At 39.9% G+C, this 122,001-nt stretch overlaps 4 protein-coding genes and 1 non-coding gene across 12 annotated transcripts; 2 read left to right on the plus strand and 3 right to left on the minus strand.

Moving 5' to 3' along the window:
- Positions 1 to 2,922: 2,922 nt before the first annotated feature.
- On the minus strand, positions 2,923 to 9,318 carry si:dkey-94e7.2 (uncharacterized protein LOC100141353 homolog). Its single transcript, XM_047811699.1, is given in 11 exon segments — positions 2,923 to 2,986; positions 2,988 to 3,011; positions 3,146 to 3,248; positions 3,251 to 3,328; positions 4,349 to 4,451; positions 4,999 to 5,084; positions 8,462 to 8,512; positions 8,515 to 8,565; positions 8,728 to 8,791; positions 8,793 to 8,868; positions 9,034 to 9,318. Coding segments are annotated over 11 exon segments (873 nt in total). The 5' UTR covers positions 9,207 to 9,318.
- A 3,854-nt stretch (positions 9,319 to 13,172) lies between these two features.
- Positions 13,173 to 16,615, plus strand: LOC113657459 (probable G-protein coupled receptor 141). Of its 2 annotated transcripts, none has more exons than XM_027169280.2 (2): positions 13,173 to 13,311; positions 14,800 to 16,615. In XM_027169280.2, exons 1-2 carry the CDS (start codon positions 13,304 to 13,306, stop codon positions 15,668 to 15,670), a joined length of 879 nt encoding a protein of 292 aa, XP_027025081.2. In that variant the 5' UTR covers positions 13,173 to 13,303; the 3' UTR covers positions 15,671 to 16,615. The 2 variants fall into 2 exon arrangements, with proteins under 2 accessions (XP_027025081.2, XP_047673735.1); XM_047817779.1 differs by having other exon boundaries at positions 13,193 to 13,311; positions 14,803 to 16,615.
- Positions 16,616 to 17,684: 1,069 nt separating this feature from the next.
- ctnnd2b (catenin (cadherin-associated protein), delta 2b) lies at positions 17,685 to 102,877 on the plus strand. 7 transcript variants are annotated; one of them, XM_047817753.1, is made up of 23 exons: positions 17,685 to 18,683; positions 38,300 to 38,433; positions 52,078 to 52,190; positions 60,922 to 60,956; positions 62,114 to 62,230; positions 66,273 to 66,442; positions 69,267 to 69,789; positions 70,433 to 70,576; positions 72,034 to 72,268; positions 74,470 to 74,526; positions 81,305 to 81,437; positions 81,959 to 82,172; positions 83,283 to 83,466; positions 88,351 to 88,468; positions 89,289 to 89,474; positions 89,986 to 90,159; positions 91,390 to 91,540; positions 92,364 to 92,580; positions 93,420 to 93,504; positions 94,160 to 94,286; positions 99,143 to 99,274; positions 99,617 to 99,693; positions 100,289 to 102,877. In XM_047817753.1, exons 2-23 carry the CDS (start codon positions 38,305 to 38,307, stop codon positions 100,532 to 100,534), a joined length of 3,567 nt encoding a protein of 1,188 aa, XP_047673709.1. In that variant the 5' UTR covers positions 17,685 to 18,683; positions 38,300 to 38,304; the 3' UTR covers positions 100,535 to 102,877. The 7 variants fall into 7 exon arrangements, with proteins under 7 accessions (XP_047673709.1, XP_047673723.1, XP_027025080.1 ...); XM_027169279.2 differs by having other exon boundaries at positions 17,686 to 18,683; positions 89,986 to 90,180; XM_047817763.1 differs by having other exon boundaries at positions 17,686 to 18,683; positions 69,447 to 69,789; positions 89,986 to 90,180.
- A 952-nt stretch (positions 102,878 to 103,829) lies between these two features.
- Positions 103,830 to 112,391, minus strand: ankrd33bb (ankyrin repeat domain 33Bb). Its single transcript, XM_027169491.2, has 4 exons — positions 111,907 to 112,391; positions 105,780 to 105,909; positions 105,438 to 105,578; positions 103,830 to 105,130 (listed from the first exon to the last, which is right to left on the minus strand). Exons 1-4 carry the CDS (start codon positions 112,312 to 112,314, stop codon positions 104,322 to 104,324), a joined length of 1,488 nt encoding a protein of 495 aa, XP_027025292.2. The 5' UTR covers positions 112,315 to 112,391; the 3' UTR covers positions 103,830 to 104,321.
- A 4,453-nt stretch (positions 112,392 to 116,844) lies between these two features.
- On the minus strand, positions 116,845 to 117,008 carry LOC113657641. Its single transcript, XR_003444203.2, has one exon. It is a non-coding gene; the product is annotated as a U1 spliceosomal RNA (small nuclear RNA).
- Positions 117,009 to 122,001: the final 4,993 nt, after the last annotated feature.

The following is a 122,001-nucleotide window of genomic DNA, read 5'->3' on the forward strand; positions in this document are numbered from 1 at the left end:
AACGACCGAAGGCTTTGTTTCAGTGCCTGACCACAATTTGTTTTAGTTTTGGAAACAGCGAGAAAACGACCCCGCTGTAGTACTCATCTTCACGTCGTTTTTTTTACCACCAGATGTCGCTAACGTGCGGTGTGTTTAAAAGCTTAGAATTATGGGCTTATTTTTATTCACCTAAATCTTTATTTTTTCAGGAAGCTTCATTTTCTTATTTCATCACAGTTTTACTTTTAAATTAGATCAGAATTAAAAACGTTCCCCATTCCACTCCCACTCCACATCAACAGGGTAGCAGATGCCATCTGTATATTATGTTCATAACACATATATTAATCTGTATATTATGTTCATGGTACATATATATATTCATCTGTATATTATATTCACAGTACATACACATCTGTAAATTACTGTTTATAGTAATAGCCATATATTTTGTTACAGCACATATCCTTCTGTAAATCTGTATATTATGTTCATAGTACACACACATCTGTAAATTAATTTTATATTACCATTTTATTTAACTTATTTAATGTAAACACTGTATATCCTGCACTTGCTACTATTGCACTCTGGTAAGAGCTAAACTGCATTTCGTTGCCTTGTACTTGTACATGTGTAATGACAATAAAGTTTAATCTGATCTAATCTAATCTAATCTAATCTAATCTAATCTAATGATGCCTAGTGGTTAAGGTGTTGGGCTACCAAGCGGAAGGTTGCGGGTACGATCCCAGATCCACCAAACTGCCACTGTTGGGCCCCCGAGCAAGGCCCTTAACCCTTAATTGCTCAGTTGTATAAAAAAAGAAAATGTAAGTTGCTCTGGATAAGTGTGTCACCCAATTGTTAGTTTGCAACCCACCAGAAACACTCAAAGAACAAATACAACACGGTACATGTTACAAAACAGAAGAAATTGGGTTCTTTTAACACTGGAACCTTTTTGTTAAAGTTTAACAAAACTTATTGTCACCTATTGGCAAAAATAATAAAGTCCAGTTAATAATCTACTGTTAGTGCATGCTTCAGAGGGATTTGGTACAGATTGTTTATTTATAATGAACGTTGTGGACATTACTAATCTTATTCAGTCTCATTGAACCTAGTTTCAAGGAACTAAAAATCGACTGGGGGAGTTTTTTGTAGAAATTGAAGTGAATATTATACTTTCTTGGGTACAATCCAAGTATCTATTTTATAGAGGTACACGCTAAAGGAATGTCACATTTACTATAATTCGTTAGAAATAATATTTATATCATATGATGTCTTCCTTTATTCAAGGTGACTTAACATACATTTGTGTGTGTATGTGTACATTTTATATACACAGCAAATGTTGATTTAATGGGTTAGATACTTTATAGTGTGTCTGTCTTTTCTAGAAAATAATCAAACCCATATTTCTGATATAATTTTCAACTCTGGCAAACAAAGAACACTGCGAATAAAATGCTCATTTCAGTTAGTTAAATGAAGCCTCGAACAGAAAGAAATTATACATATAGAAGAAGTTCACTAAAGTAAAAAACTTCATGTTAAGGGCTCAGTACTTTGCAAAACAGTTGAATTTACATGAACAATCTTTCTATGAGCTGAACTAGGCATTATAGAATATATGTTAAAACTAGATCTCTTTTTTCCCCGAGCTGAGTGAATGAAAAGATTTGAATCACATTTGCAAGGTTTTCTTCCATATTTCCTTAAGCGCTCTATCCTGGTTTGGGTCAAAAGTTGATCTGGAGCCTATTCCAAGAAGCTTGGGTGGAAGGCGGAAATGACTGTGGGGTAATTTTGTATCACCAGGCCTCCCACTAACATGATTCTGGAAGGTGAGAGGAAACAAGAGAGCCCCGAGGAAACCCACGTGTACAAGTTTCCCACACAGATACTGTAGCTCAGGACTGAAGCAGATACTGGAGTTGTGCAGCAGCAGCAGGAATATCAGCTACACTACTGTGCTCCCCATACATTTTGTTACAACTTATCTTAAACCTTTTAGTACAGTTATAACCAACCCACGTTACACATGTTCTAACCTTCTATGAATTTTGCTATTATTAATTATTTCCAAACACATGGCTAAATGTTTCTGTTTTATCTCATATCAGCATTACATTGTTAGTTACCGCAAGAATTTCCATCACTAAACAATGCTGTCTTTTTGCCATAACCATGAACTGTCAAGAACTGTCATGAGGCTAATAATTTGCCCGTATGAGGCTATTAATTTGAAAATTGTGAGCATTCCATTGGTCTCTTTAGTTTAGTTACTGATATGAGACAGTTGTCAAACAATTGTGAATCAAAGCAGAAATCTTTGTTTAAAACATGTACTGTAAATGTGGCCTTAGAATAAAAAAAATGTTAGTTTGCTGAGCTTCAAATACTTATTTAAAAATATACTATATTCATAGTGCAATTGTGTCATTTAGGCTAGATTTTTAAAAAAAAAACAATCTGCTGATCTTTTGGGATTTTTTGCAAATAAGAGCCTACAGAAACGTAAAGTGAGCCACAGTTCTGTCGATGGAAAGGCTTTGTTGATAAGAGAGTTTACGGGACAATGGTCAGACTGGGCTGTGCTGACAGGAAGGATGTGATGAGTTAAATAATCACTCTTTACAAATGTGGTGAGCCGAAAAGCATCTTACAATGCACAACACGCTGAACTTTAGAGGTGGATGAGCTACAACAGCAGAATTCTGCATCAAGTTCTACACCTATCAGACAATAACAAGGTTTCTGAGGATATAGTAGGCACAGTATCACATAAACTAGAACATTAAAGATGATAAAATGTTGCCGAGTCTGCCACACCATGATTGGCTGATCGTATAACTGCATACGTGAGCAAATGTAAAGGTGTTCCTAATAAGATGCTGAGTGTGTGCATCTCTGTGTGCAATAATTTTACATTCATTCCCAGTTCATGCCAAGCATCTGGCAACTGAGGTCCCCAGCTCCCACAACTTCATCATATTGTGCAACGTGAAGGTCTACAATTGCTGTAAAGAGGCCAGAAGGAAAATGATTACAGCACGATCAATGATTACAATTCATGCAAGCGAAACGCAATTATACCTCTGAGATTTGGTAAAACACCTGAAGACAATTAACTGCCATGTGCGAATGTAATCACCTGTAATAGCCACCACTGCGTGAGTCGAGCGCTGGCTCCACAGAACAGTAGATTGAAGTCTGCACTCCCTGCACTGATGTCTTTGTGAAAGACCTGACTATTAAAGGAGCCCAAGGTTCATGTGTCTCTTTAGTTCAGTGTAAACAATGCCTGGGTGGATTGAATATACTGTCACGCCTGTGTCTGTTCAATATACACATATAATCGTTTTATTATATAGTGCTATTAAAAGCTCACTTCTGAGTGGTCAGAACAAGATCACAGTAGTTCCAGCTGCAAGCTTTATATTAATATACTTTCTAATATTTCATCCTTTCTATAGTATACTAAATGAACACAGAAATGTTTCTGGTATGCAGATGCTATATTTAAAATAGGTTTGTCAAATCTGTAAATCATTTGTTATATATGTGAAGATTATTAAGTGTTCGGGGTCAGTGCTTTGAGGTAAAGCTCTAATTCTAAGTTTTCTGACTCAAAATAAACAGTAAACAGTAACATGACAAGCTGCAATATTTGCCTTATTAACCCTGAGACTTCAGAAGAGACGCTGTTGAGACAGAACTGTTATGCTAAAAATGAAAACAAGAAATTAACTTCTTTCACAAATTTGGTTGGCAAATTGCTGTGAAATGAGAAGAATAAATATCCACCAGCTCCATGTCACATCACCAATTGTATTTGATTCAATTCATATTTGATTTGTATTTGAGTAAAATGAATACATATCAATACCAGCCATCCATTTCATAGCACTTATCCTACACAGTTCCAGAGGGAACCCGGAGTCTATTCCAGAGGATTTGGGGCACAAGACAGGGTAAACAACCAGGACAGAGTGCCAGTGCACAGGCACCCTTTCACACACTACAGACAATTTAGAGATGCCAGTCAGCATAAAACAGATGTCTTTGCACTGGGGAAGGAAACCAGAGTACACAGAGGATGCCCCCGATGCAGGAAAACAAAGGGCAGAGGTAGGAATCAAACCCCTAACCCTGGATTTTCAAGGCAAATGTGCTAACCTCTGAGCCACTGTGTCTTCAGTACACACCACTATATTGTTTAGAATGAACTGACTCTTGCTGACTCTAGAGGCCAATTATTATATCAAATGGACATTTGTAACTTATTTGTTTATAGCCAAAGCCTTAAATTTCCACCATAAATGAGATAAGCATGGATGGAGCATGTCAGTCTCACCTTTAAGACTTTTGGTCAGGGTTCGAGAACAGAGGATATTTGCTAGCTTGCTCTGTCCATCCTGTTTTTGGTAACTCTTCTCACTGTTGACGTCATCCAAATGCTAGCACAAAGTAAATTCAGTTACAATTACATAATCTGGCATAATCATTACATTTATAATCTGGCATTCTGATTTTCCAGAAAGATACAGAAACATAGAATAGGTCAGTGATGAATGTGGTTGCTTAAAGACAATATCTTTTTCTTCCTTCATCTTTCATCAGCTGAGTGTGTCAGTCCACTCCTGAATGGCCTAAATGACCACAGGATTTCACACCAACACCTGGATGGACATTCAGTTGACAAGGATAAAACTCCACAGCCACAACAACTACTGTTCACAGACACAGCTCAGGCTGAGCCCTGCCCACAGAATTCACTACAGCTGGATGGTGAATCAACACCCAAGGACGTTTCTGTGGATAACAACCAGAAAAAACAAGATAGCACACCCGAGCCTCCAGGAACACCAGAATCACAGCTGATGTCGTCACACTCTCTCTCCCTCTCTTCAACATCACCACTTCTGTGCTTTTCAGAGACAATGGAGAAACTGGTATCTGCTGGAACTAAGCTTTCCCACTCTATTGCTGCGAGTCCCCAAATACCAACCAAGAAACGGCGGGCTCCACAACCACCAAAGCCTCCGGGCCCAGCCCGCCCTCCCCCTCCATCTGAGAGGGCACTTCGACCTCTGCCTCAACGTCAGGGATAACACCAGCCCTCATCTGCAAACAGCACTGGTAACTGATATGTGTTGGGTCCCCGCTATGACAGTAGTAACAATCAGAAATGTTTTCAGAACAAGCGGGAGCCCAATGTCCCTTTAGCTTTCCCTATCTCTGTCCTGATATGTGATAGAAAGACGAAGGCCCTCTCCAGCTGCACGACAACTCTATCTAATCTACTGCCTTTAAGACGTCATTCTGAGATGGAGACAGGGCCAAAACCAGTTACTGTTAAATTAGCACTTCTGAACATCCGTTCATTAAAGAACAAATCATTTTTAGTTAATGATCTTATCACCACTAACAACCTGGACTTTGTGTTTCTAAATGATACCTGGTTAGATGACAGCTGCAGCGCTACAGTCCTCAATGAATCAGCCCCACCCAACTTTACTTTTACAAGTGTCTGTAGAGCTGTTAGAAGAGGTGGAGGAATAGCTGCTTTATTTCCTTTCAATGCAAGCAAGTGTTATTTGGTGATCACCAGTCTTTTGAATATTTGTGTGTTGCTCTAAAAGGTACACCACGCATTCTGTTTACAATTATTTATAGGCCTCCCAAACACACCCCAACTTTTGTTGATGAATTCACAGAACTTTTATCAACAATCTCCTCTGAATTTGATTATTTTGTTATTGCTGGAGATTTCAACATTCATATAGACAATGCACAAAACAATACTGCAATAGAACTGTTAAATATTTTAAACACTTTTGATCTGACCCAGCACGTGCAAGGTCCTACACACAATAGGGGACACACTCTTGATCTGCTCATTAGCAAGGGTCTAAACATTCCATCCACTGTTATCAAGGATGAAGCGCTATCTGACCATTTCTGTGTTTACTTTGATTTATTGATCTGTCCTGCCACTGATGCTAGATCTGTCTATGTCAAAAAAAGGTTCATAAATGAAGACACGAGTGAGGTATTTATGAAGGCTATATCAATGTTGCCAAACACATCAGCAGACTCTGTTGATGTTCTCCTTGAAAATTTTAACTTAAAAGTTAAAGATGTTATTGATGGTATAGCTCCAGTAAAGGTCAGGATGATCACTGGCAGACGAAAAGCACCTTGGAGAAACACAACAGCGGTACAGAGCATGAAAAGAACATGCAGAAAAGCTGAACGTATGTGGCGGAAAACAAAACTTGAAGTACATTATAGCATCTATAAGGACAGTCTTCGTGCTTTCAATGTAGAACTAGGCACAGCTACACAGATCTTCTTCTCTAACATTATAAACAACAACATAAATAACACTCACACTCTTTTTGCTACTGTAGAGAGACTAACAAACCCCCCAAATCAAGTTCCTAGTGAAATGCTCTCTGACAACAAATGCATTGAGTTTGCAACCTTTTTCTCTGAGAAAATCAGTAATATCAGAATGGCAATCGATACGACCTCATATTGTAATGTGGTCAGTCAGACCTCACTACAACAACCTCAAAAATTTGTAATTTTCTCAGAATTTGACATAATTGATACAAAAGCCCTGGAAGAAACAGTACAACATCTTAAAGCATCAACTTGCAGCCTTGACACCCTCCCCACATCCTTTCTCAAAAGGGTACTTAACTGCTTAGAAACTGACCTCTTAAAAATAGTAAATACCTCTCTGCTCACAGGCACTTTTCCAGAGTACCTAAAAACAGCAGTTGTTAAGCCTCTCCTAAAAAAGGCAAGATATAGGCAAGATCATTGAAAAGGTTGTTTTCAATCAGCTGAACAAATTCTTAAACTCAAATGGCTATTTGGACAATTTTCAATCTGGTTTCCGCCAGCATCATAGCACAGAGACAGTGCTCATAAAGATAATAAATGATATTCGCTGAAACTCTGATTCGGGTAAAATATCAGTGCTGGTGCTACTAGATCTTAGTGCTGCCTTTGACACGGTAGATCCCACCATACTCTTACGTAGACTGGAAAACCGGGTAGGGCTTTCTGGGATGGTCCTCAAATGGTTTAAATCATACCTAAAAGGGAGAGGTTACTATGTGAACATAGGTAACCATAAATCCGAGTGGACATCCATGACATGTGGAGTCCCACAGGGCTCAATACTTGCACCGCTTCTCTTTAATTTGTATATGCTCCCAATTGGTCAAATAATGAAAAAGAACCAAATTGCTTACCACAGCTATGCAGATGACACCCAGATATACTTAGCCCTGTCCCCTAATGACTACAGCCCCAATGACTCTCTATGTAAGTGCATTGATGAAATTAACAGTTGGATGCGTCAAAACTTCCTCCAGTTAAACAAAGACAAAACCGAAGTCATTGTATTCGGAAATAAAGATGAAACTCTCAAGGTTAACACACACCTTGACTCTAGGGGTCTAAAGACACAAAATAAAGTCAGAAATCTTGGTGTAATTTTAGAGTCTGACCTTAATTTCAGTTGTCATGTGAAAGCGATAAGCAAATCAGCTTACTACCATCTCAGAAATATAGCCAGAATTAGATGTTTTGTCTCAAGACAGGATTTAGAGAAACTTGTTCATGCTTTCATCACCAGCAGGGTGGATTATTGCAATAGACTCCTTACTGGGATCCCCAAAAAGACCATTAGACATCTGCAGCTCATACAGAACGCTGCTGCCAGAATTCTGACCAGAACCAAAACATTTGAGCAAATCACTCCAGTCCTCAGGTCCTTACACTGGCTTCCAGTTACATTTGGAATAGATTTTAAAGTATTGTTACTGGTTTATAAATCACTTCATGGCTTAGGACCGAAATACATTACAGATATGCTAACTGAATATAAACCAAGCAGACTACTCAGATCATTAGGATCAGGTCAGTTAGAGATACCAAGGGTTCACTCAAAACAAGGTGCGTCAGCATTTATTTATTACACCACCTATAGCTGGAATCAGCTTCCAGAAGAGATCAGATGTGCTTCAACAGTAGACACTTTTAAATCAAGATTAAAAACACATCTGTTTAACTCTGCATTTACTGAATGAGCGCTGTGCTGCTTCACACTGACTGCACTTTTTATCCAAATCACTTTTACTCCTGTTTTATTCTTTTTAACAGATTTTAAACTGTTTTTATTAAAATCACATCTATTTTCTTTAATTGTTATTTGTTTTTGTTATGATTTTATCCTGTTTCTTATTTTTCATATATATATATATTTTTTCTCTTTTATAAACTGTTTCCTAATTTCTATGCAAAGCACTTTGAATGACCTCTGTGTATGAAATGTGCTATACAAATAAACTTGCCTTGCCTTGCCTTGCCTTTCCTTGCCTATCATGAAGCACTATAGATTTGAGGTTCAGCACTTTTTTGAATGAAAAGAAAGTACAAAATATTTTACCAAAATGATTGACTCCAAATTGCATCTTAAAGCCATCCGCAGTCTTAGAATGGGGCACATCATGATTCCAGCATTGTTTATGAGAAAATTTAATTGCTTTTCCTCTGAACGGGTACAAAAAAACAATAATGTCAGTATCCAGTTTTTTGTCTCGTAAAAGCTTTCTCATCATAAAAAGTATTATGTATAAATATATGTTACAATATATGCTGTAGGTGTCATTTCACAAACCACAGCATATGAGCTTGTAGTCCGTCTTCACTCACCTTTGTTTATTACTTCTTCAAATTCCCGGATTGATTTTGTGTCGAGTTTTCTGATGAGGACATTTTTGGTTGCCTGAATCAGCAACAATCTCTCTCTGTGCTGTTTCGGCTTTGGCAATATCTCTGCAAGCTATGATGATCCTGACCCCTGTGAGACAACACTATGAAACCTGACTAACCATCATGTAACGACTGTAATTATACATTTGTGACTTTTCACTTGCGTATTTCTTGTTTAGATGTACCATCTTACAGACTCATACTGTATCTTTGCATGTGCAGTAAATTAATCAATGAGATGTTTACCTCTTTTTAGCTAAATCTCTTGTGGTTTCTTTGCCAATTCCGGTGTTGACTTCTGTAATGATAACTGATTTGCCATTAAATCTTACCTTGGAAGACCACTGGCCAAAGAAAAAATCCCTAACACAAGATGATGATGGAAAATGAGCAGTCACATGCAGGAGAAGACAATACATTATGCTGTATAAAATTATTCCTAAAGGGGTTCCAACTTAAATATATCTATCATATAGGTTTTTGTAGGGGGAACGATGGCTTAGTGGTTAGCACATTTGCCTCACACCTCCAGGGTTGGGGGTTCGATTCCTGCCTCTGCCTTGTGTGTGTGGAGTTTGCATGTTCTCCCCATGTCTCAGGGGTTTCCTCTGGGTACTCCGGTTTCCTCCCCCGGTCCAAAGACATGCATGGTAGGTTGATTGACATCTCTGGAAAATTGTCCGTAGTGTGTGAGTGTTTGAGTGAATGAGAGTGTGTTTGTGCCCTGTGATGGGTTGGCACTCCGTCCAGGGTGTATCCTGCCTTGATGCCCGATGACGCCTGAGATAGGCACAGTGTGACCCGAGGTAGTTCGGATAAGCGGTAGAAAATGAGTGAATGAATGAATGAATGAACGAATATAGGCTTTTGTGTTTATCCCTGGAAAAGTGATCTTGTTACATTGCCAGTTTAAGCAATTATCATCTCTGCCACTCTACTGACTTAACACAGAATATGTTGCGACTCAGAATGAAGCAGAATACAGAAAAAATATTGGCCATCTTGCTCTCACAACAAAAATAATACCCATCTATGGACAGAAAATGCTTACACACACTTCCATCCAGTGTGTGATGGGTCATGTGTTGATTTGGATTAGCGTTCAGCAAATCCACAGCTAATCCCCTATGGAGGGTTCAATACCACTGGTCTACTGTTCATTAAGCTGGTGTGCTTTCCTGAAACTTCCCGTATCCCCCATGCCATACTCCCAGTGAGATCAGATAAACAGGGCACTGAACGGCACTTGCTAACAAATATACTGCAATATCTGCCTAGATGAGATGTCCGTGAAATACTGATGTTTAATATAATAGAATATCAGAAAACGTTGGAATGAAAATTTTAACCGGAATAAAATAATCAAATGAAGAATGGGGTTATTTATTACAGGGCATTCAATTTGATATAATGCAGCCAAGTGTGCAGAACAAAATCAAGAAACAAAAGACTGTTCTGAAAGTAAGAAGGATTATGTTAGGCTTATGTTAATGCGCTTCGAACAAAAAAGAACACTTAAATATGGAGATTAATAATCCACGGGACTTTTTATGTTGCTGTGACATCCAAATCCACTGATAGTTCAGTAGTCACCAGGAATCCATAATCTTATCCATTTTGTACTCACCTGAATATTTAACCTGTTTCATCTTGACTTCCTCAATTACTTTCCAATTCCTTTTTATTTAATGTAGTTCATGCAGCATGGAAATGTAGTTAGTGTCAGTTTTGTCGAGTCGCATCTTCAAGGTTTCTGGGTCAATCCTGAGCTCTGATTCTTGCCTGTGTGGCCTTCATGTGAATGTCCAGGTGGGATTGTTGCAGCGAAACAGTCAGAATGTATTGTTGTTTTATTTTCTGTGTTTCTAGGATAGGCTCCACATCCACCATGACCCTGACCAGGACAAAATACTTACTAAATATGATTGTTTGCCAGATGATTACCAGTTCATTCATATCCTGTCATTGTGATGCTTTGCTATAGATTTTTGATAAGCTTCTGTAATCTTGTTGATTACCCTGCATTGCAGTTATCATGATTTTCATCCCCTGACTGTTACTGACCACAGGGTGGACTGCTGAATTGCATTGTTAGGCTATCAGGCTCCACCTACTGTATATTTGCCTTTTATATATGCGCTCTATTACCTGTAATACTGAACTGCCTTGCTCAAACAGTTGAATCAAAATTGAAAGCGTACAACTGAACAACATGTCTTTGTGTGGTGTGGTCACAATTTCACTTCAGTGGAATTAACACTGCTTTCATGTGCTATTAGAATGATCCTACTTCCCAAAATGGTGAAGTAGGTTGTGTTCACATGCTTTCTGTGTTGTAAAAACATGAAACATGGATGCCACGTTCAGTTATACATTTTGTTTTAGGTTTATTTTGACACCATAACACACATTACTCATATACATTGAGAAATCATTTACAAATACGTCGTGGAAACGTACAACATGCATACAGTAGAATGGTTGCTGATCTACATAAATTATTCTACACAAAATTGCAATCACTAACGATTGAAATATGAACAAAACATTCAACAAAATGGATCTCTGAAACTCAATTATCAGAAAGAGCTCAGAGTTTGTTGCTATTCATGTGCAATTTCCCTAAAGCTTGTAAAACCTTATCATGTACTGTATTTTATCATATATCAGTTTGCTTCATGATATAGAGAAATGTTTCCAGGAATGAATGATGACATGATTGACTCTCCTGGCCTGCTCTTTCACACCACTGGTGTGGAAACAGCAGATAAAGATGCTACTTAGGTGAAAATATGGTTATTGGATCAAAAGAACCATTTTAAAAATCTTAGAGTGAAATGAGTGAAAATAAGGTCAAATTCTCTGTGTGTATATATTGGAAAGGATTTGATGTTAAAAATGGTTTGTTATCAAAAATATACATATAATATACTGTATATGTAATTTGTGGTCTCCTGAATTGAAATATTTAGAAATATGTTTTTGACGAAAATGCGAATGTCGCAAAAATTAATTTTTCTATTCAGTTCATGATGATACCTAAGTATGAGAATGAAATTTAATTACTTAATTCCATTTCAGCTGTGTGCTACATGTACAGCTTGTAGAACTATGTGTATTAAAATGTATTTGTGAATGTATTATTGTTAATATAAACCTCATGCATATATTAACTGCCTAGCAAAAGTTGGCAGCTTGATGAATTGGATGAAACAACTAACGTTATTGCTCTTGTTTTTCACTGCTAAAAAGGGTTTTTGATCATGTTGCAATGGCTTTTGATCAAGTTCCTCAATCCTTGGCTCATGAAATCAGTCACCAATTAAAATCATCAAACATTGGTATTATACATATATTTACTTGTACTGTATGCATACTGTACATTCTGTGATCTATATCTCTATATTATTATACAGTCATTGTCATATATAGTTATCGTTGCTTGCCGTAACTTTAGCTCTCTGTATTTTTATATACACTGTATATTATCTTAGGTACAGTTGTACATACAATGCACATAATGCACATATACTGTATTGTGCAGGTATATGTATATTATACATTTTTTATATATTTATATTTATACATTTACACATCTTGTGCCTTACATACAACTTCATATGCTCTTATTTCTTGTTTTTCCATAGCCTTATTTATTTGTTGTACATATATTTACATATTTATCTGCATGAGCTCATTTGCACTTCTACTTAAACAGTGTTTCCTCAACAAAGGAAGATAGAGAGGAGGTTGGGATCACATCAGCACGGCTCCATTCTTCTCCGTTCTTCTCTTATCTTCAGTCCTGTGGATTCACTTAATTGTGTTAGAACACAATATCCATAACCCTGTATCCCTATTATATTATTTCATATTTTCATATAACAATAAAGCTGAAAAATACATTATACTGTTAGTAACATAACTTTAAGATCTTGTTAAGATTGCAGCATACACTGCTGTATGTTTTCTTACTACTGTATATCATCTGCCTAATGACTACTGACCTTGCATCAGAGGAAACTGTCTCAAGCATTTTCCCTTCCTCATACTTCCCGTTGTATGTCTGTATTTTGTTAAAGTGTAACTGACTGTTCTTAAAGTCGAGTCTTTCATTTAGATAGGGTTTAAAGTTTATTAAAGTGGAAACTCATTCCTACTGTACCCTATCACTAACAACAGTCTATGGACACTACAGTATATACAGTACTTATATAATGTCACCTCTGGATTTGTATTGTCTCTGATAAACAGACTCATCTCTTTCTTTATGGTTTCTATGTGATCTGTACACTTTCTTTACTCAGTTGCTAAAAATATACATACACATATATTACCTAGTTAAATGACATTGTTAATTTTTAATCTCGCGTTCAGCACTTCCTCATGTGTGTGAGGTGGGTTGTTCGAGGGCTGGTTTTTGTCAGGAAGGCACAGAGAAGCCACATCCTGACTGTTGTTTTATATACAGCAGCGCAGATACCTTGCATTGAAAATATAAGCTATTGTTTCAAGTATGAATGGGTGAGTAGTATTTAACCTAAATACATATGGAAAATATATATGGAAGGTTTAACAACGTAGGTGTGTTATCACTGTGCCTTGATTATATTAAACTTGTGAATACTGTGTAATATAATTGTTTAATATTGTAATATAATTTTATATCACATTCGGGGAAATACTAGTTTTATTTTTTAAGGAGTTAAACATGAAAGTTGTGTAGTTATGAGAGAAAGGAATATGTGTATGGATTGAACACAAGCAAGCATTATTGAATGAGCTCAAAAACAAGGAGATTTAATCTGACAAATCTAATTAAACATGATCATAATCTATGATTATTGTGTGTATTTATTTATTTGATTGCTTGCTTGTTTTTTTCTGTTATAACTATTATAATCAGCAGTATATTTGACTTGAATAGTACATTCATATATTGATGTATTAAATATTACAAACTCAATCTTAAATAAGCTTTTTATTATAACCTACAAATGCTTCATATGCAATGTCATTAATGTTGATAGTTCTTTGACCCTGCAATGGACCTCCGATGTGTATTCCTGAATGAATAAAATGTATGATACATTTTCAATAGATTTTAAAGCATGACTGTGGTGATTTGTGTTCGTTTAGTTAAAAGAGTACAACAGTATTAGTGAGATCAGTAATAATGTAGGGAGATAACGTTTTATCAGTGTTTCAGTGAAGGACACAGGTTCTTCCAGATCAACCTTCACAAACCATGCCTTTATAGAGCTGGCTTTGTGCACAGATGCATTGTCGTGCTGGAAACAGATTTGGGTTTCTTAGTTTCAGTGAAAGAAAACCACATATGGGTTTTGGTCAGATTGTGGTCAGGTGTGATATGTTTGCACATATAGTGTAAGTTTACATAAGTATTGTTAAGGTTGCCTTTTAATTAAAAAACATGAATTTACCTAAAATAGTGAAGGAATAAATTATGAGCACCCACTGTAATAATCCAATCTATAGACTGTATAAATATATTTTTAATTAACAGTTTGTTCCTCATGTTAGGATTCCTACTGATGTGAAATGAATGCATGACTCAACAAACTTGGTTAAATATATTGCAAACTATTGTTTAGAGCTAACCCTGGGTGTAAGGGAAGTCTTTCACAACTTCTGCTTTAGCTCATATTTTCATATAAAATTTCACCAGAGAAAATGTCTAAGTTAATATTACAGTTATTGCAAGAGGTCAATAAAAAAAAACATTCCAAACCTTGTTTTTTTTTTATTACCATACTGTAGTAGCATGAACTTCATCTATTCTTGGACAGACTCCAGCTGAAACTAAGCTGAAACATTGCTATACACATGTTTCCATTACAGATTTTTTTATTTACAGTATATGAATCTGTTCACATGCATTGCAAGTAATATATTTTCCACAAATTTACTATAAATGTGTTAAATTGTTAGAAGAAGTGACAAATGCTAAATGATTGTTGTCTTTTTTTTGTCTTTTTTTGTTTTTTTTAGCAGCGAATCTGGCTTACCGATCGAATACAGGATCAGCCTGGCGGTTCTCTACCTGCTTGTCTTTATTGGTGGGATCGTCGGAGTGATCATAATGAGCACCACCATTATGTCCAACCTGTTGTCTGTCACCAGAGTGTCAGTGATCAATCTGCTGGTGCTGCACTTGATCTTTCTCCTCACTGTGCCCTTCCGTGTCTACTACTATGTTGCCAATCAATGGGAATTAGGCCCATACTTTTGTAAGCTGGTCAGCAGCATGCTTCACGGGCACATGTACCTCAGCTTCATCTTCTATGCCATCATCCTCTGCAACCGATACCTGACTTACTTTGAATGGAGACATCGACAGGAATTCTACCGAGAGCTGCATGCTGTAATAGCCAGTGTGACTATCTGGGCCATCATTTTGGCTATTGTTATCCCTTCTACCATCAATTATGGATCAATAACGGATACAAATAATGCTACTAAAAATGATACTCAGTGCTTTGCATTTGGAACTGCTCTTAATAATGCAAATGTAAAAGTGATGAACTATATCATCTGCTCTGTGGTGCTGCTGATCTGGGTGCTCTTAGCGTCATGTCAGTTTTACATAATGTGGCGCATGCGCCAAAAACATGGAAAATTCCGATGGGTTCATCAGGAGTTCTGGGCTCAGATCAAGAGCCTGTGCTTTGTGTTGATCATGCTGATTTGCTTTGTGCCATATCAGGCCTTCAGGATATACTATGCATACACATATTGGACTGGACTTGAAAAAGTCAATGAGGTTTTCCTGGCAGTCACGGCTTTCAGCTGCTTTGACATGCTTTTGTTTGCTGGCAGGGAAGTGTGGCAATCGGCTTACAAAATGTGTTGTATTACATGATGTGTTATTGACCATTGACCGAAAGAACAATGCCTTTCCTCCCTTTAGCTTGAGTTTTGGCATTATCAGTTGAACAAGTGCATTTTTTCATCACAACCTTAAATCGTTTATGATTTAAATAATGTTTACAAAATTAAATGTATTTTTCATGACAAAGATTCACGATTTTCATACTTAGGGTGTTTTTTGCAAATATACTATAGACTACAAAAGTATGTGGACACCTGACCGTGACACTCATATGCTTATTAAACATTTCAGTCCAGTTTTAGGACTCTTCGCTGTTATAATAACCTCAATTGTTTATTTATTTCCTGTCAATTTTGGAGAATTTGTGGATATTTGTGCTTATTCTGTCATTGTGTCATGTCCTGTGTGGTCAGGTCATGAGGTCTTGGGTGCAGTCAGTGTTCCAGTTCATAATAAATGTGTTCAGTGGGGTTGAGTGTCCACTTACTTTTGTAAAATAATCACCTTTCATTTAAAGTAATCAGCTTGTGTTGTGCCTTTAATCTATTTAATTTAGTTAAATTACAGTTGCTACAAAGTGTGAGCTTTATATAGATTAGCCAGGATACCTGTCACAGTCTATCACAGGACACAATCATACACAAATTAATGTAGTAGAAATTGACAGTTTCTTACCTTGTTTCTTTTAATGCTGATTTCCTGTCATGCCACATTATGCCAATATTAGTATCATGTGTGGTTTTTATTTTGTTCTTCAGGAAATGACCATTAGGACTAAGGGTCTGCTGGTGATTAAAGCTGTTTTCATTGGCTCAATATTCTCAGACAGACCAAGATGTAATTTGTATCCCTAAGATCAAATATCTTGTATTATGTTGTATTTTGCTTAAATATTTATAAAGTATGCTCATGTATATAGATGTATCATCATTTGTATAGCACATACAGTTTCTATAAATTTGCTCATTAATGATACTTATGTCTTGTGTTTTTTATCTGAAGTTTTTCATTATGAGCCACAGCATAAATAGTATCAGGCTATAAACAACAAACCCACAGTATTGTGAGATGAGTGCACAATATATGAAATGATACACAGAACTTGGATGGGAACAAACTTTCTTATCTTGGCTGCACATTGTGAACGTAAAGAAAGCACTCGTCCATTTAGACTCATGTACTCATTATTGCATTTGATGATTCACCACTGCAGATAGTGAAGGTTATCTCAGACCAAATTAATTGCTGTGTTATTCCTTATAAAGGTTTATTTTTGGCATTTGTGTTGTTAAGGAAGAATACAACTGTCATTTTTAAAGTCTACATTTCTTCGTTAGAAACCTTTACTTGTATTAAAGAACGTTTAGTACATTTATGTATGTTGGTTGTAACACCGTTAGCACCCCAGGCCTCCTCACCCTACATCAGTGCCTGACATCATAAATCGATACTTGGGTGTAAAATCCATTTTATTACAAACACAAAACATAACAGAAATCCCATTTTGCTGTTGATTATCCCCATGTTTGTGTTGCACTCTTTTTCTATAGCACTACGTTTAATTGTACGGCAACCGTTCCCCATTGTAGTGAAGTTAGGATGTGTTTGGGGGGCTGGGAACTGTGGTCTCAATCCATTCTTTTCATCTAATCTTCTGCTCAAGGTCAGTGAGTGAAGGGCTTTCCGTGCATCCGGTCCACAGAGAGTGAGCATTGATCTTTAGCTGAAGTGCAGTCACAGCGTTTGCCTCTCGGTGGGCAAGACCAGGCTCTGCTGGGTATTGAAGCTGTTTTGTTAGGGCACTCATTGCCTGTCACACATGACATCATTCGGCATTTTGCATTGAGCTGAATGGCTTTAAACGATAGTCTCTTACATTTCCTTTGTCCCTGATTACTGAAGTAACTAAATATACTGGACATAAAGCAAACTAAATACATATTGAACAAACTATTTAACACCCTGAACCTGTCCTATGCTCATATTGTGGGTATGTTAGTGATATAAATATGCTAATCTAACTAGCTTATCATTTTTTATGTACACAAATGCTGTGTGGTCTAATAAAAGTGAACTGTTAATGATGTTTATTTTAAAATTAGCTTTAGCAAGTCCACTATATCGAAAATACTTCCAAGTTTTATGTTATAATATCATAATATGTCTTATTCTAGCCACATTACCTAGCCTACTAAGCACTATGTGCAAAAGTGTATGATGCTAATGTCAGGTGAAAGCCATGGTATCATATTGTTTTGACCTAGCCAACGACTGCGTACTTATTGTTGTCATGGCAACCCGAGAAAGGCTGAAAACGCGACAAGCCTACTATTTTAGATACTATTTTGTAGGGTAGTATGCGGGTTTGTACGTTGCCATGGTCACATGCATCGCACGCCTAGATACTGGAAGAGATTAGGGTGGGGAAGACGAGTCAGGGTTGCCAGCACGTTTAAAACAGCTTCTAATTTCCTGCAGAATAATACCTGCTATAATATAAAAGATACAGTAAGAGTGTAATGGGAAACAAAATTGCAAACAACACGATTAAATAAATCAGGAAATCTTGACCCTATTCATATTTAACGGTCAAACAATGCTTTTTTTATTTACAGCGTCCTCGCAATCAATCTGGCAACCTTGTGGAAAAGTTGTAGATGTGGCCAGCAGATGTCGCTGTTGTATCTCATCTTGATTTGCTGCAGTGAGGTGGAAAAGAGGAGAGAAGAGGGATGCTCCAGCAGCTCTGAGGGAGGAGAGCTGTCTCCGTTTCTCATCTCTCTCTCTCTCTCTCTCTCTCTCTCTCTCTCTCTCTCTCTCTCTCTCTCTCTCTCTGTCTCTCCGCAGTTTTTTCCCAGCTTGTTCCCTTTCCCGGATGTGTGTATCGGATGCTTTAAACGGCTCTCGGCTCGCCGGTATCTCCTAAAACGGTGTGGGGTTTTTCACTGAGATCTTTAGAGATGCTGAACGGATTCGACCCCTGTGTGAAGAGCGGGCTTTAATCAGAGGAGCGCGTTTTATTTTTCACTCTGGATAGCAGTCGGTAAGCGCAATGTCATTCCAGCTGACACACACACACACACACACACACACACACACACACACACACACACACACACACACACACACACACACACACACACACACACGCTCCATCAACTACACTGCAATATCCACTGTGCTTAGAAGAGCATGCCTGTTCCTGTATGTTTAAAATATGATGCATGCCCCCCCCCCTGCATTCCCCATGGTTCCTCGATTTGATAGTGCAGACTGATAAAGGACTCCATTAGAGGCCGATTCTCCATCCGAGGAGATGGTTGATGGATGATGGAGATGGAGATGGAGAAGGAAATGGAGGAGGGGGTGGGGTGGGGGGTGTTTGGTTGGTAGAGATGAAAATTGGAATTACTTCCCTATTGACCTCAATTGCAATGCTGGATTTTTTTCAGACGCTCTAATTCCTGGGAATAAAGACGGTGCGGTCATCATGGCCGCGGGTCCTAACATGCTGTGGCCTTAAAAAAAAAATAGGCAGTCAGAAAAACTAACATTAAGGAATGGGTCAGTGATTTAGATTACAATAGAAACAAAAGAATACTGCCTTATTGATTGATTGATTGATTTCTTTGTTTGTTTTTTTCTTTCTCTCTTTCTTATATTCTTTCTTTCTTTTATTTAAAAATCAAGGAGTAATTCATTGTGTATGTTTATATACACACGCATTGTGAAACACACATGCTTCCTTTAGCATGTGTGTTTCGCAACGTGTGTGTGTGTAAATACACACACATCTAAAGGAAGCATAAATTTGACACAGTAGCCTGGGATTCTCACAAATGAGGCCATGTCATGTAATTGGGCAGCTGTGGCATGAGGCGATGAAATAACACCATATAATCATCTATAATCATTTACCGCTGTCATAATAATATTTTATACAATGTAATAGCTATCCACAGAGAATGGCTCATATATTTACACTCCATCTTACATATAAGGCATGTAAAATTGCACTCGCACATCTGTTCATATTTGAAACAGCAGCTGCTTTTGCTTTTTTGCTCAATGTTTATGTCTTCCTGTGCTTATTACTAAGAACACATTCAGATTGTAACTGTTTGCTGTTTGGGACTGAAGAGGATGCAACACATCATTAACCTCCTGAGCAGTAGATCACGTGAAATTAATGAGGCGATCTTTAGTCGTGAATTGGTAACATTACACGTCTGAAGACTGTGTATGAAATTCACAACAGACTGGATTGTGTTTGTGTCGAAGACTTTGCCTGTGCAGGTCACAAAATACTCTTAAATATGCTCTAATATATGCATATTATACTGCATTCTGAAAATGGAGTTCAAAGTTGAGAAATTATTATAAAGCTGGCAGCAATTTTTTTTTTCTTTGAGCAAATTGGAAAAATAGTAAAAAGAAAGGCTGTTGATTGGGGCAGCAGCCTCTGTTGGGAGACTGATGTCACTACTTGACCGGCTGCACCTTGATAGAAGTAGGATAATAGACGTAAGCTCAGATCAACAATTCAATCAAGAATATTTCAGAACAGAGAGCTGTTACCAGCATGAGTTATTTAAATGATGCATTTGCACCAGATGGAACGCATTAGGCTTGATATTAGGCGTTCTTTCACCGATTACCTGTTATCTCTTGCCATCAGTATACACAGCACAGCTAGATGTTTGGTCTGTGGGTATGTTTAGATAAACATGTGAAGATTTCATTGTTATTTTTTTCCAAATTATTTCCTTTGGAACCTTGTTTCAATCAAGGCATCCAGTAGGTGCTGTTCCATAACAAAAGAGACCACCTTTAACTCTCCAAATGTATTTTACTGTTATCCAAATATCCATGGTTTGTGTGGCAGTTTTGCATCCAACTTGAGACTTTATGTTTAAATCCCACCTGTCTGGTCTCCATTTTTATGTGGTGTACCAGAGAAATTGATGTGTTCCTTTGAGAGGACTTGACAATCTTGTGGCAATTGCTTTAACCCCAGGTAAATGCAGAAAATACATTAGATCTGATTCTAAAACCTCTTAAACAGAGACAGACCTAATTCTACCTTGCCACTATACAGACAAAGGAAATGACTGTGACTAAATGTAGAGCAAGGCGAAAAAATCACAATAGTTTTTGTGATATAGGACAAAAATCTGAGAAGGAATCATCAGATCAGATCAGTCCAGACAAGTCAGTTGGTCTCCTCATTATGGTTCTTCTCATCATTATGGTCCTCTGAAAAATTCAGCAGTGACCACGATGGCTTTCGTTGTCAACACAGCTGATTTTCCAAGCAGCAGATTGTCCGTGGCTGGCACGCGTGAAATGACACTGCAGTGTTTTTTTTTTGTGTGTGTGTGTTTTTGACGTTTGTGAAACTGTTCCCAATATGTGATGCCAACTGGGCCTTGAAATGTGTTGATTAATTTCAGAGTTTGATACTTATTCATTGTTGGAAGCCTTTTAAGACAAAAGGATGTTTGTAACTGTAACAATTCCTGCTTACAGAAAAAAAAACTTCTATGTGCATTTCTTTGGCTTATTTTTTTAAATGTAACAGCAATTTGGAATATCTTGAGACAGTGGGAGTTTAAGGCCGGATCATTATTTGCAAATGGAACTTAACCACCATCTTCTGCTTTGTTAAGATACCAAGAGAGTCTTCTCGGATGTCTTTCCTCTGTTAGGTAAGAGTCATCTCCCTGCACTGCCCATATCGAGTGCATCCAGGAGCTCTCGTTCCGTTTTCCCACTTTCATTTGATCAGTGTTGCATGGAAAGATGCAATTATACATCTACCAACTCATGCGCTGCAGACTGGAAGCTAATTTTGTAGTGCACAAACTGTTAGTGCTTCAGAGATCAGAGAAACATGCGTTGCTGTCTACCTGGAACGAGAGACAATTTATGCTTAGTGAGATTTTGCACTTGAAAAGAAAACCACTGACATATAAAATATGAATTATGAGAGACAGCAGGTATATTGCATTTTATTTATGGTTCACTTGACCTCTCCAGGGTGGTTCATTTCATATTTTTTTCATATTGTTTTACTATAACTGAATCGGTGTTTCTGTAAAAGTCAAATGTAAATTTAAATCCTCCATTGGAGGTTTTAAAGCATATAGAAAGATGAGTGATGAGAGGAAATGGGAAATGAAATTCATATTTTTTATGCTGCTTGGCTGATTAGATGAGTCACTCATTTATGCATTTCCAGGGGGTTAGCATATTTCATCTTGGGTGAGAGAGAGATATAGTACTGTAATAGAGTAGACCATAATGTTGACATTGAGTAAGTCACATCAGATAATCTGAAAAGGAAAGGGAAAAAATGAATGATAGTATATAACAGTACAACAGATCAATTGACCGCTGACCTTTCATAAATATTGAATATTTTTGCAGATTTATTTACACAATGTGGATTAATCGTGGCTTTATTTGTGCCGTTATCCAGATTATATATAAAACACCACGTCTTCAATTTTGCAGTGCGTAAATCCGTTCTTCTTTTGTTCTTTAAATGTTGTTTTCTGTTTGCATACGAATTCAATTACACCGTCACGTTCGAGTCGTTGCTTAGTGACATTGATTTCTGTGGCTGTGCCATCAGTGCAAATTATTTCCTGTCACTATAGCTGTTGTTGCAAAAAATCCCAATTGCAGTGTACCTACTGGCTACCAACCTTGTTGTCCATCTTTCAAATGAACGGTTAGAGACTCTAGTTCATTTCTAAGCTGTGATTCTAGACCCCTGGTGTATTTAAGGGTTAAGGCCCTTGCTCAAAGTTCCAACAGTGGCATTTTGGCATTGCTGGGATTTAAACTCACAACCTTCTGATTGGTAGCCTCGACCCACTGAGCCAACAGTGCCCTAGTGTCAGCCTCAGATGTCACAACTGTTAGCTGAATGTCTGATGCATGTGACACAAAAAAATTGCAGGAGTTTCAAATTCCTCTTCTGATTGGTGGTATTCTAAAGTGACATGACATATGGCTAAGTACGGTGACCCATACTCAGAATTCCTTCTCTGCATTTGACCCATCCAAAGTGCACACACACACACAGCAGTGAACACACACACACCGTGAACACACACACACAGCAGTGAACACACACACACCGTGAACACACACCCAGAGCAGTGGGCAGCCATTTATGCTGCGGCACCCGGGGAGCAGTTGGGGAGATCGGTGCCTTGCTCAAGGGCACCTCAGTCGTGGCCGGCCCGAGACTCGAACCCACAACCTTAGGATTACGAGTCAGACTCTCTAACCATTAGGCCACGACTTGCCCCACATGATTTCCCTACAGGATTTCCAAGCTGAAAACAAAGCCATTCTCATGCTCTACTTCCCTCATAGATGATTAAACCTTTTGTGTTTACAACTGTGACAATGATCGTTTATGAGGATCAGAAAATATTAAATTTGCACGACTCTCTTAAATGTACGTGCTACGGCTGCACGTCAGTCAAGATTTGTTTTTGTAGGGAAACTGACATTACCTTTTCACAGCCATAAACATGACACTGAACAAACTGAACTGTGACTTGTTTCTTTACATGTCAGTCAGGTCCTCGGCAACAAAATGCTGCTAAAGGTCAGTCTGACAGTCTGGCGTCACAAGAATACCGGTACAATAACAATAGTAGAGCTAACATGACTAGTTAAAACTGGGTATTTTAATATCTCACATATAATATATAATCGGTAGCTTTTTGGTAGGATAACAAATTACAGCATGACTAAGCAAATGAATTAATTTTCAAGTAGAATCATAGCACCAGTCTTCCGTCCGTTTAACTTGCATGGGTCTCTCTAGTCTTGCAGAATAATTGCTGTTTAGTGAAGATGCAAAGAAGTTTCCTAAGCCGTTCTGGACAGTCAAGAGACACATCATCCTTTCTTCAGAATCCGTTTTTATCGGCCCTGCTACTGTTCTCGCAAAATCACTTAAACAGCTACAATAACATGAGGCATGGTTTGTCTAGCTGTGCTACCGCCAAATGTGAAAGGTTTGTTGTGCTGTTCTCTTACCAAACATGAGGAATCTGTGCCAGAACTCCTTACTGTGAACAATTACCATGGAGCTAATCATATTCTAGCTAGCTAATTTGTTGTCTCCCAGAAGCACATAAGAGCTTGAAAGAAATCATGAAGGGAATACCCAAGATGCAGCGCAGGTAGACGAGAAAAGATTTAGATATAATAACCAAATATTATCACGTTGCTATTGGATTCATCAGCTTCCCTCAAAAGACTTGGCATAATATCTTATGGAAACACACAGGCAATTTCAAATGAGCCCTTAGTTCTTGAAAAAAAACTAAAGGCCATGGGATCTAATAGCTGTGCCAGTTGCCAGCACCATAGATTCACATTTTAAAAACGGTGCTTTGAGCCATGTCCCAAAAAGGAAATGTGGTCATTAATCTTATGCATGCCAAGTGTTATCATGACAGAGGTGCTTCATACAATCCTAACTTGATCCAGAGCTCACAAGCCTGTCATAGTAATCCCATATCAGATTCTTGTAAGAGTCTCAATTGGAGTTTAAACTTGGAAGCTTAGGCCTTAATGCAGCAATCATAAGGAAGAAAAACAAGAACAAAGGAAAGTTTCTTGATGGAGAAGTTATAAATCTCAATTTTTGATGTGGAACCCTTGTGTTCACAATAACAAGTGACAGACAACAGCTCAATTTCTATGTACGTGTGTGACACAGAGCAACGATTTGAGTGACAGTGGCAAAAAAAAAAACAACAAAAAAAAACACACGGTGGCAGGCAGTGTTGTATAAAGTACTAGAAAGCAATACTTGAGTAAAGGTACAAGTATCTTACTAGAAAAAGACTTGGAGTGAAAGTCACCTTTTAGAATATTACTCAAGTAAAAGTCTTAAAGTATCTGATATTTACTACTTAAGTATCAAAAGTAATTTTCTGATATTTAATGTACTTAAGTATTTGAAGTAAAAGTAAAATGTAAAATTTCAGTGATTTTCGGTAGGCATAAGACCAGGGGCGGTTCTAGGGTTTCATCTTAAGGGGGTTTTAGCCCTCAGTGAGAATTTAAAACAAGAAGTGTTTTATTATATATTATATGACTACATAGTAAGCCAAAAGTTATGGCATTATTAAATGGCAAAAGTGGACACCAAAATTTTATGCATGATGTAATGATGCCAGTCTTGAATCAAATCAGTTCATGTATGTGTGCATTCTCTACAAACAGTGTGTCCAATGAATTCAGTCATTATTAATAAACTAATATTCACAAGACAAAGACCAAAATAATTGGTCTTGCATTAATATTTTGTTTGTGCTATCAACTCTGGTAATAAGAATAGTGACATTTCACTGCTTTTGGTTGCTTTTGGTTGCCGCCATTATACTGTAGATAAACGCCTCCAGCTCTGACTGCGTGTGCACGCTGCGCGTACCTGTGCTTCTCCGTAGAGCGTGCGCAGCTGCGTAATACAATCTAGGAGCAGTGATTTCCAAAACCCTCCCTTATTGCAGTCGCAAACATTTCTTCTGATTTTATTTTGTAGTAACGAGTAATGAAGATGCTTAGTGGAAATATAACGGAGTAAAAGTATACATTTTATCTAGGAAATGTAGTGGAACAAAAGTGAAAGGTGACATAAATTTAAATAGCGAAGTAAAGTACAGATATGTGACATTTCTACTTAAGTACAGTAACGAAGTATTTGTACTTACAACACTGGTGGCAGGTCAACAAGTGACATTTTTGAATTGAGACTTTTTCATCTGTGTGCAGTTCAGGTCGGAAAAATGCACACAGCTGTATGGTAGGTGCGTTCCAATATGTTGTAGCTTCCCAATTTTTTCTCATTAGATGGTAAACGATAGACTAAATACAGGCAAATTGTTCCTTTGATTAGCGTGAATCGGTGTAACAATGCAACCCACACATTAAGGGTTTTAAATCTGCATTTTATTTTAGTAATTCATACTTACACAATAACAATGTACAGATCGGTTTACATTAAAAAAAAAAAAAACAGTGAAATGAGGAAATACATTTTGATATGTGCTGCTATTTACTGGTTACTAAAGATTGGGGTTGGGTATCAAAAGAAATTATCCGGTTCCGATTCCAGTTCCAGTTCTTCCTTCCTCAGAGCATTTCAATTCATATCAATTTAAATTTAAATAAATCCAACATCAAATTTAACCTCCAGAATTACAACTTAGCAAAAGAGCAATTTTTCTGAATAAAAATGAACATGTCTGCTTTCTCTGGGAGACGACGAGACCTTTCCTGGCTTATTGTATCTCCAGCTGTGGAGAAAACCCTCTCAGGGTGGGTAGATTTGCTTCATTGTTGTAGCTTTGGAAATGAATCCAAACTTTAGACTTTTTTTTAGACATGTTTAACACAAAGCGAACCTCAGCACAGCAGTGCGAGTGACTGATTTCTGTGGTAAGCTGTGTTAATTTGTAAACAGTGTAAACAATTAATATTCATGAGGTACTGTAAGACATGGCTATTTAAAGTGACCGCTCCCAGCACGTCATCACATCAGAACCGCGTTTGGAACTTAAAAATTCCGCGCGGTTCCGGTTCCTGTTAAAAAACAGAACCGGTTCTGAGTAAGAACCGGTTCTTGGTTCCCAACCCTACTAAAGCTGCAATATGCCAAAGAAATTCAGGCTTTAAATATTCAACAGACAATAACGCATAGTGAGAAAATTTTAAATATCTAACTAAGCAATAAAAAAAGACTTCATTGTCTTTCTACATCTATATACTGTATGTGGACAGTGCAATTAAATGAGAGAACATAGAGAGTTAGATCCAAAGGTTAAGGGCCATGTTCGTGGTCCCAGTGGTGGTGTCTTGGAAGTCACAACATGTTGATCATTACCCCAGAGCTTTCACTGAAATGATCTCCAGTCAACGCGAAGCTGTCATGGGATAACATAGTGGTAACTTGTGCAATGGCTAAATGCTTAAGGCAAAAAGGCAGTAATCTGACACATAGAGAAAAGATTGGCTCTCACCATTGTGAACGTTACAGTACGGTGCAACATGATTTAGACTGGATGAGAAGACTTGACGTAAAAAAGCATTAGGCCTCACATAATTAGTCTTTGTCACCAATGTAATGCTCAGTTGTCCTTGGAGAACATCACTAAAGGTGGTCTTTAATTGCCTTGGATTTGTCCTGATTTGGCAACATACCTGTGACATTTGGCCAGGTTGGCATATTTTTTCAAATCTTTCCTGCCTCTGCCAAAGCCTGAGCAGTCTAGAACTTCTTATATGCAAACATTTTGAACAGAACATACTCATTTCTGCTCTCATTAATATTTTGATTCAAATATCATAACCACCATTAAAGGGGTATTTTAGCCAAAATGAATCTAACATATACTTTTTCCCTCTACAGACATGATTTTGCATCAGAGCTACAGGGTTAATGTGATTCACAGGTTGATTGAATAGTTTCTGACACTTTATTATCTATAAAACATTCCATAAGTCAGGTATTCTTAAATATTTTACATTGAGGGTGATATCCTTAGTTTAGTACAATATTATTATTGATATTAAATATGGAGAAGAAACAGTTTATTTTACACGTCCAGGGTTAAGGGTTCGAGTCCCACCTCCGCAATGTGTGCCTGAGATTTGCATGTTCTCCTTGTGCTTTGGAGTTTTCCTCCATCAGTCCAAGACTTATCTCTGAATTGCCCTTAGTGTGCCCTGAAATGGGTGGCCACCCCATTTAGGGTGACCCCAGAGTACCCTGGAATAGACTCCAACCTCCATGTGACCCTGTGTAGGATAAACAGTACAGAAACAGAAAATCCATCCATCTACAGTATTCATCCATCCATTGTCTACAGCTCTTATCCTATTGGCTGACAGGGAATCTGAAGTCTATCCTAGTCTATCTATTGTTTATTTTTGCACGCTGCATAGTTCTGAATAAATTTTAAATAAATAAAGCCCTCGTTCGTTGTTTTTTTTTATATATACTGTATGGCGAATTATGTACTTTTAAAATAACATATCCCTAAATAACTGTATTACTAAATCAAATCAGAGCACCAGGCCAGGCTATAAAACCTGCATCATTATGCCAAGAGAAAATGAAAATCCTTATCAAGTGCACTAGGCTTTCTAGAATGATCAGATATGCACATATAAGGTAAAGGGCAAGTAGGACATCACTTGCCATATGTCATGCTCAGGTTTGTGTGCAGGTCCCGCTGGAGACAAATGTATGTCTCAGTGTTAGAAGAAGAAATTAGATTGGAGATTAGATTCCTTTAAGGCCTTATTGAACATTTTAATCCTCTCATGTCCTGTATCTCTCTTTATTCTAATTGTAAGCCAATCCTGCATTAGTTTAAATGAGACCAGTGTTTTGAAGTGGTACATCGAACCCATTACTGGTAAACACTTTTGCACATGTGTCCAAATGAGGCGATATTATGTGAGGTGCTGATCGCTTCAGTCCTGCCTTGAAGAGAACAGAATTCCCATTTAACATGGAGGAGAAAAAAGAGGTTTGGTTATCAACTAATTCTGTGTTGAAATGTTTCCCATGGCTCTCTTATCTATGCAGAGTTTATATATGTCAGGTTTTTACTGTGTAATTCAATTATTATCTTTTTTTTTACAGATCATAAAGAATTTGTTGGTAGTGAGAACACGGCGTGTTCACCAGTGACGAGTCTAATGTCTTTGTAATGACACTTGACTATGTAGGATTACACAAAACATACAGTACAGCTACAAATACACTGTCAGTCAGATTCAAGAAAAACTATTATATATATAGTTTACATAAAAATGATCAATTCATGTACTGTACAGTTAACATAAACCCGTTACATTGGATGAGGATGTTGGAACTAATGGGGAAATATAACTATAGTGTTAAATTTAGGTGATTATAACATACATGTTCAAATAGTTTAGCAAAACACCAAAGGTTTGATTCTCAACTAATGTTAGAGCTCAGGGCTTGATTTTATTCCGGACTTATAGTATATAAAATACCTGATCATATCATGACTTAACTCGATCACGTGGACCCGATATACGCGTTGAAATACGTAAATTCAGCGAGATTTTAGCGTAAATATATTAGTGTGAGGTATGATAATGACTTCGCATAAACGCAACATCCGAACATCCTACTTCGAGCCCACTTTGAAGAATGCTTCTTTTCATGCGAGATGTTTTCTACACAAGCCTGTATCACTGATGGATTATAGTACGTAGGACATACTATTTTTCATTGTAAAAAGAAATTCTGCACAGTTGCACAGTGTTAAACCTTTAGTCTTTAGTTTGAAGAACAGTTCCAATCCTAAATAAGTAACCCTGTGCCAAATAATCCATCTGCTTGATTAGCTGTGCTGGGTTAGGGTTTATATCAAAATCTGTAGGTCATGAGATCTCAGGGATCTCAGGGTTAGTGATCACTACACAAAGTAGAGATTTTATGTTATAAGGTGCATTAGCTTTGACAGACATGTAGCAATGATACAACTTGACAGTCACTCTTGCCGGCGATGGTCCCGCACTGATGGCTTTGGATTTGTCTGATATACAACACCACACCCGGTGGATTTTCATTCCGTCGTGCTGTGGGCTTTAAGCACGCTGGAACATCTGGTTTCACTGGAGCAATGCAGTCTTGAGTGCGAGACAGAATTTGGTGAAGTGGATTTTCAGATTGCTAATAGACGAGGCAAACGATGCCAGCAGAGACTAATTTGTTGTCAAAAGCATATGGCTAAGGCCTTAATGGGAGGTACTTGGGATGAAAACCAGCTCAGGACAGCTGTCCCCGGTGACAATATTTTTTACTAAAAATAAAGCGTAACAGGTTGTTTAAAAGCTCAAAGTGCCAGAGGAAAAAAAAAGCTTACACATCGTGAACATCCTGCAAAATTGTTTATCATGTAGTCAAAAGTCAAATCTAGTCACAGTGTGAAGTGAGAATGCTGCAGGTTTCTTCCTTTTTATTTATTCATTTTACTGCACATTCTTTACTGACTCATAATAACTATGACATGCTGGTCATTTTGGAGAGAATTGGATACGTCTCTTAGAGCTTTGGTTAAGTCCGACGGCAGAGGGCTTAAGTCCGACGGGTGAGCTTGTGAGAGGCATTTATGAGGGCTGCTTTAATATTACCACCTGCAGTAAACAGCACTTTGAAACACAAAAACTCAATATCCATCACTTTGAAGAGACAGTTTTGGCAAGCAGATTGATTTATAAAGACAGAATTTATTTTTTTTTACATGCATTTTTAGACTGTAGTTAGAATGCTGTCAGGGCTGTCAGGAATCACAGCATGGCTGTGAAAGGAAGCGTCATATCTTTTGGAGGATCTGTTAATCATTTGGGTGATAGAGTGCTGATGGAGAGTGAGATAACCTGCAAGGGCTGTAGCACAGGTCTTGTGATTCCATGTTAAGGTAAAACTGACACAATATCACCCATAGATAGTGTTATTTATTTGAATTATTATGACATTGCTGGCTTTTAGGCTCAGATTCCAATTTTGGCTGAAATGCAAATCTACAATTGATGTTGAAGATATAAATTGAAAAAGAACCAGAAGACCAACTGATGGCTGTTACTGTTTTAGTAGCTATCACTGGTACATACACGCGGAATTATTAGGCCATCCTTAAAAAATATTCTTGTTTGCCGTAACCCGACCGACCCTGTCAATTTAGGACCGACTCAATTTTTTTTTTAAATTTTTTTTTTTTTGCTTTAAGTCCGACCGACTTGCCGGTTGTAAATTTGCATTAAGACTGACCAATTTTTTTTTTACTCTTCAAGCAACTAATACAAAAGCAATAAAATAATATTAACGGATTCTCTCACCATAATAAAAAAAACTGTTCCCAGCATCAGAATAAGGTTTGCGATGATGCGCCCGAAGGCACGGGTTAAAGACCCAGTCAGTGACGTCACGATATGCTAATTTGTTCAAAGTCATACCTATGTAATCACCATCACCAAAATTGTACTTTTTTTTTTTTACAAAAAAAAATATAGACCTACCTACCTACCGATCCTTTTTTTTTTTACTGTTACTGCAAACCAAAATATTTTTAAGTATGGCCTTATCTACGCAGCTAAATCGTATTTGAACAGTTCATATTTTTATATGATTTTATATATTTTCCACACTGCTTAGGTAAATCAGAGCCATGTGCCGTGTAGGCAGAGCAATCAAATTTGAGCCAATTCCACACTTGATTTGTAAATGTGCTTATAGAGCCTTTCCACAAGGGGCTGAAGAAATGCTAGTACACAGTCTGGAGCAGTCAGTCAAGCTAGGAATGATACAATCTTACAAGGCAAAGAAGAATGACTGCAAATTGTACATGCAGAATAAAGCAAGGCAGGTCATCGATTTCCTCAAGAGGCAAAACACACCTGGATGAACGTTATGCACTAAAAGGTGCAGAAAGTGCTTCTTTGTCGATATTCAAGTGCTTTCAAATGCATCTTTGAGTGTCTTCTGATACATGAGTCAATCTGTTAAAGCAGGATAATATATTTCACTGTTGTGGAGCCACAAGAAAAACAATCCTGGGTTTATATTTATACAGTTGGTTGCTAATAGAGGCAGAGCTAGCATTTTTTTAATCGGGGAATAAAGACAAAAACACACGATGGCCACTGAAGCGGAGGATATACTGTAAAGAAGCATTTTCTTGCCACTTATACATTACAGTACAGTCAAATTCTTTCTTCACATGTGCCAACTTCAGAGCACAGGGTCAGCCATGATACAGTGCCTCTGGACCAGAAAGGGGTTAAGGGCCTTGCTCAAGGGCCCAATAGTGGCAGCTTTGCAGTTCTAGGGCTTGAACCCTATCCAGAGCGTTAAAAACTTGAGCTACCACTGCCCACTGTGTGCTTAACCGTGTGCCTATACAAAAGATCAATATTAAGACCAGATAATATTATAGAAAGCCATAATGAGTTAGAAGAGATTTAATAAGAAATTAAAAGCACAACTCAGGATTCAAAAAGAGCCAGTCTTTTCCTGGCAGGTCTGCCTTCTGAGAGGAATCTTCAGCCTTGATCCTTAAACCAGAATGGATACTCATAAAATACTTAATTAATCCTTTTTTATTAGCGACAACAGAAAATGGTGGAAGGTACACTTGAGTTAGTTTATCTAGCTATTAGATTTGTGTTTTCCAGCTCCATGTGTTAAAGAAGCATGTGTTATGGTTGGGACAAGAGGATAAAAAAGCACTTGTCCTCCTTTTTTTTACACTGCACTGATACACAGCTTGAGTAGCAATTTGAAAGGATGATTCGAAAAGATAAAATGGAGGATGAAAAAAAAATGTAAGCATCCTTTCGAGGATGAAACCGATCCGTGTGAAAACGACACTTTTCATTAATATCTCTTTTATTAAAATTTTCTATTAAAGATTTTTTTTTTGTTCTCTTTGGGATTGAAATGCTCCCACTTCACATTTACACTGTTATCATTTACCACTGTCTTTTCCTGTGCATTGTCTTTTTTCTGTGCTGTTTGAAAGAGATTTGCCGGTGTAGCTTGGCCACCAACACCCCCTCATCCCCCACCACATATAGAATCTATTCTGCTTATCCCACAGCATGAATGAATATCAGCAAGGCCCTGCAGCTAAGTGGCAACAGCATCAGATGATGGTAGTTTTTAAACGATGCATCACAGATATTTCGACTCGCACCACGGGACATCTGTACATTTCACGTGTCTATTTCACGTGTGACACACCAATGCAAATGTAGCATTTGCATTTCTTACCCAGTTAAACATTAGTCGTGATGTAGAATTGTAGCTAAATATATACAGTGTCAAATAGGTTACATTAACAACTACAGTAACACCGGTTAGCAATCCTAGAAAGCATGTGATGGTTCCCGTGGGTATTGCGTGTTGGTGACTACGTGTATGAGTGTATGCACTAGAAAGAAGCACACTGAAGCTCCTTTTATTGTCTTTATCATTGTTGAACTCTTGCCTCGGCTTTCATTTTTCTGCTTGGAGTTCTTGCATGAACGTTTTATTTATAATTAAACCAGAAATTGTATCCAATCGTATCATGAGTTTTTAGTGCACAAAATACTGGTAAAGGGGAAAAAATTATGTCCTTTTTATGTGCTTGTGATTTGTAACTATTATTGTTTTTAAGCAAGTAGTCTTTTTTTAAAGATATTTTAAATATATTTTACATTTACATGATGCATATCATGCCTGTTTAAGCTTATTTGATTTGTTTGGCCTTTGACAAGTGTAACGCCTAGAGCAGCAAAAGAAAAATGGTTCCACAGTTTAACAGGATGGATGGATGGATGGATAAAATATAAGAAAATGGTTAATAAGTTTAACACAGCACAGCAAAAGAAAAATGGTTGCACAGTTCCACAATTTAACAGGATGGATGGATGCATGGTTGGATGGATGGATGGATGGATGGAGTATAAGAAAATGGTTATTAAGTTTAACACACAGAGCAACAAAAGAAAAATGGTTCAACAGTTCCACAGTTTAATTGAATGGATGGAGGGATATATGTATGTATGCATGGATGTATGTATGTATGCATGGATGGATGGATGGATGGATGGATGGATGGATGGATGGATAGAAGCATGGATGGATGATAAATGGATGGATGGATGGATGGATGGATGGATGTATGGATGGATGGATGGAATATAAGAAAATGGTTAATAAGTTTAACACAGCGCAGCAAAAGAAAAATGGCTTCACAGTTAACAGGATGGATGGATGGTTGGATGGATGGATGGGTGGATGGATGGATGGATGGATGGAGTATAAGAAAATGGTTAATAAGTTTAACACAGAGCAGCAAAAGAAAAATGGCTTCAGAGTTTAACTGGATGGATGGATGGATGGATGGATGGATGGATGGATGGAAGCATGGCTGGATGGATTAATGGATGGATGGATGGAATATAAGAAAATGATTAATAAGTTTAACACAGAGCAGCAAAAGAAAAATGGTTGCACAGTTCCACAATTTAACAGGATGGATGGATGCATGGTTGGATGGATGGATGGATGGATGGAGTATAAGAAAATGGTTATTAAGTTTAACACACAGAGCAACAAAAGAAAAATGGTTCAACAGTTCCACAGTTTAATTGAATGGATGGAGGGATGTATGTATGTATGCATGGATGGATGGATGGATGGATGAATGGATGGATGGATAGAAGCATGGATGGATGGATAAATGGATGGATGGATGGATGGATGGATGGATGGATGGATGGATGGAATATAAGAAAATGGTTAATAAGTTTAACACAGAGCAGCAAAAGAAAAATGGCTTCAGAGTTTAACTGGATGGATGGATGGATGGATGGATGGATGGATGGATGGATGGATGGATGGATGGATGGATATAAGCATGGCTGGATGGATTAATGGATGGATGGATGGAATATAAGAAAATGATTAATAAGTTTAACACAGAGCAGCAAAAGAAAAATGGTTGCACAGTTCCACAATTTAACAGGATGGATGGATGCATGGTTGGATGGATGGATGGATGGATGGAGTATAAGAAAATGGTTATTAAGTTTAACACACAGAGCAACAAAAGAAAAATGGTTCAACAGTTCCACAGTTTAATTGAATGGATGGAGGGATGTATGTATGTATGCATGGATGGATGGGTGGATGGATGAATGGATGGATGGATAGAAGCATGGATGGATGGATAAATGGATGGATGGATGGATGGATGGATGGATGGATGGATGGATGGATGGAATATAAGAAAATGGTTAATAAGTTTAACACAGCGCAGCAAAAGAAAAATGGCTTCACAGTTAACTGGATGGATGGATGGATGGATGGATGGATGGATGGATGGATGGATGGATGGATGGATGGATGGATGGATGGATGGATGGAGTATAAGAAAATGGTTAATAAGTTTAACACAGAGCAGCAAAAGAAAAATGGCTTCAGAGTTTAACTGGATGGATGGATGGATGGATGGATGGATGGATGGATGGATGGATAGAAGCATGGCTGGATGGATTAATGGATGGATGGATGGAATATAAGAAAATGGTTAATTAGTTTAACACAGAGCAGCAAAAGAAAAATGGTTGCACAGTTCCACAATTTAACAGGATGGATGGATGCATGGTTGGATGGATGGATGGATGGATGGAGTATAAGAAAATGGTTATTAAGTTTAACACAGAGCAGCAAAAGAAAAATGGCTTCACAGTTAACAGGATGGATGGATGGATGGATGGATGGATGGATGGATGGAGTATAAGAAAATGGTTAATAAGTTTAACACAGAGCAGCAAAAGAAAAATGGCTTCAGAGTTTAACTGGATGGATGGATGGATGGATGGATGGATGGATGGATGGATGGATGGATGGAAGCATGGCTGGATGGATTAATGGATGGATGGATGGAATATAAGAAAATGATTAATAAGTTTAACACAGAGCAGCAAAAGAAAAATGGTTGCACAGTTCCACAATTTAACAGGATGGATGGATGCATGGTTGGATGGATGGATGGATGGATGGATGGATGGATGGATGGATGGATGGATGGATGGATGGATGGATGGATGGATGGAGTATAAGAAAATGGTTATTAAGTTTAACACACAGAGCAACAAAAGAAAAATGGTTCAACAGTTCCACAGTTTAATTGAATGGATGGAGGGATGTATGTATGTATGCATGGATGGATGGATGGATGGATGGATGGATGGATAGAAGCATGGCTGGATGGATTAATGGATGGATGGATGGAGTATAAGAAAATGGTTAATAAGTTTAACACACAGAGCAACAAAAGAAAAATGGTTGCACAGTTCCACAGTTTAATTGGATGGATGGAGGGATGTATGCATGGATGGATGGATGGATGGATGGATGGATGGATGGATAGAAGCATGGATGGATGGATAAATGGATGGATGGATGGATGGATGGCTGGATGGATGGACAGATGAAGGGAATATTAGAAACAAGTACATTAAATAAACCCAGAGCTGCAGGAGAAATCTACTTCAACCCTCTGTGTCTGATTTTATGTAATCGTTCACAGCAATACTCTATAGTAGAGCTTTCTCCATTTTGGGTCTTACTCATGAATAACCTCTGCTTCCTACTGACTTGTGTCTGTCTACAATGAGGCTTGCACTGATCCTGGAAATGGAATAGAAGGATTTTATAGAGAACGGCTTTAGCTTACTATTAATTCACAGGGAACAATCAAAAAGATTCAAACCAAGTGGCATTACTTTTATTCCCTACAATCATGCAGCTTGGAAACTCAGAAAGCTTCATTTATGGTCAGAGAAAAGCAGATTGCTCCCTGAGTCTCAGCTCATTAGAGATATACAGCAGGCTCTGTGAATAATGTAAAGACAGTTGAAATCAGCTCAGCTTTGTCCTTATTCAGTTACTAGCTGCTCACTGTCCCCAAATCCCTCTCTTTTATTTGCAACTCAACAATGAACATTAACTGTCATGAAATCAGTTTTTCAGTGTTCACATTTAGGTATGTACTGTAAGGTGTAAGTTGCAAGATTCAGTCATTTGCTACATTCTTGCAGGCTAGATAAGGACGTTAGCTGGGCCGTTCGTATAGCAATGATGTATCTCAGCTTCAGAGACTCCAGAGTTAAGCTCCAAAGCTCAGGTTACTGCCTGTGTAGAGTTTTGCATGCTGTCTCTGAGGCTGTGAGGCTTTCCATGGTGGTAGGTGAACTCACTGAGCACGTTCGCTGTGGTCTGAACCTGACTGTGAATGTTCCCTGATTCCCCACAGCACTGGTCTGGTTTTGGAATCATTTGATTGTATTGAATTTATTGCATTTGTGGCATCTCACTTTTTTGTGTCCCACAATGTTCCCCTGTCACTCAGGCTACCTAGTGTTGTGAAATCTTATAATGTTGTAACTGGATAAATAAATACACACACGTTACTTTATTGCCTGAACAAGTGCAGTCTTTAGTAGGAGTCGCCTTCACGTTCATGGGAATCGTAGCTCTCAGTTTAGAGCAACTGAGCTCACACTACCCCCTAGAGGTAGTCTTTGGTTTGGTACCACAGTGTGCATCCTGGTCCAAGTGACAGCTTTCACATCACAAGTTTTTCTGTTTCAGACTAAACTGCCAGACTGAAAGGCTGCTAAATTGCCCCTAGTAGTGAATGATTGTGTATGAATATATACATGAATCCCTGTGATGGACAGAATTGGGATATACAGTACTGCTAGCATGGTTTGTACCTGCTTGTCCTTTGAAAAGGAAGGATCACAAGTCAAATCAATGCTTTAAACTGATCTTTATACTATAATAAATTTGCATTTGCATTTTGATTGGAGTGGCCTCTTCAAGCATGGCATGAGCGGTCACGGAACGATTTACTGTGTGAAAAAATGATTTAAATCATACGCTGTGGTCTTCAACGTAACTTGGTGGATGTAGGATAAATAAACAGCACGGCAATCTGCTTGTGTACGATATGGAAGAGTATGCATCAATCCGAAGAGGGTATAACGTGTGTTTTGCAGCAGCCTCAGCCCGGAGGATGCATGGATGATCTACTGTAGATATTTATCATGGTGGCGAAGAAATGACCTGCTGTTCTGCTCAGGTGCTAAATGATTTAGCATCCTGTTTAGCATACTGCATGTTTAACATAGCATGTTAAACATGCATGTTTAACTTTATTTTGCTGCAATGCGTGGGCCAAGGTCTATTTTATATAGGAAGGCCACGGCTTAATATTCCTTGTGGAGATTTTCTGTGCTACATTTATTTTTGATATTATCAGTCAAGAGGAGGTGCATGATTAAGATTAGCACCGCGATGTGTAATCCATCAAAGCAACAGCTGGCGCTGTTATTAGTTAAAGCTGCCATGCTTGGACGCATTCAAAATGATCACGCTTAACTGGTGGCAAGGCATCAATTTGACCTAGAAATGTCTCTCTGCACTCCCTACGGACTATAAGGCAAGAAGAAGAAAGGTTTCTAACTTTGTATCATCTCACTTAATCTTCCTCTGTATGTATTCACACTATGTTGCCTGTGAGGTTTAGTAGCTTGAAAGAGCAGTTATGCAACTTTAGCAACCCTCACAGGTGCAGTCATCTGCACATGGGCAGCCATTTTCTTGCTCCCTAAAACAAGCCATTCTTTCTGCTTGTTCAATGGAGCTTGGACTGATATTTGGTTAGCTAGATGTGATAGGAGAATCAGAATGGAGGAGAAAAACAGGCAGAATTTGGAGTGGCAGTGAAGAACAGGGAAAGGAAAGCAGTGAAGAGAGGAAATAAAGGGGAGAGAGAGAGAGAGAGAGAGAGAGAGAGAGAGAGAGAGAGAGAGAGAGAGAGAGAGAGAGAGATCATTTCCAAATACAACAGCACTTGAGTGAGGCTACTTGCTGGTTTGGACTGTGATATCACCCGAATTTGAATGTGCTCCTCATTTTAATAGGCCACTTGCTTCGATCATTACCCCCCTGCTGCTACATATAATATTATGTATTCCTCTTGAAGTGCTTATAAAAAAAATGTGTTGCTTTTTTCCTAGGAGTAATGCCAGTTCCAGACCAGTCCTGTGACAGTGAGAACTCCAACATGCTGAGCCCAGTACTAAACGCCTCCAACGGGGATGGAGCTGAGACAGAGACGACCTCTGCCATTCTGGCCTCTGTCAAGGAACAGGTCATTCAGTTTAACTAATAACGGGCTTTTATGAACAACCCTACCGCAAACACAACACACCGCACTCACTGATTTCGTTGGTTATCCATACTTATGTACTGCACTGGACACTGTGAGCATCACTTACTGTATCCACTGGCACTATGATTAGCCAGATGAACCAGACATAGTGTCCAATCACAGCATACAGCACCTTGTCATTTTATTTTCCAACAATTGTAGCATAAACTCCCAAATTATCAAAGCTGTCACTGCATGATGTAAATAGAAATTAAGTGGGCCATACCATTCCTGAACATCCATAAGCACATGTGGCACAGTGTGCACATTCTGATCTGATTTCAAGGTGCAAATTGCATTTGAATGAGAGTGTGTGTGTGTGTGTGTGTGTGTGTGTGTGTGTGTGTGTGTGTGTGTGTGTGTGTGTGTGTGTGTGTGTGTGTGTGTGTGTGTGGATTTGCATACATGCCTGAGGCCTGTGTTACCGGAATACGTTTTACAGCAGGAAGTGAAGATGAATGCATTATACAGTTACATTGTATTGTATACAGTATTACTTGACACTTTAATAGGAACACCTGTACTCCTATTCATTTATGCAGTCAGCCAATCATGTGGTAGCAGCGTAACATATAAAATCATTCAAATACAGGTCAAGTGCTTCAGTTAATGTTCACTTCAAACATCAGAATGGGTGGAAAATGTGACGATTTTTGGTGCCAGGTTAGCTAGTTTTAGAATCTGCTGATCTCCTGAGATTTTTTATTTTTTTTTACACAGAATGGTGTCTCTAGAAGAGTGTAAAAATATTCAATGTGTGGCAGCTCTGTGAGTGGTTGCTGTATCCCATCTATCAAGCCATCAACTTATCCTGGCTGTAAAAAAATAATATAAATTAGTTCCCATATATAATAATTCTACTATATTTTGATTTTCATTTGTAACTGAAGTGTATAATAATTAGAGGCTCATTCAAGCCTTTACTCACACTTTAAGTTGTAAATTATACACTCCACTCTGAAAGCACGGCCAAGTCTTTTGTCTTTAATACTGTATACATTGAAGATATTTTGGGTTGAAAAAATATATCAGAATTTCAGCCTTTCTGATATCTACATCTAGATGTTTTACACAACTTAAAACAGGCAGCCAAATTTTAGGTGAGCAAAAGTATCGAAACAGATGCCTTAATGTACACTGAAATAAATCACACTTAATACTACTGTATGCATTTACTTTACTTTGCTTGCAATAACTATATCAAGCCAAAGACGCAGTGACATCATCCTCCTTTTTTCAGTTGTTTTAAAATAATTCACCTTGCTGTTCCCAAACGTTCAAGTGAGGATTACAGCTGTCTCTTCTTCATATTGCATTGACATTGTTGTGTGTACGGGGATGAAAACTTTAGTAGAACACAAAGCATCCTGAAGTTCTTGCTGTAACTTCAGACACAGTACTTTTGTGTTTTCTTTTGTCTCTGTAACCTGTTTTCCGAAGGACAGATATGGGCACCGTGGTAGTATCATCAGCTGATGTCACAGATCACTTAACTGGCAAGCTTACTCATTGTCTGTTGTGTGGCTGATCATAAATTATCACTATATTATAGTGACATCGTCCAACACCAGTGTAATGAGTTGCCAGTTTGTGGGAATCTATATGGAGCTGTTGATGCTATTTGGCTTTTCTCATGTAGCAAGAAATGACACATGTTTATGTGCCAGCATCGCTTCAAGCCTTATTAAAATACATGTAAAGTTATACAGAGATTGTACTTGTTTAGCTTGTTCTACCACTTTTAACCACAGAACAAGGAAAAAACCTGACACACTCTTATGGTTTGGAAATGACATGGGAATAGTAAAGTAGGTCAAAGCCATAGGCTGCTATGAGCCGGTCTAATAGCTCTCTTATTAGAGAAGAGAGATAAAAATGTCAGCCATATTATTTTGCTGCAGGCCTCCTATTTCCTCTCTCTGGCTTACAGAAAAGCCAGACTTTCAACCACACCCCACTAGACTGATGTGCTTTTTCATTTTTATACCATTCAGGTTCTGGAAATTATCCATGGATAGGTTTGTTTATTTTTGCTTTAATGCAAGTTCCCATTTGAGTTAATAATTTGTTCCTTATTTATTATTAGCCTTGTTATAATCAATGCCACTGTTACGTTAAGTAAAGAAATACTAAGGAAACATTGCTACGGTTACCAGAGCTGTACCAGGTCATCTGTGAAAGCTGAGTGATAATCATACATCCTGTAGCCAAATACATGTAACCTGAACTCAAGTTTCTCAAATCTTTTGTATACCCTTTCTAGTACAAAAAAAACTGTATTATGCTCCTAGTACAGACCTATTTGACCGTTTATTTATATTAGACACATTGAATAAAAATCTAGAATAAATAAATGTATTTAATGGAGTTATTAACGTTGCATTATTTTTAAAATAATAGCACAGTGAAATACTTTTCTTTGTATATACCAGCATTGGAGGTTGGGGGTCAGAGCACAGGGTCAGCCATGATACAGCACCACTGGAGCAATGAGGGTTAAAGGCCTTGCTTAAGGCTAGAGCCTTAACTGTTTGAGCCACAACTGTGCCAAGAACTGTGCCTAGTATTATTGTGGCATAGTTTAAATTCATCAAGTATTCAAAGTATATAGTTATAAGCCACTTAAGTAGGATTAAACAATAAAAAACAATAAAACAACACAGAGAACAGTTGACCTACAATATTTGCTTGCCCTACTGAAATAATTATTTTGCTTCAACCAATAGAGGGCATCGTTTTATATTATTTTTATGTCAGAAGTGGGTTTACTCTCTGAGGTCATCAGGCAAAGGCCTCTATTTGTTAATCGTGTTTTATATTTTAAAAAATCACTGGTTCTTTCGGTAATGTGCAGATTTCAAGTGTCAACTTGAAGCAGTGTGTCACTCTGCTTCACACGTGTTCTTTAGTATCCAATGATAAGCAATGGAAAATATTCAGGAATTGTGTGTATTCAAATTTTATTTGTCACATACTGTACAGAGTACGACATGCAGTGAAATGCTTTAAGTTTTTGCATATCCCAGGTTATTATGAGCCTGGGATCAGAGCGCAGGGTCAGCCATAGTATTGCACCCCTGAAGCAGGTGAGGTTAAGGGCCTTGCTCAAGGACCCAATGTTGATGACTCAGCAGCTTGTGGGCTTGAACCCCGACCTTCTGATCAGTACACCGAAGCCTTAACCACTGAACCATTATGTCCCAATTCCATATAAATGATAAAAACTGCTTAGTTGAGCAAAATGAATGCTAAGAATGAACCCATTTCATGATTTGGCAAGATTTTCCGTTTTCTTTTATGTGCAGGTTCTGTCTTCACTGTGAATGACATGCATATAACACTGTCCATATGCAGATAAAAGGCTGGGTTGGATTTTTTTCCCCCCAAATATTCTTAATTGCTAATGGTCAACAACGATCAGGTTTAAAAAATTAACCCAAGCGTTTTAAAGACACTGACATACAAGCACTTAACCTGGCATTAGTATTCCATTAGTTGTTTAGCAGGTTACATTGGGAAAGTGTCAAATACCACAAGCCATTAGGAGCCATTAGCAGGCTTTTTTGAGAAGAGAGTGAAGATGGAAACTGCAGCCATCTTTTTAAACGGGGAGTTCTGTTAATACCAAATCACAGTTTATTCTACTTTGTTCAGATTTTTATTATCACTCACATTCAGTTCTTTACAGCTCATATGAATAATAATCTGAACAAGCATTTGGTGGAGGTAGTGCTTGGGGAAGTGGCTATAGATCCTTTAAGGACATTTAATGTTCCATTATATTTTAAACGAGTCGGATAGTTATTGGAAAAATCTTAACTGTAACTTGAGGATCCACAGTTTTAGTTGTTTTCTAAAAGATATAGACTTGTCAGAATTCGTACTTCACTTTCGAGGAGTACTTTCTCTGGTGTAGCAGGAGATGTGTAGCACTTTCTTGCTATTTACAGTAACAAGGGAAGCATTAAAGAACAAATCCTGTTATGTAAGCTCTTCTCTAAACACCCCTAAAGTTATTTCTTTATGAAGTTTAGAAATTTGATTTGCAAGTTAAATCATGTGGTCTGTAAAACGTAACATGATAGCCTTTGTCCACAAGATGCAACCTGCTGAAGCATCACAATGATGCTCCATAGCTATTTAGTTCCTATACCCTTTAATTGTTTTTCCCTGGCATTACAGTGTTGCAGTGTTGCCTAAGGGACCTGCATGTATTTTTATCCTTAATAACAATCTTCTTATTTTATTGTTGTTTCTCTTGTTGCAGGATTTCAAAAGGTAGTTTGCATGTGCATTCACACTGAGATATTACAACAAGATCCCTCTTGAACTGATGAGGGTTCTAGAAGGTTATTCCACAAGGTTATATCTACTGTTACTTACTTAACTAGCATACTTCAAACCATCAGGAGGGGTGTATAACACCTGGATAATATTTGTCTTCTGCCATCAATGTCAAGTGAAACAGTCTAAAGATTAAATGGATGCAACTAAGTCCAAAATGCACTTTAAGGTACTGTATGCTCCAGGCACAGCCGCCAACATCTTTCAAGTTCACCCTCAATGAAGGCTCAGGGTCACTTGACTAAGTGAGTTAAGTGGTACAAAATCTTTGATTCAGCTACAAGGTAACTCCAACGTCATTTGGCCACCAACGCATCAGAAGGCATGATTATCACAACGTAAGCAAATCCATGTAAGTAAGATTCCGAGGAAAACCACCTCAAGGACTTCACACATATTCTCATAAGGAGGAGCTTTAAAAATCTCCAACATAAGACGGAGTTTCTTAAAGGTCTCAGGTGGGGCTCCTTGGTCACCAAGTCCATGGAATGACACAGACATGCATCTTTAGGGTAAATGGGAACTTGCTGCTTGCTACTTCAGAAATTCCTGAAGATGATGATGCTAGGAACTGGGAAATGTACATGGTTCAGCCAAGAAGTTGAATATCGTTAACAGGAATAATGATCATTTTGCTGTCTGTTTGGAGAGGGACCTGCCAGGGTGTGCCACTATTCTTTGAAAGCAGCAGTGGAAACAAACATCATACCAACCACTAAGAGGCCAAAAGTAGGGGCTTATGGCCTAGTTGCTGAATCCTGCACAGAGTAGGGAGAATCTGCCATAGAGGAAGAAAGGCATTTATCATGTGGCAAGCTTGTTGTGGACCAGATATGTATGTCCTATAGAGAACCACGTCAGTAATTTATTAGCATTTCACTGCATAGAAAACTGCCCAACTCTACCTGATTATCTGTCTCTGGTGAGGAACCGGACTAGAAATGTCCTGTACTATCAGTGGGCTTGTGATTGAGCTCCCTTTACAGAGACATGTTTTATTGGTGTTTGGGGTACAGTTTTGAGGATTCATTTCTGAAATACCTGCAGTTCCAGCAAGCCTAGCGGGAATTACTGATGCAGAGTCATCATTCACCCAAGCATTCTCTAAAGATGCAGACTAAAACTGATTGGTGAGTGGGATAATATCCATCACATTGTGGTACAAACTTGTCCTGCATTGTGCCAGCTAACCGTACGATTTGCTTTGGTATTACTTTGCTGTTGTGAGTGTTACAGTGTAAGACAATGGGTGGATGATTTCTGGCTGGAGTGCTCTTTGGTTTAAGTTAACAGGAACTTATACTGTATATGCACCTTCCAAAAGGACTTTCAGTTAGATTGCCTGACCTGAAAGGGCAGACCATAGAAACCAGCTTCTGTAACACAAGCTAGGCATCAAGAAGGTTCAGAAATGTGAAACACTCTTGTGGCTATATGGCTTGTACTGCAGTTTTTACCCCTGTAAAAGAGACAATCAGGAACACCTGGGCAGTGATTTAGGGCCTTTTTACACCTGGTCACTTCATGTGTTTTCTCTGATCCGATAGCTATCTGATGTGTTAAAACTGTTCCATTTATATTAGGTCACATAAATGCGTCTTGGCGAATCGGATATCAATCCGATCTTTCTACTCCCACCCAAACTGCAAATATAATTTTACCTCATTTCCGGGGTAATTGAAATGGAACACGCTTTGGTGTATATACTTAAATATATTTTTGCTTCTACATGTTTTACAAAGCTTTTGTTGGACGCTTTCATCGCCCCAAAGAGCAATAAGTGCTTGCGTGTCGTCCATGTTATTTGTTTCTGGCGGGATGCACGACTCATGAGTCACATGCGAGTGACGTACTTCCGTTTGGAAGGAGTATAGCGCTGACATACTGTATGTGGCTTGAACAACAACATGCATTTACACCTGTCCAGTTTCATCTGAAATGCGTCCCAGACCACCTCCTGAAGTGGTTTGAGCGATCGGATTTATATCCGTCTTGAAACCATTTTGGAGGGCATTTACTGTAGACCTGGTCTTTTTACGATCGGATAGCTGTCCGATCACAGAAAACGCATTAAGTGACCGGGTGTAAAAAGCCCCTTAGTGTCTTTGGTGACAGTTACACAAATATTAACAGCAGGCATTTATCACCTAGAACATGTCCCAGGAAAGCCACCAAAATTGGTAGAGAATTGTGGTGTCTCAGCTAGTGGGTCATCATCAGGATGACGGGCCCCTGAGCTATAAGTGGGGCTATGTTGCGACATGCAAGCCTCAAAGAGTCAAACGGTCATAGTCATAGTTCCTTAGCACTAATTTCAGTTGAGCCATGTTTAGTGCCAAATTATTCTTTTGTCTAAATTGCAACTTGGGTTTCCTTCTTGCTTCAGGAGGTGCTTGTCAGTTGACTCAAGCAGAAAATGTCTGAATGTCCTTAAGATCCCATGCCAAGGCAGTGTACAATAATGTAATGCCTGGCAATTTCTGTGTTTGCAAGCTTTGTAGCCTTATTAGCAAAGGCTGTCTACTTGGTACAATGTAGAATACAGGGACTTTACAGTCCTGGGGTAGATCAATGTAATGCAAATGAACTTGCAATACTCAACTACACTATAGGCATGATGTAAAAAGCAGAGGGAGGACCAACTCTATGAACCCTTAGCAGCACACGTTAGCCACAAGTTTCTTTATACAGGAATTAGCAGTATCCTCCAGAACACTTTAAGGGATTAAAACATAGAAGGAGGACCAGTTGTTGTCTTGCACTATTGGAAGGGAGTTAGTCAGATCACCAGAGGCCTTTCATGATGAATGTGGTATAAAAATATAGATAGCACTTTAACAGAGGGCAAATCAGCTCAGTTAAAGTATAGAGTAAATAACGTATGCGTAGCGTAGCTGGTTCAAGTTCACCAACACAGTGGTAAAAGCATGCAACTTTCCAGAATGAGGTAGAAGTGATCTTCCAAAATACTAGAAGTTTTTTAGAAGTAAGGAGCGAGTAGTACTGTAAGTACATGATTAGAGGAGCATTTAAGGAGTGAAAACCAACTCAAGTTGGACAAAATTCAACTTTATCGCGTTATCCATACATCAATTTACTACCCAGTGATAGCACATCTTAGTAACAGAAGACAATATGAAGTACAATTTCCCATCTTCACAGAGGATCCAGAGTACCACATTAGATAACAGATGGAAGTAAAGACGTGTGCACAATTTATCTAGGTTATCTAACCTAAATCTTCTAGTGGCCTCTTGGTGTATAGTGGCAACCACAACCCACACTGGGTTCTATACAGCTGGCCTACTTTGTATTCATAAACTGAAAATATGTTCATAATAAACGCTGCATTTTTAAAACACGGAAATTTCTCATGAGTATATTTCTTCTAGAGTGTATGTATCGGAAACAAAAGGTACAAAACACACTCTTACACACAGGGAGACAGAAAGAGATATATAATATGCTTGTTTAATGCTTGTTACAGAAGACAAAATGAAACAATTAAGGTCCCACCTAAATATCTTTTCTTATGTCTTGCATGGATGTGTTAAAACACGTATTGTTTATATTTTTCTATGTAGCTATACCAGTTATTAGAGCTAGAATTGGCTGAACAAACTGTTGCCATATGTTAGTTTTAGATGGAGACAGAAGACTGGGTGCCCAGCAGGGTTTGTACTGAAGTGTACTAAAGCTAGCCAGTTAAGACCAAAATATGAAAATGAAGATTTCTAAGATTCCTGTGTACTGTAATGTAATTTTGACAAAACAGCACAAAACATACACAGATGATAATAATTAAACAGCGTTTTATTGATTCATATCCAATGATGAATGCTCATAATAGTCTTGGCTGTGGATTTTGCCTTTGAATTCTGCTTTTCCATGATTTTGCTTTTCTCCAGCTATTGTCCTTGGAGACATCTGAACAGGCACAGAAGGCACAGCGAGACGGATGCGGAGTCAAAAGTCCCATCTTTTTTATTACTTTAAAACATTTTTGCTTTAGCTATGGCCTTTGACATTTTGTGCAGAAAATATCATTTGTTTGTGGAACGCAGGGAACGCAGATTATTATTGTCACTGTGGCTGTCAAGGTAACTGTAGAATGATTTGAGTCCTCTTTGCTTTCCCCTAGTTTTTGAACAAATTTGGACATAAAAATGATAAATAGGCCTGCTATTAAGTATTCAAACACTCTCCAGATAATATTAATGAAAACAGTCATCGGACAGTGATTAAAAACGCTTTCATTTTGAGCATAAATTCAGTAATGCAGAACTACACATTCTTCTTCTTTTCTGTTGTCAGGTCTGTTGTAATATAAAGGTAAATTTTTCAGGTCTATTTTATTTTCATGTCGTTAATAATAGCTAATAAAAGCCCTGGGCGGGTGAGATTACATTGACTGTTTTTCTTTTGTTTTCTCTTCTGTATTCTCTTTGTGTTTTCCTTGCAGTTTTTAGATATCCTATTGCCAGGTTCACAAAAATGGGAAGTGAGCCTCAAGGGTTAGAGTTTCAACTCATCATTTTATTAGCAGGTCAGGAGCAGAGACTGTGCTGGTCTCTACCTCTCCCAGACGTCTCTGGCTTAGCGTGTTTTTTTCCCTTACACCTTAAGGGTCTCATTAGTTTCTTAAGGGTCTTGTTAGTCAGAAAGAACAGTGACAGTAATTGCAATAATTTGTAGACTGGTGACTGGACGTCGCCTGTGGACTTCCTGCACAGAAGGCTATATTTACTCAGCTCCTGCCACTAAGAACCCAGCTTTTGTAGTTCATTGAGGCATAATAGGCACTCAGCATCCTCAGAGAGAGAGAACTATAGAACTACTGCTCTCTCAACCTGGAGGGGGGGAAAAAATCTTAATCTCTCTGCCACTCTGAAGAGCTTTTTAGTTGTTTCTTCTGTACTGGTTGTTCAGACTGAGCCTCAAATGGCGTCAGAAAAGAGGCGGGTGATGTTAGCTCTTGTGGGCGGGGCTTTTGTAAGCCAGCGTTGCATAAATAATGCCGAAGGGGTTCGAAATTGTCTGTTGCCATGGCGACCTTTGTGCCCGAGCTCGCTGCATGTCCTCTGCGAGTCTCTCTCTCTCTCTCTCTCTCTCTCTCTCTCTCTCTCTCTCTCTCTCTTTCTCTCTCTCTCTCTATACGCTTCGCTCTTGTTAAGTGCATGTTAAAGCAGTGTGCAGAAGAGAGGCATGTGTGTGTACAGCTACACGCTGTGTAGTGTTTTCCTGCTTGCAGTTTGTGGAGCTGCTCCGTACGCAGGTAAGCGCTCGTGTTAAGTTCGCGCGTGTGGAGCAACAGGTGCTCGGCGGTACTTAAAGGCGCGCTAAAAGCACGCGCTCGCGTTCGCGCGGTGTTTGTTGATGTTGTTGGCAAAATGACTCTGGCATAATGGGATATAATACATGCTGTCTTCTGATGAGATGCATGCTGTGTTCTGATGTACGAGATTTAAAATATTTGTCAGCATCTTGACCGTTTCGTATTGCGGGCGGTGGGGGTGGGGGTGTATGGGGGTTGCAACTTCCTAAATAACCACAGACTGGGGTGGCTGGAGAAAATCATGAAAAGGGTCAGATTTAATGTTCCTCATCATAACACCGCCAGTTATACTTTTCGTTTTATTACCCTACGAATGGTTTTGTGGTGTGTTTGCTCCATCCCAGTTCCGCAGTACTGTGTGTATAGAGCCTCTTGTTCAGGAAGTTGAATGGACATTTCTGTAGCCTTCATCTGGGCTTTTGCCCAGAAGAGCAGGTGATGAATTCTCGAGCACTCTTAAACTGAAGCCTGCCAGAGAGAGAGAGAGGGAGAGAAAGAAAGAGCGAGAGAGAGAGTGAGAAAGAGCGAGAGAGAGTGAGAAGGAGAGAGAAACAGACAGAGAGGGAGAGAGACAGAGCGAGGGTGAGAGAGAGATAGGGAGAAGGGGAGAGTGCGAGAGAGATAGAGCGAGAGAGAGTGAGCGAGATAGAGAGAGGGGGTGAGAGAGAGAGAGAGAGAGACGGGGACAGAGAGAGGGAGAAAGATAGAGGGAGAAGGAGAGAGAGCGTGAGAGAGACAGAGAGAGGGAGAAGGATGGATGGATGAATGGACGACGTATTAATTACGGTATATTTTATTAAAGTCTGCTCAAATATGCCAAATCTCATTTTGCTTGTATTAAGGAGGTTTTTACTTGCTAAGCAGCGGTTTTCCCTTTACATCCTTTTCCCTTTTCTTTTCTTTTTGTTATATATATTACAGTGTAATGTTTATTATCAGTAATTATTAGTTATATTGTTATTAATCCCTGTTGAAGTCTTTTAAACCAGTGAAGCATTGTTAAGCTAAACAGCAGGGGGGGGTGACCTTGTGGCGAAATGAACTTATTTTATACCCCTCTTCCTCTACATGCTTCTCCCTCAGTCTTTCTCACTTTGTCTACCCCGCCACCTCTCTCTCTCTCTCTGTCCCCCAACCTCTCTCTCTGTCTCCCAACCGCTCTGTCCCCCACCACCTCTCTCGCTCTGTCCCACCACCTCTCTCGCTCTGTCCCACCACCTCTCTCGCTCTGTCCCACCACCTCTCTCGCTCTGTCCCCCAACCTCTCTCTCTGTCCCCCCAACCTCTCTCTCTGTCCCCCCAACCTCTCTCTCTGTCCCCCCAACCTCTCTGTCTGTCTTCCAACCTCTCTGTCCCCCCACCACCTCTCTCGCTCTGTCCCCAACCTCTCTCTCTGTCCCCCCAACCTCTCTCTCTGTCCCCCAACCTCTCTCTCTGTCCCCAACCTCTCTCTCAGTCCCCCAACCTCTCTCTCTGTCCCCAACCTCTCTGTGTCCCCAACCTCTCTCTCTGTGTCCCCAACCTCTCTCTGTGTCCCCAACCTCTCTCTGTGTCCCCAACCTCTCTCTGTGTCCCCAACCTCTCTCTCTGTGTCCCCAACCTCTCTCTCTGTGTCCCCAACCTCTCTCTGTCCCACCACCACCTCACTCTCTGTCCCCAACCTCTCTCTCTGTCCCCCCACCACCTCTCTCTCTCTGTCCCCCCACCACCTCTCTCTCTCTGTCCCCACCACCTCTCTCTCTGTCCCCACCACCTCTCTCTCTGTCCCCCACCACGTCTTTCTCTTTCCCCCAACTTCTCTCTCTGTCCCCCCACCACCTCTTTCTCTGTCCCCCAACTTCTCTCTCTCTGTCCCCCAACTTCTCTCTCTGTCCCCCAACTTCTCTCTCTGTCCCCCACCACCTCTCTATCTGTCCCCCACCACCTCTCTCTCTGTCCCCCCACCAACTATCTCTCTCTGTCCCCATCCTCTCTCTCTCTGTCCCCCCCACCACCTCTCTCTCTGTCCCCCACCACCTTTTTTATTTCCCCCCACCACCTCTCTCTCTGTCCCCAACTTCTCTCTCTCTGTCCCCCCAACACCTCTCTCTCTGTCCCCAACCTCTCTCTCTGTCCCCAACCTCTCTCTCTGTCCCCCGACAACCCCTCTCTATCTGTCCCCATCCTCTCTCTCTGTCCCCCCACCACCTCTCTCTCTCTGTCCCCCAACCTCTCTCTGTCCCCAACCTCTCTCTCTGTCCCCCACCTCTCTTCTCTCTTTCTGTCCCACCACATCTCTCTCTGTCCCACCATATCTCTCTCTGTCCCCACACCACCTCTCTCTGTCCCCCAACAGCTCTCTCTGTCCCCCAACAGCTCTCTCTGTCCCCCCACCACCTCTCTCTCTGTCCCACCACCTCTCTCTCTGTCCCCCGACCTCTCTCTGTCCCCCAACCTCTCTCTGTCCCCCAACCTCTCTCTCTGTCCCCCCACAACCCCTCTCTCTGTCCCCATCCTCTCTCTCTCTGTCCCCCCACCACCTCTCTCTCTCTGTCCCCCAACCTCTCTCTGTCCCCCAACCTCTCTCTCTATGTGCCCCACCTCTCTTCTCTCTTTCTGTCCCACCACATCTCTTTCTGTCCCACCACATCTCTTTCTGTCCCACCACATCTCTCTCTGTCCCACCATATCTCTCTCTGTCCCCACACCACCTCTCTCTGTCCCCCAACAGCTCTCTCTGTCCCCCCCACCACCTTTCTGTCTGTCCCACCACCTCTCTCCTCTCTCTCTGTCCCCCAACATCTCTCTGTCCCCACACCACCTCTCTCTCTTTGTCCCCTAACCTCTCTCTCTTTGTCCCCTAACTTCTCTCTCTCTCTCTCTCTCTCTCTCTCTCTCTCTCTCTCTCTCTCTCTCTCTCTCTCTCTCTCTCTCACTCTGGCTTTTCACAGTGCTTAGTTGCACCCTGGGATTTCAGTCTCTGATTTGGCATTGACAGCTTTGTCATTAAATGTTATATGGTGCTTATCTAATTAAGACGGGAGAGGGAGAAATGTTGAGTGCATGCACTGCCCTCTGAGCTTTTTGTTTTTAATTACATAGCAGATCTCTTACATTGCACTCCAAATCGAGTCCAAACAATTCTGCTTTTTTTTTTAATATAAAATATTTCATTTTTAATACAAGTGACAACTTTATAATAATGTAGTCCATACACTTTGTGTAAAATGGCTCAGTAAAGAACTTGTCCTTGTCCTGTTTTCTTTTTTTGAACAGTGCTGTTTCACACAGATGGATATAGGAACCCTTAGGAAGCTAATTGCCCTTCACTGTCACTGTAAAGAACCATTTTTTTTTCTCTAAAAGTGAAAACTTTGCTTGAAATTTAATAAAATCCAAAAATAATACAATGCAACATAATGTACTCAAGTTTTGAAGAAAAGCGCTTGGAATCTGTTAAAGCTTTGTGTGTGAATGTTTTTGTTTGAATTCAAGGTCAGATTTCACTGGACACTTATCCTACATGGTCATGCAATGACATTTTTTATGACTGTTCATTCAAAAAAATAATTATATATATACAATGTCAAATATAGTGGCATTACGTAACTATCCGGTTGAAAAATAAATAGACAAATAAAAAATTGCAGCAAAAGTAACGGTACATTTACTTATGAAATATGGTCCATTCCATTTCAGTTCATTTTGCTTGCTTTTTTCGATTTCTTTTTATCCTTGAAAAGTTACAGCATAACCACTAAGTTTGAACACGCAACTAGGTCATGCAATGAATGAAGCCACTCAAAAGTCTGCACAAACACCGATACATACACACAAAGCTCAGTTCACGAATTCACAAAGTGATTATTACATTCGAAGGTAACATGCACAATCTGTGTACATTCTAAATGTTTTTTGTCTCGCAGGAGCTGCAGTTTGAGAGACTGACCAGAGAGCTCGAAGCCGAGCGACAGATCGTGGCCACCCAGTTGGAGCGATGCAAACTGGGATCTGAGACTGGGAGTGTGAGCAGCATCAGGTGGGTCAACTAGAGTATGCTGAACATATCCAGTACTTTAACAATTATTTGAGGGCAAAGCTTTCTAAAAGGCATCTCCTAGCCTGAGCCACACACTTTAAGGCATTGCATTCTTTTGAAATATTTAATCCCGGGTGATTGAAAACTCAAGAGTAAACACAATCCTGGCTTATCTTGACACTGTTCATACTATACCTGGGGTTAACAATTAATCCTGGCTGTTTATAATCTGCCGTTTCATACTGTACATAAACGCTAAACCTAAACCCTTCTTATTTGCATAAGTGCAGTGACAACCATGATTGGATAAAAATCGCACATGGCCGCTTTAAATTGCGGCTTGTGTCAAGCTTTTTGGCTGTTTTAAGTCAGCTGAAACATACAAAGACAAAAGAAGGAAAACACAGAGGAACAAATCCTATGAATATTTCACAAATTCCTTTTACGCAGGAAGAGACTTGTGTTTACTTAAGTACAGTAGCAGCATTGTTTACTGCTCCATCCTCAATTACAGGTCGTTTCCTAGAGAGATCACTGGTGGCGTTTCATCGCTAACAACATATTTTATCGACAGTGAATAAATACGACACTTACGAACAACAAAGTGTTTCTCTGGGTGCCTTGTGCTAAGCATCTAACCGTAACATCCTAACACCGCATTGTATCAGACTGTACATGTTTGAGGTTAGCGCTGCAAAAGTGCTGCTATCACTGATCCAGAGAAAGGTTTCATAAGCCGGGTACAATGCAGCGGTTCTACTGTAAAACAATTCTCCATAGGATGAAAAGCCCTTTCATGTCTAACAAGCAGAAAGCAATCCTATCTAAACCCTGCTAATAAAATACACTGACTTCTTGTCAGTGGAGTGTTTTGCTTTGTACTACACAGTAGTAAATAGTGCAAATCAATGTGTGTGTCCTGCGTGACACTGAAAACACTTTTACAAAGAAGTAAAATTCTTTGCCTTCAATTCCAAAAAAACTAATTAGCAAGTGTTTCCTAGTAATCTCTGCCTCTCTTCGGCAGTGTAGGCACCGAGTTATATTGTTCGTCATCCTTCAAAAAAAAAAGATGCTGACAAGATCTTATTCAGCACCCGAACAAGATTTAGTTCTTCAGAGGAAACGGTAATCAGTCTCCTGCAATGCAAGTCACTCATTGTGTTTTAGCAGAAGTCACAAGTAATCAACACGATCAACTGAATGGAAGGAAGAAATAGAAGGAGTCTTTGTGCTTATTTATAAAAGACAAATTTGCTTCACTGCTCAACGCACTTCATTTCTATAAAAGGTGGACCGTCAAACGTGGCCCGTTTCTTTGGGCTTTGGTTGTACACCTTCATGCGACAGCTGGGAATTTATTGAAGTGCTGTTTCCATTCTAGCTCAAGTTCCCATTTTGAGAAAGCGTGCCTCTGAGCCAAGATTACTCCACAATCACGTCATTTCACTTATCATAAGGATAATGGACGAATCCAAGGATTTATCACCAAGGCCCTGTTTAGATAGGCTGACAGTTTTTAGGCTTAGTAGAGTCATGTAAGATTACTCGACGAACAGCTAAAAACAAACAAGTTGGCTTTATGTAAATCTGTTCCTTTCACAGCCACAGATATGGCTTTAAACTCCCATCAGCTTTAACTATACAGTAGACATTGTAATGTGTTACACTTTCATGTCCTGCACTCAGAGTCAGCACCATATTTGACCTTCTAAGCTGACACGATGAAATAGCTTTATTAGATAGCGTCCGGTTGCATGCGTGGAACCTAAAATCCCGAGTGTCTGTTTTTATTTACCTTATTAAGCAACATTTTGGAATCAGAAATGACAAAAAAAATGCTGAACATGGGCACAAATTTGTCTGTTTTGAAAAAAATTAAGAACATCTGTAGGCTTTATTGCTCTATATTGCTCAGCTAAGTAGAGAAAAATGGTCAAATATTCAATTATTTAGGGGGGGGGCAGATAAAAATGACCACTTTTTGATCAGTAAATCATTATCGGACACCGCGACTCTCAAACGTCCCAAACATCCACTCTTTTGAGCAAAGGGCTTTGAATTTTTCTGCTTGATATATTTTTGCTAAATGCTTTCTGTTCAGCTTCATCCTGCCGTGTGGAGCTGTCTGACTAAATAGTGTCTGCCCAGCACAGCGAGGGTGTATTAAGCCAAAGCTGTTAGACTGCTTTGCTGCCAGATAAGTCCAACAGGCTCTTGTGGGCTCGTATATACCGACTGTGTGAAAACACAGCACTCGGAGCTGAGGACGCTGGGGTTGACAGGAACAACATGATTACAGTATACAGTATCTGATGAGGTGTCTGAACATTCTTTTAATGAATAATGATTCACCGCAAGAAAAAAAACATAAACAACATCTTAGTGATATCTTGAATCTAGTCAAAGGTAAAAGTGTTACACAAAACTAAATCTAAGATTATTAAACGTTCACTTTCTTCTTCTTTTCTTATTCTATAGGCAAATAAGTGTGCTTCTGTGTAAAAATGAATGCTTAAAGTCTTCTTCTTCTACTGGCTGTCTCTTAGTGTTTATCGCGTCTGTCGCTACATGCGCAACTACGTGTGTTAAAAGAGCTCTAGTCTAAAGTATGTACATTAACTAAAAAGAGGTTTCATTCTATCAAATGGTATCATTTGTCTCCATTCCCGCAATTCATCCTAAAGCGTCTTGACACCTTTCCGCTCGGGTGACGCTTTTAATATACAGAAGTGACGAACTGTGAATTTGATGTGCAGGATGTCATCAGAAGGTGACGGGCCAACTATTTTTGTCAGTATAGGCCGTTTACGGATTACTCCACAGGATATAAATACGTTTCCGGCTCCTTATCATTTTACACGCAGTCTGTACTGTATAAACAAACGAGTGCTGAGCAGACACATGGCCTCAGTCATACACAAAGCATGCGGTACTTTTGATCACATTCGTCACTGGGACGAGCCCAGGCTTTTTGCTATGGATCTGAGGATGCGACAGGTTTGAAGGGTGCTACGTTTGAAGTCCAAATGTAGGTGCTGAGAGCAATAAAAGCCTTGAAAATCCTCGCTCGTCTGCCTGCGTACCCCGGGGTGTCTGCATGCTGGATATTAGCCTTATTAAGACTGTCTGCCGCTCTGCCTGACTCATACTAAGTGCCTAGCGTACAGTAAGAGGGGAGTTGGAGCATATTGATTTGGCAGCCAATCCGCGTTGTTTAAGAGGAGATGAAAGCCTGGCTCTGCCCAGGCTGAGTGACTTCAGATTAACATGGCTGACTTAAGCCCAGTCTGTGTGCAAGGCAGCACAAACAGACAGCAGCATCTTCCAGCATCTCGTCTGCAGAAGCAGCCAGAACCACATAGAGGGTTGAAGAGAACAGTTTCACAGAACAAAAGGTGTGAAAATCCTTTGGGGAAAATTTAAAGAAGTTCTCTAGCACCCGGGAAATAATAGAAATGGAATGAAAATAAAGCATAATTAAAAAACAAAGTAAATGACACAAGGTCCTAATACTTTTCCATGTTTTTTTTTGTTTTGTTTTGTTTGTTTTTTTGGAAACTACAAAAAAACAACAACAACTAAACAAAATAGAGGACACAGATTTTCGATGACCATCCACAAATTTTATGATCCCAAAAAAAAAAAAAAAAAGCCTTCTAACATTAGCCTCTTTTAACAGCTCATTATCACGTCTGAAGCTGAGGCTTCGGTGGCATGTGAGATTTGTCGAGTGTGAGTCGGCAGCACACACAGGGAGGAGTGGGTTGTGTGCTTGTTTGACAGCTTTACAAAGCGGGTCCCTGCCAGCTGGAACATCACTGCAGGGTGATGGCATGTGCCCTGCTTGCCATGCGACAGCCAGCGAGAAGGATTTTGCGGCGTGAGACAGAGCTGCAGCAGAGCGCCACGTTTCGAACGATGCCTGGAGAAGCCGTGAGACAAACCCGCATAGACCAACTGTTCGACCAACTGTTCCTGTCCTGCATATAGGACACAATCACATGGAACTGTTTCCCACCAATAAATGCACAAAATAATTAAAAAATTTTACGTTTAATCATTTTTTCAGACATTTATTAATTATTAGGAGCCACTTAAGGTTGGTCAGTGTCACAGTGGGTCTGGATCCAAGGAGCACTGGCGGTGACATTTGAAATAATAATTCCTCTTGAACTCTGTTATTGACAGTCTGTAAAAGGATTTAAATTAAATATAACTACTGTCTGTGCCGAAGAAAATGTTATTGATTCTGTTATTCCATTAGATGCTTTACTTGTTGCTCTAATTACAAGATTTCTGGACAATTATCCTGTTTTATACTGAAGGGAAAAAAGAGCACTAAAAAGACACAGCTAGTTGACCTGCACAAAACAGGCAGTTGTTAAAAAAAGATGCATTACATAAGTAGTTAAAGCACAATCAAGAGCTAAAAGGTTTTAAAAGTAGGATGGTGAGGCATAGAAAAACTCACAGGTTCAGAATTGCACCACTTTAAATGATTCTTGAGGTTGTCATGGTTCAAATTCAGCTGATGCTTAAAGGAATCAAAACTCACTGTAAAATTTGGAGGTGATTCTTTGATGCTTCGGATTTCAGCGTGTGCTCCAGTAACTATTGTAAAGGTTGGCATGATGAATTCCTGAAAACATTTCAATACATACATCAAAAGGTCACAAGGTCCAATTTGTGTCAACCTTCAATTTTGTCAGACAATGCAAAAACCGGTGACTAGTTGCACAACTCCACTTGACTATATACAATTGTATTAGGCCATCCTTAAAAATATTTTGGTTTGCAGTAACAGTTAAAAAAAAAAAAAAAAAAAAAAGGGTCGGTAGGTAGGTCTATATTTTTTACTTTCAATTTTTCAACTTTCAATGTAAAAAAAGTACAATTTTGGTGATGGTGATTACGTAGGTATGACTTTAAACAAATTAGCATATCGTGACGTCACTGACTGGGTCTTCAACCCGTGCCTTCGGGCGCATCATTGCAAACCTTATTTTGATGCTGGGCACAGTTTTCTCAGAACTTCGTGCCAAGTTAAAGCGGTGTCGAGCTGTTTTAATGCATTTTTTAGATGTATTATGGTGCCCAAACCCGTTAATATTATTTTATTGCTTATGTATTAGTTGTTTGAAGAAAAAAAAAGGTCGGTCTTAATGCAAATTTACAACCGGCGAGTCGGTCGGACTTAAAGCAAAAAAAATAACATGAAAATCGAGTCGGTCCTATAATTGACAGGGTCGTTCCGGTTACGGCAAACAAGAATATTTTTAAGGATGGCCTTAATGACAATTTTTATGATCAGTCTGTCCGGTGTTACCTAGATGAGGATAAATTTCCTTTTGAGTTTTTCCTTACCCCAATATTCCAAATGTTTCTATTTCTATAAAGCTGCTTCGAGACCATGTCTGTAGTTAAAATTGCTACACAAATGAAATTTAACTGAATTAAAAAGGCAACTCAATGTTGTTCTTCACCCAATATTACTTGTCAGTCCAAAGCAAACGTACTACTGAAGGAGAAGAATTTATGATAAACGTATTTGGGTTAAAATAAAAACATTAGCAATACTTGTGCATTCATGCAGATATACAATCAGCCAATCTTGTGGCAGCAGCACAGTGCAGAACAACAGATACATTTCAAACATCCCAATGGACTCAGTGACTTCGCTCATGACATGAATATTCATTCATTCATTCATTCATTCATTCATTTTCTACCGCTTATCCAAACTTCTTGGGTCACGGGGATGTTATGAGGGGGGCACAGTGGTTTAGTGGTTAGCATGTTTGCCTCACACCTCCAAGGTTGGTGGTTCGATTCCTGCCTCCGCCTTGTGTGTGTGGAGTTTGCATGTTGTCCCCGTGCCTCGGGGGTTTCCTCTGGATACTCCGGTTTCCTCCCCCGGTCCAAAGACATGCATGGTAGGTTGATTGGCATCTCTGGAAAAATTGTCCATACTGTGTGATTGTGTGAGTGAATGAGAGTGTGTGTGTGCCCTGCGATGGGTTGGCACTCCGTCCGGGGTGTATCCTGCCTTGATGCCCGATGGCACAGGCTCCCTGTGACATGGATGTTGAGTGCTTCAAAAGTGTTTTACACAGAGTTTAAACAGAACGATGTGCAAAAACAACAGAAAACACGTTGTTGATACAAGACGACCGTGGAGCGTAATAATCAATCTTCACAGCCGTGGTGAGCTCAAAAGCATCTCAGAACATGGAAAAGACAAAATGAAGCAGAGTCCAGACCTGATCAGCTGAGTGATTTTTTGAAGACTTTCTATTCCTGTAGAACTGAGTTGGAAATCAGTGCAACGTTCCATAGATGATCAAGTGAAAGCCGTTGAGTGATTCTCCTTTACCATCACAGCAAAGCAGAAAAAATGCGGTTGTTTCCATGATTATGAGCCAGGCTTCCCACCTACATCATCACATCATGACTCAACAAATCTCAGCTTAATTCAAGACTTATCTCATTTTCTAACACCCGCTTTCTCTTTTTTTTGTTGTTTTGTCCTTCTTTGTCCCTCTTTATCTTTTCATTGTATCTCAATCATTAAACAAGACTCAACTCCTCACACACAACACTGTGCTCTCTGATGTCTTGACATCTTGTTCTCTGTTGTCTTGGTCCTTGAGAATATGTTCACACTGTTGACCCTGCGATTCCCTGTCCAGGAAACCCAAGCCTTGTTCTCGGAATTCAAAATTATTAAATGGATTAAATGCTCGGATTTATCCGTTCTGCTGGCACGCTTTCTGGTAAGCCAGTGTCTGTATTTAGCTCTGTCTCTCATACAGCAACAAAAACTGGAACTCGTGTGTCCTCCTGATCCAGTGTTGGCTGATGGGTGGCCTGGCTTTGTTTTTCATGGATGAGCGCTTCTGATCAGCACTCATTAGTGCTATTATAAGAATCCCTTTCACAATGCTGCATTAGACACCAGTGGCTGCTTCAGGGTGGCTCTGAAAAGACAGAAGAAACACCAGAAGAAGATTTTACCCTCTGTCATATTTTTAAAGACCACCCTCTTTCATGCCAATTATATGGCCAGCACATGAGTGCATCCACTATTCATTCTCGTTCAGGTTTTTTTTTTTCTTCTCCCTTTTCTATCAGCACTCGGAGGCAGTTTCTGCAGCTGGTCAGCTTTTTAGATTCCACCTCCATCCATTCTTGGGTCTTTCTCTTTTTGTGCTGTAAGGACCTAGTAACCCCCAGTAGAGCTGGGCTTGACTCTGTCTGACTCTCTCTCTTACCATTCTTCTCTCTCTCTCTCTCACTCACACACACACTCACATACAATCTCACACACACACACACACACACACACACACACACACCCTTTTCAGATGCATAGGAGCTTTTTCTGTGGCCTGTCATAGCATAGTCTCCCCTCTTTGAGTCTTTTCATTCTTGTGCTTCTCCCCCTCTTCCTCCCTCCTTGATCTCTCTCTCTCTCTCTCTCTCTCTCTCTCTCTAAGGCACATCGTACGTTCTGTGATTCAGATTTAAACCAGATAATCAATAGCAAACTATAGCCATCATTCAATAATTGAAATTTAAAATGTTGTGAAATTATTTTAGATCTGAACAGTTTGAAATCTTTATTTATTCTGAAAATTAAGAATGCATTAGAAGCGTTTGTTTTTTTGTAAATATTTTCTTATCAGTGTCTATAGGTCCTATTAAGATAAATTGTATGCGAGTGATTGTAGGTATGATTTTTCTAACTATGAGAACTGTCGACCACAACCTTTACAGTTGTCAGCACTACTCCTTTAAATCACAGTAGTCTAGCTCAATGCGGTTTTTGTCTTTATGGAAATGCAGGCCATAAATAACAATGATTAACTTCTGACCACATGCTGACCCTCAGCAGGCCGATGCTCTTAGCTTATCAACAGTTACATTATTGATAATGATGTTAATTATCTGGATAGAAGAAAACAATCTTTTACCTTCTCATGTAGACGGCAGTATTTATTGCTGACCCCTTCTCCAAGATGCGATTATTGATTGCTGAAGTAAATCATTATGGTTCATCTATTTGCGTTCAAAACCAGGCAATTTTGGGCAATTTGTTTTTTAACATCTTTTATTGGCCACCAAAAAAACGGCTTTCTCATTAAGCCCAGCGCTTAAACGTTTAGTGAAATTGCTTGCAGCTCATCTTTCTTCATGCAGCCAGTCGTTGGGAATTGTTTTCCACATAATCGCTGATAAATGGCTGAACTTTGGGGAGGAACACACCACGGACTTATTAACATGTGGCGTTTTGTTTTCTACTGCACGATTACAGACAGGCTCGCAGTGTAAATTTTCACACAACACACACGCTGGAAGAAAGTCAATAAAATGTTGTAGAATCTACAGCGTGGTTAAGGGACAATGAGCAAGTATTTAACTTCTCAATGGCTCCAGGGTCCAAGCGGAGTTCTGTTTACTGTACACTCCTTTTCCAGATCATTGATCAGTAGTATGGTGGTCCTCAACCCTACATTTCCTTCTAATCCATAATCATGATTACCTCTATTTGGGCTTTCAACATCCTTTATTGATTGGCAAGTGGTTATGGTTCAGGAAGTGTTATGTACAAGCCCTACATACATAATCACTTTAGTGGAGCATTTTTGTGTCAATTCAAGTCGAAGCATTTTTAACGATGCATATATCATTATACACAGAATTTGACTTGCTGTTTCTCTTTCTGCAGTTCTGCCGATGAGAAGTTTCGCTGGAACAACCAAGGTAGAGTAGAAATGTTCCTTGCTCATTTTTAAATATCAACTCCGTCTATCCGACCTTTTATGTTTCTGATCCGCCGTAACGGAGTTCTGTGCACCGCGAGTAGTCGAAAGTTGCGCCTAACTAGTCATTTGAAACTTACCGGATGCCATGTGCTAGACGAGGAAGTGGTTAGCACACTGCATGGAGAAGAGTGCTGACAGCTGTCACCATCTGTCAGGGTCACAAGACAGCCAAGCCGTACTCATCAAATCCAAAATATAGTCCCTTCCCGACGACTTGATCGGATTACGGCAGAAACCTTAGACAAAGACGGCGTCTCCACTTTACAGCAAAACAAGCACACAGCCGAGATACAGAGCATGCCAAGTGTGTGAATTATTTATGAGAGCGAGTGGGTGGTCAACTCCACACTGTTTTTAACTCTCAGCCAGGTACAGTGAAAGGGGCACATTAATCAGCGCAGTTAATCAGCAAAATAGCATGACTGATGGGAGCTAGTGTTGAGAATGTAATTACTGAAACAGGATCCTGTAATGTCTCTTCCTAGCAGGTATGTAATTGTATCCAGCCAATTTCGAGGAGCTGAAAATTCCAGTAACAAATAACAGACAAAATAGATTTAAAAAAAAAAAAACAACTGAAACCTCTATGGTTTGTTTAATTGACGGGTCAAACAAAGCTATATTGATACGATTTATTCAGACAAATAGTTGGAATAAAAATAGAATCGTATAAACGAGGCAGGTTTATATCTATGTAGCCATTAAATCCCCACATCCACACAAAAGTCTGTGGCCATAAAGTGTGTATGGTAATTTGCGAAAGAAAATCATCATTTATCCGAGTGATATTGCCCATTTTAATCAGGCAACTAGTATATCATTTGGACCCGAGTTTGAGGCATACATCGGAAAATCAGGAAAAGAAATCGCTTTACTTTTACCTCAGTGTATGTTTGGCCCTAAAGTGCTGGCATACATCCTTCTGTAGCAGTCTTGGCTGGTTTTCTTCACTCTGTTGCAGTTCTGCAAATGAGAAGTAAAATTGCACGAGATAGAGTGCCAGGATTTTCATCTGCTTTCGCATTTCGTTGATGTCCAGAGCCAAAACCAGATCCAATGTAATTTCCTTCTCTCGCCCTGTGCCTGTGTGGCTAGACGGACAAAAGGACATAGAGGACGAGCTCACCACTGGCCTGGAGCTGGTGGACTCCTGCATCAGATCCCTGCAAGAATCTGGCATTCTGGATTCCCAGGAGTTTGCAGCAGGTGAAAGTAAGAACTGTTCCTTCTCTGTGGTGATGTTTGCAACGAGGAATTTTTCAGTAGTTAGGAACAGGGTAGAAGCTTGCACTTTGTCTAGGATCCTGTGGAAGCCAAGAAAAAAGCAGCAGGAGAAAGTGTTTTTCTTCCTTTTCTTAACTTTCTTGGGTGTCATGTAGTGAAGTGGTAACTGAGTATGAGTACTAAGGTAGAGGTTGGGTGGTTGGCTGTCCTGTCACTCAGTTTCTACTACACTACTCCCACTCAATTACTACCTTACTATTACAGTGGTACCCCGCTTATCGACCTTAATCCGTTCCTTAAAACCGGTCGAAATGCGAAAAGGTTGAAGAGCGAATGTAATTATCCCATAAGAAATAATGGATACCCAATTAATCCGTTCCCGGCCTCCACCGAAACCCAGTAATTAACAATTTTTGCCCTGTTTTTAGCAGTATTAATGCTAAATAATACATAAAATAATACAGGTACATAAATAATATTGTATATACTACAGTAAAAAGTATAAATTAAAAACTTTACAAAAGTAAAAAAAGAAATGATTGTACTGTACTGTACTTACTCGTTAAGTCTCAGTGATGGCTTGATGGAGTGGGCGGGAGGAGACTGAGTGGTGGTGTTAGTTGGATGAGGATGAGCCCTCACTGCTAGGAGGAGGGGAATCAGCCTCTGGGGATTGACCGCTAAATAACACTAATATTGTTCACAAACCGAAGTTTAATTTACGATAGATGCTCTCTCCACAAAGGCTGAGGCGAGACTGGGAAGATCCTTCCCCTCGCGCCACGTAAGTCGAGGTCGATAAGCGGGGAATTGGTCGTTCAGCGGGCACAAATTTCGTTCATAAAACTGTTCGCTAAGCGAAAAGGTACCACTGTACCACCCAACCTCTACCTTAGTACTCTTTCTTTTCTTAACTTTCTTTGGTGTCAATAGTGAAGTAGTAACTGAGTAAGAGTACTATGGTAGAGGTTGGGTGGTAATAGTAAGGTAGTAACTGAGTGGGAGTAGTGTAGGACTGAGTGACAGGACAGCACACATACAGGACAGTAGTGAAGGAGTTTGAGTGGCAATAATGAGGTAGAGGTAAAAGAATTAAAAAGTCACAGATGCCCCTTTTCTACCAAAAAGACCTGGGTGCTGGTTCAGAGCTAGTGCTGGTGCTGGTTCAGAGTTGCTTCCACTGGTGAGCCCTGTAAGAACCGGTTTGACTTTCTATCGGCTAGAGAGTCAACACAGAGCCAAGTGTTATGTCACTGTATACTGTACATGTCATGTTTCCCAGCAACGTTAGCGCAGCAGCGGCAAACACAACATCAACAATGGCGGTGTTGTTTACTGTTAATGCTCATGACTTTGTGAACCTACATTGCCATCCAAACGCGGCGAATCCAACATGTACGTGCAGCTTCATGTAATCTGTATAAAAGGAAGTTGCAGTCGAGAAAGTACATAACATTATTTTATCATTAACACAGAAAAATGCTAGCCTTGGCATGTAGCCAAATACAGAATATCATGTGTGCTGATAATCGATCATATTGCAGTAAAGTAAAAGTGTATTAAACATTGGTATACTTAAGGTATATTATCAAAGGCGCTAACAGTAGGCCCGCCCACAGCCCCTGACGCAAGTCTAGACCAGCGTTTTGATGCTACTTAAGAACCACTTTTCCTGGTTGAGAGCCGGTGCTTTGGGTATCGAAAAAGAAAGAACTGGTTCTAAATTAGGCTCTGGCTCTGAACCAGCACTCAAACTGCCTTGGTGGAAAAGGGGCAAGTGGTGCTTGGCAGTACTAAGGTAGGATCTGAGTGGGTGGCAGTATTGAGGAAGGAGTTGAGTGGGTAATAGTACTCAGGAAAAGGGTTGAGTGGGTGGCAGTACTGAGGTAGGAGTTGAGTGGTGGCGGTATTGAGGTAGGAGTTGAGTGGGTGGCAGTATTGAGGTAGGAGTTGAGTGTGTGGCAGTATTGAGGTAGGTGTTGAGTGGGTTGCAGTATTGAGGTAGTAGTTGAGTGGGTAATAATACTCAGGTAAGGGTTGAGTGGGTGGCAGTACTGAGGTAGAGGGTGAGTGGGTGGCAGTAGTGAGGTAGTATTTCAGTAGGAGTACTGAGGTAGAGGTTGGATGTCAGAAGCAAAGTAATAATCGAGTAGTGAGGTAGAGACTGAATATAAAGCGGTTCAGAATTTGTACTTCTAGATAGTTCCTCACAGAATCACCATTTGGAGTAAGAATCTGACTGATGTGGGTGAGAATCGAATCTGCCAGATGCAGGCACAGATAATGGAGGCTTGCAGGTGTTCGCCACTCAGGGCCTGCTCCCTCTGCGCTTTCTATTCACCTCCTTTCACTGAGAGAATCCTCTGCCCTCTGCTGTATTCAGAGCATGTGGCACAGAGCACTACCTGTTATGACACATTATCAATGTCAATAGCTGCATGTGTGAATTGCAGCTCTTGACCATAAGTGGGCTATGACATTGCTCTCAGTTTGTGGCTTTTCTTCATGCCTGCAAATTGGGGCACAAATAATATCGCTTCGAAAGTAATCACATGTGCATTCATTGCACTGAATAGATCAGGCTGATCTCATGTAAAACAGACAGATGCATACAGAGCAGCATGAAGCATAGACATTTTGGGAAGGTTCAGAAAAGCTTTTAAATGTTACGGCTTGATAAACAAATTATGAGAGAAACTGATTTTGCTAGCATACGATCAGAGAGAAAATATATGTTTTCTTTAATTATCATACCTAAATTATCTATAACATTGTGTATACCTGATCAACGCTTTAAATTCTTTTGCATGAGGATATATTTGTTCAGATGGTTTTAAAGTAGCAACCGGACTGAATCTTGACTGGGTTCAACCTGAAAATAGGTCAAGCAGAACAATGATAAAACCCCAGAGAGAGACACGACTGAGGAAGTCATACTCGGTCACCAACTACCTGAATAAACACAGCTCTTTCAGCTGCCATTCTGTCTGACACCAGGAACTGTGCACAAATGGACTTTAAGAGAGAGAGGCAGCAGCCTAGGATTATACATTTATAAATCCTGAAGCTTACTCCATAAAAGCTCCAGGGAGTGAACTTTAAAGTGTCTGAAGTGGTTTTGATAGTAAAGCAAAGGCATTTTTCAAAAAATAAATAAATAAATAAATAAACGGCTAGATTTGACCAGTTCTTGATATTTTTGGGTCATATGAAATGACCCAGTTTTCAGTTGTTTATGAAGTGCATTATTAATAGTGCGATATTGTGTGATTGTTTGGTTCACTGAGATTTTCATTGTAAACCTGAGTTATAACAAACTGGTCTTGACTCTTACAAGACAGAACGCTCTGTCTGCTTTGTCCATAAAGTTATTTTGTACATCCACACCCTTGTAAAACAGACAGCCCTCTGTGGCACTGACTGGCTGACATCGTTTGTGAAGCACGTATTATGATAGAGCAGAAGCTTTTGTGGCAGACCTTGTGCCATCCGGATCAGCGTGAGCTCTCAGAAGCAGCCGAGCAGCTCAGCCTCCTTCTGTGTCTGAGAGGAAGATGCAAACGATTGGCAAACGTGATTTCTGCTCCTGCTGGCCCCATTCTTCATGACATGAGCTCACTGACTCCTCCAGTCCTGATTAATTATACATGCCCACTACATCCATCTCCATTCCTGAACCTGGAGGGGAGAGGGCTAAAAGAGCGAGAGAATGGGAGAGGGAATGCGAGAAGGAGGGGCGGATAATAGTGATGGAGGGTGAGAAGGGAAAACAAGCAAGAAAACATTGTGTTGTTTGAGAGAGGGATGGTGAGAAAGTAGGGAGGCGCATGACGAGGATGATGAGGAGGGAGACGGGAAGTCTGTTGGTGGGAGACAGGGAGGAGGCAGAAAGCAAAGAAATCTGAGCTGGTATAGCAAGGAGCATTGCATTAAACTTACACTGTATAGATACATAATAAAGTACTGAATCTAAAGAACGTAGGAACAATAAAGGATACTTGCTTCATACATGTTTGTCTCCTCCACCCAGGAGCAGGCATCCTGTCCCAGAGTGCTTTACAGCTCAATAATCAAGAGGGCACCTTCCCTTATACTGCTGGTTACCATAGCAGCCAGACCCTGGCCCTGGGAGACCCGGCGACCTCCCAACCCCTAGCACGCGGTGCTCAGGTGGGAGGAGCCGTGCACAGCTACAATCAGGTAGGACTCGGTTACTATTCCCTCTGGAAATCCAATACTACCATGCTAGTGTACTCTCCCATTCATGGGACTCTTTGTGCTCTTTGTTTTGTGCTCTGTTGGGTTGGTTCTGTAGGGTTCCTCTTAAAAATCCATTCAAACGATTTAGCATCCAGTGTCTGAATTCATTTTAATTTAATTCAGCTGACTATTTAATGTCGTCGCACTTTATTATCGATTTTATACTTCTAGTTTTTTAATTGACATCAGTAGACCTGACAAAACTATCAATAAATTCTCAACATATTACGGTCGATGTTAAGATAGCCGATGATCTGTACACGTCCTATAGATATATTGTCCTATATGTTTAATAATGAATTTATAAACGATCGACTTCTCTCATTTGCTACGATTTTATTTGAATAGTCCAGTTAATGTCAGTTTGACGACAGTTTAAGTTTAACTCGTAGAGTTATCCAAATTAAATGTTAGCTGTACTTTTTGTACTATTACAGATAAAGCAAATTATTACCAGCAGTTCTACACCGTCTATTTAATTTGCATAGATCAATGATTCTCACTGGGATTTGGGCTCCAGACATCTGTTACACATAGCTAGTTGGTCCATGGGTTTTCATTTGTTTTACATTGCTGGAAAGCACAAATATCTGTTATTATATTATTTTTGGCCAAATCAGGCCAAAAATAATCTCAACTAGTGTGTTTTGATATTGAAAGGATTTGGGAAAAAATACACTATGGCTCCAATAAATAGGCAAAAACCTGATATATAGCACACATTAAAACAATAACCGTAATTTCTGAGTATTTTTGGATGAAATGTTTAATAAACTAAATTTTACGGAGCGAGTCTGTTATTGTAAAACGAGTGCCTGATACAAATCACAGAAAAAGGAAAATGTAATAGTTTGATCGTAAGATTTATTATTTCATGTGTTGTTATTTACTCAGTGTAATATAATACCGCTGTCAAGTCTATGCTGGCATCTGCTTCCACAGAACATACAAATTATATTTCCCAACATCCTCAACAAACCACATCACATCACATCACTCAACAAACCACATCACAACATGTCCTTTCAGAAAAAGTGGGTTTCCAATCAGACACAACTCCTTTACCCCAACAACTGACTTACTCTCTTTCTACTTTCTTTTCTAGTTCTTCCCTGACACTTGGTCTGCTTTTGAATAGCTGCCTGAGATTCACATACAAAATTTATAAAATTGCCTTCATGCAAGAATTCATGGTATTTCACATCATTCTCCACACAAGCTGAATATTTTTCAATTTAAATACTTACTACATACAATACAGAATATAGCGTACTAGCATTGGTGACCTTAGATGCTCAAATTGACCATTTTCAGTCTATACGCACACGCACACACATACAAACACACACACACACACACACATGACAGATAAAAAAATATATATATCTGGACATTTTTCCTGGCATGTCTACTACTGTGTGTATGATTTAGCTCGTTGTCTAATTATAAAAGCCTTCATAAGCTGAGTCACAGTCATCAGAGCTGCAAAATCACACAATATCAAATTCCTGTCTTAAACATGTAGCAACACAATGCCTATGTGTGCATCTATACCAAACAATATTATACATTACACAATATTAGGATATTTTGTTATATAAAACTAATGAGTCCAGTGCATAGTTATGAAGGGTCCTCCGACCAATTTTTGTTAGATACTAAATGGTATTAGTTGTTTTGTGGTTCCTAAACGGAATAATGATAGTTTTCAGAAAAATAAAAATGCAGTTTCTGTGTTATAGGCACATAACTTTAGCAGTGCTGAATTTAGTTGATGAAGATAGGATGATTATGATCTTTAGGATGATTAACTTATAGCTCGTTTAGAGTTTTGTCCCAAATGCCATGCTACAAACTATGCACTCCCGTATATACTGTACGCTACCGTCTAGTGTATGAACACAAGGGTGGTAACGTCTCAAAAGAACTTCTTTCAAATGACACATCAAATCAAACAACACACACATAGTGTGATGCTGCTGGCTTTAGCAGAATGAAGTGGCTAATTAAAAATGTTGTTTGTCAAATATTTTGCACATAAATCATGGGCTAATTTAAAAGACATCATTTTGTAAGACATCTTGTCCACCAGAGTGTCGTCAGACATCTTGAAAATGTTTTCTCGTCCAGCGTTAGCGACTGGTAGCTTCGCTTCTCTTCCACTAGGTAAGCAATGCTGCGAGTGTTGAGTGCATGAAGTGTCCACGCTCGCTTTTTTTTTGGTTGAATAAGAGCATCATCCAGGTACCTGAAGTGCACTTCTTCTTGGTGGAATTTTCACTGTGAACACACTCCTCACACTATTTATACTACAGAAATAGGGCATAAGTATGTGGTTTGGGACGCGACTTCGGGATTATATAATGAAGGGGGGGGGAACGCAATGCTTGTTTGGCACTCTGAGCTTCTTGAGCTTGGCTGCCTGTGCTGGGCATTAATTTGAAATGAACAGCCAAAGAGCACTTAACAGTTTCATACCTTGGATTTAGAGCAGTTAAAAGTGCTAAAAAAAAAAGCTGGTAAAGCAAAAGCCTCTTTGAGAGTGGTACAGATTCATGGTGTAATCTACCGAACTTGGTGATCTTTTTTTATTTATTACAAGTGTTGCTCATATTAAACTGATGTCGTTTGTTGTTGTTGTTTTAAATAAAACATGGAATAAAAAAGCTGTTAATTTATCATGAAACATGACTCATGGCCATTAGTAGTGCACAGTGATTAAGGACCACCAACGTAACCCTTTTCTTACTGTTCACTCTGCTAGGTGACATCTAGCCGTGCAGCCCAGCTGGTGGGCAATGACCTGGGCGCACATGCCCAGTCCCGAGACTCACTGGCACAGAGCCATGGCAGTGCTTTCCACTTGCCTGACACTCAGCCTTCAGTCTATTACTCATGTGCCACCCTGCCAGCTCAACGTGTGAGCTCTCCTCTCTCCATGCAGGCCCTGGGCTCTCCCTCCAAACTCCAGAGGCTTGGCTCAGCCTCGGACATGCCCAGCTACGCCACTCTGCAGCGGGTATCCTCGCCCAAGCAGTCGCCCAGTCGCCTGGCCAAATCCTACAGCACCAGCTCGCCCATAAACATGGCAGCCGGAGGGGCAGCATCCGCCTCACCTGGGCAGGGCAACGCCACTGGCTCACCCCCTCTCCACCAGCTCAGCTCAGCTGTCGGCAGCTACGCCACTCTTTCACCTGCCAAACGTTTGCTGCACTCCTCGGACCAGTACAAGATCTCCCATGAGCTCTATGCCAACGCGACACTGCAGAGACCTGGCAGTCTTGCAGGTGAACACTATATCTCTGACTTACAACTTATACTATACTACAACACACAAACACACAAGTCTCATGAGTCCCTCCGATGTCCTCATTTCGAGACCACAGAATATAAAATCATATAGCGTCTGTTGGTAAGGGGTCAAATTCGTAAAACGTTTCCTAAAAACTGCAGGCAGTTTCAATGCTCAGGACCAACATGGGTCCCAAAACATACAAACGGTCAATGCTCATCCAGGTAACAACACACAGCAATAAGAATCGAGGGCATGTGAACTATTTAACTGGTTTATTTGTGTAAATTAATTTTTTTTTAGACTTGTAAACGTACGTTATGTGAAATAGCTTATTTAGGGCAGAACTATATAACAACATACAGCAATTTATTCGATCCCTCTTATTTCTTTCAAATTATTAACATTTTTCAACGTTATATATCAATTTTACATGCATTATTATGCAACATGTGCAATATCTACCGTATACATATAATTAAAATATACTCCTTTACATACAGCGTGTCTAGTTTCTGTTTCGTTTCGTTTATGCTGCACTGCAAACACAGTGCTTAATCTTAGCTTTCATTTTAGTTTATTTCATTGTAGACTATTTTCTTCTTGTTTAACACCATTTGATGATCATATGACTCCAGGCTCCAGGGGCTCTTACAGCAGTCAGCACAGTCACCTGGGCACTGAGCTGCGCCCCCTGCAGTCTCCTGAGCACCACATTGACCCCATCTACGAGGACAGGGTCTATCAGAAAGCACCGTTGAGGAACTTCACCCAGGGCCAGGGTAAGACAGCACATGACAGTCTTTCACTCGTCACTTCTTTTTGCTTACTTTTATGCTAATATGATCGTTTCGAGCAGGTCAGACGAATTTCCCGCTGGGTTTCAGTTTTTTCTTTTTAAATCAAAATCCCTTTCACACCACATGTAGTGACAGGTAGGTGTTTGAAGCTGCCTGAGAATCAACTACAAACTGACTTCATTATTGGAGCGTCAACATATTGTGCAAAATGTTTTCATTCACAGATTAGATTTTTTTTTTTTTTTTTTTTTCCCCACCTGTAATTATTTAGCAGTATTGTCATTTCGTTTCTAGGCCTATTTCCACTTTGCTGTGGAAGTTCTTTTTCTGTCGGGAATCATATAAAACATGTTCCTAATTAACTTTTTATTGTTTTTTTTTTTTATCACTGTTTTGCTTGCTTTTTCATTTTCTTTCTCTCATCCAAGCCTGACACATGTAAGGTACAACATAACAAAGCCGAATGCACCGCATGCTGCTTCATGCAGAATGTTTTAGCTGTAACAATACAGCATAGTATATGAGGCTCTCACTGGGATACATCTACCAGGCTGCTTATAATACATGAGGTGTAACTAAACTTTAAACCTATTCAAGCCTATACTGTACATATTCCTCTAAAAACAATGCTTCCACATCGTGTCAAAATCCTGAAGATTCAATCAGGGTTTTTTAAAAAAAAAAAAAAAACAATGCTTCTCCTAAGCAGGCTGATATGCTGAGCTAATATGCTAGCAGGCTGAGGTAATATGCTAGCATACCAGTTTGCTCCAAAACCAGTTAAATCAATTTAAAAAAAAAATACCTTCAGTGATAAGAAGCAACAAATATGAGATTGTACACTAGTGGAGAACACAGGATTCAGAAATCTCCATTTGACCTTCTAGCTAACAGCAGAACAGGAAAAGTCTGAGCTTCAGTCATGCCCTATTATTGGTAGATTTTGCTAGAACCTGCAAACTCCTGCCAATCTCTTGGCCAGAGAGCTAATGGTTAATTAGCCATGTCTATTTTTGTGGCGTTCTGGTGCACAGTTCTTCTGCTGCTAAGAGTCCGAACGGATCTTCCCTCTGTTATACGGTTAGCAGCGCACGATAAATAAAAAAACCTGAGCAACCTCTAGCCAAACACTGTGTCATTAAGTTTACATTATTGTAGTTTTATGGTTTAATCGATTGGTAATGGATATCTAAGTCACGTGTTCAAGCGGTGCTTACTTTTGTATTGTTGTGTAGAGACCCCACTATTAATCTGAGTTGTGTGCATGGATATAAAACCCTGCGTAGTGTGTAATGACACTGGAGAAACAGAATGAGATGTGTAGATGTACAGCTTCTGTATATTTGGCCTTATAATTTAAACATTGACTGATAACATTCGCTTACTTATTTTCCCTGAGCCTTGAACTCTATATATTGCACCTATATTTTTGCTCGCAGCTCCATCCTCTCCTGGCGTCGAGCCCATCCCCCTGCAGCGCACAGGCAGCCAGAATGCCACAGGCACCTTTCCTCGCTCCAATTATGCTGCCGCACCAGACTACGCCAACCCATATCGCACTCTGCAGTTCTGCCCGTCAACCGACTCACCCTACAGCAAATCAGGCCCTGCACTGCCACCTGAGGCCACGCTGGTCAGGTCACCTTCTGTGGACAGCATCCAAAAGGACCCCAGGTGAGCAGAAGCCTCCAATTCGCATTCAGCCATTGACTGAAGTGAGATCAACAGGTTTTAATAATATTGTCACACACACACACATACACAGAATGTTAATGAAATGCTGAACAGCACGAGTTAGAGCACTTACTGTATCAATTCACTTTCCAACTGCCTCGAGGTCACCCTATCATCAAATATCATAAATGCACGATGCTTTGGTGGTCAGCATGATAGAGATGAAGGGCAGTTAGTTGTAAAAATGATTGTTTCTGTCATCCTAATTGCTATGATGTTCGTTATTGGATTGTGAGAGTTACAAGGCCACTGATACCTGATACACCTAAGCATTATATCATGTGGGTACGACCTATAGCAGGGCTGTGGGGCTCCTTTCTGTTGTTTTGGCTTGACCTCGTTTGTTTTGTTGACTTCTTATCATCTCTTTTGTTTTTCCCTTCATGTTTGCGTTCTTCTATCGTGTGTGCACACTGCCGGTGCCGCGGAACCCGTACGGCTTGTGACGCGTTGCATTTATTGACCGCAGCCAAAGCCACAGCACCCTGACACGTACATATAGTTCTATACGTTTGAGAAGCGTTATCAAGTAAAGACTTATATTTGGGAAACTCTTTCCAAAGATTTACATTGGGTGTATATGTGTGTATAAGTAGGAAAGGTAGATGCCGCATTATCACCTCGTTCATTCTTTAACACGTCCGCAGCCTAACAAAAGGCGACAACTGAACTAAATAAGTTCAATTCGATGAAGAGAAATTAGCAAAAAAAATAAAATAAATCATACAATTTTACACACTTGAGGCTGGCAGTGTAAATGTAAAGATATCGGCACTGCCTTCAATATGAGTTTTAACTGCTGGAAACTTTAGTAGAGAGATGTAGCTAATGCAAATTTAATCGTAAACCAAAACATCCCTGCAATGTTTTTTTAAATCTAGTACATAGTTATTAAAATAGCTACACTGACAATATCTATAATGGTAGTTTTGGTAGAGTGGAGAAACTATACTGCAAAATTGACATTAAGGCAGTTGACCTTTTTGACACTTGCCTGTTGCTAATGACTTCTTCGTCTTCATCACAAACACACTTCACCAGCAACAACATAAGATTAATTAAAGATTTAATCTGTTGTTTCAAATCAAGAGGGTGTAGTCCTGCATTTTACAATCTTATAACACGCACCTCATCCCGGTCAAAAGAACGCTGGTGAAAAACAAATAAGAAAAAGTACAGATTCTTGCTTGAATAATTTGTGTGTTCAGGGGCTCTACAGTTTTTATGTGCTGTATATGTATATTTACTGTTATTTACTGATGCTTGGAAACTACTACAGCACATAAGTACCACAGAGGAAAAAAGGTCTAGAGTACACAAAACTTCTTATAGCTTTCATTGCAAATTAAATAAGCTCTTCTTCTTCTCAGTAATAGTCCAACTGCCATCTTATTCATTTTAATTTTTACAAGTTATTCTCAGGCAAACGCCTTGCTCGCCCCTCACCTAGGCCAACAAACAAATTGCTTGGCGCTGTTTATGATTCTTGCATCCAAATGCTCATTGCGTTTGGAGTAATTTTGGAATCTTTGGGGCAGCTCAATGCGGCATCTAGTTTTCCAGTACCTTTACACCTTTATTTGGAGGGGTGGGGTTCGTGGGTGGAGGGGTCACACATACGCTTCATTATTCAGCTGACTTTTAGATGACACCTAAAGCTCTGTTGCTATACACTTCAGTTATTGGAAAGGGATCACCATACAGTAGGAGCACCAGGTATCATTGAGGTAGCAGATTATTTCTAAGCAAAGTAGCGACACTGGAACTGTAGTGTGTGTACGTGTGGCATGGATGTATCAGGCACAGCAGAAATAAAGATCCGGCTAAAAGATGGCGTAAGCAATTAGATTTGAAATCCTGACACACCTGTCTTACCTATCTGCATCAAGCATGCTGCAGGGCTTCTCATGTAGCAACACACCGAACTACGAATAACCGTCCACTGCACTAATGAGAACCTCTTCATGAGCGCATGTCCATGTATTACGCTAGGGGGAAAAACTTAAACTTAACATCAATACGTTCTTTTTTTTCTTTTTTTAATTTTATTTATTTATTTTTTTACTTTAAATGTCAAACCCCTTTGTGCTAGCCACCTACCCTTTCTCTTTTTTTCTCTCTCTTTGCCTGTCTCCTGATAGGTACGACCCTGAATTCCTTGTCTGGAATCAAAATCAAGCCGAACAAAGAATGACAAAGTAATGCAGCTTTTTATTTTACATTCTCCTTTTCCTCTATTTTCTCTTCTCTACTTTTACCTATTATATAACAGACACTGTTAGAGCACACCACTGCATGCGAAAGGGAAAAAAAAAAAGACGACTTTCAGCTAAAAACGATGAGATTTTCGGAATATTTTTATAGATGCAGCATAGACTTAAATCCCTCCAGTGTGTCTTCAGCAGTTTCGACTAAAATAATAAGAGGTCTGCTTCTCTAGTCCATCTAAGACTTTTGATGAATATCAGTAGATCAGAAATAAGGTTTTTTATATATATACATATATACAGTGTTGTGCAAAGGTTTCAGGCAGGTGGGGAAAAATGCTGTAAACAAAGAATGCTTTCAAAAAATGGAAGTGTTAAACATTTATTTTCATAAATGAACAAAATGCAGTGAATGAACAAAAGAGAAATCTAAATCTAATCAATATTTAATGTGACCGCCCTTTGCCTTCAAAACAGCAGCAATGCTTCTAGGTACACTCGCACACAGTTTTTAAAGGAACTCGGCTGGTAGGTTGTTCCAAACAGCTTGGAGAACTAACCACAGATCTTCTGTGGATGTCGGCTTTCTCACATCCTTCTGTCTCTTCATGTAATCCCAGACACACTCGATGATGTTGAGATCAGGGCTCTGAGGGGGCCGTGCCATCACTTCATGCTGGTTTGAAGGCAAAAGTTAGTAACACCAAATATTGATCTGATTTAGATTTTTCTTTTGTTTGCTCACTTTGCATTTTGTAAATTGACAGAAATAAACACTCATTATTTATATTTCTGAAAGCATTCTTTGTTTACAGCATTTTTTCACACCTGCCTAAAACATTTGCACAGTACTATATATATATAATTTTTTTTTTTTTTCACAAAACATCACATTGCACTCTTGTCATCTTGTTCTCCATTGTTTCTACCATTTCATATATTAGCATGAGAGTTTTTTAATAAAGTCTCAGCGATTGTCGACTTTATGGACTCTACTATGTTGGAAATGTAATAAATCTGTTCAATCGTGTACAGACACAAGGAACATAAATAGTTCTTCGATTGCGGGTTGGATTTCATATAGTGGACGTTATGATGTTGTTCACTTTGGTGCATTGCAGCTTCCTTTTAATAGTTTTAAATAGATACAAAACATTTGCTTTGACCTTTACCATTTGGAGTAAAGTATTCGTTCTCCACTATACGTACAGTATCATGTTTCAACATTTTGTTTCAAAGGTCAATTGACCGATAATGCACGTATATTTTATAGACGACCTAATTCAGTTTGATTTGTGTAGCTATGGACTTATAACAGTGGACAGAAGAGTCACAAAGCAGCTTTATAGAAATGATTTAAATTCAGGATGTAAATTCTACATCCATTCCTAATGAGCAAGCTAGAGGTGACGGTGGTGCGGAAAAGCTCCTTGATAGGATAGGAGGAAGAAACCAGACTCAAAAGGGAAGCCATCTTCATCTGGGTGACACCAGATTGTAGATAACTTCCCTTGTATAACTGTGCACTATATGGGTAAAATGTGCAATTGTGTAACCAGGAAATTGATTCTACTTCTGTTGAAGTTAACCGCTCACTGTTAGAGACTTGAGTGCAGAACTGATCGTGGCAATTGCAGTTCTAAAGCTATCATATGAATTGCAGTCCGAAGCCATCTTCAGGGTTTCTATCTAAGTGGTACTATCCACAGTATCTGTGTACCTGTATCTCCAGGCTGAAAAAACAAATATACAAATAAATATACAGTATATATATTTTTAACAAATATTATTAATATTCAGATTTCTGCAAGAGACGTTGCCCTGCTCGTTCAACTTCTATATATGCTGTGGGTTCAGAGCAACATGACCTCCGAGTCGATGGCTGAGCACTTCACTTGCACGACTGCCCTGTGGCACTGTTCACACTTGTGCACTAAATGACCCATTGTGTGAGCTTCTGCATCTTAAAGAGGGGTCACGAGTGGGTCAGACCTTCCCAAAACATTTGATTTGCTTCTTCTCCTGCCAACAGACAGTCACAAGGATTCAGCCTCATATTTTGTGTGTCTGTGTGTGTGTCTGTGTGTGTGTCTGTGTGTGTGTCTGTTTGTGTGTCTGTGTGTGTGTCTGTGTGTGTCTGTGTGTGTTTTCCCTGAAGGAATTACAGTACAGTATGTTGGCATCCAGTTTAAGTTATGGTATGTAGACTCAATAGAAATACAAAATATTAAAACAAATACAGATATTCTGATGTGCAGCAGTCAGCAGCAAGTTAGCAAGAGATTTTTATTTCTTGTACCCTGTAATATATACATTTACTGTGCACAATATAGGTCTTAGGAAAGGTTGTGCAGTTAACCTTCAGCATCACCAGATAAAGAGCAGCCACATGCTCATTAGCGTGCTTGTTTCAACGCTGCGCTCACTTCAGCGGCTTCACCACAAGGCACAGCTTCAGCAATTACATGGACTGATAAGCTCACTTCTGTTTACCACGTTAAAGTGTATTCAGCATGTCGCTCAGCATGACAGATCACCCCGAGCTAGTTGTACATTTGTACGACATACAAATATTTTGTTTCCGTCAATCCGCCGTCGAGTGCGTAGTAAATTTTCAGTATGTGCACTCATGGCTTGGAGTGAAATGACAAACCAGATGTCAGCACTATTTACCGAAAGAGATAGAGAAGAGCAAAAATTCACAAATCATCGCCTTGGTAATTCAGCTGTCTATGTGCCTTTTATATCCAGAAAAGGCATGTCTGAGTGGGTCGATGATTCATCGAAACATTTTTTTTTTGTCTTTTCTTTACCCATCTTGGTTCTTTTTCAGCATTTTTTTTCCTTCATTAAGGCTTCATCACAGTTTTGCATCCCCCCATGAGTCCTCCCATCCGGACTGCCTCAGATATACATAGACAGTGTCCTTTGCAAAATATCGCTCCATTAGCTCCATTTCTAATCATCATATTCAGTCTGGCATCTTCCAGGCATGCATAATTTATGATGCTTTTATTTGTCAATTTTTTTCTTTTTTCTTTTTTTTCTTTTTTTTTGCTTTCCCTCATGAAACACAACAGTCAGTGGTCCATGAGAAGCTCAGTCGTACCCTGCCAGTGCCCCACGGGGCTGTTTAGGATGACGGGGATGCAGTTTGGCAGTGGGTATTGTGGTGTTAATGGTTTGGCCATGGGGCTTAAAGATAGGCTCACCTGACTGAATCAGGACAAAAGCCTGAAACAAAGAGCTGCTGCAAACAGGAAAGTTAGTCTCAGCCCAGTGGCTATCCAAACGTTTCGTTAGTTTATGCTGTGGGATTTCAGGCTTCAGGCCTCTGCCTAACCTACAGCTGCACAGGTCCTTCTCTCGTCTCTCCCTCCCTCACTCCCTCCCTCTCTCCCTATGCTTAATTCAAAATATGCTGATAAGAAGTCTTCTTTGTAATTTGTCCATAATTCAGCCAAGGCCAAGATAATTGTGGTTTCAGTCTGGGAGGCTGAAAGGATATGACGTCATCTTCTGGCGCTTCATTCTCCTACCTTATCTTTCGGGAGGTGAGGTAATGGGAGTAGCTTCTACCCTCACACAGAGCACTTGCACATCTGACCACAAGAGAATGAAATCAGCGAGCCTGTAATGAAAAAGTTCACAGTCCTCTGTAAGACACCATTTCTCAGCCAAAGTGGTCCCTGGCCTCCAAAGAGGAATGCCATCACGGTGGGTCTGTGTTCCCACATGACATTTGATTATTCATGCATGGTTCATCTTTCCTTTCCAGCCAGTAGCAGAGCCTGGATTGATGGTGCTGGGAATAGAGGAGTAGCTTTAATTCAGGACTTAATTGGTGAAATAAGGCATTTAATGCATTTATGGTAGAGAGAAAGAGAGAAGGGGGTATAAGAGAGAGAGGAACAAGAGAGTAGTCTTGCATCACATTTCTGTTCATGTTTGTGTGTCTCTCTGTTTGGCTCCTCTGCTTTGAGATGACTCAGCAGTCTGCTTTATCAGTATTAGACAGTGAATACAGCTAGACATTGCCGCTATTTTGTCTTTAACAAGTTACAAGTCAGTCTATTTTAAATCATTGTATGTTTGGACCACTCTTCCACCTTCGGGAGCGTTATCCTCACCATCCTGTCCACGGGAAGAAAATGATCACCTCAGATGATACTGATGATAGTGACGATGATGATGATTACTCTGGCTTGTGACCTTTAGAATTGGAAGAAAAAGGAAAAGGTCAGCAATAACGAGGGTGCCATTGTAAAAGATCTCGGGTCTCGAATCATATATAATATACAATCAGGCATGAATACCATAGTGAAGTGATGGCGCTTGGCGGAAGCATACAGTAAGTGTTCCTCGTAAAGGAATACAGCAGCGTAATGCAGGGTAGGTTTTATTCAAAGCACAGTTCATTCACATAGTCATTTTACGTAGCTAGTTTACTCAGAGCATCTTTATGAGACAATAATAACCCACCCACACCAGTACCGATGTCTGTCTGGAGACCATCTGCTATTTTGTTCTCTATTTTTTACTCTAAATAATAATTTGACTCATTTTATTTAACTAGAACACAGTGTGATTGGGTACTTTACCAGCAGGGAAATTGCTAATAGTTAATAGCAGGTGGTAATTAGAGAAATGATACTACTTTACACAGTGCAGTACTATAAATAAGAGCAATAAATAAAAAAAGAAATGGGTAGCTTTCTTTAAATTTTGTACGTTTGCCTCGCCTTCAGGGTTTGATTACCGCCTCTGCTCTGTGTGCAGTGGTTTGCAAGTTCTATCTGTGCTTCAGGGGTTTATTTTCCCAGTACACAGATATGCATTGGTCATGTGTGGGAATGGTTTTGTGTGTGATTGTGTTGGGTCCCCCGCCTCGAGTCCCCGAGATAGACTCCATCTTCCTCACTACCCTGTTTAAATTGTACAAAAAAATGCATGGATAGGTGGATGGATGGATCACATTTTATTGATGTACGTCAAAGATAGTACATAAACCTTTAATGTACAGTGTAAGAGCCCAAAACTGTACGCATCCTGTACTTTTACCACATATAAAGCGAGGACTGGGCTTGTGCGGTACAATGCAGTGTAAAAATATCAAGAAAGTAGTCAAACCCATGCATTACAGCTCAGCAGTTACATCCAACCAGTGTACTGAACCTTGCATCCCATAAATAAGCTGACCATATGTACGCTCTGTAGCAGTTGAACTTTAAAGAACTGCTGTTGCGGTAAGCTACAGTCTGAAATATTGTATTTTGTAGTGTCCGTAGCTAGAAACCATGACCATTTACACTAGAATTTGCATTGAACTGCATTATAAATAATGGTTAGAAGAAAAAAAAAGCCCCTGTGACCCCATCCTGTCCCACCCTTTCAATTAAAGTGTGTTTGTTCCACCTACTCTGACATGCTAGTATGCCTCCATTAGGTTGCATACAATATCTTCACTAATAAGATCTAAGAGCATGCGGCACTCACCTCAGATCAAAACCCTGGCTGCTTATCACAGTGTGTGATTCTGTGTACATGACCAACGCTGCAGGGTCTCAATCCTGATTTACATAGCTCATTATAGCCCAAGGCTGGCAAATAGAGAGTAGAGAAGGGAGTTGTTCATCCTGCATGTCTTTTTTTTGACCTGTTCCCAATAGATCATTTGTCCTTTATGGCTGTAGTTGAGCACTCAGAGTTATATTGTTAGACGGCAGTGAAATGGGACGTACTACACTAGAGCTCTCCCCAGGCTCCTGTTAGCTGGTAGTCCAACTTGGGTTTTCCTGCAACCTCACAGCCTCTGTATCGAACCAGACGTTACTCCTACTTTATCCTCGATCTGTCCCTGATCGATGAACGACTGTCGTTCCTTTAGGTTCTTTTGCCTTCTCGTGATTTCCTTCTACCAGTTCTCTCCAGATTTCTGCACCTATCATTTACTTTGATCAGCACCAAAATGAAAGCGGCTGACCTGCTTTAAGACAAAGAGAGAATGAACATATAAAGATGCCCTGTCCTGTTGGTTTACAGCATGTGTGTTTCTCTCAGCAGATGTCAGGGTAGCATGCTGCCGTTGTCTTTGCAGCATGCAGCCTGTTCCCGTTTGAGTGGTTCAGCATAAGCAGCATTCTGTGCTGCATCATTAGCACCCTGTGCATGAAGCACCAGTCAGAGGCTCAGCCACCTCCAGGCTGCTGTGGGAAATGATAAGTCTAGCAATGGCATGGAGCAATCATCCAGGCTAGAGCAATCACCAGTGATGGAGGCTGTCATTGCTGGGAGGATGTTAGACCATATATTTTATATATGTATTATATCATATTTAAAAAAAAATAAATCGTGGCACAAATGTACTATACCGAATATGTCTGGCATATTTAAGTTACTCACGTCTTTATTTCTGTCTTTGATTGTGTTACCCAAACTCATTCAATTCCATGTTCACAGCTAAATTAATTTTGTTGCTTAAAACCATTCCCTTATCAGTTTATTTGGCTTTTTTGTTTTGTTTTGTTTTGTTTTGTTTGTTTTTTTTGTGCTAGCTAGCAGCTGAAGGTACCTTGAGATGCAGAAGCGAGGATAAGATTGTCCTTTGCTGTGCAATCCTTAAAAGAGAAATGTTCCGTCACTTTCTGTCACAGTAATGTTTTCCATATCTGAGCACAGAGCTTTTAATATTATTGCTTCTTTTTAATGATGTGGAATCCCTCCACCCTGTGTAGACTGTGTGTTTGTGTATGTGTGTGTTCCCGTTCAGAGAGTTTGGCTGGAGGGATCCCGAGCTGCCCGAAGTGATCCAAATGCTACAACACCAGTTCCCATCTGTGCAGTCTAACGCTGCAGCCTACCTGCAGCATCTGTGCTTCGGAGACAATAAGATCAAATCCGAGGTAAAGCACTCACCCACATACGCCAGACAGCGTGCTCTGATTTCTTCCCCCGCATAAATTTCAGAACAACTGACTGTGAAACGTGGTCAGTTTAAATATTATTTGATAGAGACGCTGCCTCTATGATTATGTATGTAGCAGCTAGCTTCACAAGCCATTTGATCAGGTCAACCTACCATTATAGTAGGTTGTTTTTTAGAGATACAGTTACCGATTGATGGCCGTCTGTTTTTATGCAGTTTATCACTAGGAAGGGATCACTGTGGGAGCTATTATTTGATTGGTGGATCATTCTCGAAACAGCAGTGACACAGAAAATAGTGTGTGTGGTGTTAGTACAAGTATATCAGGCACAGCCGTCAGAAAAAAAAAACAGTCTGATAGACTTGTAGCAGAATTCTCTGAGGATATATAAAAACTGTCCCACAGATAAACAGTCACAGCTTGAATTAGATGGATAAATGGTCAGGTACAAAAACAGTAGTAATAGCAAGTTTATATCGTTGTGCTGTTTGCTGTAGATACGAAGACAGGGGGGCATCCAACTCCTGGTAGACCTGCTGGATCACCGGATGAGTGATGTGCACCGCAGCGCTTGTGGTGCTCTGAGGAACTTGGTGTACGGCAAAGCCAACGACGATAACAAGATCGCACTGAAGAACTGCGGGGGCATCCCAGCCCTGGTGCGCCTCCTTCGCAAAACCACAGATGTGGAGATCAGAGAGCTGCTCACAGGTAGTTTTTCTATCTCAAATCTCTCAGTCCTCTATATCACCATGTATTTATGCCTGATTTGTTCATTAGCTCTCAGTGAATTATCTTCTTGCTGTACCTGAACAGTGCAACTGTTAGATGCATAGTTAATTACTGAGAGATAATGAATGTACTTACTGTAACATCATACCATGTGGCGGCTCTTCTCCTAATATGTAAGAAATAGGCGTTTTTGTTAAATCTTTGTTTAAGGATTGAAATTAGAGGCCAGTCTTAAGGAGCCCCTCTTTAAGACATGTGAGAATTATTTTTCTAGTGTAGACATTTCATAAATATCAAGCAGAAAATTTAGGAAATACTTTCATAAGAGAACATCATTCACAAGGGTTTAACACAGGCAGTTATCAACATGTTCATCAACATAATAATAAAGTTCAGAGCAACATTCAAAACACTTCAAATTGATAGAGGCAAAATGCATCTGAGCCAAAGGGTTGTGTTTCATTAAAAATCCCACTGTGTAAAATTTGTTGCCAACATGACACCAACATGACACCTTTTTATATACCATTTTAGTCTTTTTACAGCCTGTCGGGAGCTTTTCAAACAATCAGTGCTTTGAGCACCAAATTTAGAAAAAGTTCACCTCCAAAAGTACTGGAACGGCAAGGGAACTCCTTCTGTTTTTGCTATACCATATTCATCTTTTCCGTTCAGAAGTTGAATGAGATGGTAGATCAGATTAAACAACTTCGAAGGTATTATACTTCCCAGGTATTTCCTCTTAGATTGAGTATTTATTTAAGCATTATAGATTGAGAACAGTTAATAGCTTTGAATGTCTGCAGTTGGTTTGTGGACTCAGTTTCACCTGCGAAGCCTTCACCAATGGTGCAATGTTGCCAAGTTGTTTAACACATTTCTTTCTACCAGGAAATGAGGCCAAAATTTTAAATAATCGTATCATATTCATCTTTTGATGTCAAACCCAGTTGTCTTAAGTGTATAGCAAAAACAATAGATCTGTTCCAGTACTTTTGGAGGGGACTGGATGTTGTTTGTGTTATAGAGGTGAGTTTGTACTGAAGGCCTATTCGACTCATGGGTATTTTGGGGCACGGCTATATGCAGGCGTGCTATGGAACTTGTCCTCGTGTGACGCGTTGAAGATGCCTATAATTCAGGATGCTCTGGCTGTGCTCACCAACACCGTGATTATCCCTCACTCGGGCTGGGATTCCTCCCCACTCCAGGATGAGCGCAAACTGCACCTGCACTCTTCACAAGTGCTCCGCAACGCCACTGGATGCCTCAGGTAGTGTGTTAGAAACACACACACACACACATACATAGATTTTAATGCATCGACATAATTGCAAAATTAACTGAACCTTATCTCAGGTTGCATAATAATGACTGAATCATTTACATTTATGGGATTTGGCAACAGTATTGTGTCGGGAGGAAATACAGCAAAAAGAGCAAGTAGGTCTACAACCGTCATTTGAAGAAAGCTAATGACTACACTGTTCTGACATCTGGGGGAAGTTCATTCCACCACCTAGTTGCCAGAACAAAGAAGAGTCTTGATTCAGACTAGTGGGACTAGGATCTGAGGGAGTGGTGCAGTGAGTGATAAGAGCTTTGAGGTAAGTGGCTGCTGGTCTGTTTCTGGCATCTTTTAAATCTGATGTGGGCAGCTACAGGAAGCCAGTGAAGGGAGCAAAGCAATAGGGTTGTGTGGGAGAACCTTGGAAGGTTGAAAGCAAATCATGCAGCTACATTTTTGGTTCATTTGCAATGGTTGAATTTTGCTCAGATGTACACCTGCCAGGAGCAAGTTCCAGTAGTCCAGTCTCAAGATTACAAAAGACTGAACAATCACATGAGTGGCCTGTGTGGATAAAATTGGCCAAAGCTTTCTGATATGGTAAAGGAGATACTGACAGGGGCGTATCACATTAGCAACATGTGAGGAAATGAACAGTTGCTTATTAATGGTTACACAAAGGGGAGATCAGGGAGTCGTCCATGAAGATTGCAAGATTTTGACCTGGGATGAATCCTCTGGGATGACCAGCACTTTAGTTTTGCTGGAATTACATTTCAGCTGATGGCTGCCATTCATGTCTATATGTCTGCCAGACACGCTGAGTTCTGATCAGCAGTCGTGGTGTCCGAGGGATTGAAGGATAAGATAAATTGAGTGCCATCAGCATAACAGTGGCAAGAGAACCCATGTAACGATAGAACTTTGCCAAGAGAGAAAGTATTCTTACGGAGTATAGAAGAGGACCAAGTAGTGAGCCTTGTGTGACACAAGTGGAGAATCTGCACTGCTCTCCTCCATGCTAGCTGATATGAACGCCCTTCCAGGTAGGAAGCAAACCACTGTTTGCTGTTTTGTGGTAGGTGGGATGTGGTAGCCTAGTGGTTAAGGTGTTGGGCTATCAACTGGAAGGTTGTGAGTTCGATTCCTACGTCCACCAAACTGCCACTGCTGGGTCCCTGAGCAAGGCCCTTAGCCCTCAATTGCTCAGTTGTATAAAAAATGAGATAAAATGTACAGTAAGTCGCTCTGGATAAGGGTGTCTGCTAAATGCTGTAAGGTAATGTTTCATAAATTCTAAGGCTCTTGGAGAATGCTGTAATGTTTTATAAGTTCTAAGGCTCTTGGAGAATGCTAAATGCTGTAATGTAATGTTTTATAAATTCTAAGGCTCTTGGAGCTCTTGGGCAGGAGAATCTTATGATTGACTGTGTCAAACACTGCTGAAAATTCAATGAGGATAAGGACAGATGACGGTTTGTCAGATCACTGATAATGTAGTGATATTTGCCAGGAGCTCTTCTGAGATGGTCTGCAGCATTATGGAAGGGATTGGATCCAGTGGGCAGGTTGTAGGATTGTGGAACAACGTGACTTGTAGGATCTCTTCTCTTGATAGAGTTGAAAAATGTGGCAGTGATCATTTGATTATTACCACAATTCTTTTCAAGTCTCAAATCTGATTGTTCCTTCAATAATTTACTTGAACAGTAATTTCAGCTGCAATTCAAGTTACAAGGCCACATTAATTTGCGTATTGGAATATGTTATTTTTTCTATAGTAACCACTCATTCCAGTGTCACATTTACTGTCTATATGTGACTATTGATTTACCTCATTGTGGAACACTGGCAAGGTTTTGCAGATTCATAGCTTCTCAACATTCTCAACATTGCTATGCACCAGCATAAGATGTACGTAGGTTGTGTGTAATTAGATATCTTCTTATGGAGCTTTTTACTCATGTTTATCCATTGGCTTATTGGATTAGCCGTTGATGTACTATTAGGTGTTGATTTTGGGTGTGTGTAAACATTGTGTACAAGGATCTTCCTTCCTAAAAGCTTTTGTATATTGTGTCTGACAAATGAATTTTTTTACATCCTAGAAATAGTGTGTATTGAATTCTCATTTCACATGTAACATTTGCTCAATAGTGGCTCTAATTTGCTAATGAGATTGGTGGCCTTTTGGAAACATTGCTGCTAAATGTAATTGCTTTGAGTAATTATGTTTCAGTCAGATTTGATCAATTGTTTCAGCACTGAATATTGCGAGGAATCATATAAGTTTATTAATAGTAGGTTGGATATTTGTTCACCAGTTCATTTGTTCACTGAGGTATAGATTTTGTCCATCTAACATATGGAAAAGGGATGTAAAACTTTTACATAAGAAAACCATGAAAAAAAATAGGCATTTTGGTTGTCTTTTGCGTTGTGCACACTAATTGTGCATAATAGTGAACACAATAAAAAAACAAAACAATAAAAATGTCTCCCTAAAAGGGTTTCTGCTTCTGGCTCTTATTGCTTGTCCAGTCTTACCTCTAAGGTGTTGTAATTGGTGAATGGATAATCAGATACATGTGTCGCACCATTATATAGAGATGAAGATTGTGTCAAAATGATGTATACATTGATGGGAAAATTACTATTCATTGTCTATTCCTACTCAATGGCTAAACTGGTAAGATTATTAGCTTAAATAATCACTTTGAACAATGTGCAGAGCCAGATATTAAGACATAAGGGCTAAATAAGGCTCAAAAAGAAGTAGCAGCTCAGTGGTTAAGACTTTTGGCTTCTGATCAGAATATTGTGAGTTTAAATCCCACTGCTGGGCTCTTGAGCAAGAACTTCATCTGCTCAGTTGAATAAATGAGATGAATGTAAGAGGCTATGGGTAAGGGCGTCTGCCAAATGCTATAAATGTATACATCAGGATTTGTCATTTTATTTACCTACTGTAATAAAAGCTGAGATGACACATTGGGAATTGTGTCAGAAAGTGAGAAGATGGTTTACTGCAGATTCAACAGGTTTGTTAGTTTGTTAGTCTGGCTATAAAGGTTGCCAGGTACCAGCACACTGTTCACATTTCTGAGCCACTGCAGGTCTCACACACTATCTATACGAGATCGAGAGGGCTTGTCGCTTCACATTTTTTAAATCTATTTGAAATGTGATGTTTTGCAGAATGATTTAGTTGAAATTCTCCAACACAGATGATTCTGTTCAAATTCAAATTTTATTTGTCACATACACAGACATGCAGTGAGATGCTTTAAGTTTTCGCATATCCCAGGTTATTATGAGCCTGGGGTCAGAGCGCAGGGTCAGCCATAGTACGCCATTCCTGGAGCAGGTGAGGTTAAGGCCCTTGCTCAAGGATCCAACGTTGATGTCTCAGCAGCTTGTGAGCTTGAACCCCCGACCTTCTGATCAGCAACCCGAAGCCTTAACCACTGAACCATCACGTCCCCAATTCACTTAAATGCACTTGATGTTTTTTTGTTTTCTACCTGATGGTGGCCATAAATAGTTTTATAAAAATAGCACATTTCTGTAAGCGGCTTTTATTTGCCGTAACCTCGAGGACAAACAATACTAACTTTGCTTCACTGGATGCGTTTTTGCAATCTCAGTGTTTCTTTCCTCGGCTCTTGGCCGACTCTTTCTCTCCTGAGATCTTCCTCAGCTATTGAATAACAGGCTGAATGCTTTTCTTTTATTTCTTCACCATTGCAACACCTGCATAGATAAGGGTGTGTTTTATGTAAATTGATTTACAGTGTATGAGTATGAATTGGGCATGTCTCATGCATATGTTTTAGATATGTGTGCTTGATCGATTATTCGCCTTCGATTCTCAAATCACAAATCAGTTTTTTTGGTTTCACGAAGCAGCCGCAGGTCCTTTTGCGTGTTGTTCAGCATTCGCAAATGTGCACTTGCTTCTGTGCAGCTTTGATGAATAAGGGCCAATGTGATTATAGCACTGGCACTGGGAATCAATTGGCACTCTGTCAGGCATTTTGCTGCTGATATATGAGGGCTGCCCTTGTGTATGTGGCCAGAATAGCCTGTCTACAAAGAATAATGAGATCACAGCCAGTGCATTTGCCTGCTTCGGCATTTTTGGGGAGGGGGGTTTATTAGTTTTAGCCATATGGTCCATGATTGCATTTTTGATGCATCATCATCTATAATGCATTAGGCATGTGCACTTTTTAACATTCTGGGGCATGTATAGTGTTTCTTTTTATATTGACATTTCTTCTCCTCACACAGTTTACAGATAAGATACTTTCACATATAACCTTGCACTCCACTTAGCCTTATTAACAAATCTGTCACTGAGCATAGCACAGAAGGATCGCACTCAGCTTTGAGGCAGCTGGACGGTAGCACAGGAAGTGCAGAGTCACGATGGAAGTGAGCTGGCTAGCCCAAGCTCCCCCCCCCTAAGCCCCGTGTGCTAATTAATCTGTTTCACGGTTGACCGAAGCTCTGGGAAACCAATTGAATATTTAACGGTCAAGCACTGCTGCCACAGCACCTGCAGGAATGGCAGGATTTTTTCAAGCACCAGAGGAATGAGGATGTAGCCTTTGATTTAGCACGTGGTAGGCCGCACTCTAAGGAGCCCTCCAGGACCGCGCACCCTCGTGGTTAACAAAACATTCATATTGGAGTAAATACCACGCACTGTTTCTGTTTACAGACTCCAGCACGATGAGGGTTGGACAGTCATCATTTATAATCTCTTGTTACTTGTTGCTCACTGTCAGAAGAAAGCATGAATTCTTCACTGATGCTAAAAAGCAGTTTGACCAAACCACCTTACATGTACTCTTTGCTCGGCAGGAACGTGAGCTCGGCAGGAGAGGAGGCACGGCGCAGGATGAGAGAGTGCGAGGGGCTGACGGACGCTCTGCTCTATGTCATTCAGACGGCGCTGGGCAGCAGTGAGATTGACAGCAAGGTTCGAAGCATCGATTGTTTTTTACATACGCAAAACTCTGAGCAACTGTTCTCACAACGTCCACTCAATCTTGCTCAGTTGCAGGCAACAATAGTCTTCCTTCTAACGCTATCATAAAATGCAAACAGATAAGGCTAAACCAGTGGATTGAGGATTTAGTAGAGGTGCACACACATGGATGTACAGACATTGAAACTATAAATCATCCAGAGAGGGACTGGTAGGAATGCGTCAGGGCAGATACAGCGCCTATTTGTTTTGACTCGTAGTAGTCATTTGCATTGAGAGTTCTTGTGCATTCCTCCCTCACCACTGTATTTTGGGCAGAGAACGGCACACATAATAAGTTCGACACTTCCAGTCTCATATATTAAGTTTCCAGTTTTGTTGCATCTTAAGAGCTATTTCCCGCACACCAAGATTGCTGAAATACATGAGAACCAGTCAGAGAATTAGAAAAAGCAGGCTGTCAGATTTAAGGTCTCTTCCTTTGCTTTGTCCAGCCTCACTGCTCAGCAGAATAGGATTAGCTTGATGCTGGCATGCGTCCAGAGGACCGATCTATTCTAACAAGAAACTATTAGCAACATTGTTGTGAGTAGCACATAGGTTTAGCACAGAAGACAAATATCTGGAAAAGCTGAACCTTTTAGGTTTATGTATGTTCAATATTTGTGCATCCAGCTATTCTTTAATCTTTACTGTACATCAACCATGGATGAATACAAATATGGTATGTGAAATGTAAATCCCAGTCATCTTCCATCATCTTGCCTCTGGATTTCTTTCTCCCTTGTGCCATTTTTTTTAAAAATAAAAGACCGTTGAGAACTGCGTGTGTATCTTGAGGAACCTGTCCTATCGGCTAGCGGCAGAGACATCTCAGGGGCAGCAGCTGGGCTCAGATGAGCTGGACGGGGTGCTGTGCACCGATGCCAGTGGGAAGGATGCTGAGAGCTCTGGTTGCTGGGGCAAGAAGAAGAAGAAAAAGAAGAGCCACGATCAGGTGGGCCACAGGAACGAGCACCGCAGCTGCTAGCAATTAGCGCCACTTAGCAGCGCCGCCATTCAGGCAGCCTGCGTCGCCAATCAGCCCTCTTCCAGTTGATAATTACTTACTTTAGAGAGCTGATTTCATTTAGTCTCTGAAAACAGTAGCAATAGTAGGGCCATTGGCCACATTCTCCACATGGGCTCAACAGGAAGCTCAGAGCTTGTGTTGTCTCACAAATTTACAGCTTTTAAATTAAATTGTGAAACACAAATGCATTTTGAGGTGACCTGTCAGTTATTGTGATGCACATGCATATCTGAGAGAGTTATATCAGAGCAGCTGCCTTGCACGTTTACTTTGTACTTGTTGCCCAACAGATTGGCACCTTTGTATGTTTCCATCTATTTTATCAGCCTTCTGTTTATGACTTTCTATTAAATAAGACACTGAATCTGCTACACTTCTCCAGAGTAGCTCATGTGAATTGAGTATTTAATGAGGTTCTCTCTTCCTGTGCTCTCAGTGGGATGGCGTCGGTCCTTTTCCAGACTCTGGTGATCCTCCGAAGGGGCTGCAGATGCTCTGGCACCCGTCCATAGTGAAGCCATACCTCACGCTGCTGTCAGAATGCTCCAACCCGGACACTCTAGAGGGAGCTGCAGGGGCTCTACAGAATCTGGCGGCAGGCAGCTGGAAGGTAGGCCCCACCCCGAAGCCAGTGAGTAACTCCACCCTCTCGAAACCACAGCCCAACTGGGTCAGTTTGCACTCCTACTGACACACACACAGAACATTCGCACAGCTTGAGCCATGCCTTTATGATGTTCCAACACAAATTCTCCACAGCCCTCCAGAGTTCTGGCTCATGTTTTTCACACAGCGTTCTTCTCTGCCATACGTTCAATACCAGCTTCATTACATCTACTCAATTATATGAAACCTCTACTTCAAACTTCACACATTCACTTAGACTCACCGGCCAATTTATTAGGATTCGGTGCTCATTCATGTAATTAGCCAATCAGCCATCCATATCACTGGACAAGGCTCCATATGATTCTATGTAAACTCGAAAGATCCTTCAGGTTCGGGTCCGCTTCGGGTCTGCGAGTGGAAACACCTTGTTGTCGAAGAGGTCAAGTTTGAATGAGCAGACAAACATGGTTCATGCTTAAAGGAAGTCTATACTAAGTTATATAACAACATTTTACAACCATGGTGAGCAGAAAAGCATCTCAGTTGCACAACATTTAAAACCTTGAAATAGATGGTCTACAACAGAGGAAGACCTCATTCAGCAAAGAACAGGAATCTGATGCTACAGAAGGTAGAAAAACTGGACAGCTAATCCTCTACCCTTCGCATCCACAGACCAAGAATGGTCCTCTGCTCTTCTAACACAAGCTGAGATGCTTTTCTGTTCACCGCGGTTGTAAAAAGTGGTTATTTTAGTTACTGTAGCCTTTCTGTAAGCCTGATTCTTAAGTCTGGCTTCTCTTTCATCGACAAGCTGTTTCCGCCTGCAGAACTGCCGCTCACTGTATGGTTTTGTTTTTTTTTTTGGTTTTTCACAATATTCTGTGTGAACTCTAGAGACTACTGTGTGTGAAAATCCCAGGAGATCAGCAGTTTCTGAAACGCTCAAACCGGACCACCTGGCACCAGAAAAACATTTTGCGATTACTATTCTTTATCATGTTTGATGTGAAGCTCTTGTCCTACATGTGCCTGATTTTATACATTACACTGCAGCCACATGATTGGCTGGCTGGATAAATACATGAATGTGGACAGTGAGTGTAGGTACACAATAACAAGTTCAGAAATGAAAGCACATTTCTGAAGGGAACAGTTTCAAAAAAATATTTAACATGACCTTGTAAAAAGCTTTTTTTTTTTTCTTTCCCCCCCTCTGCGTGTTTGGTAGTGGTCGGTGTATATCCGGGCCGCTGTAAGAAAAGAGAAGGGCCTTCCTATCCTGGTGGAGCTGCTAAGAATCGATAACGACCGTGTAGTGTGTGCCGTGGCCACGGCACTCAGGAACATGGCTTTGGATGTGAGGAACAAAGAGCTCATAGGTATGTTTGGTGATAGGAACACTGCATGCTTCGAAGCTAACATTTTGTAGTTGATTGTTACGAGTGAATTTTACACCATACAATAACAGTTCTTTGTATAACATTCATTGTGTTCTCTAATTACTTTTGCTCTGGGGATTGTAATGTCTGTTTTTGTGTGTGTGTGTGTGTGTGTGTGTGTGTGTGTGTGTGTGTGTGTGTGTGTGTGTGTGTGTGTGTGTGTGTTGGGGGGGGGGGGGGTGTTATTTAATAAATCCAACGAGCAATCTTGGTTATTTAATAAATGAACACTAACATAAGAGGCGTCACGTTATTGTTAGAAAATGTTGCAGCAACAGACAATTATCGATCTTTGCAACGGTCTGGGTGCTGAGGTGCGCCTTGGAGTCTCCATGGTAACCAGTCAGTCTGTTCTCAGTCTAAGGCAGAGGCATGTGTGAGAATTGAAGAGCAAGAATTCTGAGAAACCATGCTGAAGTGAAGACATCTCTCCTGAAGTACTCCACGCAGAAAGAAGAAGAAGCAACTCTCTGTGCATTTAGGAAGCTGATTGCTGACTTCCAACATCTAACATAATGATAACATTGTTAATCTCATTACTGGTGGTTGAGTGTCTGCAGAGTGGAAGTGTCCATCTATTCGAGCCTGAATTGCAGAAATGTGTTTGAGTACAACACAGATTTTACACTCCCACCCCCTCAGACAGTCCCTGTTCCATCTGCCTGTAAACCAAAGCTCTACTCTTTCTCTCACTCTCTCTCTCTCTCTCTCTCTCACTCACTCTCTCACTCTCTCTCTGGTTCCTTTGCTCTTCTGCTTGAAGGCAAGTACGCCATGAGAGACCTGGTCCACCGCCTGCCAGGAGGCAACAATAACAGCAGTGGCGGCAGCGTGGGAAAGAGCATGTCCGACGACACCATCACAGCCATCTGCTGCGCTCTTCACGAGGTCATTACCAAGAACATGGAAAATGCCAAGGCCTTACGTGACGCTGGAGGCATCGAGAAGCTTATCGGCATCGCACGCAGCAAAGGAGATAAGTATGTAGCCGAACTGCCTTAGAGAACTTAACGCAGAACGATTATAAGACACACAACACACATGTGCAGTCACATTCAACATGCATTTACAAAGGCTGATGGAGACTATTACTGGCTTACAGAGCCATTTAAATGCTGCAAAGCCGTTTATTCTGGTTATCATCATACAGATCTATATAGAATGCTCGAGTAGATTATTTGTTATGAGTGTTTTTCTAAAAGGGCTTTTAAATAAAATATCACTTTAATGCTAGCTATGGAATTAATGTCTTCTCGAGTCTGAAACTTGCCCACGGTGCTTTTCTCATTGCAAGGTGCTGTCTTATCTCCAGCTCAAATCATAATGGAGAAGTGCCTGGTAATTTGTTCCCCTCTGGCAGAGATGTTAACATGCGAGACCATTGAGAGTGTGCTGTTCCTTCATTTGCTTTAAGAATTCCAATAGTTTTTTTTTTCTGTGGGAAAGAAAATTACTTTTTACTGGCCTTGGGCACATGTCCAAATAAAGACAGGTTTGAAGTCATTTTTCATTCATCTTTGTCAGTTTTGCGGTGAACTGTGGGTGTTCCCTTCAAGTGTGTTCTCCACTGATCTGTAAGGCTAAACCGGTAGGTCTTTCTGACAGGCTTTTTAAATATTTCCATCAAGTAATTAAAGCCAACATGATCTCAGGTTTTCTAGAACTAATCCAGATCTCAGTCACACTTCCACACGTACATCCATTACCTGCCATTTTTACTCATTGACTATTATGCAGGCAGATTGAGGGAAACTTATGTTGTTTAAATTTCTCTCAGTGTTCATGTTTTAACCATTCTCACCTGAATTTTCCCTCGCAGACACTCACCTAAAGTGGTAAAAGCCGCATCTCAAGTTCTGAACAGCATGTGGCAGTACCGGGATCTGCGCAGCCTCTACAAAAAGGTAGTGAATTTATACGCACATAACCTCTGCTACATCATTCGACCGTTACAGTTACAGCATCTATTTAGCAGAACCTCTATCCAGGAGAAAGTTAAAGGAAGTTTCATAATGCTAGAACTAAATAGGTCAGGCTCTATGAATATCTATTAAGACCCTATTAAAACCCTGTCAGATAAGTGGAGTTCTAACAGTCCGAGTCGTGTGCTTTATATTATCTTTTTTGTACACACACATAAAGCAAATCTACTGTATGTGTGTGTGTACATACAGTAGATTTAAAGCAAATCTACTGTACACACACATACAGTAGATTTGCTTTAAATATCTTTATCCATGAAGAAACAAGGCGGTATTAAGATAAGTGCTATAGTGTTGAACATGGATATAATATAGACGATATAGTGTGTGATGTAGGATGAAGTAACAACACAGCGCACAGGAGGATTTTTACAGTAGGAGAAACAATGGCCAATAGTGCAACATAAGGCTTTTCCTGAATGGGGGAATCCAGTGACCACTTTATAGGATGATAAAGAGGCCTGACCAGGGCTCCAAGGAAATTGGTTTACAGAGTATTTCAGAGTCGTTCCAGTGTTTCGAGGTAGTTAATAGAAGCTCCCTAGCTGCCACATTGATTGATTTGCATTATTTGCAGGATGGTTATTCTCAATACCACTTTGTGGGCTCCTCCTCTACAATAGAGAGAGACAGACAGAGACCTTATTCTTCCTCTCGCACTCCCTCCATCTCTCCAGTGCGGACCTCGCCCAATAACCGGTCAGGTGAGTGGACTTGGATGGCACTTCATTCAAAATACCACCATGAACACGAACGCGTAATCATAAACGCATCTTCTACGGTAAAAAAAAATGCGAATAAGGTAATGAATACAGAAGAGAATTCACGCTTAGCAATACAGTATCTCGAACACATATTCGTTTACATACACGTTTTACATTTGGAAGAACATGCCTTGCAGGAGGAATTACTAATGTAACTGTGGAAATAGACAAATGTTGCCGTAAACATTGGGTTAGTTCATATTTTTCATGGAAGATCTAAACTAAAACAAGTTCTTGAAGCAACTTTGATTTATGCATTCTAGGCAAATTTTAGAACGGTCATTATTCACCTAGAAATTGATTTTGACTTCCATATATTTCACACTAGGCCCATTTTATTGACATATATAAATGGAGCTGGCAAACACAGCCAGAGTTCTAGTCAAGAAACATCCTTATACCTTTAGTACATATGCTGATAAATTCCATTCCAAATGGTATGTGTATTTAAATCTGTTTTTTTTTTGTTTTGTTTTTTTTTTCCTCTTGGAACTAATTTCCGAAAATATTTTTTTTATATTGCTTCCTCTTGCAACGAAATTACTAGATGAAGAAAAAAAAATAAATTAAGCCTCAGACACAGTGTAAATATCTAGAGAGCCTATAGACCACCTCAGCCCAAATTTAATTACTCCATATTTTCCCCAGCATGATTCTGAGCTAGATACTGCAGGCTTTAAAAAGAATAACATGTGTACCCATGATGAATAGATGACTGAATAGAGCTGTATTTAATCTCAGCAGTCTTGGGATAACGTATGAGCTGTGGGTTTCAGTGTTGCTTAAGCTGCAGTATGCTATAAGATGATTTGATAATCAATGCATTTGCATGTACTGTAAGCACTAGAGAAATCAGGTGTATATGTTCGTATGAGTTACAAACAGAATTATAGCCTGCTTGATTAAGTCAAATCGTGCAGTTTCACATATCTTAAGAACAAACATGTCACTTTTATTGACTTTGTAGATTAAGCATACCGCAGGGGAGACTAGAGCTCTGTGATGTGATCATATTAATTAGAAGCATTTGACCTTTTTTTTTTTTTTTTTTTAACCCTAAGCTACAGCAATATGGCAGAAAACTATTTATGCAGCAGTCAGACCTAATGGGAATAAGAGACAATACACAAAAGGTGCTTATTCTGGTAGAGTTTATTGTCAATTCCCTAAAAAAAAAAACAGAGCAACTGCATATTATTAAGTCATATTTGACTGTTCTTTTTTTTTATTTGCTTGTCTACATTTGTAGACATTTCTACACTGTGTGTAGACACTGTACAGCTTCACCTATTTCTGTTGTAGCAGCTACATAGTCCTGAGAGCTGTGTCAGGGGTTGTACTTACAGTATGTCCTTCATACAACTGCGACAAAGGTTTCAACTGTGAACTAATCCTTAAATTTAATTATCTGCCACTGAGGCTTTTTACATAAACAGGTGGCTGATGATAACGTCTCGTTACACTACTTTACACGGTACGATCGGGTCTTATATGTAAGCTATCAGAGTGTCTACGGAAGACACAAAGTGTGAAAGAGGCTCGAGGTGGCAAAAGGCACACGTTTCTTTTAATCACTCTTCCTTTTAATAGCTGCAATTAAGCTAATCAAAGCCATTGTCATTCATGTAAAGTGAATCATAACTTCTGAAAAGGGACTTTTCGGTTTGCTCTAATGTTACAAATGCTTCAGTCATGCTAGAGGTCACTAGAGGTCACTGATACACTATCTACTATACTATACTACCCCTTGAAACAAAATCCACTGTTAGATGATGAATCAGCGTAACAAGGACACGAAGGGATGAAACATCTTGCCAAATTGTGTTACTACTTCATGGAAATCATCTGAGAATTTATTCTTTTGACTGGATGTGGATCAGAAAAAGAGCCTCCAACATTCCTCCTGAGAAAATACAGTTGGAAAAAAAATGCTGTGAATTATAATTCATACTTAATGTGATGATGAGGATTATATCTAGTTGATTTATGCATTATACGACCAAGTGTTGTGTGGGATGGTCACATCTAACCATGATGCTCATATGTTTTCCCTAAACTGATGGAGCGCACAGTTGTCTAGAATGTCTTTGTATGCTGTAGTGTTATAGTTTCACTTCTCCGGAACTAAGAGACCCAAAAATGTTCCAGCTTGAACATACACCAGTACACAAATCCAGCTGTAGGAACAGGTCTTGTGAAGGTTAAAGGCAGGGTCTCCGATTTTTGAAAGCCAACGTCGACATGTGAAATCACCAAAACAAACACGCCCCTAACCCAAATGGGTCCCACCCCTGTATTGATAGCTCTGCCCACACATACATACGTAACCCAGGCAACTAATGGAAAGAAATGTGTCTTTATCATAGCTGAAGGGAAGAACAATACGATTGCAGATAAACAAACAAGCAAAAATGACACACAAGCATAATCATGCAAAGGACAAAGGCATATATTAGTTCTGTGTAACAAAGCAAAACCAACGTTACTCACCTATCAAGAAGGAAAAAAGCAACCTCGGCGTCTTAAGTAAAGTTGAATTTCCCGAGTCAGTAACTCCTGAGCTAAACACTGTTACTACACAAAACACGGTTGTAGCTGCCTCTCTACATTACTACGATAGAAAAGAGGTGTTATTTGTGTAGTAACAGCGTTTAGCTCAGGAGTTATTGACTCGGGAAACTCCAATCTGTGAATATGTGGCTTCCTGCTCCTTCAGTTCTCTCCAGCGCTGGAAAGCTGATCCTATATTAACACGTCCTACTTCTCGCCTTATCGTAAGCCTGTCTTTGCTTTCTTTCTTTGTTTTTATCCTCCATGTTAATGCTAAACCCGCTTTCTGCTAACGTCACACATGCGCACTGAACACTCTCTCCACCCATATTGACAAGCCCCGCCCCTTTCTGCTCATTGGCTACACGTTTGTTTTGATTTTTGTTTATTATTCGGCCCGACTCAGTTTTCTGAAGCATTTCTCAAAAATCGGAGACCCTGCCTTTAAAGTGGAAGAACTCAAGCATCCTGCACAAATACCTGACTTCAACTGCAACACTGACTAACCCCCAGACTTCCTCACTGTTCATCAGTGTCTGATCTCACTAATGCTCTTGTGGCTGAATGATCCCTAATCCTCACAAAATCTAGTGGAAGGTCTTCCCAGAAGAGTGGAGCTAAATCTAACAGCAAAGAAGACTAAATCAGGAAAGAGATGTGCAATAAATACATGTGGATTTGATAGTCACATGTCCACAAACACACACAATATTGGATATATAGTGTAGCTTTGTAGGTGAGATCAATCGATGACGCGGAACTATAGATCAACTATAAAGGGAAAACAAACTCAGAATATGACTATTTAGTTTGTAACATAGAGGATTTTTATACTATATTAGCACTGATTAGTTGGGTGTGTCGGTGATGTTATATTATATCTGTCACATCATCTAACACTGTTGTGTTGCTGGTTGGGTTTCTTCATTACTCTGTGACCCGTCCATACAGATGGAGGTGTGCAGTTGTCACTTAGTCTTTGTTTACCTTCGAGTAATTGGATTTTCAAGCAGACTTTGTCACTGTTACTTACCTGCAATGTTTATTTCCTCGAATTTGGCCAAAAAGGTGCAACAGATGCTGAATATCAGGAGCCAGGGAAAAGACTTAACAAAAACAATTAAGTGGCTGATCCAATATAGAAACTCACTCACTCATTTTCTACCGCTTATCTGAACTACCTCGGGTCACGGGGAGCCAGTGCCTATCTCAGGCGTCATCGGGCATCAAGGCAGGATACACCCTGGACGGAGTGCCAACCCATCGCAGGGCACACACACACTCACACACTATGGACAATTTTCCAGAGATGCCAATCAACCTACAGTACCATGCATGTCTTTGGACCGGGGGAGGAAACCGGAGTACCTGGAGGAAACCCCCATGGCACGGGGAGAACATGCAAACTCCACACACACAAGGCGGAGGTGGGAATCGAACCCCCAACCCTGGAGGTGTGAGGCAAACGTGCTAACCACTAAGCCACCGTGCCCCCCAATATAGAAACTGCTGAAAGTAAATAGTGTATTCTGCTCACTCTTTAAACATCATCTGGCTGCACTTTACAGTAGACGATTATGGCCTGCAGAAGCAGCGGTACCAAGAGCTGCATTGTTCATACACTCACGTAGAGGGCATCATCTGAAGGATTTATGGTCACATTCACATCCCTGTCCATCTGAAATTCAAGACAAACTATAAAATGTACAGTATACCGATGTAAACACACTGATGACTCTTTAGATCTTTCCACCACTTTCATGTTTGTTAGAAAGCTCTGACCTGACATTCAAAATTCTGTTTATATTTTAGATTATAATGAATAAGATAGAACATTCAGAGGACTGGAATGCAAAAGAGACCTTTCAAGAAAGTTAGTCTATATGAATTTCAAACCATAAGCATAATAGGAAGGCCAGTACAGAATAGACAGTAGAAAATATCCCATTTGTGACCCAGAGCTAGATTGTTTGGTCAGTGTCAGACACAGTGTCACATATGCATGGTGAAATATTATATATATAAATATACCGCATACTCCATTGTTTACATGGTATTTCACAACGCTTCAGCTTCATTTCCGAGGATGTGCAAAAGCGACGCTCTGAAGGACCGCAGGATACGATTAGCATACGTCTCTAAAAGCATGTATAGCTGTAGCTTTTCTTCCAGCATGATTGTTTTCTTCACATGCATATTGTGATGTGTTTTTTTGTTTGTTTGTTTGTTTCTCTGCTTGTTTCCAGCAAGTGCCCCCACCTCTCCACGAGAGATGATGAGTTTGAAGGAGAGGAAGACAGACTACGAGTTGACTGGAACTAATCCCGGTTACCATGGCAACAAGGGCGAGCACACCTCCAGGAAGGACACTATGGCTGGTAAGGCATGAGCAATACACGCTTGTCCTTTTTCGTTGCTCAGATCACAGGAACTTTAAACCTCCAGGATAAACTGTACACGCTAGAACATTGGGCAGGTGCAGAGACACTGTCCCTGCTGCTGTCATCAGAGAGCCATATTCACATTCATCTTAGCAGCTGTGTGCAGTAAACGCTCTTTGTGGTGTGTGTGTGTGTGTGTGTTCATTACGCATGCAGGTGTTTGTTTGTTCAGACTGTTTACCTGATTATAGATACAATGAGTCTGACTCCTCCACAGCCACATCACCGGCTGCTTACGCAGACACTTTGTATACATTCATGAACCTGTTCTGTGTGCAGCACAAATCTCCAGTGGAACTGCCACACTGTTCCGGGGTGCTTACGTGTCTCCCAGTGACGACCTCAAACATAACCAGGTAAGCAGTTTTTGCCAGCTGAAATATTTCTACAACCTTTTACAGCTCACTGTCGCGGGTTTGAATGAGCAAGAAGTTATAAGTGCTCTCTAGACAAGGTCGGGCAAAAGTAGATCCAAATACACCAAATGTTAACTGTTAAAAGGTTTTAAAGTATTAAACACGACCTTGAATGTTCTGAGATTAAAGGAACACCATATATTTAGTCTGCTACATTCGTTGACAAGAATAAAAAAGAATTCTGGCTTATAATAACAGTACAGTGCCTTTCAGAAGTGTTGACACCCCTTGAAGCTTTCTACAGTTAGTATTGTTACAAGCTCGGAATGAAATAAACTTAATTGGCATTACATGTCATGGATCTACACAAAATCTATATATTTAACCAGTAATTATGCAAAAAAATAACTGCTGCACTTAAGCCTTATTGCTAAATTAGATATAGATGAAGCATGATGGTGGTAGCATCATGTTATGTGGCTGCTATTCATCATCTACTGTATTTTCCAAGGAGACTATGCGTCCGAAATCCTGCCCAGTCCTGAGAATAGGAGAATAAATTAAATGTTGTTCATTTTTGTCTCGTTGCTCTCAGGTGTCCGCTCAAGGTAATCCATCAGAGGCCTACCCTCCCTTTCAGACTCCACCAGGAGCTAATTTCGAGGAGAATTATTACGAGGACCAAGCTCACCAACGCCCCCCGGCCACCGCAGACGGCACCCTGCACCTCGGCCTAAAGTCCACTGGCAATTACGTGGACTTCTACTCGGCCTCTCGGCCCTACAGTGAACTCAACTACGAGACGAGTCATTATCCTGCCTCACCCGACTCCTGGGTGTAAGAGGCAGCGGGCAGGGCTGAGAGTCGAGGTGAAGACACGCAGACAGAAACCAGCCCGCATGTGCATGAACACTACCGGATACACAAACTCACACACACACTCAAACACAGACACACACCTTCAGTTTAAATGGAAGGCACCTAATGAGCTAATGAGTCACAGCGGTCATTGGAGACATTCACACCGAGCAAACGAACCTGATGATGTTCTGGAGAAAGAATGCAAAAGGAACATGTTTATTGAAAAAAAAGGAAATTTGAAGTGCAAAGACGGTCCACAAAGCAGAGGAATTTGGGGAAGCAGCGATGGAAATCTGTAAGTGCGATCTAGAGGAGATGGGGACACGAAGCACAAGAACATGTCATACGTCAACACAAGCTGAGGAAATAGATCAGACACATTTTTAGGACATCTCTTTGCGTTTGACCTGCTTTTTATGGAGTGCTTTCTTCACAAGGAGATTTTTATCTTTTTTTTTTTTTTCATTCTCTTTATTTTGTATGTCCTCTTTTTAACTTCTTAATTCTAGTGTAAAGTATTTGTTGTATATTGCAGATGTAGATACAAGTTACATTGTGTATATTACAGAAAAAAAAACTGAAAGGTCCTCCCCAGTGGCTCATAATATCATTTTTTTGACATACAAACGAAAGGCTACTCGTACATTCACTTCTGTAGGTAAGGTCATTTTTGGCACCACAAAAATTTGGTTTTGATTTAAAAGTGTTGTTTACTTTTTTCTTTTTCTTTTTTTTTTTGAGAAGAATGATACAGTGATATCGAACGCATCATCATTCCACACACGGGGTGCTACACTGCCTGGCAACAGTTTACCGATTAACATTTTTGGCTTTATTTTGCTCAGATGTTTTTTGTTCTGTAAAGATTTCGTGACAGGTTACAATAACAGGTTCCACTATGCTTCCAGTGACCGTGCTGGGGTTTTTTTATGTTTTTTTTTTTTTTTATGTTGTAAATTGTGCCAAATGTGGTTATCCCTGAACTAGAGGATCACCACAGTTCTGACATTGATGTTTACTTCTGACACCATCATCACCTGATTCTAACAATACAATATGCTTTATTTTAATTATTATTATTATTTTTACTTTTTTTTTCTTTTCAATTGGGTTTCAATGGGATAGCCACACACTGCGACAAGACTTGGATAACAATGGGAGGGACACACTGTTTCATCGCTATGTCCCCCCTAAGATGTATAATTCATTTATGCTGTGTTGTAAAATAGATGACTGAGCAAAGCAGCTTTTTTTTTTATTTCCAGAAACGAGTGGTTTTTAAGTTCATCGTAGACTAATCTGTCAATAGATTATGAATTATATATTATATAAATACAAATATATATATATAAATATATACTTTTTATGTGCCGATGTGGATGTCACCTAATGCAGAGACTTTGCAAAGGAAAAAAAAAATACATGTAGGATTTTGTTCACGTTACTTCTGGTCTTAAATTTCCTCCAAGCTGTTGCCCTCCTGTTGTCATGTTGTTGCTGTGTGAAGCAGGTGAGACCAGGGCTCCAGACACCCAGAGCAATGATGAGGCCAGGTTTCTAACACAGAAACGGTGCTAAAACACACGCACACACACACACACACACACGTCCTCTTTGTTTTGCGTTCTTGGATGACGCGTTTGCTGTTTGATGTCACTCTCTTTCAAAATATTAAAGCTGTTTTTGAATGTGTCTCCTCCCCAGAGTGAAATACTGTAGAAGCCACCTCACAACGCCGTCTTCATGTTTCTATGAAATCAAAAATGCAACACTGCGAAAAAAAATTGCTGCTAGTTTAGACGTGCTCCTAGAATGAGTTTTTTTGGGGGGTTTTCCAGTCACAGTTGCCCGCTCTTTTCCTTTTTATCTCAGGATATCTTGTATTGGTTCTGTAATGGCTTGGGGGAAAATCTTTTCCCTCTGTAAGCAGACTGAAAGACACTGAGTGCAGCAGTCATGGCCTCTGATCAAGCTCTTCTTTAACCTGAAGTAGTTGAGGAACGAGTTCTGAAGTGTGGCGGTAAGCCCTGGTCTTCCCTCCATATGATTTTGAGCTTAGAGATAACTGTCAGAGGCAAGGAACCAAATGATAATCTCCTGAATTTGTCTCACATATCTTTCAGCACTATCAATAGTAAACGTCGGGGAAAGAAAAAAAATTAACATTCACAAAATGTTTGTGGAAAAAAGTAGACATGTCTGAAGACTTGTATTGGAAATGTAAGTACATTTTTCTGTTGCTAGACAAAGTGTTTGAGAGAATTGTGAACCTTTTTATTGCCAGATTGCAACTGCTATAAGATATAAACTGACTATCAAATCATTTTGTGTGAATCATTATTACTAAGAGAATTGTGCTTGGTATGATTCATCCAAAAATGGACCTGTGCTATATTTGTAGTAATGAAAATTAACATTTTGACTGATTGATTGTTATTAGTCACAGTGATTAGTAAAAGGTTGTTCTGTTGAAAATTAGACACCAGTGGAGCTCACGGTAGGTTTCGGATAAGACTTTTATCATGGTGGGTACACCATGCTACGCTACATGGCTAATAGCATGTGGACACCTGATCATCTTATACCTATGTGCGTCTTTCTAAATCTGTTGCCTGAAAGTTTATAGTTTTCTTTCACTGGAATTAAGAGACACAAACCTGGTCCAGCATGACAATGCACCTGTGCACAAAGAGCTCCATGAAGATGTGGTTTGTCAAGGTTTATATGGAAGAACTCTGACTCAACCCTAATAAACACCTTTGGGATGAACTAGAACACTGGCTGAACCCCAGACCTCCTCACCTAACATCAGTATATGATCTCACTAAACTCGCTCATCAGGCTTAAAATATTCTTTCAGGAGCCAACATATCACACTTCCAACATCTAGTGGAAAAGCCAAACAGAAAAGTGGAGCTTATTAAAACAGGTTAGGACAGTTATCCGTCTATAAATGTGCAGATAACCGACAATCTGATATTTATTTAACTTTTTTCATTTGTTTTTCCTTAACAATCATATTTAGAGACATGTCCTCAGTCTTAATTTGCACACTGTACTCTTTACTTAAACCGAATCAGGGTTCAGAGCAATTTGCTGATGAAGTAAATTAGGAATTAGACATGATTATTGGCCTTTCTAATTGCCTAGATATTCATCTTTGTTGTTAATTTCAGTGTGATAAGAGCATATCAGAGAGAAGAATTAAGATATAATTACAGGGCCACACACTGAGAATAAAGATGAGAATGTTCCTGGGTTAAACGCTGTGATGCTGTGCCTCGGCTGTAGTGATGCCTAGGTACAATACCACCCCCTACCGGACACACTGCACGACATAAGCTGTATTAATGTGCTATAGGTGGACATTTCAGACCTTAGAAATGAACAACTGACATAACATTCATTACAGATCCTTATACATTTACTTAGAATGATATATGCACCAGTTTAATAATGTGATGTATTTTAACACTAGCTGTTTATTTACATTGAGAGAAGAAAAAGCTGTTCATGTAAAAAAAAAAAAATCAAATATTTTCCTCTAAAGTGATTGACACTTGGAATAAAAATAATTTCATGAATATACTAGCTGTAAGATATCATGTCAATTTGAAGATCCACCAAAAAAAGTCCAGAGTGACATTTCTGCTATATATTATGTTGCATATCTTAATGCTTACAGCAGTCAGCTTGTCTTGGTAAAGATGAGAGTCCCCGGGACAGAGGAAGACATTACGGAACACATACAATCATCTATGTTTGTATCATCTCTTCTTCACGATATGAAGCCCTAGTTTTTTGTTTTGCTTTTCCTGCTCCGTCTCCTCCTTCAATGCTTTGTATTTCCACTTAGGAACCTGCAGGTACTGTGAATTCTTGCTCCTGCACCGGTTCCTCTCAGGTGTGTAGGTCGGTGGTGGAGCCTTGCACAGGCGTACTTTGGGCACCACCAGACCCGGTGACACGCTCCTCCTGCGTATCTTGTACAGCGGCAGCAGGCTGTTTCTGCGCAGTGTCATGCTGGATGCCAAAACCACATCTGGCAGCGTTGGCACTTGCAGGCTGGCACATTGTTCCTGTTCCTTGAAACCCAGCAGCATCCGACCGTTTTGGAAGAGACGCGTATAGTTCTCTGGACATTTAAGATCTTCTGCCCGCTTTTCATTGTCCCGCAGGATATCTGGGACAGCTGGTCGATGTTTGCCTACACATGGTGGGCTCCCTGGGCATACTGTGCTGCAGGCAGTTGCCACAAGTGGACTTGCCAGCGCTGTGGTCAGACGTACCATGTAGTCTAGCACCCCCTCCTCCAGAGGCTCCGACCTAATTCCAAGGTTAAAGTTGCCACACATGCCCTCCGACACCTTCCTCCAGCACGGTTGGGGCTCCTGTGCCTGGCGCACCAGTTGAGACAACATGGGCCACTCCATGCGGAATGAATCGCAGAACTGCTCGGCACACGGCCGGACCATAAGCCTCTGCATCATCCACGCTGTCTCATAGCGTCCTGTGAAAAGTGCCCACTCGAGCGCCGTCAGCTTACGCCCGTAGTCCCTTACGTCGACATCCGCACCTGCAGGAGAGAGCCAGCGAGTCAGAGGTAACACAATGCCAAAGCTGAGTCTCTCCTAATAATCACAGCTTAGTTAAAGATGGTGACAAAGTGCTTGGGTAATAGACGACAAAATAGATGAGGGTGAAATAAAAAAGACAAGAAAACACTCTTTAACCCACTTGATTAAATATCAGTTAGTTATGCATAAAATTATAAAGGGTTCTTCAGCTTGCACCTCATGATTGTCTGTAGGGTCTGATGATTAATCTGGATATACATCAAGAAGTAATATTACTGGCTAAGTGAGAATACCGAGGTACAATACCTGACATCATAAGGGCACGGACGCAGTTGGCACGGCCCTGCACGGCTGCTTTCATAACAGCAGTGAAGCCGTGACAGTTTCTGAGTTCAATATCCACCCCGGTGTAGTAGTTCAGTAAAAAATTGGTGATCATAATGTGACCTAAATTTACAAAAAAGTAGACTGTCAAATATGCAGCAACAATTTATTAGACCTGAACACAGTGTATTAGAGCTTGATCATAGTGCACCTGCCCACATCTTTAAGGAATGGAATAAAAACATATCAGATATGTGTTTTTTATCATATTTTTTTATATGATTCGTTTATTTTTTTAAATAAAAAAGGTTTTAACTGTTCTACCTGCTTGTGCAGCTGTCATGAGAGCTGTGTTGCCCTCACTGTCTTGCCAGTTCACATCCACGTATGGACACTGCGAGAGAGCCATGACGACGTCCACATAGCCTTGATAGCACGCCACAATCAGACCTGTCTGAGATTCACAGACAATGCACTGTGAAAGCTGCAAGACAAAGGCTGCAAACCCTTAACCCTGACCTTAGACACTCAGCATACAAGGTTTATAATGAAGGGATTGTGAAAAAGGTGAGAAGTTGGTCAAGAGATTGTGATGTTAGTGGGCTGTGCAGGTTCGGGGGTTAATTCAGCTAAACATGAAGTTTTCTGAAGGTGAAGTTTTAGTCTTTAAAGGATTACTTATTTGGGCCATATTTTTGAAAACATGTACAAATGGCATGTAGGCAAATATACATTTAAATTTGAAACTTATTTTTTCTTCTGAATGTTTCTATTCCTGTAAAGCTGCTGTTGACAATGTAAATTACTAAACATGCTGTACAAATAAATAATTTAAATGAATTGCTCCAAACTCTGATGGCTTAGTGGTTAGCACTTTTGCCTCACACCTCCAGGGTTGGGGGTTCGATTCCCGCCTCCGCCTTGTGTATGTGGAGTTTGCATGTTCTCCCCGTGCCTCGGGGGTTTCCTCCGGGTACTCCGGTTTCCTCCCCCGGTCCAAAGACATGCATGGTAGGTTGATTGGCATCTCTGGAAAATTGTCCATAGTGTGTGAGTGTGTGAGTGAATGAGAGTGTGCCCTGCGATGGGTTGGCACTCCGTCCAGGGTGTATCCTGTCTTGATGCCCGGTGACAGGCTCCCTGTGACCCGAGAAGTTCAGATAAGCGGTAGAAAATGAATGAATGAATGCTCCAAAATAAACTAAACACAAGATTAAAGACTATGTATCGCTCCAATGATGATCTGTTTATGAGTAATGTAGAGGAATTACTGCAGGTAATAAACAGATCATCATTGGAGCGATACGTAGTCTTGTGTTGGGCTACCAGTCAGAAGGTTGTGAGTTCGATCCCAGGTCCACCTAGCTGCCACTGTTGGGCACCTGAGCAAGGCCCTTAACCCTCAATTGCTCAGCTGTATTAAAAAAAAGAGGTAATGTAAGTCTTCCAAATGATGTAAATGTAAATGGTAAGATTAAAACTCATCTACACCCAGATATCCCGATCATCCAGATGTTAGACCACTGAGAAGGTAGTGAGTTCAAATCTCAGTAATGCCAAACAGCCACCGCTTGCCCTTAACCATCAACCCTCATCATTTAACTGCTCAGTTGAATAAATGACATAAATATTATTCTTTCTTGATATGGGCATCTGCAAAATACTGTACATAGATGTAATGTATTCCTACTTCTAAATAATAATAAATGAGACTATTCATGTATAATCTTTACATTATTTCTATATAGTAAAATAAAAAGATAATATAAGCAGACATTAGCTTGTCCTGTAGGAGAATTTGGGAGAGTTCAGGGTTATATAAAACAAAGCAAAATAAAAACAAGTGGGATTTTACATATATATTTTTATATTAGCTTTAGGCAAAAACATTATTTATGACAGGAACGGCAGAAACAGTGGGAAGTCAGATGTAAAAAAAAAGAAAATTATTATTAATGATATACAGCCACAGTTCATCAGACAGCAAAAAACCCAAAGGGAAATGTTGAGGATGCAAAATGATCTTTCATATTAATGTAACAGAACCATACAAAGCCATTAAAACTTTGTGTTTTAAAACTCATCTCCAACAGACACTGCACATTTCTGTCTTGGATTTAAATGCACACAAGTTAGAAAACTGTAACCAATGTATTCAGACCTAAAGTGACATTCAATAAACAAAATTATTTTTAATATATCAAGTAAAATAAATAGTGATATACTTGAGCAATGTAAACATGATGCAGACCAAAAGTGTCATAGTTTAATAGCTTAATAGTCGCATCCAAAGTTGTTTAAATGTCATAGTACAATACAGCTGTTTAAGGACGGAAAATTAACAACTGTTTTCAGACCAGTGCTTCACACAATAGTGGTTTATCGCCTATGAACGACTCTGATGGATTATAGCATGTGAACAGCAGTGGGCCATCAGAAGAATCACAGACAGAATGATTTTCATGCACTCATTAACATAGAGAGCGGAACCTTATTAACATTAAAAGTCATGAATTAAGCGGCATTTAAGGTTGAGTGTTTGTTTGGAGTTTAATCTACCACCGCTGAATCCAAGGTACTTCTACGTGCTTTGAGACTGCAATATTACAATAAAGACTTCTCCATCTATGCAACAAGATCTTCCTTAGTTTTCTTACACATTGGAGAGTATTGCACATGGTTGCACATAATGTCATAGATAAGAGTATTCAGACACGCTTAAGATGACTGTAAAGAAACTTGAGGTTCAGAACGATGACCGAACCACAGGGATGTGGTAGCTTGGTGGTTAAGGTGTTGGACTACCGATCGGAAGGTCACGAGATTGAATCCCAAATCCACCAAAGCTGCCACTGCTGGGCCCCTGATTGGATAAGGGTGTCTGGTAAATGTAAATGATGCAGTAACATATATACCAAATAATGTGGACTATTTTGTTCTTAATGAAAAAATGATTGGCGGAAAAGGAATTATGAGTAGATAAAATTGCTACAGCAGCCTTTTCTGATGAGAGGATAATCATCTGTTTTCATATGAGGTTAAGTGTGCTCTTATTCTCTTTGTAGTAACTCATACACAGCTGAGTAAATTTGAATTGCAATCACAACATAATGCAGCGTGTAACTGCGTGAGCTTTTAGTGGAGAACAACAGATACGCAGAAAACTGGCAGAGTAATTCCTTCCCCAGCAGCCACCGCGTCTCTGTGCGTCTGCCGACACAAAGCAGTAGGTCACTGAGGGTCGATCCATTCAGTGCGTCATGATACGCTTCTGTCTCGCGTCCAGACAAAGAAGCAGTTGATGGAATTTTTGTTTTCACAGTAAGAAAAAAAACGGGAAATCCTCCTCGGTTCTTGTAAAGCGAAACTGACATTTGTCTTTCCTACTGTAGGTGCTGCACAGTGTTGGGTAAATATGTTGATATTAAAGGCGTCTGTGCTCGAACAGAAAGGTTAATATATGGTGATAAACTGTATATGCTGGTGAACACCCTGTAAGCATGGACATAAGGAGCTGTAGGGAACTGTGGCACAAATACAGAGCGCACTTCCTGTCTGTTCCGCTTAATTCAGAACAATAAGGGTGCTGAATGCAAATACCTTCTAATTAAAGCTCAGATTTTAGGGAGGAGGATTAAGAGCACTTGATGCTTTAATTAAACACATCTATTCTAGGCTGAAATGTTTAGGTATGTGTACTAAGGGTGTCATAAATAGAAACACATATATATGTGTGTGTGTGTGTGTGTGTGTGTGTGTGTGTGTGTGTGTGTGTGTGTGTGTGTGTATAGATTTGTGTGGGCGTGGCCTAAACCAGAAATACATGTGGAAAACACTGGGGAACTAAAACCGGATATAGAAATGACAGCACTGTTTGTTAAGTCTTGCTTTAGACAGTTCCCCATTCTCTAATTCGTTACTCAAGCTCCAGATAGAGATGTAGGTAGTCTAGTGGTTAAGGTGTTGGACTACCAATGGGAAAGGTTGTGAGTTCGATTCCTACGTCCACCAAGCTACCAATGCTGGGCCCCTGAGCAAGGCCCTTAACCCTTAATTGCTCAGTTGTATAAAAAAAATGAGATAAAAATGTAAGTCGCTCTGGATAAGGGCGTCTGCTAAATGCCATAAATCTACAAATGTACTTCAGACCTGATTTGTTTCCAGTGAGCAAATGATTTTCACACACTAGATATTTACTCTTCTCCAATGTTGAAATGAATCTAAATTAAGATTTATGCTATTATTTATGCTATGTTATTAGATTTTTTTTTAAATCATATCCAATATCAGGGATGCCTGAAGTGTGTCTGATTAAACATGATGCCTGAAACTGTCTCAGCTCATTCAAATTAGGGGTCAGGTCTCCTTTGGGATTGGTTGATAACACTCTCATTTCTACCGCTTTATCCGAACTACCTCGGGTCACGGGGAGCCTGTGCCTATCTCAGGCGTCATCGGGCATCAAGGCAGGATACACGCTGGACGGAGTGCCAACCCATCACAGGGCGCGCGCACACACACACTCATTCACTCACAGACTCACACACTATGGACAATTTTCCAGAGATGCCAATCAACCTACCATGCATGTCTTTGGACCGGGGGAGGAAACCGGAGTACCCAGAGGAAACCCCCGAGGCACGGGGAGAACATGCAAACTCCGCACACACAAGGCAGAGGCGGGAATCGAACCCCGACCCTGGAGGTGTGAGGCGAACGTGCTAACCACTAAGCCACCGTGCCCCCCTTGGTTGATAACAGTGTTGTATAAAGTATTAGAAAGCAATACTTGAGTAAAAGTACAAGTATCGTACTAGAAAAAGACTTTGGTAGAAGTGAAAGTCACCTTTCAGAATTTTACTCAAGTAAAAGTCTTAAAGTATCTGATATTATTTGTATTACGCTCCGTACAGCATGCGGAGCGTAATACAATCTAGGAGCAGTGATTCGCCAAACCTCCCTTATTGCCGTTGCACACATTTCTTCTGATTTTATTTTGTAGTAACGAGTAACGAAGATGCTTAGTGGAAATATAACGGAGTAAAAGTATACATTTTATCTCGGAAATGTAGTGGAGTAAAAGTGAAAGTTGACATAGATTTAAATAGCGAAGTAAAGTACAGATACGTGACATTTCTACTTAAGTACAGTAACGAAGTATTTGTACTTCGTTACATTACAACACTGGTTGATAAGGGACCAACTCCAATTTTATTGGTTTAATCCAAGAACCATGCGAGTCTGAAGGAGTTAATCCTTCTGTTACATGCAACTTAATGTTAATACATGTAGTTGATTCGATTTCTCGAAATATAAGGACTAAGGACATTCATGCATCTGTCGTTGTTCTACGAGCTTCATATATCACCGCTAGCTAAAATGGTCTCTCCTCTCAAATCTTGCATCGATAGAGAAAAGTCTACTTCACACATTTCTGTTAAGTTCTTTTACTAGTTTGAGAATCATCAGTAATATCATTTCTGCATTTTCCAGGACAGTATTACACAAATGCCTGAGCTAAGTTACTTGTTGTTAATGCAGCTTATGGTGTAGAGCAACTGGAAACTTCCAAAAATTGCCCAGCAGCTTCTTCATGAGTTTAACCCCATCCCTAAAGAGCATTCCCAGAATGACGGATGTACCGAACTCTTTGATATGATAATAACCTTTGCATAAACATGCTGCAGTTATCCCACACCTATCATCTCTAACGTCATAATCACACCCTCCTCAGTGCTTTGGTGTAACAGCAGGTCTGTTCCCAGTTCAAAACCAATTCTTCAGTCTCCGTCGACACCCACTGTGCCGTGAATAGCTCCTGGAATATTATACAGTTAATTATTGTGTGATTGCCTTCTTTTTTTTTAATCAGCAGCCGCCTAGTCTAGGGCTCATAATTACATATTACTACAGAGGAATCTGTCTAAATGAATGCTTGATGGCCATGCATGTTCAAAATAATTTAGACTACAAAAACACACACACAAAAAAAAAAAACAGGTGTTTGTCTAACACAATTTTTTCCAGATCCATGTCATGGTAGAGACAGAGCACTGTGATGTAGAGACAGTGCCTTTAATATGCCACATTGAAGACAGTTATGGGTTAGAATAAGCAGGTTAACCAGGGTAGTGCTCCAAAGACATACGAGAGTTTAGCAGCTTAATGTCTGAATTACTTTGTCATTATAGCAACCAATTAAGGCATTAAGGCAAATAATAATGAAGCTATAGGAAGAAATAATGTGTGTGTGTGTGTGTGTGTGTGTGTATAAAATAGTCCCTTTTTGTGTTCCCTTTAAAATCATGCACAAAAAGCATGCACAAGTTGCCTTAAGAATATAATTGTTTTATTCAGAACTTAAGAGCAAAAAGCAAAGCTCTGTTCCGACAGAATGGGTGTAGAGGTCATACATATTGGCAGGCTAAATTACACTGCTGTCAAAACTTACCCTGTTGTTTTTATCCACTTCTCGAACTTCCTCTTTACTGACTCCTTGCCTGATCATAATTTTGACTATGATGGCATTGTTGCTGGAGCATGCCATGAAAAATGTAAGAGGCTCTGGACCCTCAGGGGTTGGGGATCTCTGAGAGGTGACTGAATTGTCAGGTGGATAGAAAGAATCGTCTGACACGATGCTTTTGGAGTCTGGTAACTGGAAGAAGTCCAATTCGGCAAATTCCTGATAGATAGCATCATCATCATCATCATCATCATCATCATTGACAAGATACACATCATCATTATCATCATCGTCATCATCTGCAGCAGCATAACAAGAGTCTTTTTTCTCCTCTGCATCGCAGCTGTTGTGTTTAGAGGTTTCCATAACGACGTAACAGGTTCCTGCTTCCATTTTGGTCTTGTCCCAAAATTAGACCTTATCAGCACCATTTAACCATTGACTTAGGATTCGAGTGGAGAAAAATTGTACAAATCTACAGCTGTCCACGCTTGTATTCAGCATTGCATTATCTCTCTATTGTAAACCTCTAAATCCACTTGTTCATAACTAGTTATTGTACTACCACATTATCTCTGTTTTTTTATGCTGCCTTTATTCAATAGCTTCAGTCATGATTCACCAAAAATCCATAGAAGCTGTCACTAGACGAATTCCAACCGGAGACACTACAGTCCAGGGAGAAGCAACTTAATCTCTTTATCCCGTCTCTGTCTCTAGTGGAGATGCTTAGACGGTAATCCAGTAATCTGACTGCTTTAACAATAGTAGCACTTAGTGCTTAGCTGCTCATGTAACAAATACACAGTAATGAGAGTAACACAATCCCGCCTATAACAGCCATAAACGCGTCCATCAAACAGGCCATTTCCACATTCAAATCTCTGTTATTCACTACATCCGCTGCCTAGAAGGCATACGGTTAATGCAAGGTTAATGGTGTAAAGTAAAGTGCTCATGAACATGGTATAAAGTGACCTCACTCATTAGTATTCGACTCTACAAATGAACCAATGACTATATAGCTATTAACATCTTTTATAAATAAGTGCTGTACCAAACGTTCCCTGCTATATGTAACAGATAGTTATAAATAACTACAAAAGCTAAGATCTGTGATCATTCATCAGTCGTAAGCTAACTAGTTCTCCAAGAGATGTAATTCCTGCATAGTTTACAATGAATAAGTAAACGATTATTTCATTACTACTTACTTAGTAATTACCGACTATATGAACTGTATTATGTAAGATTTACCCTGTAACTGGTAGCTACAATTTTTTGTGGCGAGCCTGGAGTCTATCCCAGGAGACTCGGGGCATCCAGGGGTCAGCCTGGAACAATCTCTCTCTCTTACACTCACACACACACACACACACACACACACACACACACACACACACACACACACACACACACACACACACACACACACACACACACACACACACATATATTTGAAATGTTTATTTAAAAATTATTTAGTAGTTTAAATGACACCAACATGATGGATGGAAAACGATGGATCAGATCCCAAAGAACAAAAGATGAATTAAATCTGAATCATATAAAGAGACATGACAGTCATTTCTGGTCAGGTTCGATTTTATCATCTTTATATTACAATATCCGCAATGTGTATTCAGTGTAGTTTTCACTCAGTAGAAATTGTGCAGTGATGTATGGTTCTTTTTAGTCTTAAAGGAATATTATTCAAATATGATTTTTAAGCTTATTAGTAGTATCTTGCCATCTTTGTTCTGTAGCTATCATTTTTTTCATGTGCCTATTTGCATATTTATTTGAAAAAGCATTGCTAGATTTGCAACAGACAATTTCTACATAGAGTGAGCTAGGCATGAATAATCAATCTCTAGTTTTAGGCTTCAATTTAGTCAAATATTTCATACAGATTGTGGATTTTTATAATAAGAAATCATATATAAAAGCTTTTACCGGAAGTTGACTCGGATATTTTGTAAACCTGTCATTAAATGTCATTAAATTGTTAGAATACTAGGGATACATCTGTAATAAAACTTTCAGGTTCCACTTTATATTAAGAACAACATTTATGGGGTTTAATTGAGCTGCTTTGTTTCTTCTTCTCTTTAATAAAGCTCTAATGAACCAGACTATTATAAAAAAAATCTTAATTTTTTTTTTTTATATTAATTTAAAAAAATGTGGGGGAGCATGATGACTTAGTGGTTAGCATGTTTGCCTCACACCTCCAGGGTTGGGGGTTCGATTCCCGCCTCCACCTTGTGTGTGCGGAGTTTACATGTTCTCCCCGTGCCTCGGGGGTTTCCTCCGGGTACTCCGGTTTCCTCCCCTGATCCAAAGACATGCATGGTAGGTTGATTGGCATCTCTAGAAAATTGTCCGTAGTGTTAGAGTGTGCCCTGTGACGGGTTGGCACTCCGTCCAGGGTGTATCCTGCCTTGATGCCCGATGATGCCTGAGATAGGCACAGGCTCTCCGTGACCCGAGAAGTTCGGATAAGCGGTAGAAAATGAGTGAATGAATGAATTTAAAAAAATGCATTGTTTGATATAACTATGTATATACAGTCACACTCAAAAAAATGCAGCTATAATATCCAGTTCCTACTCCGTGTAAAAACCCAACTCTTCAGTTTAGAAAAGCTTCTCCTTCTATCAATTTAAAACCAAAGTGTAATTAATGTTCCCTGAAGTAAAGCAGAACTAAGTAGAATCGATAAAACCCTGAGCAGTCTTGTTCATCTCTGATTTAGGAAATGAAACGGAAGTTGTAGTTGATATGAGAGTGAGAAGCAAAACGACTGCTACCACGTCTCCACATACACTAAGGTTCTGTCATATGTTTTTTAGATGAAATATTAGAACTATCTAGAATGAATGTGGAATTGTTGGTTCTGCTGAAATGCTGAGGCCTTGTGGGACTTATGGAAGGTTTCTCGTCCTCCGTGAAAGCTGGATCTTTGCTCTCACTGGCACTATGAAGCCGCTAATGGAAGTTCTGGCTGGAGAACCACTGCTTCTGCATGCCATGTAGGTTTCACCCACGAACATCAAGGTAAGCTGTATGCTACTGTAGCAATGGTGAATTAAATGAATAATTGATATTCTAAACCTAAATAAACAAATAGAAAGTCTCATTTAAAAAAATTAATAAATAAAAAATTTGAAATGCGGACGATTTTTTGTTCCAATCTATACAATAAGTGCTGCTCGGTTATTAACGGTAGAATCCTCCGAGCCCAAATAACAAACTTCCTTGTCACATGGGCGCTACAGACTAGGGTACATTACAGGATTGTGCCTTTAAACAATCCACTGAACAGCATCCTTCTCTATCAACCAAAGGTAAAATTCATAAAGGTGGAAATGACCTAAATCTGTATTTCTCTGTGTCCTGATGCCCTGTATTACCTGCCTGTACACTTGATTGTACAGTAGGTCTTTGTCAGTTTTCTCATGTGGAAGAGGAAGCGTGCGCCGCCTTTCCGCGTTGCGCTCCAAGTTTGTTAGATGCAGCATGTCTCTTCCACAGATCGACTTTGTTATCGAAGCCCTGGAGCCATTTACCGTGAAGGACAATTTAAAAACAAAAATAAATACAAAATCCTGGAATGTCTAATCCATTCAGTAGCACATAACTGAACTCTGATGGTTCCACCTCGGTAGAAGGACACAGCAGTGAAACTGGGCCTGAGAACAAAACCAATAAATCTTCACAAAGCCAGCAGCTATCACTACTGAGCGTAGTGCACCATGAGATATGGGACAGCAACCCGGCACTATGAGTTCTGAGAGTCCATTGGATTTATAAAGTATATTTAATAGTGTGAGATGTGTTCACAGAGAATATGGGCCCAATGTGTAAACACGTTTAGCAATTTGCGATGCATCCTCAATATTTTATCTTCTGCTTTTGACAATGTCAAAGAAAGTCTATCAGGAAAGGCAGACAACTGTTAATGTGAAGTCTGGCGGGAAGAGAGAAAGCCGCCAGACGTGTCTGCTCGGCTAATGGCCCACCCTGCCGGCACGTTCGAAATATTTATTAACCAAGTTTAAACTTGACTTTGTCAAAAATTCACTCATGTACACACACGCTGCTGACATATTTCTGCAGTACAATAGGCAAAGAGACGTTTGCCTTAAATATGCAGGAGGTAACTGAAATAAGAACAATAAAACACCTATGTGTTAAGCTGAGATGTTAGGCTTTACAGCAGAAGACACGTGCATTACAACTCTGCTTACAAGCTTCCAGTCAATATGTTCTCTTATCCTTATATTAAATTAAAATTTCCTTTATAATCAGAGCTCAGGTGTCATATGGTGCTAATATTTAATACTAATCTGAAGCATTACTAAACATGCCAGATTAATTGTCTCCCTGATTAGTTTCACCAAGTTTATCCTACGAGAGGTGACACCACCATTTTCATATTTATGGAGGAATACAAATAAAGCAGAATCCTCATATTTCCTGGAAGTTTCTACACTCAAATGCCATCTCACATCAAGAGGAGATCTGTCTTGATAAAAGATGAGGTACCTGACAATCTGATTACAGAAAGTTCAGTTCCGAACTTCATATGTGGGGTTTTATTATTATTATTATTATTATTTTAATAAAGGACTTTTAATAAGTAAAAAGTGACATGACATACGGCTAAGTACGGTGACCCATACTCAGAATTTGTTCTCTGCATTTGACCCATCCAAAGTGTGCACACACACAGCAGTGAACACGCACACCGTGAACACACACCCGGAGTAGTGGGCAGTCATTTATGCTGCGGCACCCGGGGAGCAGTTGGGGGGTTCAGTGCCTTGCTCAAGGGCACCTCAGTCGTGGCCGGCCCGAGACTCGAACCCACAACCTTAGGATTACGAGTCAGACTCTCCAACCATTAGGCCATAACAAAACGGGAGAGCGCGAACGCAGTCCCCCACTATCAGAAATTATGCAGTCGAGATTCCCGCATTTTGGGAATTCGAAAAGGTCAGTACAGCTCGAGAGCAATGGCCGAGCCTCGCTCTGGGCAAACCACCTCCTTGATCATGGTATTGCCCCTGCCAGGTAAGTACTTACACAGCATCAGCCTTGTGAATCAGTGAGTGATAATATCCTCTCACCACAATTGTGGTTTTCATGCACTGATGATGTCTAACTGACTAAAAAGTAAAAAGTGCAACATTCGATGATATTAAATTCAGCATGAGGATTTTATTCATGTTAGACTCAGAAGCAGAGTTGGGATCCATATACAGAGAGGTTTACTGTGGAATCATCAAAGCATGCAAAGGGTAGAACACACTCAGGAAGCAAACAAAGCCAGTGGAGTATCTAAAAAAGAAACCATTATTAACACAGCAATGCAGTCAGATACAATGGATATAAAAACTTGTACATGGTCCTGTTAAAATTGCATGTTTTTGTCATGTAAATAATGAAACCACGATAAATCAAGTGCAGCATTCATAAGTGTGCATCCTTTGTAACTGATACCTTGTTAAAGCAAGGTAAAGTTTTTTACCCACATCTTGAGTTGGTGATTATGATGGGATTTACTTTGTAGAGCTGTGCATAATCATCAAGTTATTTCAGGTCATTATTATGATTTAGATCTCTTGGGAAAATGTTGATCATCTTCTAAAGCCTTTCCTTTGTGGACTGAGTTTTTGTGCTTTGAGTCATTATCATAATGCAAGGTATAAAGTTTCTGTATTTCTTTATAGTTTTATTTTGCAATTCATAAATATAATGATTTACAAAGTCTAAATACCCATATCAGATTATCCAATATTATATAAATGAAATAATGTTTTGCCTTAAAAATCTTGGTTTTTTTTTTATCAGGTCAGCCATCTTTTTCCTCTTCATTAATCCATACAATGTTAAATGGTCTCAAATGGGGTCTCTTGTATGATTATAAATGTTAGATTAATGCAACTGTAAATCATAACAGCAATATTATAAAAAAGTTCTGATGGTGCACCTTATTTTTCCTCATTGAAAGGTGGCAACCCTAGCTCTTTGATATTTTGACTACCAGGTAATGTTTAAATATCTACCTACATGCTGACATGACACTGGAATGACGGTATGAGTAAAAGTGTACAAAGTTCATGTGTGGTCATAAAGCAAAAGGTTGTAATTTTATCTTTATGGAAATGTCAGCAAGTCATAATTGCATCATGACACAAGCTGAATCCCGAATGTGTCCTTACTCACTATTACAGTGCGCAAGAAAGGACAGTAAACAATGGTCTGTACTCCTCATGGAGTGTGCAACATGCACTGAGCAGAGATGTTTAGGATCCAGCCATTCACCTGACTTTCTGCAGTGCCATCTACTGCCCTGACAGGACAGTGAGAAAATCCTGTTTTACATCCACACCGAGGTGATAAACTGCTCTGACGAAGCACTGCTACTTCAGACCGTACCTACGGAGTTGCTTTGAAAAGGTTTCCTCTTCACACAGGAGGAAATATATAATTATTTATCTTTCCTGAGTTGTAAATGACCATAAAACAATGCAGTTTCATCAGAAGTAAGATGACTGGATTATGAAATCAGGAAGCAAATGATATTATTGTATTAGAATTTATTACAAAACCTGACAATCGTTGAAAAACAGGAATTAGCCCCACAGTGTCCCCCTTAGAATGACCTAAAGGGATAGGGTCAGGGCTAGTCCACTGACTAGCTGATACTGTATATCCAAAAAAATAAGGATAGCTCTTACCCTTCTAAGTGCATAAGTCATAGACGAATACAGGGTGTCCCAAAAGTCTATGTACTCTTTTTAGCAAATTTTACATCCAAATGTATATATTTTTCTATATAATTATCATTCTATTATATTGAATAATTCAATTGGTCAGGAAATCATTCTCATAGCTGTATCAGAAAGAATGTCGCTAGGTTCCACTGGATTTTAACAGGAAAAATGGCAGACTTATTAAAAAGACTGGAATTGTTGAAAACCAACCAAGAGCCACCGATATCATTGATGAAAGCACAGTCGACAAGGTACTGACATTAAGAGTCCCAGTAGAGACATGCACTGGATGAGAAATGCAGACTAGGCACAGAATGCTGTGTGTCAATGTGTATAAAAATTGCAACAAAAAAAAAAAAAAAGGCCTGGAAAGTGTTTCCCTTGTCAGCGTTTGAGTCTGACCAAAGAAGTGGCTCTAACTGGCACTTCCATATACCCTAAGGAATAGTTCTGAACAGGGGTGCCCCAAATCTCTTACTAAGATGATCAATACCTGTAAACCCAGTACCTGAATAGTAACTAGTATACGTTTGCCGAATAGTTTAGCTGAAGCTCCCTTAGAAAAACTTAACCTTTACAGTATGTCTGTAATCCTCAGATTCTCACCTTAGGAGGTGACAGAGTGGTTATAGCCCTAAATGAGAAGTAATAGCTGTTACTGTACACACTTTCCCCATACTGTAGAAGAAACTGGCACCTTGTCAAAACTAATCAAATTACCCCAAGGTCCAGTGGCCACATATGCATGGTATAATGTGTAAGCAGTGATACAGATTCAAGGTGTCAACTGATAACGGTATAGAATCAGTCGTTTGTGTGATGAAGGTGAGGACGGATGGGTCTCGCCTCAGTGCAGTGCACACAGGTGACAGGCAGCGATGAGATACTAAGACTTTAGTAACTAAGAGAACTTGAAAGTGCCTTACCTTTTTGCCTCTAACAGACCAGCGATGTGGTTTTTGATTATTACCCACTGTCCTGGCACAACAGCATGTCTCTCCATTTGAAGTGAGGTCTATTCCGACGACATGCTGTTGTGCAGGGCTAACAACTTCAGTGAGCTTTTCACAATACCTTATTAACACATCAGAGGCAAGATGCACATCTGCTTGTCTTAGATCAATTGTCCCCAGTAGGGCCATCGATCAACTTGTAATGATCTCATATAGGCTTGGACCGACCCCCCCTTGTTGGTGTGGAACGAATACTGCACAAAAAACGTGGCAACAACGTGTCCTCCCATGATGCCTGGTGTAACTTCAACAAAGTCCGATTTACACTCGACTTGCCCAGAAACCTGAGGCCCATATGGACAATGAAACTTTAACTGACCATTCAAAATTCTTATAACTTCCTGCTTGAATTGGGAAGTAAAGTGAGTTCCATGGTCTAAATGGAGCCCACAGCGAGGAAAAACCCTAACCAATGATTTCAATATGTGCACAGTTATCCCTGTGTTAACACCACATCTTGTTTACATCACCCTTCCACCATGTCAAGGTAGTCAACCATGACTTGTTAGCCTGGCACAGAACACAGCGTCACACGTCATCAATTGTATGTGAAACTTAAAGTTCCACCATGTGGTAGCAAACCAGTGAACCATATACTGAACAATCGAATGTCGTAGACTATAGACTTGTTGGCCTAAATATGCAACAATGCCTTAGGATCAGCTTTCTCCCTTTGGTCCAACCTTTATTCATCCAGGATAATACTACTAACATGGGAGCATTAGACTACAAGCCTATCAGGGAGAAAGGAATCTGTTGTGTGTCAGAATGAACTGCAATCAGAGGAGGTTTTGATGACAGATTTGTTACAGAAGGAGCCCTGCATGCAGCCCTGGCTGCGGCATCAGCCATCGCATTACCTCGAGCTTCATCGGTATCAGGCGAGTAATGAGCCTTATTCTTAACCACAGCCAAATGTGTTGGCCGTTTACACAGACATGAGGCCTGACACAAACGAGCAGTGTTTAATGGGCATGCCTGCAGCTGCAAAAAGCCACACTGGCACCAAATACTTTCAAAATCATGTACAACACTAAAGGCATATAAACTGTGGCAGTACTACCAGTAGCCTGGATGCAAGCATTACTCAAATCCACAAGTTCAGCAACTTGTGCTAGGAGATGTCCAGGGAGATGACCCTGAGCTATCACCTCCTGTGGTGATAGCACATCCTGCACTTCCGCATCCATTCGGTGCTTATATTGAATCATATGTAAACAAAAGCATGTCTGTATTTTCCACAGGGATCTCAGAAACATTTGAAGGTGTCGAGTATCAAAGCTTAAAATACTCTCATCTGGTGTATCAGACATAACAGGATGAGGCGGAGGCAGAGGCAATGCATCTGAGTACTGGATGGAGGATTGTAACAGCAGAATTAATTGCTCTCCGAGTCTGACAAGAGGTGACAGGGTCAAGCTGGGCACATTTCCCACTCTGCTTTCTCAAGACAGCCTTCTTTTTATGGCACACACACAGAGGTTGATGAATCCGAACACCATGTCTTTAACTGCCAGATAAACTTTATAAGAGATGTATACAGTTTCTTTACTTCAGAAGACAAAGACAGTGCCAGTTTTTTAAATAAGCCCCTAAATTGGCTATGAGAGATGTGATGGATCATTCATATTTGGCACATTTCTGTGCCAGCTTAGAATCCATCTCGTGTTTTTTCTCATCCCTTTCTTTCATTAGGAAAGCATGCCACTGCCTGAATGCCTGTACTGCTGCTTCATGGTCTCTGCTTTTGATGCATTTATTCATAGCTGAAAACATCGTTCTATATTCCACTGTCTGTTCTGGAATAGCAAGCTCTTTAAGTTGTGTGTAAAATAAAAAAAACAACAGGCTAATACATGACTTTCTCTATGTGTTATATAGTGATATAGATAATGCCTTATTATCCTACCTCCTTCTGAGGACATCGTGTTTCTCTCTCTCTCTCTCTCTGTGCAGTCAACAGCAGTAATCAGGCACTGTGTGGAAACCACAATTACAGACTTCTGCAACAGAAGGTGGCTTTTAGGGTTTTCATATCAAGGCATGTGGTAGCCTTGTGGTTAAGGTGTTGGGCTACCAATTGGAAGGTTGTGAGTTCGATCCCAGGTTGACACCAAGCTGCCACTGTTGGGCCCCTGAGCAAGGCCCTTAACCCTCAGTCGTACAAAAATTAGATAATATAAGTCGCTCTGGTTAAGGGCGTCTGGTAAATGTAAAGCTCACAATCAATTCAAAACTCCAATAAATGTTGGAAAACAAATGATAGTTATTTTCTCTCCATA

The sequence above is a fragment of the Tachysurus fulvidraco genome, chromosome 1 (genome assembly GCF_022655615.1).
Source record: "Tachysurus fulvidraco isolate hzauxx_2018 chromosome 1, HZAU_PFXX_2.0, whole genome shotgun sequence".
NCBI lineage: Eukaryota > Metazoa > Chordata > Actinopteri > Siluriformes > Bagridae > Tachysurus > Tachysurus fulvidraco.

Excerpts from the sequence above, each read along its gene's own strand:
- ctnnd2b (XM_027169279.2), top strand. The coding sequence starts at position 38,305 with ATGCCAGTTCCAGACCAGTCCTGTGACAGTGAGAACTCCAACATGCTG. Across the intron at positions 62,231-66,272 it reads GGAGTTTGCAGCAGGTGAAA|GAGCAGGCATCCTGTCCCAG; the intron begins GTAAGAACTGTT and ends TCCTCCACCCAG. Across the intron at positions 99,275-99,616 it reads CAGGAAGGACACTATGGCTG|CACAAATCTCCAGTGGAACT; the intron begins GTAAGGCATGAG and ends TTCTGTGTGCAG.
- ankrd33bb (XM_027169491.2), bottom strand. The coding sequence starts at position 112,314 with ATGGAAGCAGGAACCTGTTACGTCGTTATGGAAACCTCTAAACACAAC. Across the intron at positions 105,910-111,906 it reads AAGTGGATAAAAACAACAGG|ACAGGTCTGATTGTGGCGTG; the intron begins GTAAGTTTTGAC and ends TGTGAATCTCAG. Across the intron at positions 105,579-105,779 it reads CATGACAGCTGCACAAGCAG|GTCACATTATGATCACCAAT; the intron begins GTAGAACAGTTA and ends TTGTAAATTTAG.